Source organism: Lutra lutra, chromosome 10, assembly GCF_902655055.1.
Source record: "Lutra lutra chromosome 10, mLutLut1.2, whole genome shotgun sequence".
NCBI classification, from domain to species: domain Eukaryota; kingdom Metazoa; phylum Chordata; class Mammalia; order Carnivora; family Mustelidae; genus Lutra; species Lutra lutra.
Window position 1 is genome coordinate 62614006 of NC_062287.1, and position 105124 is coordinate 62719129.

General features: G+C 38.9%; 4 protein-coding genes and 1 pseudogene across 9 annotated transcripts; 2 read left to right on the forward strand and 3 right to left on the reverse strand.

Moving 5' to 3' along the window:
- Nucleotides 1–6580: 6580 nt before the first annotated feature.
- Nucleotides 6581–7299, reverse strand: LOC125079061 (vesicle-trafficking protein SEC22a-like). The gene is given in 2 exon segments (XM_047692408.1): nucleotides 6581–6892; nucleotides 6894–7299. Coding segments are annotated over 2 exon segments (648 nt in total). The 5' UTR covers nucleotides 7241–7299; the 3' UTR covers nucleotides 6581–6591.
- A 10581-nt stretch (nucleotides 7300–17880) lies between these two features.
- Nucleotides 17881–18828, forward strand: LOC125079193 (olfactory receptor 2D3-like). The gene has a single exon (XM_047692652.1). It carries the CDS (start codon nucleotides 17902–17904, stop codon nucleotides 18826–18828), a length of 927 nt encoding a protein of 308 aa, XP_047548608.1. The 5' UTR covers nucleotides 17881–17901.
- A 14301-nt stretch (nucleotides 18829–33129) lies between these two features.
- Nucleotides 33130–39420, reverse strand: LOC125079778 (heat shock factor protein 2-like; annotated as a pseudogene).
- Nucleotides 38358–70466, forward strand: ZNF215 (zinc finger protein 215). Of its 5 annotated transcripts, none has more exons than XM_047692797.1 (6): nucleotides 38358–38548; nucleotides 47232–47800; nucleotides 54529–54611; nucleotides 55980–56112; nucleotides 56442–56537; nucleotides 68991–70466. In XM_047692797.1, exons 2-6 carry the CDS (start codon nucleotides 47401–47403, stop codon nucleotides 69092–69094), a joined length of 816 nt encoding a protein of 271 aa, XP_047548753.1. In that variant the 5' UTR covers nucleotides 38358–38548; nucleotides 47232–47400; the 3' UTR covers nucleotides 69095–70466. The 5 variants fall into 5 exon arrangements, with proteins under 5 accessions (XP_047548753.1, XP_047548752.1, XP_047548749.1 ...); XM_047692796.1 differs by lacking the exon at nucleotides 68991–70466 and adding an exon at nucleotides 66586–67618; XM_047692793.1 differs by lacking the exon at nucleotides 68991–70466 and adding an exon at nucleotides 63772–65361.
- A 4367-nt stretch (nucleotides 70467–74833) lies between these two features.
- Nucleotides 74834–91898, reverse strand: ZNF214 (zinc finger protein 214). 2 transcript variants are annotated; one of them, XM_047692790.1, is made up of 5 exons: nucleotides 91655–91898; nucleotides 91203–91261; nucleotides 90564–90652; nucleotides 78819–78977; nucleotides 74834–77697 (listed from the first exon to the last, which is right to left on the reverse strand). In XM_047692790.1, exons 2-5 carry the CDS (start codon nucleotides 91217–91219, stop codon nucleotides 76013–76015), a joined length of 1950 nt encoding a protein of 649 aa, XP_047548746.1. In that variant the 5' UTR covers nucleotides 91220–91261; nucleotides 91655–91898; the 3' UTR covers nucleotides 74834–76012. The 2 variants fall into 2 exon arrangements, with proteins under 2 accessions (XP_047548746.1, XP_047548747.1); XM_047692791.1 differs by lacking the exon at nucleotides 91203–91261.
- Nucleotides 91899–105124: the final 13226 nt, after the last annotated feature.

Sequence of the window (105124 nt, forward strand, 5' to 3'; positions counted from 1 at the left end):
GTCTACAGGCTGCAGAAATCATTGCCTCCCCTACTTGATCCTCCATTCCTTCACCAGTGACCCTGCAGCTTAGTTCCTGCCTCCTCTCTGTCCTCAGGTGAGAGTGGATAAGTTGTTGATGGGTCTCAGTCTGGAATCTTCAGTACCATTTGGGAGGTGGGAGGTGGTCATGGCATTGGGAAAGGTAAATTTGGTCATTTACTTTCTTGCACATCAATGTTGTTCCTTGCTAGACTCCCAGAGACAACAATTGTATTCCCACTCTTCTCCAGAATCTCAGCTCCAAAATGCTTTTCATCAGGGATGGGGCTCTTTCCAGAGAGATCACAGAGGCTGTCCCTCTTGCTACTGAAAAGCAACTGCCTGAGTTTCCCTTTCCTTCCTGTTTTAGCCCTTCAGTCTTCATTGTTTCTCTCCGCTTGCATGTGTTCTACCATGACCCATTGAACAGACAGGGGCTGGAGGGAAAACAGGACTCTTGCTTTGTGGAACCCCATGAAGAACTCCTTGCTTTTGAGTGTTCTCTGGTTCTGGGAGATGGGAAGGAATCGGGACTGCATGGTACACTGTTCTAAGAAGCCTGGCTCTGCTAGCCAACCCCCTGGTGAGTTACAACAGACAGCAGAGCGTGGGTCCCATTACAATCAATGTTGGCCTTCTAGTCCCAAAGAAGATACTAGCCCCCACTGCTGGTGCCCACACACACACCCCATATCCTTCACATCCAACTCAGGCATGGTGGGTTCCCAAAACACCCAGCCTTGGTCAGTATCCAATTGGCTCAGTACCTACTTTATGACATCTTTTGTTATCGTGAAAGATTTGCTGGCCTTGAGAGTACATGTATGAGAATATGAAATACAGGGGCGCCTGGGTGGCTCAGTGGGTTAAGCCGCTGCCTTCGGCTCAGGTCATGATCTCAGGGTCCTGGGATCGAGTCCCGCATCGGGCTCTCAGCTCAGCAGGGAGCCTGCTTCCCTCTCTCTCTCTCTGCCTGCCTCTCCGTCTACTTGTGACCTCTTTCTGTCAAATAAATAAAATCTTTAAAAAAAAATTTATTAGAGAATATGAAATACTCCAGTGAGTATATCTGTGGTGTGTGGATTTCTGTGTGCTTATATAAGATACTATGAAGCTGAGAGCGAGTAGGTATATGCAGCATGTGGCATGTGTCTATAACAAAGAATAACACCATGCATGCAATTGTGTGTGTGTGAGATATGGTCACGAGGAAAGTCCATAGTAGTTACACAGTTATTAGGGCCTCGAGAATAAAAGATGCATTGCCTGTCCCTTTGCTTTGGGGACAGCCAGACTTACAGATCTCTTCATGTCTTTCTTCCTTCTTCTACTTTTTCTTCACATCTCTAGATTCCCTCCAAGTTCAGTTTCCATTCCCTGATTTCTTCTAATTTCTACTCTCTTTATTGTATTTTCCCACTCTGATTTTTCTTCCGCATTTTTTCTCTGAATTAGATAAAGATACATCATTGCTTGATTAATTAGTAAACTTGACAGAATCATATGAAATCTTTAGAATGTGAAAGAACCTTTATCCCTGGACTTCTTTGGAATATAAATGATACTACATTTCATCTTATTTACCTCCTTTTTCACAGATGTTTATTATTCTCCTGTTTGGCAGTCTTCCCAGTCAACATATACACATACATATGTAAATGTACAAATCCTACATTTAAGGAATAGAGTGATAGTCATTTTTTAAATATAATGTGCAGTCTCTCCCTGGATGTTAAGTTTTTGTTGTGCATTAAGAGTTTATCAGTGAGGGTGCCTGGGTGGCTCAGTGGGTTAAGCCTCTGACTTTGGCTCAGGTCATGATCTCCAGGTCTTGGGATCAAGCCCAGCATCTGTATTGGGCTCTCTGCTCTCTCCCCCTCTCTCTCTGCCTGCCTCTCTGCCTACTTATGATCTCTCTCTCTCTCTCTCTGTCAAATAAATAAGTAAGATTTAAAAAAAAAAAGAGTTTATCATGGCAATTCCACAGACCTGTACCCCTGGGGATAAAAATATATTATATGTTTATAAAAAATAAAATTAAAAAAAAAAGAGTTTATCAATGACTGTGGACACTGAGAAACAAACTGAAGGTTTTGGAGGGGTGGGGCGTGGGGGTTAGGTGAGCCTGGTGGTGGGTATTAAGGAGGGCACATATTGCATGGAGTACTGGGTGTGGTGCATAAGCAGTGAATCTTGGAACATTGAAAAAATAAAATAATTTGAAATAAAAAGCATTTATCAATGAGATAAGGGTATTATTTAATGGACTCATCTCTAGAGAGAAAGATACACAACAATGCATACACACACACACACACACGATCTGTATGAATCATACCCATTCATGTTATTTCGCAACCCTCTTTTGAAACTCAACAGTGTGAGCAACATCTTTCTACAGAAAATACGGATCTACTTCCATTTAATGGCTTAAGGTTAGTGCATCATGATCACAGCAACCATTTCTTGAAATGGAGCTGTCAACATTGTGTGAACTACTTTCCATTAAGTTCTTAATTTAATCTTTACATCCATACTATGAATTTGTGGTTTATATCCATTTCACACAAGGAAACTGAGGCATAAAGGAACTGAATCATAGGCAAAGGCCACAGAGCTAAGAAATAAGAGGAAAGGATTCAATCCATGCTGTATGAGTCACACATCTCTATTCTTACCCTTTTCTCTATGTAGTATAGATTATATTATATAGAAAACAATAATGTGTTTAACACATCACCTATTGTTAGGCTGTAAACTGTTTTATTTTGGAAACAATGCTATATGTGGATATCCTTTGAAACAAAGTTTTATGCCTACCCGTAATTATTTCCAAAAGTAGGTCCTAAAAATAGCTTTATTCAGGAAAAAAAAAGCAAACCCATTTTGTAACTTTATATTTTTTATCATGTTCCAGGGAGATTTTATAAATGTTAAATGCCTACATTTTTCATATCTGTTTGCCCCATTCTCTAAAATACATTTGGACATTTCAATCTATTTCAACTTTGCTAATCTAATGGGAGAGATACATTACCTACTATTTTATTTTCTGTTTCTCTAAGTGAGTGTGAATATTCTTTACACAGGTTTTGGGCATTTGCATTTCTTCTCTGAATTGCCTATATAATGTCCTCTTTGCATCATTTTCACTGGTATTCTTTTTACTCTTTTTAAATGCTCTTTGATGTCCTAGTTTTCTATTTGTTGTTTACATATTTAAATCTATCTGTTCTTGTGGTTTGATTTGTAAATTCCTGTTGATTAGTCATATTGAGCATCTTTTTATGTGTCTGTTGGCCATCTGTCTTCTTTAGAGAACTGTCTGTTCAGGTTTTCCACCCATTTTTTTTATTGGATACATTGGGTTTACAGTGTTGAGTTGTATACATTCGTCATATATTTAGATACTTACCCTTTATTGGCTATGTCATTTGTAAATATCTTCTCCCATTCAGTAGGTTGTCTTTAGTGTTGTTGTTTCCTTTGCTGTGCAGAAGGCTTTTATTTTGAAGTAGTCCCAATAGTTATTTTTTGCTTCTGTTTCCCTTGCCTCTGGAGACATACCTAGAAAGATGTTCCTATGGCCAACAGGAGAGACATTCCTGCCTGTGCTCTCTTCTAGTATTTTTATGGTTTTAGGTCTCACATTGAGACCCTTAACCCATTTTGAGTTTATTTTTGCATATGGTGAAAGAAAGTGGTCTGGTTTCATTCTTTTGCGTGCAGCTGTCCAATTTTCCCAACATCGTCTGTGAAAAGACTGTTTCCCATTGTATATGTTTGCCTCCTCTGTTAAAGATTAATCCACCATATAATTATGGGTTTATTTCTGGGCTCTCTGTTCTAATCTATACCTCTGTGTGTCTTTTGTTGTGTCAGTACTATATTGCTTTGATTATGACAGTTTTGCAGTATATCTGGAAATCTGCGACTGTGGTACCTACAGTGTTTGTTCTTTCTCAGGATTGCTTCGGCTCTTCAGGTTCTTTTGTGGTTGGTTCCATACAAATTTTAGGATTGTTTGAATTAGTCCTGTGAAAACTGATGTTGGTGTTTTGATAAGGATTGCATTGAATCTGTAGATTGCTTTGGGCACTATGGATATTTTAACAGTATTTTTTTCTTCCAACCAATGAGCATTTGTGTCATCTTCGATTTCTTTCATCAGTGTTTTACAGTATTCACAGTACAAGGATTTCACCTCCTTGGTTAAGGTAACGGCTAGCTATCCTGTTCTTTTTGGTACAGTAGTAAATGGGATTGTTTCTTAATTTCCCTTTCTGCTGCTTCAGTTATTAGTGTATGGATATGCAACATGTTTCTCCATATTGATTTTGTATCCTGTGACCTTACATAATTCACTCATCAGATTCTAGCAGGTTTTTTTGGTGGTGTCTTTAGGATTTTCTATACATAGTATCATGTCATCTGCAGATAGTCAAAGTTTTACTACTTTGCTACTAATTCGGATTCCTTTATTTCTTTTTCTTATCTGATTGCTGCAGCTAGGCCTATGGTGAATAAATGTGGTGAGAGTGACCATCCCTGTCTTGCTCCTGATCTTAGGGGGAAAACTTTTGGTTTTTCACCATTGAGTGTGATGTTAGCTGTGAGTTTTTCATGGAGGGCCCTTATCATGTTGAGGTATATTCCCTCTGCACCTACTTTGTGGAGAGTTTTTGTCATGAACGGTTGTTGTATTTCCTCAAATGCTTTTTCTGCATCTATTGAAACAATCATATGGTTTTTATTCTTCTCTAGTTGATGTGACGTTTCTTGTGTCATGTTGATTGATCATAGCAAAAGATTTTTTTAATGCATTGTTGGCTTCAGTTTGCTAGTATTTTATTTGAGGATTTGTGCATTTGTGTTCATCAGAGATACTGGCCTATAGTTCTCTCTCTTTTTGTAGTGTTTTTATCTGATTTTGGTATCATGGTAATGTTGGCTTCATATAATGAATTTTAAAGCTTTCCTTCTTCTGTTTTTTGGAGTAGTTTGAGAAGAATAGGTATTAACTCTCTTTTAAATGTTTGGTAGCATTCACCTGTGAATCCTTCTGGTCCTGGACTTCTGTTTGCTGGGAGTTTTGTTTTTTGGTGTTTTTTAAGATGTTATTTATTTATTTGACAGAGAGAGATCACAAGTAGGCAGAGAGGCAGGCAGAGAGAGAGATGAGGAAGCAGCCTCCCCGCTGAGCAGAGAGCCCAATGCGGGGCTCGATCCCGGGACCCTGAGATCATGACCTGAGCCAAAGGCAAAGACCTTAACCCACTGAACCACCCACGTGCCCCTGCTGGGAGTTTTTTGATTACTGATTCAATTTCATTGTTGGTAATCAGTCTTTTCAAGTTTTCTCTTTGTTCCTGATTCAGGTTTGGGAGCTTATATGTTTCTAGGAATTTTTCCATTTCTCTAGGTTCTCTAACTCGTTGGCATATAATATTCTTTTATAATTGTTTCTATTTCTGTGACGTTGTTTGCTATTGCTTCTCTCTCATTTGTGACTTTATATATTTGGGTCCTTTATCTTTTCTTTTTATAAGTCTGGCTAGGGGTATATCAAGTTTATTAAATTTTTCAAAGACCCGGCTCCTGGTTTCATTGATCTGTTTTTGTTTTGTTTTAGTTTCTAGAACATTTATTTCCACTCTAATCTTTATTATTTCCCCTTTTTGGTTTGTTTTAAGCTTTGATTTTTTTTTTCTATCTCCTTTAGGTGTCATGCTAGGTTGTTTATTTGATATTTTCTTGCTTCTTAGGTAGGCCTGTATTGCTATAAACTTGCCTCTTAGAAAAGCTTTTACTGCATCTCAACTATTTTTCACCATTATGTGTTCATTTTCATATGTCTCCATATATTTTTTATTTCCTCTTTGATTTTTTTCTTTCTTTCATTTTTTAGAGAGAGAGGGCATGGGCATACATGAGCTAGAGGAGATGGGCAGAGGGAGAGGTAGAGAATCTTAAGCAGGCTCCATGCTCAGTGTGGAACAAATGTGGGCCTTGATCTCACCACCCTGAGCTCATGACCCAGGTTGAAATCAAGAGTCAGATGCTCAACCAACTAAGCTACCCAGGGACTCCAACTGCCTCTTTAATTTCTTGATTGACCCATTCATTCTTTAGTAACATGTTGCTTAGCCTCCATGGATTTGTGCTCTTTCCAGATATTTTCTTTTTTTGATTTCTAGTTTCATAATATCATGGTTGGAAAGATGCATGGTATGACTTCAGTGCTTTTGAATTTGCTAAGACTTATTTTGTGGCCCAATATTTGATCTATTCTGGAGACTGTTTCATGTGTACTTGAAAAGACTGTGTATTCTTCTGTTTTAGGATGATTATAGCAGTTAAATCCATCTGGTCCAATGTGTCAATCAAAGCTACTGATTCCTTGTTGACCTTATGTTTGGATGATCTCTCCAGTGATCTATCCTTCTTGGTCTCTTGTTAGAGTCTTTGTTTTTAAGTCTATTTTTTCTGATATAAGCATTACTGCCCCAGCTTTCTTTAAACTTCCATTTGCATGGTAAATGTTTTTTTTTTTAATTTTTGTAAGTTTTATTAATATAAATTCTTATCACTTCTGGCTTTCTTCATTTGTTCCTGTGGATTCAAATTATCATCTGGAGTCATTTCTTTAGTCCAGTGAAGTTCTGCTCCCATCCACCTCCTGTGTGCAGAAGAAATCTTACCAGCACCTTTATAGTCAATAGAAAATGCAGATGTGACTCCATTGGCCGACCCCAGTTCACACATGGAAATTTGATAAGGGGGCCTCAACTTGATTTCCATCTGCATGTCAGACAGATTTATCTTTGTTGAAAGAGACCTGGGATTATTATATTGCTGCTTGGTCCTCTGAATCAAATTCAATGAAACAGTATGGTCTGACAGCAGTATTTGTCTTCATCATGTTATGAGTAGTAATGAACTCCTTCTGAAGCTCATCCAGGAACGAGAAGGCCAGAACATTTGGGTAATTTTCAGTGCACAACATCATGTAGCTCACTCCCAAAGAGCTAATAAAATTAATGTTATAATGTCCAGTTTTCAGTGTACATCTATCAGGAAGCTGAGCAAGTTTCTTCGAGAGCATTTTAAAATACTTTCTGCACTCCTGCACGCCTGTGCCTTGTTCATAGTCAGTAGAAGCAGAAAGTGGCAGCCCATCTCTGACACGAATGACTGATGCAGATAAAATCATGGACATTTCAACCAGCAGAGGAGACCTGTCGAGCCGGGACCCGCTGCTCCGAGTGACGCGACCCGCAGTGCCTGCATGGTAAATGTTTTTATATCTACTCATTTTCAATCTGCAAGCAACTTTAAGTCTGAAATGAGTCTCTTGTAGACAGCATATAGATGGGTTTTGTTTTTTTATCCCTTCTGTCACCCTGTGTCTTCTGACTGGAGCATGTGGTCCATTTACATTCAAAGTAGATATTGATAGATGTGTATTTATTGCCATTTTGTTACTTGTTTGTGTTTATTTTTGCAGTTTTCCTCTGATTCTTCTCTTGCTCTCATGTTGTTTTGGCTTTCTTTAGTGATAAATTGAGAATCCTTTCTCTTTATTCTTTGCATATCTATTACTAGTTTTTGATTTGTGGTTACTATTCTATTCTACAGATTTTATCTAACATCTTCTGCATATAACAGTCTATATTAAACTGATGGTTGCTTAAGCTTGAACCCATTCTTTATTCCTATCTCCCCCCTCCCCATGCACACATATATTTTAGGTATATAGTGTCATATCTTACATCCTTTTATTTTGTGAGACTATGTCTCACTTAAAATCTTTCTTTTCCCCTCAAAGAGTATCTTTTCATGTTTTCGCAGTGTGGTTTAGTGGTCATAAACTCGTTGAGTTTTTGTCTGAGAAACTCTTTATCTCTCCTCCTATTCTGAATGATAACCTTGCTGGATAGAGTGGTCTTGGCTGCAAATTTTTCCCATTCAGCACTTTGAATGTATCAGCCAGTCTCTTCTGGCCTGCAGATTTTCTGTTGATCTGCTGTTAGATAGAAATCCCCATAAGGGATTTCCCTTGTATGTAACTATCTTCTTTTCTCTTGCTGTTTAAAATTGTTTTCTTTACTACTACATTTCTCATTTTAATTACTACATGTCTTATTGTGGACCTCCTTCAGTGAATTTTATGGGGGGATCTCTGTGCCTCATGGACCTGAACTTCTGTTTCTTTCCCCTGATATGGGAGGATTTCACAATATTATTTCTCCAAAAATTCCTCTGCCCCCTTTTCTCTCTTTTCTCCTGATGGAATCCCCATAACTCAAATGTTATTAGACTCAGTGGAGTCACTGAGTTCCCTATGTCTATTCTCTTTTTGCATAATTCTCTTTTCTCTCATTGGCTAGGCTTGATTACTTTTCATTACTCTGTCTTATAGGTCATTAATTCATTCCTCTCCTCCTCTAGCTTGCTGTTATTCCAATCAGTGTATTTTTTATATCATTTATTATGATCTTTGTCTCTGATGGGTTCTTTTCTATCTCTTTCTCAAGGGTCTCACTGATGTCCTCCACTCTTTTCTCAAGTCCAGTGAGTATTTATACGATCATTACTTTAAATTCTCTATCTCTATCAAATAATTAATATCTGTTTTGCTTAGGTCCCTTGCTGTGGTTTGTCCTGTTCTTTCATTTGGGACACATTCTTCTGTCTCTTCATTTTGTCTTACTCTCTGTGTGTATGTCTGTGTGTTAGGAATGCCAGCTATATCTCCTGCTCTTAAAAGTAATGGTTTTAGGGCGCCTGGGTGGCTCAGTGGGTTGGGCCGCTGCCTTCGGCTCGGGTCGTGGTCTCAGGGTCCTGGGATCGAGTCCCGCGTCGGGCTCTCTGCTCAGCGGGGAGCCTGCTTCCCTCTCTCTCTCTGCCTGCCTCTCCATCTGCTTGTGATCTCTCTCTGTCAAATAAATAAATAAAATCTTTAAAAAAAAAAAAAGTAATGGTTTTATGAAAAAGAGGTCCTGTATGTCCTGCAGTAGAGTGTCTCCTATTCTTCAGGACCTGGTGCTTCAGGAAGTGCCTTCTATGTTTGTTGCACATGCCTTGCTGTTGAGTCCTGGTCACTTTTTCCTTCAGTCCAGTAGTCTGCAGATGCTCTCGTTACCTGTTGTGTGCAGCATTTGGTCCCCAGATGAATGGGGCACATTTTAATAAGGTGTGCACTTGTCTGCTTGTGAAATGAGACCTGCTTCTGCTGCTGCCAGGACTGAGATCCTACAAAATGCATGGGTTGGGAGATGAGGTGTTAGTGGGGTTTGTGCTGGTCTTCTGTGGGAGGGATCCTATGGAGCCAGGACAGAGGAAAGCATGACCTGTAAGGACTGAACTGCCAAGTCTGACACCAAGAATTTGGTGTCAGAAAGTTAGGTAGTAAGTGTCAGCATTGTGCCGGTTCCTGAAGGTGGCCCCATGTTTATGCTGCAGGGTGAGAGAAAGAAATGGTACCTGCTAGCTTCTTTGTTTCTAGAGGGGATTCCCTGTGAACATTGCCTGTCTATGACTGCTCCGAGATGAGTAAATCACTCTTCCTTTTGTCTGCACCCAGTGTTTTTCAAACTATTGCATCCATGCTTTATCTCCCCTGGCTGTTTGTCATGCTATTTCTTTAAGGGCTAGGACTCTCTTTTCTAACAGCCTCTGGGCTCTCCTAGTCTGCTGATTTTTTTTTTTTTAATTCCAGGCCTTGAGTCCAACTCAATGTGAGAACTCACAAGGTTTGGTCACTCTCACTTTCAAAGCCAAATATTATGGGGTTTTGTCTTCCCTGCACAGGCTCCCTGCCGTGCCAGTCTGTTTTTTGCCCTTCTTTGCACCACTGGCTACCGCCCCACTACAGATTTCCATGGTCTATTCCTTTTCCAAAGTTTGTCTTCACCCTTCCTACCTCTATCAGCATGGGCTCTTGTCTACATTTAGTTGTGGAGTTTGTTGTGCTGGTCTTCAGGTCATTTTCTGGGCTATTTACTGATATAAGTGTTAGGTAGTTGTATTCATGGGACAAGGCCAGCTTCAGGTCCTCCTACTTCTTTATTATTCCAGGCTCTCAGTCTCTTCCTTTTAAGTAGAATGTTTTATCCATTAACTCTTTCTTTCTCTATGTACAGGCTTTTTTAAAATTATTATTTACTATTTTTTAATTTTTATTTTATTTATCCAGTGTTCCAAGATTCATTGTTTATGCACTACACCAAGTGTTCCATGTATACATGCCCTCCTTAGTACCCACCACCAGGCTCACCTAACTCCCCATCCTCCCCACTCCAAAACCCTCAGTTTTTTTCTCAGAGTCCACAGTCTTTTGTGGTTCATCTCCCCCTCTGATTTCCCCCAATTCACTTTTCCTTTCCTTCTCCTAATGTCCTCTGTGTTATTCCTTATGCTCTACAAATAAGTGAAACCATATGATAATTGACTCTCTCTGCCTGACTTGTTTCACTCAACATACTCTCCTCCAGTCCTGTCCATGTTGATAAAAAAAAAAAAAAGTTGGGTATTCATCCTTTCTGATGGAGGTGTAATATTCCATTGTATATATGGGCCACATCTTCTTTATCCATTCATCTGTTGAAGGGCATCTTGGCTCTTTCCACATATTGGAGATTATGGCCATTGCTGCTATGAATATTGGGGTACAGATGGCCCTTCTTTTCACGACCTCTGTATCTTTGGGGTAAGCATCCACTGTGCAATTGCAGGGTCATAGGATAGCTCTATTTTTAATTTCTTAAGGAGTCTCCATACTGTTTTCCAAAGTAGCTGCACCAACTTGCATTCCCACCAACAGTGTAAGAGGGTTCCCCTTTCTCCACATCCTCCCCAACACTTGTTGTTTACTGTCTTGTTGATTTTGACCATTCTAACTGGTGTAAGGTGGTATCTCAATGTGGTTTTGATTTGAATCTCCCTGATGGCGAATGATGATGAACATTTATTCTTTTTTTTTTTCATTTCCACTTCTTTTTTTTTTTAGGTTTTTTTTTAAATTAATTTTATTTTTTATAAACATATAATATATTTTTATCCCCAGGGGTACAGGTCTGTGAATCACCAGGTTTACACACTTCACAGCACTCACCATAGCACATACCCTCCCCAGTGTCCATAATTCCACCACCCTCCCAACCCCCCTCCCCCCATCAACCCTCAGTTTGTTTTGTGAGATTAAGAATCACTTATGGTTTGTCTCCCTCCCAATTCCATCTTGTTTCATTTACTCTTCTCCTACCCCCTTAACCCCCCATGTTGCATCTCCTATCCCTCATATCAGGGAGATCACATGATAGTTGTCTTTCTCTGATTGACTTATTTCGCTAAGCATGATACCCTCTAGTTCCATCCACGTCGTCGCAAATGGCAAGATTTCATTTCTTTTGATGGCTGCATAGTATTTGATGGCTGCATTGTGTATATATACCACATCTTCTTTATCCATTCGTCTGTTGATGGACATCTAGGTTCTTTCCATAGTTTGGCTATTGTAGACATTGCTGCTATAAACATTCGGGTGCACGTGCCCCTTCGGATCACTACGTTTGTATCTTTAGGGTAAATACCCAGCAGTGCAATTGCTGGGTCATAGGGTAGTTCTATTTTCAACATTTTGAGGAACCTCCATGCTGTTTTCCAGAGTGGTTGCACGTCCAATGGAAAAAAGACAGCCTCTTCAATAAATGGTGTTGGGAAAATTGGACAGCCACATGCATAAAAATGAAATTGGATCATTTCCTTACACCACACACGAAAATAGACTCAAAATGGATGAAGGATCTCAATGTGAGAAAGGAATCCATCAAAATCCTTGAGGAGAACACAGGCAACAACCTCTTCGACCTCAGCTGCAGCAACATCTTCCTAGGAACATCGCCAAAAGCAAGGGAAGCAAGGGCAAAAATGAACTATTGGGATTTTATCAAGATCAAAAGCTTTTGCACAGCAAAGGAAACAATTAACAAAACCCAAAGACAACTGACAGAATGGGAGAAGATATTTGCAAAGGACATATCAGATAAAGGGCTAGTGTCCAAAATCTATAAGGAACTTAGCAAACTCAACACCCAAAGAACAAATAATCCAATCAAGAAATGGGCAGAGGACATGAACAGATATTTCTGCAAAGAAGACATCCAGATGGCCAACAGACACATGAAAAAGTGCTCCACATCACTCGGCATCAGGGAAATACAAATCAAAACCACAATGAGATACCACCTCACACCAGTTAGAATGGCTAAAACTAACAAGTCAGGAAATGACAGATGCTGGCGAGAATGCGGAGAAAGGGGAACCCTCCTACACTGTTGGTGGGAATGAACATTTATTCTTAATGGAATTCTGAATACAATTGGGTATGTCAATTGTATTGTATACAACCATCTTGTTATTTGCTTTCTATTTTTCCCATGTATTCCTTGTTCTTTTCATCTTTTTTGCCTTCTGTTTAATTGAGAATTTTTTTCTCATTCCATTTTATATATTCCACTTGATTGATTGCTATACCTATTGTTTTATATATTGAGGTTTACAGTATTCGTCACAGTTTTATTCCTGAGACCTGTCCTCTGAGAAGTAGCAACTTATTGCCAGGAGTTTTCAGTGAAGCTCCTCAATTCTCAATGGCTGGAATTCCAAAATCTTGCTGCTTTTCCTGAGCTTCATAATAACTGCTTTTGGGGAAGCTTGCACAGTCTTATCCCATGTCTGCCTTGCTTACTATTCAGCCAAAACTTGTTCAGGTTCCTAAAGCCCCTTTACTGTGCAACTACTTCCTTTCTTTTTTTTTTTTAAGATTTTATTTATTTATTTGAGAGAGAAACAGTGGAAGAGAGTATGAGAGAGGAGAAGTTCAGAGGGAGAAGCAGAATCCCTGTGGAGCTGGGAGCCTGATGCGGGACTTGATCCCGGTACTCCAGGATCATGACCTGAGCCAAACGCAGTTGCTTAACCAACTGAGCCACACAGGCACCCAACTCCTTCCTTTCTGATTCTCTTTTTCACCATTTCCAGATGCTTTGGCACTATCAGTTATGGGTCTGCATCACCTCACCTCAGTGAGGCCATCACACTCTACTTAGGAGCCACCTCCATGGGCAAGGGTTCTGAGAATGCCTCTTGGCATAAAGTTATTGAGACCATGGAACTCACCTTGTCTGTTTCCTTGCTATACAAGATTACTTTCTGAACTGGCTGTTGTCCAGGGTCTGAATATAATTGTTAAATATTTAATTTTATATTTGCTTCTAGCAAGAGGACTGGTTCTATAGCAGTTACTTTATTAAGACTGAAAGCAGATGCAGTAACGTGACTTTAGTTAGAGCATCCTTAACTAAGTGCTGTTTAGATTTTCCCATGTTTATATTTTTTCCTATATTGGCAATAAAAAAAACCCACCCATAATTCCAATATTCAGATCAATCACTCCCAACATTTTGGAAATTCTTTTCTTCAGTGCTTACTGTGCATTTGAAAACCTGTATTGACATTGGTCCCTAAGGCATTAGCAAAACCCCTTTGGTAAGTACCAGTGGAAAATGATTGTCATTATTATTATTATTAAGGATAATCATTATCTGTCAGATATTGGGGAAAGAGAAATGCTCAGATAACAGCTAGGCAATAAAATAAGGGATGAAGAAAGTGACAAACATTATATTACTGACTGTGCTGAGAATAGTTATTACATGTGTTTCAGAAATAACTTTGGGAGAGGAACTGGTTCTTTGAATAACTATAAGCACTATGCTGTACAGTACATCTCTAGGGCTTAATCATTTTACATAACTGAAACTTAGTGACCTTTGACTAATACCTAATTTGACTAATAACTGCCTCCTTCCACAAGCCCCTGACAATGACTATACTACTTTCTGTTTCTATGAGTTTGACTATTTTACATAAGTAGTATCATGTAATATTTCTCCTTTTGTGAGTGAGTGTGTGTGTGTGTGTGCGTATTTGTTCTTCTGTATCTGGCTTACTTTACTTAGCATAATGTCCTCCAATGTCATCACAAATGGCAGGATTTCCTTTTTTTATCAGGGTGAATAATATTCTATTGTGTGTATATTCAACATTTGCTCTATGTATTTATTTGTTAATGGACATTTAAATTGCTTCTATGTCTTGACTGTTATGAATAATGCTGCAATGAAACTGGGATTTCAGATATTTCTTCAAGATCTTGATTTCAATTCTTTTAGATAGATCATATGATAATTTTATTCTTTATTTTTTGAGATACCTCTGAACTGTTCTCCATAGTCATTGCACCAATTACATTCCTACCAACAATGTACAAGGTTTTCCTTTTCTCCACATCTTTTATTTTTCCACATCTTTGACAACACTAGTTACATTCTGAGTTTTGTATTTTTAAACTTTTTTTATAATAACCATCTTAACAGGGGTAATGTAATATTTCATTATTTTGATTGACACTTCCATGATCATTAGTGATGGTGTGCAACTTTTCATGTACCCCTTTGCCATTTGCATATCTTCTCTGGAGACATGTTTACTCAGGTTTCTTGTCCATTTTAAAAACCAGATTATTTGCTTTATTTAATTTTTTTGGCCATTCAGTTGTTCGAGTTCCTTACATAGTTCAGATATTAACCCTTTATCAGATATATCGTTTGCAAATATTTTCTCCAATTTCATAGGTTGCCTTTTCATTTTGTTGGTTGTTTCCTTTGTTGTAACAGAGATCTTTTTTTATTTATTTATTTTCAGCGTAACAGTATTCATTGTTTTTGCACCACACCCAGTGCTCCATGCAATCTGTGCCCTCTCCAATACCCACCACCTGGATCCCCCAACCTCCCACCCCCCGCCCCTTCAAAACCTTCAGATTGTTTTTCAGAGTCCAGGGTCTCTCATGGTTCACCTTCCCTTCCAATTTCCCTCAACTCCCTTCTCCTCTCCATCTCCCCTTGTCCTCCATGTTATTTGTTATGCTCCACAAATAAGTGAAACCATATGATAATTGACTCTCTCTGCTTGACTTACTTCACTCAGCATAATTTCTTCCAGTCCCGTCCAGAGATTTTTGTTAGGTTTTTTTGTTTTTTGTTTGTTTTATCTCACTTGTCTTTTCATTGCTTGTGCTTTTAGGTGTCAAATCCAAAATCATTGCCAAGTCTAATGTCCCGAAGTTTTCTTCACTGAGTTTCGTAGTTTCAGGTCTCATGTTAATCCATTTTGGGTTGATTTTTGTATGTGATATGTGATAAGGGCCCAATTTCCTTCTTTTTCTTTTTTTTTTTTTTTTTTGTATGTGGATATCCAGTTTTCCCAACACCATTTATTGGAGACACTGGCATTTCCTCCTTGTGCATTCTTGGCATCCTTGTCAAAGATCAGTTGACTATATATGTGTGGGTTTATTTCTGGGTTCTTTATGCCAGTTTTTAACATTATTAACATAACATAATATACAAATTTTCTTGTGAATATTGTTCTTCAATTTAAAGTATTTATTTAGAATAGATTCCTAGAATAGGATTTAGAAATTGGGACCTTATTTGAAGGTATTATATGATATTAGGCCTAGCAGATTCCTCCCCTTAAAGTTCTACAAAAGAAGTAAGAAATATGAAAAGTAAAACACTGTGTTTTATTTATTGCACTAGGTCCTAATGTCACTCAAGTTCAGAACTCTGATAAGCCTGGGCTGCAGTACTTGGTCTCGTCTAAAGTCTTTCAAAATCTTCAATCTCCCTTACAGCTTAAGTGGAACTTGGCCAAATTTGTCAGTCCAGTTCCATGAAGAAGTGATGAAATAAAGTACACATGACCTTTTAAAACACAATAACCCCAGCCAACAGTAAATATGGACCACGCAGTACCCCAGAATGTCACAAATCAGATTCTTCCTCGTGGAGAAGAAAGGAGTAGTAAAAAGAGAATTTCTTCTTCCCCCCATATTATTGAGAACTGGGTCAAATTTAAATTTTAAAATATATTTGACAAAATTATTTTCCAGAAGGATTGGACTAATTTTCCTATCTACTTGCATTGTACAAAAATGTCTTTTTTTCCCTACATCCTCATTTTACAGTTAAAGAATTCTGCCATTTTTGAATTGTGTAATTTGGGGAAGGTAGTTGAACCTTTCTGTGCCTCAGTTTTTTCATCTGCAAAGTAAGATGAATAATGTCTACCATATAATGTTATTGGGACAATGTAATTATATAAAACCCTTCATACCTGTGATGAATTAAGTTTCAATTACTAGTTACCGGGGCACCTTGTGGCTCAGTTGGTTAAGTGTCTGCCTTCAGCTTGGGTCATGATCCCAAGGTCCTGGGATTGAGTCCCACATTGGGCTTCCTGCTCAGTAGGGAATCTGCTTCTCCCTCTTCCTCTAACCCGCTCCCCTGCTCATGCTCTTTTTCTTGCTCTCTCTCTCTCAAATAAATAAATAAAATCATTTAAAAATACTAGTTTTGTGATATGTTTGTTTTGATGAAATATTAGCTAATTTCCCAGGTGAAAATGTATCTCTCATTGTTGTGTTATACTTACATAGTTATAATAATATTGAATAATTTTCTTATACTTAGTAAGTATTTGCACTTCTTCTTTGTAAATATTCCTTGGCCCATTATTTCTTGGCTTCAGCCATTTTTATAGTGTTATATGTAATCTTAATGTAATATAGATATTAACTATTATCTGATATCTCCTTCAAATATTTTCCTCAGTTTGTAGTTTATGTATTTTTTTAATTTTTTAAAAAGATTTTTATTTATTTGACAGACAGAGATCACAAGTAGGCAGAGAGGCAGGCAGAGAGAGAGAGGGGGACAAACAAGTTCCCCACTGAGCAGAGAGCCTGATGCAGGTTTCCATCCCTGGACCCTGAGATCATGACCTGAGCCAAAGGCAGAGGCTTTAACCCACTGAGCCACCCAAGCGCCCCTGTAGTTTATCTTTTAATTTCACTCATGATATTACTATTTCAAGAAGTTTTTCATTTTATGTTTTTTTTTCCTTCATGGTTTCTTAGATTTTGTATCAGTCTGATCCTACCTATATATCACAAGAATTTTAGCTTTTTTTTTTTCCTGTTAATTGTTTTATTTTCAGTATTTTATTCTTTAATTCAAATAGAATAATACTTAGTGTATTAATGATAATGCTTTATTTTTTTAAAAGGTTTTATTTATTCATTTGTCAGAGAGAGAGAGAGCACAAGCAGGGGGAGTGGCAGACAGAGGGGAAAGCAGGCTCCCTGACAAGTAAGGAACCCAGTATGGGAGTGATCCCAGGACCATGGGATCATGACCTGAGCTAGAGACAGACTGAGCCACTCAGCTCCCCAGGCTTTTTCTCAAGGCAAGAATAACTTATTGTTTTTTAAGTTGTCAAATTCAGTTTGATACCAGAAAGCTGTTTCACATTTTTCAAGCATATATTATAATTAAATATGTAGTATTTTGAACAGTTAATAGTGCACTTTTATACATGGTAACAGTGCTAACAATACACATCATTTTGTAATAATATGTGTATAGCCATTAAGTAAAAGCCACATGAAGTCTAATAATTTCATTTGAGAACGAGCCAAGAAGGCTTTAACAATGTCATACTCTATAAATAAGTGGAAATGGGAAGAAAAGTTTTGAGAAACAATGAAATGAACTTACATTACAACCAACTAATAAGAATTAAAACATTCTATTTCGTATTGCTTAGAATGATATGAATAGCAACAAGATAGAAATATCCAATTTGGTTTTAAACTGGGCTTTAAATGATACTCTTCTACAGGACTTAATGTCACCATCCCAAAGTTTGTTCTTTTTATTTGTGCAAACAGCTGAAGAGGCATAAGTCACAATGGGAGAGGAAAACCAAACCTTTGTGACTGACTTTATTTTCCTTGGCCTTTCCCAGGACTTGCAGACCCAGATCCTGCTATTTATTCTTTTTCTTGTCACTTATCTTTTGACTGTGCTTGGAAACCTGCTCATCATCCTTCTCATTTTCATGGATTCTCGACTTCACACTCCCATGTACTTTTTTCTTAGAAACTTCTCTTTCGCAGATCTCTGCTTCTCTACTAGCATTGTCCCTCAAGTGTTGGTCCACTTCCTTATGAAGAGAAAAACTATTTCTTTTTTTGGGTGTGTGACACAGATAATTGTCTTCCTTCTGACTGGGTGTACAGAGTGTGCACTGCTGGTGGTGATGTCCTATGACCGGTATGTGGCTGTCTGCAAGCCCTTGCACTACTCCACCATCATGACCCAAAAGGTGTGTCTCCAGTTGACCATAGGATCCTGGGCCAGTGGGGCACTAGTGTCTCTGGTGGATACCATCTTTACTTTCCTACTACCCTATCAGGGACAGCACATTATTAACCACTACTTTTGTGAACCTCCTGCCCTCCTGAGGCTGGCTTCAGCAGACACTTATGCCACAGAAATGGCCATCTTTGCCATGGGCATGGTCATCCCTGACCATGTCTGCCTGATCCTTGTGTCCTACTGGAATATTATCTCCACTGTGATCCAGATGCAGTCCGGGGAGGGGAGGCTCAAGACTTTCTCCACTTGTGGTTCCCATCTCTTCTATGGCTTGGGAATATTTGCCTACATGCGGCCAAACTCCAAGACCACAAAAGAGCAGGATAAGACGATATCTGTGTTCTATACAGCAGTGACTCCAATGTTGAACCCCATAATTTATAGCCTGAGAAACAAGGATGTCAAAGGGGCTCTCAGAAAACTAGCTGAAAGAAAGTTCTTTTCTCAGAGGCAGTGATCTCTCTGGGTCTGACTTTTAGTTAGTTTAGTTTTAGTATTTTTGGAGAGAGAAGAGAGGTAGAGAGATAGCATATGTATATGAGGGTGGGCAGAGGCAGAGGGAGAATCTTAAGCAGGCTCCATGCCAGTGCAGAGCTGACTCAGGGCTCCGTTTCATGACACTGAGATCATATCTGAGCTGAAATGGTCAAACACTCAACCGACGGAGCCTACCAAGCACACCTCTGGGTCTGACTTTTAAAACTATGGTAACATTATTTAAAAAGGTATAGTATTTTGATAGACAGTTATGAATTAGTTCAGGAAACATGAAATGAAAGACATGTTTTAAAAACTATGAATACTGGGCACCTGGGTGGCTCAATGGGTTAAGCCTCTGCCTTCAGCTCAGGTCATGATCTCAGGGTCCTGGGATCGAGCCCCACATCGGGCCCTCTGCTCAATGGGGAGCCTGCTTCCCCCCCCACTCTCTGCCTGCCTTTCTGCCTACTTGTGATCTCTGTCGATCAGATAAATAAATAAAATCTTTTAAAAAATAAAAAAATAAAAATGATGAATACTCCACACTAAGCTAGAACACAGAGGAGAAATAAAACGGTAAAAAGTTAGGTTTTCTTGATTTTGAAATGCATCGAATACTATTTTGAAGTTCGTGGTTAATTCAGTTAACATGGGTATGTTTTAAACATGTTCACAACTGAATCTAAGAGGTTTAAACTGGATTATTTTGAAATAACATCTGAGTTGCACACAGGATTCTAACACCAAAGACATTTCAGATTTAGATATCCCAGTCATACAAACATAGGAATAGGCTCTGACAAAAACAATCAATAAATTTGGAAGAGTCTTTAATACTGAGATCATTCATGGCTCAGAGCATTTCTACTCATAAAATGGCACCAAAAGCAAAATACTTACTAGTTCATAGTGTTCTCTCCTGAAAGCTTCAAAAAAAATGAGTTTTTTATCTTACCCCAAATTTTTAGAAACATAAACAGGATAAAAAGGGAAATTTACAGTCATTTAACACAAACATAGGTCTGAAGTTTAAGCCACTCCACAATACTTCTATTGAGTAATTATGCAGCATTGGCCCAAACAAGAATATATAGCTCCCTACTCTCTTAGATCATTCCCTTTCATTTATACAGTTGATCCTTGAGCAACATGTGCCAACCCCCACATACTGGAAAATCTTCAAGCAACTTTTGACTCCCCCAAAACTTAACTTCTAATAACCTACTGTTGATTGGAAGCCTTCCCAAAAACATAAACAGTCAATTAACGTATAATTTGTATGTTGTATGTATTGTATACTGTATTCTTACAATAAAGTAAGCTAGAGAAAAGGAAATGTTCTTAAGAAGATTGTAAGAGAAAATGCATTCACAGTACTGTACTGTATCCAAAAAAATCCACATGTAAGCCAACCCATGCAGTGCACACCTGCATTGTTCAAGGGTCAACTATAGATAGGTCTTTGCTATTACAAAGATCCTCCTTATGATCAGTCAAAATCATAAGTTTTCCTGTATCTTCAACCCACTTTCTCTAGTTGTAGTCCTAGAACAATTTTCAGTATCCTATACCACGACTCACTGAAGTCAGTTTCTGTATTGGCCCAAATTCAGTTCTCACAGCCAACCAGCCACTTGTTTCTTTAAAGTTCCCTTATCTAACATGCTTTGGCTCCCTGTATTCATTCTGGTCATCCTCCTTTGCAGGGCCCACTTCACCCAATCAATACCTCTTCCAAAACCAAAAGAGAAATTAGGATTTTAAAATTGGAGTTCACCAATCTGAGGCTGACCGCTCCAAAGCCTTAGAGGCCTGTGACCATATCTCGGTGTGGCTCAATGTTTCTAGAATGGTTGATCCTGGGCTCCACTTCAGGTTTCATAAACCCTTAGTCCAAACAATCTGGCTGACAGCCACTTGCCTATTTTACACAAACTTTTACTGAGTCACATGTTTAGAGGGGATTCCATGATAACCATCCTATAGTTGCCATAGATATGAGGCTAGGAAAAACAGTCCTCAGTAGTCAGGAACTACTGACTCTGCAGTAGAAGAGCTCCCCAATGTAGTAAGATGGAGCAGCTAAATTTCTTATTTCTTTAATTCATGCATCCATGCATTCATTTTAAGCCCATTTCTCTGGGCTTTTATTTCATTGTATCTTACTGACTCTAGTGTATCCAAAATACCCAGAACAATGACTGACATATAATGTGTTTCAAAACACATTTTTACATTTGTTGCCATCCTTTCTTTTAAAAGATTGCATGTAGGGGGTGCCTGGGTGGCTCAGTGGGTTGGGCCGCTGCCTTCGGCTCAGGTCATGATCCCAGGTTCTGGGTTCGAGCCCCACATCGGGCTTTCTACTCAGCAGGGAGCCTGCTTCCTCCTCTCTCTCTGCCTGCCTCTCTGCCTACTTGTGATCTCTCTCTGTCAAATAAATAAATAAACTCTAAAAAAAAAAAAGATTGCATGTATGTATGTATTTATTTATTCATAAATGAAAGTGAAAGAGAGAGAGAGAGAGCAGGGGTATGAGGGAGAAGAAGAGGGAGAAGCAGAATCCCCACTCAGCAGGAAGCCTGACTAGGGATTGATATCTGGAGCCTGGGACCATGACATGAACTGAACGCAGACACTTAACCAACTGATCCACTCAATTTCCCCCATTACTAGCCTTTTAAAATTACTGGAGCAGCGCAACTGGGTGGCTTGGTGGGTTAAACCTCTGCCTTCAGCTCAGGTCATGATCTAAGGGTCCTGGGATTGAGTCCCGAATTGGGCTCTCTGCTTGGCAGGGGGCCTGCTTCCTCCTCTCTCTCTCTCTGCCTGCCTCTCCGCCTACTTGTGATTTCTCTCTGTCAAATAAATAAATAAAATCTTATAAATAAATAAATAAAATTACTGGAGCTGCACTACAATAGACAAACTCGAATCTGGAGTGGGAAGATCAGAGAACAATCTCATACAAATAACACGTGCTGGTTGAAGTGATACAGACCAGGACAAAACACTAATAAGTGAATTGGTTACTTGGCTGCCATAATGATCTAAAAGAGGTATGTTGGGATCCCTGGGTAGCTCAGTCAGATAAGCGTCTGCCTTTGGCTCAGGTCGTGATCCCAGGGTCCAGGATCAAGTCCTGCATTGGGCTTCCCTGCTCAGCTGAAAGCCTGCTTCTCCCACTGCGTGCTGCTCTTCCTGATTGCTCAGTCTCAATCTCTCTCTCTGACAAATGAATGAGTAAAATCTTAAATAAACAAACAAACAGTAAGATCTATTTCAGTAACAGGAGGAAAAATAAGAAAATGTAAACAGAAAATTTGGACACTAGAGAAGTCTTGGCCTGAAGAAGAAGGACAAAAGAAGATATGGCTGAGAAAATGAGCTTTTTTTTTTAAGATTCCTAAGTCACTTCTCCCCTTTCCTTGAAGACTTTCACCCCTTGATCACTGTCACTTTTCCCAACACACAACCCCTGTTAGAGATCTTAGGTATTCTAATTTTCACATAAAATGAAATACTCAACTACTCTGCATTCTCAGAATTCCTTGATCCTCATTCCTCTAGTGATCTCAGCCATCTGCACCATGGTCATTTCTTTAATATTCCCATTACCAGTAGTTGCCATTCCTACTGCAAATTCTGAAGCCACAGAATCCTCAGAACAATAATGTGATTAATGTTTTAAGGCACTAAGTGAATAAATCACTGAACAAATAACTGAGAAGCTGAGAGAATTATATTCCTATTCATTCCACCAAAATAGATGCTGATGGGACTTGTCCCACTACCAAAGTTGCTATCTCTCTCTCTCAAAACAAACAAAATCCCAAACATACTGTCTCTCCTGCTATGGAGGGAGAGGGAATAGATGGCCAGGAAGCTTCTGAAGAAAAAAAAGTTATTTTTTTTACTCAACGTTCATTATATTTATTTTACTAAATAGTGTGGTTCAAAAAAACACAATAAATTGGAAAACTTTTACTTAAAACTAGTTCAACAAGATGGATGGGGCTGATGCCATCCCATTCCCCTTCTTTGTATATATATGGAGCTGGAGCCATATCTGACAGCAAGCACTCATGTTTACTTTGACTTTCCTTCGAACATGAATGAACTTCTCTGAACAAAAGAGACAAATGAATTTTACAAGATACCGGCACTTTCTGTTCCCAGTTTTAAAAATAAGCCAAGTGAAAAATATTTAATAAAAGTAATGGGAACAAGGAGGAGTCAAGATGGCGGAGGAGTAACAGGCTGATATGACATCAGGTAGCAGAAGATCAGCTAGATAGTTTATCAAACCGTTCCAAACACCTACAAACCCAATAGGAGATCAAAGAGAAGAAGAGCAGCAATTCTAGAAACAGAAAATTGACCACTTTCTGAAAGGTAGGACATGCAGAGAAGTGAATCCAAAGCAACGGGAAGATAGACCGCGGTGGGGGCTGGGGGGGCGGTGGCTCCCAGCAAGCAGAGGAGCAACAGAGCACAAAATCTAAACTTTTAAAAGTCTGCTCCACTGAGGGACATCACTCGAGAGGCTAAACGGGGCAGGAGCCCTCACGGGGACAGCGTGGTCTCAGGTCCTGAGGGGTCACCAAGGATCAGAGGTGTCTGAGTATTACAGAGCTCACAGGTATTAGAGCAGGGAAGCCGACTACAGAGACAGAGCTGAGAAGTGAGCTTTCAGCTTGGGATTACCTTAAACTATGATCCATGGCACACTCAGACCACCCCCTCTTTAAGCAGGGACCCCGCAAGTGGCAGATCCGGGGAGACCTCCCTGGAAGAGCAGCAGTGATCTGCTGATTTTGGAGACTCCAGGCAGGGCTGGATGCCAGAGACAGAGATGCTTGGTCTCAGGTCAGGTGAGCTTGGCGCACAGCTGGAGGCCAGGGAGATGGGAGTGATTGAGCGCTTTTCTCTGAGGGCACACTGAGGAGTGGGGCCCCAAGCTCTCGGCTCCTTCAGGCCGGATATTGGGAAGCTGCCATTTTCATTCCTGTCCTCCAGAACTCTACGGGAAGCATTCAGGGAACAAAAGCTCCGGAGAGTGAAGCGGAGCAGATTACTTAGCCTGGCCACTGGCAAGGGCGGTGCAATTCCACCTCGTGCAGAGACACTTGAGAATCACTACAACAGGCCCCTCCCCCAGAAGATCAGCAAGAAATCCTGCCAAGACCATGCTCACTTATCAAGGAGAACAGTGGAATTCCAGAGGAGGAGAAAGCAAAGCATGGCATTCATGGCTTTCTCTCCATGATTCTTTAGTCTTGAAAAGTTAATTTTTTTTTAATTTTATTTTTTACTTATTCTAATTTTTTTAACTTTTACTCTTTCTTCTTTTAACATTTCTTAGCTAGTTTTTCTTAACGATACCTTTGATTTAAAAAAACCTTTTTGCGGGCGCCTGGGTGGCTCAGTGGGTTAAGCCGCTGCCTTCGGCTCAGGTCATGATCTCAGGGTCCTGGGATCGAGTCCCGCATCGGGCTCTCTGCTCAGCAGGGAGCCTGCTTCCCTTCCTCTCTCTCTGCCTGCCTCTCTGTCTACTTGTGATCTCTCTCTCTGTCAAATAAATAAATAAAATCTTTAAAAAAATAAAAAATAAAAAAATAAAAAAACCTTTTTGAACCTTCATTTTTATAGTCATATTTTATCCTTCGTTGTATCTAACTTTGTTTTTTGTATACACATAGGGTTTTTCCTTCTAAAAAATTTTGGGATACAACTTCTTCTAATAGATCAAAATATACCCTAAATCTAGCACAGGGCTTTATTCTAGTCTCCTGCCTGAGCAAATTCTCTCCACTTTCTTTTTCTTTTATTTTTTTTAAAGATTTTATTTACTTATTTGACAGAGAGAAATCACAAGTAGGCAGAGAGGCAGGCAGAGAGAGAGAGGAGGAAGCAGGCTCCCCGCTGAGCAGAGAGCCTGATGTGGGGCTTGATCCCAGGACCCTGGGATCATGACCTGAGCTGAAGGCAAAGGCTTTAACCCACTGAGCCACCCAGGCGCCCCTCTACTTTTTTTTTCTTTCTTTTCCCAACCAACTTAACTTATCAAGTGCTTTTTTAGAATTTTTTTTAATTTTCATCTTTACAGTCATATTCCATCCCTTCATCATGTTTACCCTTATTTTTGTTTATATATATATATATATATATATATATATATATATATATATAGTTTCTCTTTCTTTAAAATTTTGGGAGATAGTTTCTTCTAGGAGACCAGAGTACTCCCAAAATTAAGTGAGTGGCTCTGTTTTATTCACCAGTCTAATAATATCTATATATATTTTTTGAACTTGTTAACCCCCTTTCTTCTCCCCATGATTTCGGGTCTCTTCTGATTTGGTCAACTCACATTTTTCTGGGGTCTTTGTCACCCTTTCAGTATTTTATTCTCTCCTTCATATATTCTTATCTGGATAAAATGACAAGGCAGAAAAACTCACCACAAAAAAGAAGAACAAGAGGCAGTACTGAAGGCTAGGGACCTAATCAATACAGACATTGGTAATATGTCAGATCTAGAGTTCAGAATGACAATTCTCAAGGTGCTAGCCGGTCTCAAAAAAAGCATGGAATATATTAGAGAAACCCTGTCTGAAGAAATAAAAGAACTAAAATCTAACCAAGCTGAAATTTAAAAAGCTGTTAATGAGATGCAATAAAAAATGGAGGCTCTTACTGCTAGGATAAATGAGGCAGAAGAGATAATTAGTGATTTAGAAGACCAAATGACAGAGAATAAAGAAGCTGAGCAAAAGAGAGATAAACAAGTATTGGATCATGAGGGGAGAATTCAAGAGATAAGTGATACCATAAGATGAAACAACATTAGAATAACTGGGATTCCAGAAGAAGAAGAAAGAGAGAGTGGAGCAGAAGGTATATTGGAGAGAATTATTGGAGAGAATTTGCCTAATACAGCAAAGGGAAGAGCATCAAAATCCAAGAGGCACAGAGAACCCCCTTCAAAATCAATAAGAATAGGTACACACCCCATCATCTAATAGTAAAACTTACAAGTCTTAGTGACAAAGAGAAAATCCTGAAAGCAGCTGTAACATACAATGGTAGAAATATTAGATTGGCAGAAGATCTATCCACAGAGACCTGGCAGGCCAGAAAAGACTGGCATGATATATTCAGAGCACTAAATGAGAAAAACATGGAGCCAAGAATACTATATCCAGCTAGGCTATCATTGAAAATAGAAAGAGAGATAAAAAGCTTCCAGGACAAACAAAAACTGAAAGAATTTGTATACACAAAACCAGCTCTACGGGAAATATTGAAAGGTGTCCTCTAAGTAAAGAGAGAGCCTAAAAGTAGTAGACCAGAAAGAACAGAGACACTATACAGTAACAGTCACTTTACAGGCAATACAATGGCATGAAATTCATATCTCTCAATAGTTACCCTGAATGTAAGTGGGTTAAATGCCCCAACCAAAAGACACAGGGTATCAGAATGGATAAAAAAACAAAATCCATCAATATGCTGTCTACAAGAAACTCATTTTAGACCCAAAGACAACTCTAGATTTAAAGTGAGGGGGTGGAAAACAATTTACCAGGCTAATGGAAATCAAAAGAAAGCTGGGGTGGCAATCCTGATATCAGATCAATTGATTTTAAGCCTAAGACTATAATAAGAAATGAAGAAGGGCACTATATCATACTCAAAGGGTCTGTCCAACAAGAAGATCTAACAATTTTAAATATCTATGCCCCTAACATGGGAGCAGCCAACTATATAAACCAATTAATAACAAAATCAAAGAAACACATCAACAATAATATAGGGGACTTTAACACCCCCCTCGCTGAAATGGACAGATCATCCAAGGGAAAGATAAACAAGGAAATAAAGGCCTTAAGTGACACACGGTGGGGGGGGGGCGCCTGGGTGGCTCAGTGGGTTAAAACCTCTGCCTTTGGCTCAGGTCATGATCCCAGGGTTCTGGGATCAAGCCCCACTTCAGGCTCTCTACTCAGCAGGGAGCCTGCTTCCCCACCTCTCTCTCTCTCTCTCTCTCTTTCTCTCTCTGCCTGCCTCTCCACCTACTTGTGATCTCTGTCTGTCAAATAAATAAATAAAATCTTAAAAAAAAAAAAAAAGTAAATGACACACTGGACCAGAGGGACATCACAGATATATTCAGAACATTCCATCCCAAAGCAACAGAATACACATTCTTCTCTAGTGCACATGGAACATTCTCCAGAATAGATCACATCCTGGGTCACAAATCAGGTCTCAACCATTATCAAAAGATTGGGATCATCCCCTGCATATTTTCAGACCACAATGCTCTGAAGCTAGAACTCAATCACAAGAGAAAATTTGGAAAGAACCCAAATACATGGAGACTAAACAGCATCCTTCTAAAGAATGAATGGGCCAGTCAGGAAATTAAAGAAGAATTGAAAAAATTCGTGGAAACAAATGATAATGAAAACACAATGGTTCAAGATCTGTGGGACACAGCAAAGGCAGTCCTCAGAGGGAAATATATAGCGATACAAGCCTTTCTCAAGAAACAAGAAAGGTCTCAAATACACAACCTAACCCTACACCTAAAGGAGCTAGAGTAAGAACAACAAAGGAAGCCTAAACCCAGCAGAAGAGAAATAATAAAGATCAGAGCAGAAATCAATGAAATAGAAACCAAAAAAAAAAAAAAAAAAAAAACAGTAAAACAAATCAATGAAACTAGGAGCTGGTTCTTTGAAAGAATTAATAAGATTGATAAATCCCTGGCCAGACTTACCAAAAAGAAAAGAGAAAGGACCCAAATAAATAAAATCATGAATGAAAGAGGAGAGATCACAACCAACACCAAAAAAATACAAACAACTATAAGAACATATTATGAGCAACTATACGCCAGCAAATTTGACAATCTGGAAGAAATGGATGCATTCCTAGAGACGTATAAACTACCACAACTTAACCAGGAAGAAATAGAAAACCTGAATAGACCCATAACCAGTAAGGAGATTGAAGCAATCATCAAAAATCTCCCAAAAAACAACATCCCAGGGCCAGACGGCTTCTCAGGGGAATTCTACCAAACATTTAAAGAAGGATTAATTCCTATTCTCCTGAAACTGTTCTAAAAAAGTAGAAATGGAAGGAAAACTTCCAAACTCATTTTATGAGGCCAGCATTATCTTTTTTTTTTAAGATTTTATTTATTTATTTGACAGAGAGAAATCACAAGTAGGCAGAGAGGCAGGCAGAGAGAGAGGAGGAAGCAGGCTCCCCGCTGAGCAGAAAGCCCAATGTGGGACTCGAACCCAGGACCTGGGATCATGACCTGAGCCGAAGGCAGCGGCTTAACCCACTGAGCCACCCAGGCACCCCGAGGCCAGCATTATCTTGATCCCAAAACCAGACAAAGACCCCATCAAAAAAGAGAATTACTGACCAATATCCTTGACAAACACAGATGCGAAAATTCTCACCAAAATACTAGCCAATAGGATCCAACAGTACATTAAGAGGATTACTCACCACAACCAAGTGGGATTTATTCCTGGGTTGCAAGGTTGGTTCAACATCCATAAATCAATCAATGTGATACAAGACATTAATAAAAGAAAGAACAAGAACCATATGATACTCTCAATAGATGCTGAAAAAGCATTTGACAAAGTACAGCATCCTTTCTTGATCAAAACTCTTCAAAGTGTAGGGATAGAAGGTACATACCTCAATATCATCAAAGCCATCCATGAAAAACCCACAGTGAATATCATTCTCAATGGAGAAAACCTGAGAGCTTTTCCACTAAGGTCAGGAACACGGCAGGGATGTCCATTATCACCACTGCTATTCAACATAGTACTAGAAGTCCTAGCCTCACCAATCAGACAACAAGAAGCAATAAAAGGCATCCAAATCAGCAAAGAAGAAGTCAAACTCTCACTCTTTGCAGATAATATGATACTTTAGGTGGAAAACCCAAAAGACTCCACTCCAAATCTGCTAGAACTTGTACAGGAATTCAGTAAAGTGTCAGGATATAAAATCAATGCACAGAAGTCAGTTGCATTTCTGTACACCAACAAGACAGAAGAAAGAGAAATTAAGGATTCAGTCCCACTTACAATTGCACCCAAAACCATAAGATACCTAGGAACAAACCTAACCAAAGAGGCAAAGAATCTGTACTCAGAAAACTATAAAGTACTCATGAATGAAATTGAGGAAGACACAAAGAAATGGAAAAATGTTCCATGCTCATAGATTGAAAGAACAAATTTGTGAAAATGTCTATGCTACCTAAAGCAATCTACATGTTTAATGCAATCCCTATCAAAATCCCATCCACTTTTTTCAACGAAAGAACAAATAATCCTAAAATTTATATGGAACCAGAAAAGACCTCAAATAGTCAGAGGAATGTTGAAAAAGAAAGCCAAAGTTGGTGGCATCACACTTCCGGACTTCAAGCTCTATAACAAAGCTGTCATCATCAAGACAGTATGGTACTGGCACAAAAACAGACACATAGATCAATGGAACAGAATAGAGAGCCCAGAAATAGACCCTCAACTCTATGGTCAACTAATCTTCAACAAAGCAGGAAAGAATGTCTAATGGAAAAAAGACAGTCTCTTCAACAAATGCTGTTGGAAAAATTGGACAGCCACATGCAGAAAAATGAAACTGGACCATTTCCTTACACCATTCACAAAAATAGACTCAAAATGGGTGAAGGACTTCAATGTGAGACAGGAATCCATCAGAATCCTTGAGGAGAACACAGGCAACAACCTCTTCGACCTCAGCCACAGCAACTTCTTCCTAGGAACATTGCCAAAGGCAAGGGAAGCAAGGGCAAAAATGAACTATTGGGACTTCGTCAAGATCAAAAGCTTTTGCACAGCAAAGGAAACAGTCAACAAAACCAAAAGACAACTGACAGAATGGGAGAAGATATTTGCAAATGACATATCAGATAAAGGGCTAGTATCCAAAATCTATAAAGAACTTAGCAAACTCAGCACCCAAAGAACAAAATAATCCAATCAAGAAATGGGCAGAGGACATGAACAGATATTTCTGCAAAGAAGACATCCAGATGGCCAACAGACACATGAAAAAGTGCTCACCATCACTCGACATCAGGGAAATACAAATCAAAACCACAATGAGATACCACCTCACACCAGTCAGAATGGCTAAAATTGACAAACCAGGAAATGACAGATGCTGGCGAGGTTGCAGAGAAAGGGGAACCTTCCTACACTGCTGGTGGGAATGCAAGTTGGTGCAACTACTCTGGAAAATAGCATGGAGGTTCCTCAAAATGTTGAAAATAGGGTGACCCTATGACCCAGCAATTGTACTACTGGTATTTACCCTAAAGATACAAATGTAGTGATCCAAAGGGGCACATGCACCTGAATGTTTATAGCAGCAATGTCCACAATAGCCAAACTGTGGAAAGAACCTAGATGTCCATCAACAGATGAATGCCTAAAGAAGAGGTGGTATGTATATACAATGGAATACTATGCAGCCATCAAAAGAAATGAAATCTTGCCATTTGCGATGATGTGGATGGAACTAGAGGGTGTTATGCTTAGCAAAATAAGCCAATCAGAGAAAGACAATTATCATATGATCTCCCTGATATGAGGAAGTTGGGAGGCAATGTGGGAAGTTTGGGTGGTAGGAAGGGAATAAATGAAACAAGGTGGGATTGGGAGGGAAACAAACGGTGAAAGACTCTTAATCTCACAAAACAAACTGAGGGTTGCCAGGCGGAGGGGGTATGGAGAGTGTGGTTGGATTATGGACATTGCAGAAGGTATGTGCTATGGTGAGTGCTGTGAAGTGTAAACCTGGTGATTGACAGACCTGTATCCCTGGAGCTAATAATACATTATATGTTAATTTAAAAATTTTTAAAAATTTTTTAAAAAGTAACTGGAACAAAGGTTTAAGAATTCAACCATTAGTTCTAGTCACTTACACTCAATGTAAACAGACAGCATCAAACAAGTAAAACAAACAAAAGTTTAACTGGGGTTAATGTAAAAGGAAATCCAAGTTACTACATGTGTAAAAAAGAAGTCCAAGTTTCCACAACTGGAGAAAAAAATGGCCATTTGAATCCAACTTAAAGATATGCCAAAAGGGACACCTGGGAGGCTCAGCAGTTGAGTCTGCCTTCGGCCCAGGTCATGATCCCAGGGTGCTGGGATCAAGCCCTGCATGGGGCTCCCTGCTCAGCAGGTAGCCTGCTTCTCCTTCTCCTACTCTGCCTGTTTGTGTTCCCTCTCTTTCTGTGCCTCTCTCTGTCAAATAAATGAAATCCTTTTAAAAAAAAAAGAAAAAAGATATGCCAAAAATGCACACTAAATCTTGTGTACCTACATAGCAGAGTAACATCTAAAAGCTCTGTAAGAGTGTGGGGAGCACTTGGGTGGCTAAGTTATTAAGTGTCTGCCTTTGGCTCATGTCATGATTCCAGGGTCCTGGGATCGAGCCCCACATCAATCTTGCTCAGTGGGAAGCCTGCTTCTCCATCTCCCATTCCCCCTGCTTGTATGCCCTCTCTGGCTGTCTTTCTCTCTCTCTCTCTCCCTGCACCCCCCACGCCCTCAAATAAATAAATAAAATCTCTTTTTGAAAAAAAAGGGTGTGAGGAAAGCAAAAGATGCTTCTGATTCTTCAGTATCTTATTAAACAAAGCAAAAGATGCTTCTGACTCTTCAGTATCTTATTAAACAAAACAAAGTGATTTACAAAGAAAAGTACCAAATGATACTTTTTTAAATTTTTATTTTTTTAATTTCTTTTCAGTGTTCCAGAATTCATTGTTTATGCACCACATCCAGTGCTCCATACAATATGTGCCCTCCATAATACCTACCACCAGGCTCACCCAACCTCCCACTCCCCGTCCCTTCAAAACCTTCAGATTGTTTTTCAAATTCCACAGTCTCTCATGGTTCACCTCCCCCTCCAACTTCCTCCAACTCCCTTCTCATCTCTATCTCCCCATGTCCTCTGTGTTATTCCTTATGCTCCATAAATAAGTGAAACCATATAATTGACTCTCTCTGCTTGACTTATTTCACTCAGCATAATTTCTTCCAGTCCCGTCCATGCTGATACAAAACTTGGGTATTCATCCTTTCTGATGGAGGCATAATACTCCATAGTATATATGGACCACATCTTCCTTATCCATTCATCTGTTGAAGGGCATTTTAGTTCTTTCCACAGTTTGGTGACTGTGGCCATTGCTGCTATGAACATTGGGGTACAGATGGCCCTTCTTTTCACTACATCTGTGTCCTTGGGTAAATACCCAGTAGTGCAATTGCAGGGTCATAGGGAAGCTCTATTTTTAATTTCTTGAGGAATCGCCACACTGTTTTCCAAAGTGCCTGCAACAATTTGCATTCCCACCAACAGTGTAAGAGGGTTCCCCTTTCTCCACATCCTCTCCAACATATGTTGTTTACTGTCTTATTAATTTTGGTCATTCTAACTGGTGTAAGGTGATATCTCAATGGGGTTTTGATTTGAATCTCCCTGATGGCTAGTGATGATGAACATTTTTTCATGTGTCTGATAGCCATTTGTATGTGTTCATTGGAGAAGTGTCTGTTCATGTCTTCTGCCCTTTTTTTGATATGATTATCTGTTTTGTGTGTGTTGAGTTTGAGGAATTCTTTATAGATCCTGGATATCAATCCTTTGTCTGTATTGTCATTTGTGAATATCTTCTCCCATTCCGTGGGTTGCCCCTTTGTTTTTTTGACTGTTTCCTTTGCTGTGCAGAAGCTTTTGACCTTGATGAAGTCCCAAAAATTCATTTTTGCTTTTGTTTCCTTTGCCTTTGGAGACATACCCTGAAAGAAGTTGCTGTGGCCGATGTTGAAGAAGTTACTGCCTATGTTCTTCTCTAGGATTCTGAGGGATTCCTGCCTCACGTTGAGGTCTTATATCCATTTCGAGTTTATCTTTGTGTATGGTGTAAGAGAATGGTAGAGTTTCTTTCTTCTACACATAGTTGTCCAATTTTCCCAGTACCATTTATTGAAGAGGCCGTCTTTTTTCCACTGTATATTTTTTCCTGCTTTGTCGAAGATTATTTGACCGTAAAGCTGAGGGTCCATATCTGGGCTCTCTACTCTGTTCCACTGGTCTATGTGTCTGTTTTCAAATGATACTTTAAAATAAATAGCTCATCATTTTGATGAATATATACATGAGGAGTCCACTTCCTGGGGACTTAGCTATCCAAAAGTGACCTACCACTACCCAGAGGTGCAGCAGCACATTCACATAAATAAAACAGTGTGGCTTCACTAGCTTCGGCTTCTGTAAATGGCTCCAGGCAAATGAGCTTACTCGGGGTTGGCTCTGGATCTAGGCTCCTATCCAGGAGCTCATCAACTTCTATGGGTTTATCTACAGAGGCCATAACTCTGGATGATGCTGTATTCCTCTGGTCAACAGGAGAAATAGGGTTCCCACTGAGGAATGCAAGAAATGGAAAGGCTGTGTACTCGATAAGCTACTTATCTGTTTTGGGTTTAGATTTTCTTCCCTCTTCTGAAACTGGCTGAACTACATTTTTCTTGGTAGTTTCTAATCCTTTATTCTCAGAATCAACCAGGAGAACTAGGTCTATGCTAAACTGTCTTCCTGACAGCATGGCTTGGAAGTCCTCTAAGCTGCAATCCATACTGTCAAGGTAATCCAACAGCTCAACCTTTCCCAGAAGATTGATGTTATCATTTAAAATGGAGTCCATTATGGTCGCAGGATCTTTTGTGGTGAGACTAGATGAGCCATTTACCTGGACAGCACTAGACATAAAAGGACTGGTACCATCACTGCCTGAACTTAGGGATTCTCTAGCTGGACTCTGAATGACAGGTACATACTCATCTTCATTGTCATCTTCAACAATGACAATATCAGGGTATTAGCTACAGTTGGAGGGATCAGATATAACATCCTCATTAGTTTCTGGTATAACTGGGATATTTTCTTCATCTGCATTATCATCAGTTACATCATAAATAATGATGTCATTGAAATCCATTCCCTTGCCTTTAAACTTCAGTCCTACTGTGTGGAACTTTACGATGGTGATTATCAGCTGGTTCTTTGACTATATGCTGAAACAGATTCATTTTGGGGGCTCTATTAGTGTATAGAAGTAGTGGCCTTTTATGTTTTAAACTCACAAGTTGGTTATTCTGAACCAAAGTAACAATAAACTGGAAAATCTTTCAAATAACTTGTTTCTGTTGTGCTTGTTTTGCTCGTAATTCTTACACTTCTTTCCAAAGGGACTAATTCTCAGTTTTTAATTCAGAAAGCCTAGACTCAATAGTTTCTTGTTTTATTCGAAACTTCTAAGCACTGCTAATAATTTTTGTTAAATCTTCCTGATGAATCTTATTTTCTTCCTAGTTTTGAAGAAGAAATCTTCCTTTTAATGTTCTCCAACAAGTCATCCTGGCCTTGTTTGAAGTAAGGATGCTGAAATTCAACAGGACCATCTCGTTCCTGCTTTACAGTTCCAGAGTCAATATGCACAACTTTACGGAAACCATACATATTCAATCGCCTCACAAAGCTTGCCATATTATTGTGCTTGAAATATTGGGGAAGAATTTATTTTGAAATTCTTTTGAACTCGTTGGTATAGGTTTCCTCCACAAGTGTCCACAGCTTGCTGAGGAAAGCTGACACATTCAAACTCTGCTTCTTTGTTAAGGCGACTCAGGAATTCCAAAATCTACACCCGAACATGGCGGCTGCAGTGGCAGCAGCCTAAAGAAAAAATCTGGGGCATACACCCCAAAATAATAATGAAATATATTTGGGGCATACACCCCAAAATAATAATGAAAATAATGTATAGAATAGTGTCTTTAGTTGCAAGTAACAGAGACCGACTATGTGTGTTAAACTAGAAGGAAAAATACTGAAATAATGGTCATTCTTGTCCTGCAGCCAGCACCACAGACCAAAATCCTATAGACTGGGTGTGATGAGAACATCACTGCCATTTAGCACTAGATGGCGCACCTACTCTGCCAACGCCATCAGTCCAGGCCCGGCTGCGGGAGCTTGATTCACTGAGGCTGCAAACTTGGATTTGGTACTTCTGCTGCTGCTGAAAGAAAAAGAAGGAAATTGTGTGCTGACAAACACTACATCAGTGAGGTGATCAGGGTTAACAGCAGTAGGGGCGCTTGTGTGGCTCAGTCCGTCAGGTGCCTGCCTTTGGTTCAGGTTATGATACCAGGCTCCTGGGAATGAGCCCCACAATGCTGGCTCCCTGCTCAGTGGGGATCCTGCTTCTCCATCTCCCTCTGCAGCTCCCCCTGCTTGCGCTCTCTCTTCTCTGTCAAATAAATAAGCAAAATCTTAAAAAAAAAAAAAAAAGGTTAACAGCAATAATGATGTCACATTGATAGTATGTATGTTCCCTTGAGATGATGTGTTGGAAAGAGCACTTTATCTTTGTGATCTTTCTTCCTTACCCAAGAAGCCTCGGTCTAATATGAGAAAAACATCAAATTCTAATATGCGGGCTTCCTACAAAATATAAGACCAGTACTCCTTAAAACTGTAACTGTCATCAGAAACAAGTCTGAGAAATTGTCAGAGCAAGGAGGAGCCTAAGGAGGCATGACAGCCAAATGTAATGTGGCTTCCTGGGTGGGAATCCTGGATCAGAAAACAGAAAAGAGAAGAAAAGGGAAAGAAAAAAAAAACACACACACACACACACAGGGGTGCCTGGGTAGCTCAGTCAATGAAGCATCTGCCTTAGACTCAGGTCATGATCTCTGGATCCTGCAATCAAATCCTGGATCAGGCACCCAGCTCAGCAGGGAGTCTGCTTCTCCCTCTGCTCCCTCAACACCCTGCCCCACCCTGATCCTGCTCTCTTGCTCTCCCTCACTCAAATAAATAAAGTCTTAAAAAAGAAAAAAAACACAAGGATGTCCAAATAAATTATGATTTTAGTTAATAATGGGTGGTCAGTTGCATGGGGATTGAACTCTTCATTTAAGTTCAGGTCATGTCTTTGGGGTCTCATGGTCATAGGATTGAGCCCCACATGAGGCTTTGCACTCAGTGTGGAGTCTGCTTGGGATTGTCGCTCTCCCATCGTCACTGTCCCTCCCCCCGTTCTCTCTGTCTCTAAAATAATTATTAAATGAATAAAATCTTAAAAGAAAATATTGGGGAATAATGTTGATTTTCCTAATTATAACAAATATAATTATAATGTAAGATGTCAATAATAGGGGGAAGTGGGTATATGAGGACTCAGGGTACTTCTCAGTTTTTCAGTAAGTCTAAAATGACTCTACAAAATAAAGTCTATTTTTAAAAAAGAAAAGAAATTGTTTGCTGTCCTTACATTTTCATCTCACTAGTTCCTAATTCAAACACTAGACTGAGAGTATCTGATTGATTGAGTCCAAGTTACATGCTATACCTTATCTGCAATGAAGAAAAAGAAAGTCAATTTCAAATGGATTCAGTTTGTTTGGAGGATACAGGCTTTAACTAGTCCAAGACTGCCAGATGACTATATATATGGAAAGGGTACTTAAATGATCAGAAGCCAAAAATTGACAAATGTTCATTACACATGGCCTATGACACCAAACCACCCCCACTAACGTCTCGACTACCTATAGATTCAGACTGACCAGTGTAACTCATAATCTACATAACACAATACTCTGAGGACCGGTAGGACACAGGATGTTGAGGCAAGATATACAATAGCATCTCACAGAGAATGCTTCAGTTGGGCATTAGGATATTCTCATCTGATTGTGTTACTAATGTATTCCCTACTGCTAGTACAGTATCTGCCACATATTAGATCATCAATAAAAATTTGCTAAATAATGTGTGGTCTAGGAAACCTATTGGCTCAAGTAAGTTTACTCTGTATTTTTTTTCTTAAATAAATGCAGATAGTTTTTAATTCAGAACATCTGGATGTCATGATGCTACATGGAAAAGGAGTTTGCAACAAATGATTGCGTGCATCTCAAGGATCAAGTCCCAGAAACCTTCATGTAATTTACCTTTATACTGAAAGTCACATATTGAGAGAAACCTTACAAGGTTTTTCCCTTAAAAAACATCTGGACCTTTAATAAAGTGACTGCAACCTGAAAATTACCCTGTTCGGTTACACAGCAGAGTCAGTGCTTCAGTGGATCTCTGAAGACAAATGGTCAGAACCATCAAATCTATAAGGTGTGAGAGAAAGACTGGTCCTTCTCTTTCCTATTTTGTGCCTTTTCCATTTCTCGGCTCTTTAATTGGCTGTAGAACATGTTTGAGACTAATTTACTGGCAATACTTACAAGTTAAAATTTTGATTTTGCCTAGCAACTTTAATATGACTTATATAAAGCTCAGTCTCATCACAATTCATAGCACACACCCTATCCCCAGTCTTAGAAAATATCATCCATAATTCTGCAATAACTTACTAATGGCCCTCTGAACATTGAGTGAATAGCAGTGATAGAAAGAGAAAGTGATTTGAGCTTGGGGCTTAGCTTCATCAGGTTTTCGTTTCCAAATATTGGGGGATGATAATCTCTATCTTATAGTGTTTTGTGGGGATGAGTGAGAAGATATTTATAATTTGCTTAAGACAGATAGTGGGCACAGAAGAAGTCAGCAAAAAATCGTCTACTTTTCCTATTGTTTTAGCTTGTTTAACTCGTCCTCTAGATTTAAAGCTCTGTTCCAGGGAGGCTCTCCCTGATTTACTAGATTGAGCTCTTCCTCTGGGGCTCAACCCTGGACCCTTTCCTTTTTGTATTTTCTCTTTTTCTCTTTCCTTCTGCAACGTTGTCCTCACCCATAACCTCAACTGTCACTTACCCAGAATTAACACAAATTTTACACCGCTGGCCCGAGACACCTCGAGGCTCCAGACACCTCTATCTATATGTCTACTTGATAATGCTTCTTGGACGGCACAAAGTATTTCATCCTCAACAAGCCAAAACTGAACTCATGGCCTTCCGCGAGACGTTTTACTTGGATGCAAAACAGAAGCAATGAGTGAGTGCATCAACCAGTGAAAACCCATGCTTTCTACAAACCGTTATCTTTTCAAAGTTCTGCCATGATTTTTGGTTCTCCACAAATGGGGTGGTGGTGGCACCGAGAAGGTGAGGAAGATGTTGGCCCATTCTCCCGGATAGGATGGGGGAAGCTAAGCCTGTTTGACAGGCCATTCTCCCTGCCCCTCACCCTCACCTCTACCCTGACCAAGGCCCCCAACCACGCATTCCTGGCACTGGGGGTGGACGCCAGTCTCCGGGGTGGGCGGGGTCTGGAGCAGGGGGCGGGACTGGGAGAAGCCCCCAGCCAGGACCGCGGACTGGAGCCGCGGGGGCTGCTGGGGGCTCCTTCCAGGGCCGGTGCGCGTGCGTGCGTCGGGGCCGCGCCTTGGCTTTTCCGAGACGCCGGTAGGCGGGCGGCGTGTAAGGGCCGGGTGTGGCCACGGCTTTCTGGCTGTGGCGTGACTACCCACGCCGGCTTCCTCCGCCCGCGACGCCCGCGGCCCCCGCGGGTCCTGGCGGAACGGCCGCCCGGCTGTGACTGAACAGAGCCCCTGCTGGGAGCGGTGCCCGCAGGTATCACCGGGTCAGCGGGCGGTGAGGACGCGGATGTGGGGAATGGGAAATCCCGCCGGGGTGCGTTGCCTGGCTCGCAGCTGGGCGGCTTCCGGCTCGGCGCTCCGCAGTCTCTGGGGGGCCACCTGGCGGGGGGCTCGGGAGCGGGGCGGGCGCGGGCTGCCGAAGGAAGTCAGGGCGCGGGAGAGCAGCCATCGACAGCGTTTAGCCGGCCCCTCTTCCATTCGGTGACGGGGCTTCAGCCTCCAGGCGCTCGACCTGGGCCCAGTGGCTTCGTCAGTGGGTTAGGGAATAACTGGTATTGATCCGTCTCGGACATAAGAAGGCTGGATCGATCAGCTGGAAAAGAAAATGGAGAAGACGTCCTTCCCAGCTTGCTTTCTTTCCTTACCGTTCCTACCAGTCCTCGAAACAGTAAAACTTCGCGGCATCTTTCTTATTTTCAGACGCTTCCTTTGCAGACTGTTTTCTGCGCCCCTTAACTGCGCCAGTCTCGACAGGCTCTTTTTACCACAAGCTGCCTCTCCGCGGTTTGGTGTGAACGACCCCGTGTGCCCACAGATACTGCCGGCGCACAGTTGGCACGTGTGCAGTTTCCTCAGCTGCTTTAGAGCGCTTGAACCTGTGTCACGTGGGTGGTTATTGCTCCGGATTCCTGTCACGCGCGCCTTCTGAGCCCTGCCTTCCCGCGGTCCTGGCTCCCACTCTCAGCTCTTCGTTGGGACTGCCACCATCGTCCCGAAGGGCGTCCTCAGTACTTCAGAGGTTAAACTTGAACCGTTCTTGACTTCGTTTATTCCAGTGTGCGTCGCTCACCTCACAGACCACTGAAGCTTCTCACAGTCACAGCCATTCCTTGGACCTTCTATCATCCAGACTGTCCCTTTTTGAAATCCTCCTCAGAGATGTCCTCCTGAACATCTCTGTCCTCCTAGTACTATAATTACTGATACCGAATGAGGTATTAATTTATATTTAAGGTATAAATTCCCAGTATATTTTCTTGTTTTTTCTCACCTTGAGTTGAATGTTTAATTCATTTCATTCTTGTTTAAATATGGTTGTAAGGCTTTGACATTGCCTAACGGTGGAACTTAAGCTGTGCTCTATGGATTTTGATGTCCAATGTTTTTATTGGTTTTTATTTGAGTTGTACTTTGATGCAAAGTTTAAGTTTCAAATTAGTTGGGGATATTTTTTACTTGTGTTAAATTCTAGGTTTCATTCTGATAGTAAGTGTGGTCGGTAGCACTGGTAGATACTTTTATTTGAGTTTTTTTGTAAGTGATATAGTAACTTTTGTAAATATTTTCATAGCTGCTGGAATAGAAGCTGTATTGTCGTGTTTTATATATCACTGTGCAAATTTCATGTATACCATATTATTACTTAATTTTAGTTTATGTATTTAGGATTTAGAAAGTTGCCTTAGTCTGTCCCATTTCCCCGGGGGTGGGGGAGAGTGTTGATTTCATCTTTTGTTTTCTGAGGATTTTGCAATAAATACATTCCAGTTATGTTATTGGTACATTTAACAAGTCCTATTTGATTATAAGTTGTACCTTCATTCATTTAAAGTTTCCTTTTCATCTACTTTCATGCATTTGTGCTTTTAAATCATTATATGCCTGCATAATTGTTTATTATTTTTTTAAGATTTTATTTATTTATGTGACAGAGAGAGAGATCACAAGTAGACCGAGAGGCTGGCAGAGAGAAAAGGGGAAGCAGACTCCCTGCCGAGCAGAGAGCCAAATGTGGGGCTCCATCCCATCCCAGGATGCTGGAATCATGACCTGTGCTGAAGGCAGAGCCTTTAACCCACTGAGCCACCCAGGCGCCCCTGTTTATTATGTTTTAAATCATCCCTCTTATTTTCCTCTTTCCAGTTCTTTTGTTTTGGATGTCTTTTGAGTGTTTATACAGTGAAATTATTTATCCAGTACATTTACTGTTATAGTGGATATCATTGTTACTATTTCTTGCTTTAATTTTTTAAGTTTCTGTGCTTCCTTGGTGTTTCATTTTATTTTTATCATTTGCCTGTGAGCTTTTTTCCCTTCTTTCTCCCTTGATAGTAATTTAAAAAGTGGGCATATGGTTTATTCTTTGGTAGGACCCCATGATACCTCTGTAGCACTTTGAAACTTCTTTTTTCTTTTTTCTTTTTTAATGAACCATGCTTTCCATAAGCTTAGAGAAGGTTTGTGTTGGATCTCAAAATCTTCCTTCACTTGATACACTTAGTTCTATGTCTGGTGGAGATATAATGGGGGTACTAATGAGTGTATAAATGGTGCCAATATATCTGTACAAGATGGCGAATGGAGAGAAACAGTTTTTAAGAAACTGTAGAAAACAATTTTAATTTGTTTTTCACCATAAGATTTTGTTCTCCCTTATCTCAGCATTTTGGAAGAGACTTTTAGATTTGTCTCTCATATCACTGGTTCAATGAAGTATCCCTTTTTGTTCTTTACTCCTTCCAATCAAGATTGCCTGTCTCTCTTTTTTTTTTTTTTTAAGATCTTATTTATCTACTTGACAGAGAGAGAAAGATCACAAGTAGGCAGAGAGAGGGGGAAGTAGGTTCCCCTCCAAGCAGAGAGCCCGGCATGGGGCTTGATCCCAGAACCCTGAGATCATGACCCGAGCTGAAGGCAGAGGCTTAACCCACTGAGCCACCGAGCTGCCCCAAGATTGCCTGTCTCTTAATCCATTTTAGAATTTACCTTAATCTCATCCTATTTTACTAAATGGCTCCCTAATTCTGTTTCATAAATTTACCACACATCCTTTTGAATCTCTATACATCAGACAAGTGTCTTTTAATTTTTTTAATAAAAATTTTATTTTACAACAATTTCAGACTTAAAGAAAAATTGAGAGTATAGTACAAAGAGTTCCCATATACCACATACCCATTTCCCCTATTAGTAACAAATCAGTATGTTAATTATATCTATTAATTAGATCCATTAACTGAAGTCCATACTTAAATCATACTTCTTTAATTTTTGCCTAATGTCCTTTTTCTGATTCAGCATCCCACTCAGGATGTCATATTACATTTAGTTGTTATATCGCCTTAGGGTCGACTTTGCTGTGACAGTTTCTGAGACTTGTTTTTAATGACCTTTATAGTTTTGGGGAGTACTGGTCAGGTATACTGTAGGAAACCCATCTATTAGAATTTGTTAGAATTTCTCATGATTAGACTGGGGTTATAGGTTTGGGGAAGGCAAATCTTTCTACCACATCGTCTCAGAGGGACATACTGTAACATGACCTGTCATTATGGATGTTAACTTTGATCACGTGGCTGAAGTATATTTTTTAGGTTTCTCCACTATAAATTTATTCTTTTTCCTTCTTCCCATATTTACTCTGGAAGGGATTCACTATGCAGAGCCCAATCTCAAGGAATGGAGAGTTACACTCCTCCTCCTGGAGGGCTGAGTATCTACACAAATTATTTGGAATTCTGCATGAGAGATTGGTCTGTTTTTCCCCCACTTATTTATTGATTGAGTCAGTCATGTATATTAGTGTAGCTTATGGATATTAATTTTATAGTTTCAGTTATTGCTCATATTGTTTCAGCTTTGGCCATTGATAGCTCTTTCCTTTTGCTCCTGTTTACCTTGTACATTCCCCAGTAAATGGTTTTTGAGCTCTTATCTATTTTCAAGCACTTCATGATGCTCCAAGCCCACCGTGTGTGTGTGTGTGTGTGTGTGTGTGTGTGTGTTTGAGAGAGAGACGGCAGAAGTCGGAGAGGGACAGAGGGAGAGGCAGAGGGAGAAGGACCCCCCCCCCCCCACCGCCAAACCAGGAACCTGGTGTGGAGCTCTATTCTAGGACCCAGAGATCATGACCTGAGCCAAATGCAGACACTTAACCAACTGAACCACCGAGGCATCCCCATCTTGTGTATTTCTTGCTCCAGTTCTAGAATAAGTCATTTCTCCATGGAGCCACGGTTCCTTGTATTGAAGAATGGTATTAAAATTTGAGATCTGGGAGACCTTTGACCCCCTTTACCCATTTCTCCCACCTACCATTCTTCTCTAGCAACCACCAGGTTGTTCTCTGAACTTCTATTTTTGTTCGTTTTTAAGATTACACATATAAGAGAAATCAGACTTTTTTTTTCTTTCTCTGACTTTATTTCACATCATAATTCCCTTAAAGTACATCCATGTTGTTGCAAATGGTAAGATTTTATTCTTTTTATAGCTGAATAATATTCCTCTGTGTGTGTGTGTGTGTGTAAATAAATTCCTTTATCCATTCATCTATTGATGGACATTTAGGTTGTTTCCATATCTTGGCTATTGTAAACAGTGCTGCAGTGAACATGAAGGTGTGTATATCTTTCCCAGTTAGTGTTTTCATTTTCTTTGGATAAATACCCAGAAGTGGAGTTGCTGGATATAGGGTAGTTCTGTTTTACTGTTTTAAGGAACCTCCACACTGTTCCAGAGTGGTTGCACCAATTGACACCACCATCAACAGTGTACAAGGGTTCCTTTTTCTCCATATCCTCAGCAACACTTGTTATGTTTTGTCTTTTTCATAATAATCATTCTTGCAGGTGTGGGGTGATGCCTTATTGTGGTTTTGATTTGGTTTTGCCTGATGATCAGTGATGTTGAGCATATTTTATGTATCTGTTGGCCATCTGTATGTTTTCTTTGGAAAAATGTTCAAATGTCTTCTCTGGAAAAATATTAAAATCTTCTGCCTATTTTAAAATCAGATTTCTTTTTTGTTATTAAGTTGTAGGAGTTCTTTATATATTTTGGGTATTAATCTCTTACCAGATATGATTTGCAAATATATCTGCAAATCAGTCAATGCGATACACAACATTAAGAAAATGAAAAATAAAATCACATAATTTCAATAGATGCAGAAAAATGATTTGACAAAATTCAACATCCATTTATGATTTAAAAAAAACTCAATAAAATGGATATTGATTACATATTATCTGCCAAGAAGTGGATGAGTGTTCTTTTAATCCCTATAATTCAATCAGACAGGTATTTTTATATCCATGTTAACAGTTGAGAAAACTCAGGTTTGGTTAGATAATTTGCTTAAGTTCGTATATGTAGTAACTAGTACAGCTGGGATTTAACCTCATGTCAGTATGACTCCCAAGTATGTACTCTTAGTCACTATGTATCCTCTATAGCAGGGTTTCTTTACTTTGGAATTACTGACACTTTGGGCTGGATAATTCTCCATTGTAGAGCACTGTCTTGTGCATTGTAAGATGTTTAGCAGGATCGCTGGGCTTCTCTCAATGGGTGCCTTTAAGACCCCCCAGTTGTGACAGCTGAAACTGTCTCCAGACATTGTCAGATTTCCTCAGTATCAAATTGCTCATGAAAACCCCTCGCTTAGAGAAGCGTGATAAAATGAACGCTGAAAATTGAATTGCATCCATACTTGGAGAATTGTAAATTGGGTAAAAAGCTGTATCTGAACTTCCCTGATTGTAATGACTCTTATAATTTGACAAGCTCTTTGGGGAAAAATGAGTGCTCTGTTCAGAGTTGTTAAAAGAGATACTGGCTCAAGGGCACCTGGGTGGCTCAGTGGGTTAAAGCCTCTACCTTCGGCTCAGGTCATGATCCCAGGGTCCTGGGATCGAGTCCCACATCGGGTTTCCTCGTCTCTCTCTGCCTGCCTCTTTGCCTACTTGTGATCTCTGTCAAATAAGTGAATAAAATCTTTAAAAAAAAAAGATACTGGCTCTTTTGGGAAGGCTTTTCAGTCCATATGCTTTTTGCACAACCTCTGTGGATCTCTTGACTTGGCTATACCCTATAAGGACTCCCACTGAAGAACAATGCCAGTTACTCTGCTAGCAAGCTGTATTTTCTCTTCAGTGGCCTTCTGAATGAATTAGTACCAAATATGGCCCGTGTAGTCTTCTGAGCCTAAATGTTTAGTTGAGCCTATAACTTCCGTAGTGAACATTGCAGACTGGCCCATAGTGAGTCCTAACAAATGAAAACTCCTAATCATTATAATCTTGGAATGTACTTTTTTTTAATTGAAGTAAAATTAGCATACAATATTAGTTTCAGGTATACAACATATTCTACAGTTCTATACAGTACTTAAAATGCTCACCACTATAAGTGTTGTTACCATCTGTCATCATAGGTTATTACAGTTTACTACCTATATTCCTTATGCTGTACTTCTCATCACTGTGACTAATTTTGTAACTGAAATTTGTACTTCTTAATTCCCTTTATTTTTCATATCCTCCCACTCACCTCTACTCTGGCAACCACCATATTTAAGAGTCTTTTTGGTTTGTTTGTTCATTTGTTTTGGTTTTTAGATCCACATGTAAGTGAAATTGTACGGTATTTATTTTTCTCTCTTATTTCACTTAGTGTAATATCCTCTAGATCCATCCATGTTGTTGCATACAGCAAGATCTCCTTTTTTTTAATGGCTGAGTGATATCCCATTGTATATGTATACTACCTCTTTTTTTTTTTTTTAAAGATTTTATTTATTTATTTTACAGACAGAGATCACAAGTAGGCAGAGAGGCAGGCAGAGAGAGAGGTGGAGGCAGGCTTCCTGCGGAGCAGAGAGCCCAATGCAGGGCTCGATCCAGAAACCCTGGGATCATGACCTGAGCCGAAGGCAGAGGCTTAACCCACTGAGCCACCCAGGCGCCCCATACTACCTCTTCTTTATCCATTCATCTTGGGTTGCTTTCATATCTTAGCTATTGTAAATAATTCAATAAACATAGGGGTACATATATCTTTTTAAATTACTGTCTTCATTTTGTTCAGTTAAATACCCAGTGGTGAAATTACTGGATCATGTCCTATTTCTGTTTTTAATTTTTTGACAAACCTCTGTATTGTTTTCCACAGTGGTTGCACCAGTTGACATTCCCACCAGCAGTATACAAGATTCCTTTTTCTACACATTCTTACCAACACTTGTTATTTCTTGTCTTTTTGATACTAGCCATTTTCTGACAGGTCTGAAATGATAGCTCATTGTGGTTTTGATTTGCATTTCCTGATGATTGGTGATGTTGAGTATCTTTTCATGTGGCTATAGGCCATTCATATATCTTCTTTGGGAAAATGTCTATTCAGGTCCTCTGCCCATTTTTTTGATTGTGTGTGTGTATGTGTGTGTGTGTGTGTGTGTGTGTGTGTGTGTGTGTGTTTCAAATTGTATATATTCTTTATATATTTCGGATATTAACTGCCTATCAGATATGTGATTTTCAAATATATTCTCCCATTCAGTAGGTTGCCTTTTTGTTTTGTTGATGGTTTCCTTTACCATGCAAAAGTTTTTATTTTGATGTAGTCCCAATAGTTTATTTTTGCGTTTGTTTTTCTTGTTTAAGGAGACATATCCATAAATGTGTTGCTAAGGTCTCCGACATGTTGCTAATGTCCGAGAAATTACTGTCTTTATTTCTGTTATCAGTTTTATGGTTTCTGGTCTCTTATTTTATCATTTTGAGATTATTTTTGTATATGGTGTAAGAAAGTGGTCCAGTTTCATTCTTTTGCATGTAGCTGTCCAGTTTTCCAGCACCATTTATTGCAGAGACTATCCTTTCCCCATCATGTATGCTTGCCTCACTTATCATAGATTAATTAACCATATAGGTATGGAGTTTTTTCCTGGCTTTCTAACCATTTCTTTTTTTTTTTTTTTTAGATTTTTTATTTATTTATTTGACAGACAGAGATCATAAGTAGGCAGAGAGGCAGGCAGAGAGAGGAAGGGAAGCAGGCTCCCCACTGAGCAGAGAGCCCAATGTGGGGCTCGATCCCAGGACCCCGGGATCATGACCTGAGCAGAAGGCAGAGGCTTTAACCAACTGAGCCACCCAGGCGACCCTCTCTAACCATTTCTGTGTCATTGAAAAGTACGTTTAGATTTTTCTCTGGCAATGAAATGACTCATATTTATTCTCTTACTTTTTTAAATAATTGTTTCTTAACTTAATTTCTAGTGGTATTCCAATTTTATTCATTTTATATAATCTTATTGATATTTTAGTGAGAATTTGCTTTTTAGGCATCACTAGTGTAAAGCCTTAATAACTTGAATATCCTTCTGAAGATGTGTTTTGCTTAGTTTTAAAGCAAAAATGTGTTGGAGCACATAGGTGGCTCAGTTGGTTAAGTGTCTTCCTTTGGCTCAGGTCATGATCCCACAGTCCTAGGATCCAGCTCCATGTTGGGCTCCCTGCTCAGCGGGGAGTCTACTTCTCCCATTCCCCCTCCCCGCCCCCCCCGCTTCCTCTGCTTGTGTTCTCTCTCTTTCTCTCTATTAAATAGACAAATAAAATAAAATTTAAAAAAAGCAAAGATATGTTGTCACCTGGTGCAGGAAAAACCTAATTGCAATTAAATTATGAGGTTTGTTTTAAAAGGACTGTTTCATTTATCACTTTTTGTGTGATGTTTGTGTTTTCTGTCTTTTTGGTGGGTGATAAGGGGAAAGAGATAGTATATTTTCTTGTTACAAAAATGGGAAACAAGGGGCACCTGCCTTTATTAGACAATTTTTAAGAATATTATTTGTATTATAATATCTTTTAACACTATGCTAATATGTGTTCATTAAATATAGGTCATATTGGTGTCTTTTTTCATTCTCTCAGGTACCTGATTGTTGGCTGAAGCTCCTGGAATTTTTCTCTTATTGAGATAGAACTTGGCTGAAATCACATTGCACATATATTGTACACAAATGCTTAGCCCAAGCCCGAGAATTACTAGAATCCTCCAGTTAGACAAATTCAAACTACAGTGGGAGTTCTGTCTAGGAAGATGCAGCCTCTGAACAAGTTGATGGCTATCTCAAAACCTCAAAACCTGATTCGACGTGAACAAAGTGAAGCCCTGAAAGCAAAAGTGTCCTGGCAACAGGAATCCATCCCAGTCATGGAAACATACGACTCTGAGGCCTCTCGTCAAAAGTTCAGACATTTCCAGTATTTGGCAGTGTCTGGGCCTCATGAAGCCCTGTGTCAACTCTGGGAGCTCTGTCTTCAGTGGCTGAGACCAGACGTTCATACAAAGCAGCAGATCCTAGAGCTGTTAGTGCTAGAACAGTTTCTGACAATTCTCCCTGAAGACATCAGGACTTGGGTGAATTTACAGCATCCAAAGAACAGCAAAGAAGTGGTGTCCCTCATAGAGGATGTGATTGAAATGCTTAAAGATGAAGGTGAGAATGTAGAAAATTGGCAGTAGAATTATTATTATTATTGACCTTTACGTGAAATCCAAAAAAAAAAAAAAAAAGGAAAAATTAGCTCGAACATACAGAGAACAGATTGGTTGCCGGAGGTGAAGGATGGGCAAAATGGGTGGAGGGTCACAAGTATAGAAACTTCCAGGTATAAAATAAATAAGTCATGGGAATGTAATGTACAGGATAGTGACTATAGTTGATAATACTGTATTGCATATTTGAAAGTTGTTAAGACATTAGATCTTAAGGGGTGCCTGGGTGGCTCAGTGGGTTAAAGCCTCTGCCTTCAGCTCAGGTCATGATCCCAGGGTCTTGGGATCGAGCCCCGCATCAGGCTCTCTGCTCCGAGGGGAGCCTGCTTCCTTCTCTCTCTGCCAGCCTCTCTGCCTACTTGTGATCCCTGTCTGTCAAATAAATAAACAAAATCTTTAAAAAAAAAAAAAAAGACATTAGATCTTAAGAGCACTCATTACAAAAAAATAATTTTTGTAACTATAGGTGGTGACAGATGTTAACAGACTTACTTTGGTGATCATTTTGTAATATACATTAAATATTGAATCATTATGTTGTTCACCTGAAGCTAATAGAGTTGACCCATGAACAACATGGTTTTAAACTGTGTGGGTCCAATTATACATGGGTGTTTTTCAATAAATACAGCACAGTACAGTAAATGTATTTTCTCTTATGATTTTCTTAACATTTTCTTTTCTCTGCCTCACTTTATGTGATACATATAAAAAATATGCATTAGACTGCTCATGTTTTTGGTATGGCTTCTGGTCAGTGGTAGGCTATTAGTAGTTAAGTTTTGGGGGAGTCAGAAGTTATATGCCGATTTCCAACTACTCAGGAGTTTGGTGTCCCTGACCACTCTTGTTGTTCAAGGGTCAACTGTAGGATGTTATATGTCAATTATACGTCAGTTAAAAAGAAAAAAAAGAACCTTAAAAAAAGAGTAACTCTTTCCATATGAAAAGAAATTATCTTTTTCTGAAGCTAGAGGGTGTCAAGGGCCAGATCATGAAGGACTTTACTATATCAGGAAGCACAGTTTTATTTTGTAGGAAATGAAAGTAGAGAATGAGATCTCACAGCATGGGTAGGGGAGTAAAACGATTTGATTTGCCTTTTAAAATATCATTTTGATATCAATATGGAGTAGGTGGTTGGCAAACTATGGCCACCAAACCAAAAGTTTTTGGAGATAGTGCTTTTGGAACACAGCCATGCCCACTGATGTACTTTGAGTCTACAGTTGATTTCATGCTATGAGCAGAGTTGATTGGCTATAGCAGAGACTATATTGCCTGCAAAACCCAGAATAGTTGCTATCTGGATCTTCACAGAAAAAGTTTATCAGCGTCTTGTTTAAGGGATAGACCTGATGACTCTGAAAACAGGAAAATGAGTTAAGATAGATGAGGTGTTAAAGAATGTGGGAGTATTGGGAAAACAGGAATTTGAACCTGAAGGAATTATGGGCTGCATATAAGATGTGAGTAGGGGTAAGATTTGATGTAAATGTGCATGTTCTGCCACACATGAATAAGGCACAAGTAGCAGATGTTATGGGAGGGGATTTATACAGTAGTTATGTGGCATGTTGAATTTGAGATCTCTATAGGTTTGGAAATTTACAGGTGTGAATAGAAGTAGGAAAAATTCATATCGTTAGGGAGCATCAGTATTTAAGGTCTGTCATAGATCTAACTGCTCATTACAGGAAATACAGAGGATGGAGGAACATGTTAAATCATATCATGGGAATGCCATTAGTAAAATCTAAACTCTGGGAAACTACAAGACAATCTAGTTTCTAAAACAATGATTTGATTTATTTATTTTTTAAAGATTTATTTATCTGACAGAGAGAGACACAGTGAGAGAGGGAACAGAAGCAGGGGGCATGGGAGAGGGAGAAGCAGGCTTCCTGCCAAGCAGGGAGCCTGATGCGGGACTTGATCCCAGGACCCTGGGATCATTACCTGAGCCAAAGGCAGACGCTTAAATGACTGAGCCACCCAGGCGCCCCTAATTTTATTTTTTTTTTTAAAGATTTTGCTTATTTAGAGAGAGCACACATGCGCAAGCAAGCAGAAAGGAAGAGAGAATCTCCAGCAGACTCAATACTGAGCAGGAACCCAACATGGGGCTCCATCTCATGAGCCCAACATGGGGCTCCATCTCATGAGCCTGGGGTCATGACCTGAGCCGAAATCAAAGGTTGGACGTTTAACCAGCTGAGCCACCCAGGCACTTCTCTACAACAAAATAATTTTAAGGGAGAAGTGGTGATACGGACAAGGGATTTAGAAATTAAATGTAAAAGATGTATAACAAATCAAGAGGGTGTGTGAACCTTATAAGTCATGAGGCAGTTGATTGAATATTTGACAAGGAATTTTTGGTTGGGGAGAGTGATGATATTATAGCTATATTTAGTCCTTATTTGAAAAAGAAATAAAAGATTAAACAGAAGAAGAAAAGCCAGGCAAGCAGGCTAGAAAGCATAATCTGGGACATCAGAGAACCAGGAAATGTTAGCATCTTGAGCTAGGAAAAGGGAAATATTCAAGAAGGGAGTATCAACACTGGTATGACAAAAAGGTTCTCCTATTATGATGAGTATTGAGGGTGCCTGGGTGGCTCATTTGGTTAAGTGACTGCCTTCAGCTCAGTTCATGATCCTGGAGTCCCAGTATCAAGTCCCACATCACACTCCCTGCTGGGCAGGTAGTCTCCTTCTCCCTCTGATCCTCCGTCTTCTCATACTCTCTCTCTCTTTCTCTCTCAAATAAATAAATAAAATCTTTTTTTTTTAAGTTTAAAAAAGATGAGTATTGAAAGCAATTTAATGAAATTGTTGATTATGAAGTAATTGTTAAGCTTTAGAACAGCTTCAGAGAAGGAGTTGAGGTGGTGCTTGGTAGTTAGTTATGTTAGTTTTCTATTGCTGCCATAACAAATGACCACAAAGTTAGTGAATGTATTATTCTACAGGTCTGTAGGTCAGTAGTCCAAAATGGGTCTCCCTGAACAAAAATCAAGGCATCAATAGGATTGCATTCCTTTTTGGACCTCATGATTCCTTTCACCCATCTTCAAAGCTTGCAATGGTGAGCCATGTGCTTTCCACACTGCTTTCTCTTACCCTCCATTCTGTTGTCACAGTACATGCACTTGCTTAGAGCATGGTTGCTCTCTCTCCTCCTCTCACTTACCCTGACCACAGCTGGGAAACCTGTTTTTTAGGATTCATGTGATTAGATTGTGATCACCCAAATCATAAAGGGTGAGTCCTCATCTCTCAAGGTCCTTAACTTTAATCATATCTGCTGAATCCCTTTTGCCAGTGTACCCAAGGATTAGGGGTGTGTATCTCCGGGGTCTATTATTCTCCCTATCACATACATACTCCCCACCACCACGACCACCAAAAAGAGATTGATGGCTAAGGTGTGAATGTGATAATGATTATAGACTATTCTTGAAGTCTGGTTGAGAAGGAAAGGAGAGGTTGCCAGGTAATAGAGGACTGAGGAAGGTTTTTAATTTGTTTTAACCTGTCTTGGCTCACTAAAGAACCCACCCAAAGGGCTTGCCCTTGTTTTATCTGAGTCAGAACTCTCCCAGGGCAGAGGTGGCCACCTGGGCAGCATTTGTCAAAGCATTTAATGGGAAACGTATTAGCCTCTCCCACCTAAGACAGTGAACACAAAAGGATTGGGAGGAAAGGCTGAGGGGTATGAGATGCTTTGGGGAATAAGGTTTTTGGAAAAGTTCTTACATACTCCTAGAGATCTAGAAGGCTGGGTACATGTTCAGAAAAACCTGATAAGGCCTTACTTAACTCTCACCTCTGACTGACCTTCAAGCTTTGCATAAACAGAAACTAAAGACTAAGGTAATGTTGAAAAATTATCTGGCTAAGTGTTTAAGGCAAGTCTCAACACCTGCAGCCCATCTGCAAAGACTAGGAAATGACTTTTGTTTGTGGTTGTTTTGTTTTGTTCTGTTCTGTTCTGTTCTGTTTTGATTCCAGGTAGCTAAGGAAGTCTCTTAGGAATCATTAGCTGACCACTAAGCTAAGGGAACAGACTTAAGTGGGTACACACAACAAAGAATATAGATGTTACAAATAAGTTAAAAAAAGTAAGTCAGTGATGAACAAGAATTAAGACAGGCTCACAAAAATTGACAAAAATGAGGGAGAAATAGATCAAGAATAATAGCTGGAGACTTAAGCACCCCACTTTCATTAGTGGATAGAACAACAGGAAGAAAGACGAAAAAGGAAATAGAAGACTTTAACTACTCTATAACCAAGTTAGACCTAACAAATATATAAGCACTCTACCCAGCAACAGCAGAATGTATATTCTTTTCAAATGCACATGGAATATTTTCCAGGGTAGACCAAATGTTAGGCCAAAACAAGTGACAATTAATTTAAACATTTAAATCATACAAAGTATCTTTTTTGACCACAAGAGAATGAAATTAGAAATCAGTAATAGAAGGAACTCTAAAGGGATGCCTGAGTGGCTCAGTTGGTTAAGAGTCTGCCTTTGATTTGGCTCAGGTCATGATCCCAGGGTCCTAGAATGGAGCTTCACATTGGGATCCCTGTTCAGTGGGGATCCTGCTTCTCCCTCTCCTTCTGCTGCTCCCCCTGCTTGTGTTCTCTTGCACTCTATCTCTGTCAAATAAATAAAATATTTTTTTAAAAAAGAAGGAAATCTGGAAAATTCATAAATAGAAATTTTAAAAAGATTAGGCAGAGATAAATGAAATAGAGGATAGAAAAACAACAGGATCAATGAAACAAAGTGGGTCATTTGAAAAAATAAAATTGACAAAGACTTAACTACACTGACCAAGAAAAAAAGAATACTTTCTAGGGGCGCCTGGGTGGCTCAGTGGTTAAGCCGCTGCCTTCGGCTCGGGTCATGATCTCAGGGTCCTGGGATCGAGCCCCGCATCGGGCTCTCTGCTCTGCGGGGAGCCTGCTTCCTCCCCTCTCTCTGCCTGCCTCTCTGCCTGCTTGTGATCTCTCTCTCTGTCAAAATAAATAAATAAAATCTTTAAAAAAAAAAAAAGAATACTTTCTAACTTATTGATGATGAGTTTTAACCTGATGCCAAAGCCAGGCGAAGACCTCACAAGAAAAGAAAACCAGCAAGCCACATCCAGCAGCATATTAAGAGGATAATACACCATGACCAAATGGGATTTTTCCCAGGAATACAGGATGGTTCAACATATGAACATAAATATTATACACATTCTAATCGGGGAAAATCACAATGTCCTCTTTTTTTTTTTTTAAATAAGATTTTATTTATTAGAGTACAGCGTGCCCAAGTTGGGGAGAAGGGCAGAGGGAGAGGCTGAGGGAGAAGCAGACTCCCCGCTAAGCAAGGAGCCTGTTGTGGGACTCAATCCCAGGACCCCGAAATCATGACCTGAGCTGAAGGTAGACACTTAACAGACTAAGTCACCCAGGTGCCCACAAGGTCCTCTTGATACAGAAAAAGCATTTGACAGAATCCAGTGCCCTTTCATGATAAAAACACTCACATACTAGGATTAGAAGGGAATTTCTTTTACCTGATAAAGGGCATCTATGAAAAACCTATAGGAAGCATCTTACCTAATGGTTAAAGACTGAAAGCTTTGCCCTTAGAATAAGGAACAAGACAAGGATGCCCACTCTGGCCACTTCTGTTCAACATTATACTGGAGGTACTAGCTAGTACAACTAAAAATATCCTAATTGGAAAGGAAGAAGTAAAGCTATCTTTACTGTCATGTGATCTATTCTTAGGCAGTTTATCCTTGAACAATATGGGTTTAAAATGCATAAGTCACTTTTATGTGATTTTTTTTTTTTTAAGATTTCGTAGCAAAAGCCATAAGGCATCTATTTACAACTGCCTATCCCAGTATCCACAAGTCGAAAGGAAGACGACTGGTTCAGAGTTCACACCTACTGCCATTTGAGTACCCAGAGAGGCCTGCAGAGCCCATCAGCAGCCCTTGGAATCTCTTGAACTGGGTTACCTATCTTTTTTTTTTTTTTTTTCATTAAAAAATAATTTAAAAATAATAATTTTAAAAAGACAGCCTGTGTTCATGTATTGGGTGACTTAATGTTGTTAAGATGATAATACTCCATAAAGCACTCTGCAGGTTCGAATGCAATTCATAGCAAAACTCCAGTTACCTTTTTTTGCAGAAACGGACAAGGTGGTCCTAAAGTTCATATGAAAATACAAAGGACTCCAAATACTCACAACAGCCTTGACAAAGAATAAAAGTTAAGGATGCATACTTTCAATGTCAAAACTTACTGCAAAACTGTAGACTTTAGTTAGGACAGAATTCAAGTTATTTTTTGGAATCTGCTACAACCACAGATGAAGCCTCAAAATATTAGTTTGGCCTTCTTCACCCTGATCCAATATTTCTCAACCTCTGGTAGAGTATCAGAATCATTTTTAGAGTTTTTAAAAACTATAATATCTGAGCCCCACCGTTGGAGATTCTGATTGCTGGTAGGGCCTGACATCGTTATTTTTCCAAAGCTCTGAAGATGATTCCTATGAATAGTATGTTAGAACTACTACTATAATCATTAAATGTTTCTCCAGGACAAATCATGTCTCCCTAACGTTTTCTTTCATCTTTCTCAGAGCTACCCTGCAAGGATTCTGTCCTCCAGAAGGGGAGCATCAAGGAGAAAATGGAATCTGACTCACTAACTGGCGATTCCCAGGTGAATTCGGATCCTACTCTTTACTGAAATGATCTGCTTTTTCTTTTTCGGCTTTTGAGCTTTTGCTAAATATAGTCCATCTAAGGATATAAGACTATTATTTCTCCCATAGGACATTGGATCTGTTTTATTTTAGTTAATGATACACTCTGGAAAATATTTAATCCTTGTATTTTTCTGTGCATCTGCTCCCTCTGGTTTAATAGACAATAAAAAAGCCATAGAAATAGAGCCCACCAGAGAATGTTTAGAATTAAATGTGAGGGGAGCCAAGGGCAGAGTCCTGAGTAATGTCATTGAATAGGCAGGAGCAGGAGAAATCCCAAAGGATACTGAAATAAAAGCATCAAAGTGGTAGAGGAAAACCAGGAAGATACGATGTCACTGAAGGGCAAAGAGGAGAATTTTACAAGGATAAATCCTTTAAAAAATTCAGGAAAATCCAGCCTGAGTGGGGCTTATTCCCTTACTATCATGAAGATACTAATAGAAGTCAGGTTGCAGAGGGTTGAGGGAAGAAGGTGAGGAAGTGGGCAAACTAATGTAGATGATTTTCTCATGTCATCTGATGTGGAGTCATCTGGCTCTGAGGCACAGGGAGGGAAGAGATTTGTGTATTTCACTGTGACTAAAGGTGCCTGTTATGACAAGCTCGGGAATGCTAAAGAGGGAAGTGCAACAGGTGATGGTGTGAAGGCCCTCATGAGAAATACCTGTGCAGGGTCTGATATACCACTGCTAAGGGCCAGGAATATGATGATAAATGAAAGGAAATCCTTTGTGGAAATGACAGTCGAGGCAGACAGGCACACACAGGGAAGTAAGATAATTGCAGATAGTAATAATTATTACAAAGAAAAGAAACAGTGCAGTAGAGACTGATGAGGAGGGTGGCTACTTCATCTTGGGTAGTCAGGAAAGGACTGGCTGACCGGCCTGGGAAGGAGTTAGCAGGCTGCCTTTCTCAGTTAGAGAAAATGCCCTACCTCTTCTGCTAGCGGAGTCTCCATCTTCATTACAAATTCCCCTCACATCTATCCAAAACTCTTTTTGTTCTGAACTCCTTCTATGGCAGGTATTTTTACTCTATAATAATTTTTTGTTCCAGATTTTTGCAACTTTTTTTTTTTCTCAACCAAAATAAAAGTTAATTGAGGGTTAGGACTGCATTTGATTTCCTTTTGTAGCCCTCACAGAATACCAAGTTGATAGGCCTCGAGTATAACTTGATTTTCATCACTTAGAACCCCAAACATTTGTCAGTTTCTTACATCTTCTGATGATCTACCCTATTCTTTCCTAATTCATTTCTCCTCTGGTAATATTTTTGGGAGTGACCTTTGGTTACAAAGGAATTTAATGTTTTAGGAACCAGTGACATTCAAAGATGTGATTGTGGAATTCAACGAGGAAGAGTGGGGACAACTGGACCCTGCTATAAAGACTCTGCACAGGGATGTGATGCTGGAGAACTATAGGAACCTGAATTCGTTGTCTCAAGGTGGTTTCTGTGTATTTACCTCCTCTGCCTGTCAGTAGTCTCTTCATCTGCTGCTAAAAACCAGAGGACGACTGCAGTGGTTAAGGGTACTTGGGTTTGGGTTCAGGTTTCCTAATATCCTTTGGGCATAATAACACGTTTTCCTGTTGTGTATCTGAGTGGAAGTCCTTCCTAATGGAAAGCTAGATATTCACAGACCCGTGGTGACTGCTAGCCTTTCAGAGGCTCTTAGACTACAGAGGAATGGAATCTCTTCCCTTTAAAAATGGCTGAGGTGTCTGTTTTGTTGTTGTTGTTGTTGTTGTTTTTTTCATTTTCCGCATGAACAGAACATGTATTTTCCAAGCCAGTTGAGATCTCCAAGTTGGAGAGTAAGGAAAGAAGATGGACAGTGGAGCACAATATCCCAAGCACATCTGTTTTGGGTAAGAACCAGGCAGATACAAGGCAGCTGTAAGAAACTTCTGTTTATCAAATACACAGTGTACTGTTAACAGCCTTAGAGTAAGAGTCACGAGGTGACGACAAAACCGCCCAGGCTTTGAAGGGGAAAAGTCACCATTGCCTTTCGTTCACAGATTCTTTTCCTTTGGTGGATAGGCAAAAGAATGTAGGTGAGGAACACAGATGCCTTTAAAGCTGTGTGGTCCGGAGCAACCTACCTGCCAGTCTCCTCATCTGTAACATGGAGTTTATTACAGTACTTACCTCCACGTTCCTGTGAGGCTTAAGTGAGTCATATGTGTAGCACAATTAGAACAGTGCCTAGCACGTGGTAAGTGCTATGTAAACAAACATTAGCTAACCCAACAGGAAATCATATTCTTTCTTTTAAAGAAAAGAGAATGTTGTGCTTTATACTAGAGTGACTTTAGTAATCTTCCATTTTTCCTTCGTTTACTATAGAACTTCTTGTGCCCTAACTTTCTACCTTCATGTAATCTCTTAATTCTTACTAATATTTTGTTTGTGGGAGATTGTTGATTATTGTATGCTTAATGTAAATTTTAGTACATGTAGAAAAGTTTAAAGAGGAATAGAGCTCACCCCATTACCTCACTCCCCAGAACTGTGCAGTATTAACATTTTTGATTTATTTTCTTAGACTTTTTTCTTTGTGATGATGTGTCTCTGTGGCTTGTGAAGATTTGTATTTTTCCAAAATTGGGATCATCAGGGATATGTGACTTTATATTCTGCTCTTCTCACCTAATATGATACCATGGGCAATTACCTGTGTCACTAAATAGTTTGTGAAAGCATGGTTTCTAATTCACATGTAATGTTCTATCATATACATGTATTATAATATATATAACCGTTCCCCCAGCTGTTGGACATTCAGATTGTTGCCAAGTTTTCAGGCACATCTGATAAGTCTCTTAGGATATACTTATTAGAAGAGAAACTCCAGTATCAAGGGGCATGAATTTATTTAAGTCCTGTTACATTGTGCTGTATTGTCTGTAGAAAGGTTATACCAATCCGTACTGTCACTAATAATGTATTATCTATTTATTATTATCACCCTAGCACCCTCTTGTTTACCTAAAATCTGTATTGATTTGAAAAGCTAATTATTCAATTTCTTCCTTTCTAAGGTAAATTTCCCTGCCCCCCCTTTTCTTTTGGACCCCATTTCTCGCTGCCTTCTTTAACTTACATTTTTACCATTTCTACTTCATCCTCACATTAGCTTTTCAACATTTGAAGTCATTACTGATTTGAAAATTTTTTCTCTCAACCTGTTACTCTATTTCTCACCTCTTTATAGCCAGTCTTCTCAAAATATTTTGTACTTTTCTCATTTCCTCACCTTTTGTTCACCCATTCCAGTTTAGCTCTTATTCTACATCTCCATCTGAAACAGTCCTTACTAAAGGTCATAGAATACTTTCTTGTAGCTAACTCCAGTGATATTTTTTTATTCCTTATCTTACATTACCTGCTCCTTGCTCTTAAAAACAGTCGTAGGTTCTTACAATGCTTCTGATTTTCCTCCTCTCTTTCTGGCCTTTCTTTCTCTGTCTGGTGGAGACTTCTCTTTCTCTAACTCTAATTTCAGAGTTTCTCGACATGTGGTCTCATTTTGTCATCTTTTCTCAGTCTGTGTTTTCTTCTCTAGGTTATCACATTCACAACTGCAGCTTCACTTACCACACACATGGAGGCAACTTACAAATTTGTGTCCCCAGCCCAGGCTTCCTTTCTGAATTGAAAAATCTGCAGATACATGACATTTCTCTTGGATATCTTTTTTTTTTTTTTTTAAGATTTTATTATTTGACAGAGAGAGAGATCACAAGTAGGCAGAAAGGCAGGCAGAGAAAGAGTGAGGAGGAAGCAGGCTCCCCACTGAGCAGAGAGCCTGATGTGGGGCTTGATCCCAGGACCCTGAGATCATGACCTGAGCTGAAGGCAGAGGCTTAACCCACTGAGCCACCCAGGTGCGTGCCCTCTCTTGGATATCTTAAAGATGACTCCAGTTCTATAAAACCAAAGTCATAACTTTTTCTTTTCCAGTCTTCTTCCTTTGTTCCCTGAGCAAATGGCACTGCCATCCATCCAGTTACACAAGTATAGTGATTATCCTTGACACAACTTCATCTCCTTCACCTCTCTAATACTTGGTTTTATCTCTCTAAATATCCCTTGAATGTCTCCACTTCTCTTCATCTGTAGTGCCACAATCCTAGTCCATGTACCATCACCATCTCTCATCTCAACTATCCTTGCAGTTTCTCAATTCATCATACAGGAAGATCTTGCCATGCCTCTTCGCTCTTTTTCCCCAACTCCAGTGTTTGAGCCACATTGCAGTCAGAGAGATCAAGTTCTGTCATATGCTTGCTTAAATCACTGTGCTGACTGCAGTTTTGCCTGCTTTAGAACACAGTAGTCCCCACCTGTTTCTCCAGCCATGCCTCACCCTGCATCCTCCCCTCACTCTTTGCACCCAGACCATACTGCTCTGCTTTCAGTCAGCATCAAATATGTATTAGCATCTCCTGTGTCCTCAGCACTCTGATAGGCGTTGGAGGACTGCAGAGAAAAGAATTCCACAGGACATACATTCCAGATATCCCTCAAGTGGGGTTTGCCCTCCATCTCAGGGCCTCTGTTCATGCGGTTTTCTTACATAAAATGCTCGTTCTCTTGTTCTTTGCCTAGTTGACTCCTTGTCTTCCTTCAGATCTCAGATACACATTTCCTTAGGGAAGCCTGTCTTGGTTCGTTTTTTTCTGTTATATACTCCCATAAGACCATAATCATCTTTTTAGCATTTATCACAATTATATATTTTACTTTTATCTGTATAGGTCTTTGTCTCCCACATTAGGCTTTATGTTCCCTGAGGGTAGAGACTGTGTCTCTTTTTTTTTTTTTTTTAAAGATTTTATTTATTTATTTGAGAGAGAATGAGTGAGAGAGAGCATGAGAGAGGAGAAGGTCAGAGGGAGAAACTAACTCCCCAAGGAGCTGAGAGCCCGATGCAGAACTCGATCCTGGAAGTCCGGGATCATGACCTGAGCCAAAGGCAGTCGCTCAACCAACTGAGCCACCCAGGCACCCGAGACATGTCTCTTTTTGCCTTACCTTTATATCTTAGGCTTTTGCACATCTGTAGGAACTAAAGGGAAAAACTGGATAGGTAAATATTGGATTATGAGAAAGGTAAAATTAGTTTATTTGTTTTGGTCATTTGTGATTCAGTGAATGGCTTTATGTACTCTATCTATTAAGACTTTGGAGGTTTTTAGGTAAGATCTCATGGAAATTCCCACTGTTGATCACAGTTATGGCAAATGAAATATCGCTGAGGTTTTTTATTATTTTTTTATGGTGTCTGCCAAACATATTTTTAAATTTATGTTATCACATATCTTCCCCCCACCCTCCCCATGCTTTATATCTCCTATTTTTAGGCATAAGAATTTTTCCATCCCCAAATTAGAAATATATTTCTTGATTTTATTCTGATTTCATCTATTTCATCCTTTAAATATAATACTTCAATCAATCTGGAATTTACCTCGGTAAATGTAGTTTATTTTCCAAAAGAGTTAATGGACTACAGTGGATTAAAGATGGCTCCAGAATCTTTGTCACTCTTTCCATCAAGATGCAACCTTTGTATTCCTGAAACTAATGTCAAATTGTGTGTCAACTATACTTCAGTTAGAGGGAAAAAAAAGGATACAGATTTTGTTTCCCCACCCTTTGAATCTCAGCTAGCACTGGACTGTTTAATCAATATGGTGCAGCAGAGGGGACACTGCTGGTTCCAGGTCTAGCCTGTAATAGGATTTGTAGCTGCCACTTCTTTCTCTTGGAAGTTAGCACCCACTACTTCAGCTAGCTTGACATTGCTGTTTGTGAGAAGCCCAGCATAGCCACATGGAATGTACATACATGCACACACACTTAAAGGCTCATCAGATGATCAGAGGCACATCTAGATTTAAGTGCTAATGATCCAAGTTTAATTATAAACAGTTTAAGGTAAATTTGGATAGAGAATATAAAACCAAATTTTGGACAGCTTAATTAAATAGTCAGAACCTTGAAAAGAGAATCCTGTGGATTTTAATCTGTAAACACAGATAGGTCTTTGGAATGATTTGAGAAGTTGGGGGGAACACTGAGATAGGTCAAAGAAAGGCAGAGGTGGTTTGGCATGGGCTGGTCTCCAGATACCCAGGATTGGGATGATAGGCTAAGGTTTAAAGTGTTCATTTTTGTTTCAGATTAGAGACAAGAACAAAGTCTTATAGGTAAAGCATAGTTTGTGAGTTTGGGATTAATAGGAATAAGACATTTACTCAAAATCTATTAAGCACAAAAGGCAAACAAATCATGGGTGTAAAGATAAACAGTAGTGTTTCCACTAAAATCAATAGATGAGCGTGTTGCTATAATTATTTTATGTTGACCTGAAAGACATAACTAATGAATTTTTTAAAAATGAGAAATTTAATTAGTAGAAAAGAGGAAAAAGGGCTATTATTTGTAAATGGTAACTTTCTACTTAGAAAATCCAAGAAACTCATTGTGAAAACTATTACAGCTGTTAAGAGTTTTGTAAGGTGGCCAGATATAAAATAAAAATATTGGTAGCTTTCCTATATGTTAGAACTAAGTGATTTGAAAATAAAAAATATATGAAAGTGATTTTTAAAATAGGAGTAATGAAGTTATATGAAAAATGAGCTATAGAAATATGAGAACATCAAAGATTTGCTTGGAGAAATACATTTAGGAATTTTGCCATTCAGTAAATACTGCCAGAATAGCTTCTGTTTCAGTTACCTGTTTTTTCTAACAAATTGCCCCAAAATTTACTGACTGGAAATAGCAATCGTTTTATTAAGTCTCACGGTTTTGTGAGTTGACTTAGGAGTTCTCAGGATCCACATGATATTGGCTGAGGATACAGTGTTGTGCTGGGATGGAATGGTCAAGATGGCTCATCACATGGGTGGAAGTTGATGCTGGCTGTCACTGGGAACTTCAGCCCTGTGGACCAGAGCACCTCCATGTGGCCTCTCCTTGAGGCATGGGTTTCTCATAGCATGCCAGCCAAGTTTTGGGTATTTCCTGAGAGGAACTGGAAATTGTCAGTCTCCCTAAAGGCCAAGCCCAGAAGTGGCATGGTATCATTTCTACCATATTCTGTTGGCTAAGCAGTCACAGGAGTAGCCCATTCTCAAGGGGAAGAAAAATAAACTCCACTTCTCTGTGGGAGGGTGTCAAAGAATGTGCGTCTATTTCTTATTACTCAAGCATAATTAATACATGGTGTTATATTTTCAGCTGTACAATATAATGATTCAACAATTCTGCATATTGCTCGGTGCTCATCAGGACAAGTGTACTCTTAATCCTCTTCTCCTATCCTCACCCATTCCCCCCACTCACCTCCCCTTTGGCAAGCACCGGTTTGTTCATTATATTTAAGACTCTTGTTTTTTGTGTATACACACACACACACACACACCCCTATATATATCTTCTTTATCCATTCCTCATTGAATGGATATTTTGGTTGCCTCTATTATCTTGGCTTTTGCAAATAATTGTGCAGTAAACATAATTCTGCATATATCTTTTTGAATTAGTGTTTTCATTTTCTTTGGCTAAAAACCCACTAGTGGAATTACTAGATCATGTAGGATTTCTATTTTTAAGTTTTTGAGGAACCTCCATACTGTTTTCTATAGTGGCTATACCAGCTGGCATTCCCCCAGCAGTGCACAAGAGTTCCTTTTTCTCTACATCTTTGCCAGCACTGTTATTTTTTGTGTTTCTGATTAACCATTCTGACCAGTGTGAGATGATATCTCATTGTGGTTCTGATTTACATTTCTCTGATCATGAGTGATGCTGAACATCTTTCCATGTGTCTGTTGGCCATCTAATGTCTTTTCTGGAAGAATGTCTATTCAGGTCCTCTGTGCAATTATTAATTGGATTGTTGTTAGTTTTTGTCATGTTGAATTGTATAAGTTCTTATATATTTTGGATTCTAACCCTTTATTGAATATGTCATTTGAAAATATCTTTCCCATTCAGTGGGTTGCTCTTAATTTTGTTGATGGCTTCCTTCACTGTGCAAAAGATTTTTACCTTGCTGTAGTCTCAATTGTTTATTTTTGCTTTTATTTTCCTTGCCAAAGGAGACATATCGAGAAAAATCTTGTTATGGCTGATGTCAGAGAAATTACTGCCTATGTTTTCTGTTAGGAATTTTATGATTTCAGGTCTCACATTTAGATCTTTAATCCATTTTGAGTTTATTTTTATATATAGTATAAGAAAAGGGTCCGGTGTCATTCTTTTGCATGTAGCTGTTTAGTTTTCCCAACACCATTTGTTGAAGAGACTTTTTCCCAATTTATATTCTTACTAACTTTATCATAGATCAATTGATCATAAAGGTGTGGGTTTATTTCTGGCTCTCTATTTTGTTCCATTGAGTACCATTCTGTTTTGATTACTACAACTTTGCACAGTATGTCTTGATACCACCAGTTTTGTTCTTCTTTTTCAAGATTGGTTTGGTCCAAGAAAAAGGATGGTTTCTCTGCTACTTTTGATTATAGTTTTTTTTTTTCCTGCCTTTGTTAAATATGGGGATAATTGCAGCTTGTATGGAAAACAGAAGCACTGATTACAAGTTTGTTGTAGCTGGTTAAGATGTGGTGCCTATAAACGTAGACATGTTTTTAAAGATATGATTAAATTTCTATTTTAGAAGGGTGTATTTATTATTGATGAACAGTGTAGGTTAAGAGAGGCAAAAACAAGATGCTAGAGAAAGGAAGGCTAGATATAAGCCACACAAACTAGTTAAGAACCAGTAATAAAAAAATAAAATAATTTGAACTATGATGTTTCATATGCTTGATATTTTCCCAAGCCCTGTGTATTCTCTGTAATATTCCTGAATAGCTCTCCTCATATTTTATGATCTCCTAACCTCCCTTTTAATACTTTTATCTCTTTTATTTCTTCTATAGTTCTTTTTCTAATCTCATCTTACATTTCCATTGTGTATTTAAGGCCTATAAAATATGCATATCCCTTATGTGTTTTAGCATCCCTTTCCTAATTAAACAATTTCCCTTCTAATTCATGGAATTTTTAATTTCTTTTTAGACAGAGAGATAATTTCAGAAAACCAAGATTCAATTCCAAAGCAAAGAATTAATGGAAAAAAATCCTCTCCTGGAATGATTATGACAAGACTGACCAAAAGTAGATCCCCTTCTTTAGATGCTTGGATGAGTGATGATTGTTTATATAGGAACCAGGAACACTGGGACATAAATTTGCCAGAAGAAGCTTTTGTTCATAAGATAGTCTACACTGAGGTGGGAAACTTTAAAGTTAGTGAGAATAAGAAAAGCTTAGATGTTAAGTCAGTTAATTCAATTTTGGGTATACAACAAGGAAATCCTATGAGAAAGGGGTCCTCAGAATGTGGTAAATTTAAAACTAACTTCAAATTTAACTTAGACTCAGGTAAGCAATATTCAGAATATAATGAATGTGGGAATGCCTTGAGCCTGAATATAGATATTCAACACCCAGAAAGTCATACCTCAGTGAATTCCTATGAATGCTATCAATGTGGGAGAGCCTTCAGCCGGAGTTCATCCCTCATTCGACATCAGATCATTCACACAGGAGAGAAACCCTATAAATGCAGTGAATGTGGGAGATTCTTCAATAGACGTACAAACCTTACTAAGCATCAAAAAATTCATACTGATTCAAAGGTCTGTGAAGGCAGTAAATGTAGAAAAGCTTTCAGTGAGAGTGAAGACAGTAATAAAAATTCAAGACTTCATTCTGGCGATAATCCCTACGAATGTGTTAACTGTGGAAAATCCTTCAGCCGGAGCTCCTCCCTTATTCGACATCAAATGATTCATACAGGAGAGAAACCATTCAAATGTAAGGAATGTGGGAAAACCTTCAACAGGAGTTCAAACCTTAAAAAACACCAAAAACTTCATACTCAAGAGAAGTCCTGTAAAAGGAAGACACACAGAAATCAATGAATTTAACATCAATTAATTTATACTAGAGGGAATCCTGTGAATAGAGTAAATGCAAGAAAACATTTGTCAGGGATTCTTCTCTAATTCATATGACAGAATTAATATTGGAGAGAAATCTGTTATTGTGTAGGAATCTATTCCCAAATGAAGCTACAAGGGTTTAGAGTAAAATGTATCACCATACAAGTGTTTGCCTGTCATTATTCTGATGATCCATTTGCCATCATCATTCCTAGTTCATAAATGGAACCTGTGGCATCCTTATTTTCACATGATTTATTGAAGTAGATATTAGGGAGGAGCCAAGCAATCAATATCCTTGGAATTGATATTTAATAAAACTCAAACTTTTAGTCCTTATGAGAAGGTCATGAGAAACCAGGAGCTCACAGGAATATAGGAATACTTCTAAAGACTGAACTCTCTGAATTAATGTTAGAGACCACAGGAATGACAAATTACTCCATGATAATATCTTGGTTCTCTTGATGCTGAGTGGGGACTAGAATTGGAGGAGGATTATCAACTGCAGTGGCAAGTGGATTCTGTATATAGTTGTCACATCTTCATTTTTAAAAGTACTCTTTGGAATGTAGGCCGGAGGGACATCCATATTCTTGGGTCTGTCATTTAATCCAAATATTAAGAGGTCAATAAAGTGTCTTAGTACTCTGTTCACTAATTTCCTTGTTCTGCTGTAAGTTATTTCTGTAAGTTACCTGTAGGATCTTGAGCCAAGAAATTTATCATTAATATGCCCCAAAATATTCATATTGGAGAGATTCCCAATGAATGATGATGGTAGTATTTTGTAAAAGCTCATATCTTATTCAAAAATAGAAAAGGTATACTGGAGTGTGAACACTTAATGATGAGTTAATGTGCAAAATTATTCTCTGTTCATTTGTTCTATGGTTTCAGGTCTTTAATCCACTTTTTAATTTAACTTTTGTGTATGGTATATGGGTGGTCCATTTTCATCCTTTTTTCCATATGACTGTCCAGTTTTCCTAGCACTGTTGATTGAGGAGACTATCCTTTCACCATTGTATATTCTTGGCTCCTTTGTAGCAAATTAATTGACCACATATACATGAGGGCTTATTTCTGGGCACTTGTTCTCTTCCATTGATATTTATGTCTGTGTTTATGCTAATACCATACTGTTTTGGTTACTATAGCTTTGTAATATAGCTTGAAGTCAGGAAAGGTAATCCCTCCAGCTTTGCTCTTCTTTCTCAAGATTACTTTTACTGTTCAGAGTCTCTTGTGGTTCCATACAAACTTTAGGATTTTTTTTTTCTGTTTCTGTGAAAAATGCCATTGGGATTTTGATAGGGGTTGGTTGCACTGAATCTGTAGATTCTTTGGGTGATATGGACATTTTAACGGTATTAATTCTTCTAAGCCATGAGCATGGAAGATCTTCCCATTTATTTTTGCCTTCTCAAATTTACCCATAGATATTTTATTGTTTTCATGGGGTTGTAAATAGGATCCCATTAACAACTGCATGAAAAGAATAAAATATCTATGGATAAATTTAACCAAGGAGATGAAAGATCTGTACATTGAAAACTATCAGACATTGATGAAAGAAATTGAAGAACACACATATAAATGGGAAGATCTTTGCCATTCAGCCTCAGTGCAGGGAATCTCAAAAACCTGCCCCCTCTCTCTGTGCCCGTATGCCATATCCCATGACTTACTAAGGCATTCTACTAGTTGTTATCCATTATATTTATTCATTCTCATTGTTATAGAAGTTTAGCTGGACACAAAGCCACCCAACTTTAAATTTCTGTTAATAAGTACTTGTCAATGGGATGTTAACAGAAATGATGTTTGTCACTTCCAAGTCTTGCCCGTCAAGCAGGTAGGCATCATTCTATTCTCCTGACAGGTTTTCCTCTCTCTGCTGGTTGGAGAACCGTGAAAACTGTAGTGATGGCAGTGGACTACAAGTGGAATCTAGTATTAGGAATGGAATCCTGGGCCACCCATCTACCTCCAGACAGTTAGAGAGAAATAAACTTCAGTCACGTAGAAGCTCCTTGTTTTGTTTTTTTTTTGTACCACAGGTTGCCCTGTACCTTAGTTAAAATGCTCACCAAATCTTTCAGACTCTTCCTTGTATCTATCTGCATATGTCCCTACTGGTACTATATTTATATTTCTGTTACTATCCTCTCTCTTACATTACTTCAACTAGTCTCTGCCTTGAAATTCTGTAAAATGCAGGCAGAGGATCTTTTTGAAATACAAATTTTGATTATTGCACACAAATGCTTTAAACTTTCAAAGACTCCCCATAAACTTTTAAGTGAAATCTAAACTCTGAAACGGCTTGTCTTGCATGAAAGTTCTAATGTTCTCTTGCACTGCAACCTTTGTATTCCATGTGTCAGCCATGCAGCAGCTTCCAGCTTCCCATCTACCATGCATGCTTAGCTCTAGGGTTTTCCGTATGATATTTCCTATTCATGGAGACCTCTTTCTCTTCATCTAGCTAATTTTCACTCCTTCAACTAGAAAGAGTTCTTTCTCTAGAAAGCTACCTCTGACAAGACTGAGAAAATCTATGTACTAAATTCCACATACTTAGACGTTTACAACACTTACAGGAATTCTATTACAATTATTTACTGGACAGTATCCACTAACTACTTAGTATGTCTTGGGGGAACAAGTAGTCTAAAAAGTAGCATACTTTTGTTGCCAGCATACTGCCTGGCAACAAATGGTATTGAATGTGAGTAGGAAATAGACCTGACCACTTATTTTTTACACCTCATTGTAAAACAATGTAACCAAAGACATATTTTAAATATATATCTTTTGAGAGAGAGTGCATGAGCAAGGGTGAGGCGCAGAGGGAGAGAGAGAATCCCAAGCCTATTGCACAGAGCGTGGAGACCTAGGAGGGACTTGATCTCACGACCCTGAGATCATGACCTGGGCCAAAATCAAGAATCTCGGGCGCCTGGGTGGCTCAGTGGGTTAAGCCGCTGCCTTCGGCTCAGGTCATGATCCCAGGTCCTGGGTTCGAGCCCCACATCGGGCTTTCTGCTCAGCGGGGAGCCTGCTTCCTCCTCTCTCTCTGCCTGCCTCTCTGCTTACTTGTGATTTCTCTCTGTCAAATAAATAAATAAAATCTTAAAAAAAAAAAAAATCAAGAATCTCATGCTTAACAGACTGAGCCACCCAGGTGCCCCTCTCCAAAGACATTTTGAATGACTCCAAAGACAAATGAATACTGATGATCCCACTACTATAACATTAATACTTTTTTTCAAATTTGTGTATTCCTTTGAATAAAATATGTTGTTCACACTGAATTAGGAATGAATTATGATTAATGGCCCTGACTGGGCTCTGTTTTGCTATCATCTTCATAGATGTTGAGCTTGGAATTTAGAAATCTACCAATACCAGTTCTCTATCAATCTTCTCCAAGTACTCCTTGATATCCAAGTTGTTTATTCTTGCCCCCATTACTTCATCTTGATTTTGTAATGGCTGAAATACATTATTTTTTTTAAAAAATCCACAGTTGTCATAGACATTAAACTATGTACCAGTCCAGCAAGTGAGGAAAATCGTATTAGTTACAGAATTTTCCTTTACATCTTCATTGAGGCAAAATGGTAGCATCTCAGTGGGTTTGACTTCTGAATGAAAATGTGTAAGAGGGGGGCGGTAAAGACAGTTTTGTGGGGTTTTTTGTGTTTTGTTTTGGTTTTGTTTTGTTTTGTTTTTGCAGTCTTATGAGATAACTTCTATAGGAGAGACACTATAAAGTGATCCAAGCTCCCACATCCTTAAGGAATTGGATTCCAAGCCCTCCCGTCATTTCCAGAATAAAATCTGCCTGGCTCAGCCCCTAGTTTTGTGACCTCACTGTAGGCAGTACCAAGAGCTGCAAGGGGTTCCTTTTGAGACCTGTGAGATCTCCAGTAAATGCATCTACAATTCGTAGCCTCAGCCTGTCAACAAAAACAAAATCAAGCCTAAACCTCTGCTTGCCCTGGAAGTGCCTCTAGTGTGACAGGGCAGAGCAGGCTGGAAGGTTTGGATGCTCAGCCCACCGCAACTGGCAATAGTACCCAACTCCATTCCTAAGGACTCTCAACCCAAGGTAGCCTTAAGGATTTATCCCAGCTGGAAGCCACTGCCCCATAAGGCCAGGGCGGGGCAGGGAAGCCAGAAGGGGAACACGCAGAGCCTGCGTGGTAGTAGGCGGCTTCGTCCGTCCTCCTGCGCAAGCGCGATGCAGTTCAACTGACTGGGTCTGTTTACCACCCGTAGCTTCGTGTCCGCTCTGTGGTTCTGGAATTCACAAGCTTTCCCATGAAAACCAGGTAACAGTACTACTGACTTTTGGACTTCTCTTCTCTTGGACTTGTCATTGAAAGTATACCATGACCTCTAGTCCCCAGTGCCATGAAAGCCGTTGCCATTTGGTGTCTGCAGACTTAGTGGTTTCTGGCCGGCTGGGCCTTTCTACTTGGGTGTGTTCCGGCTAATCGCGAACCTTTTCAAGTCACGATTTCTCTTGACTATAGCGTGCTCTTTCTAGGACCTTTCTTCTAGTGGTGAAATTAGAATGACATTAAACTGCTAAGATTTAGCAGCAGAATGTGCTGTGAAAATATTACATGGTTTGCACTGTTCTAGAGTTCATTAGGGGACTTTAAAGACCCCTGTTAATTCAACCTCTGTAATTTACAACTAAAGTTATTTAAACTCAGAAAAGTCAAATGATTGTCCCAATACCATGCCATTGATAAAAGACCCTAGGTTGAACTTGAGAGTCCTTCAGATCTTTCAGCCACTGTGCTTTTCACTGTTCACCAGCAAAAAAAAAATGTTAAAGTTCGAATTCATTTGACAGTTAACGTTAATGTTTAGTGGAAGACACCTGTACACATGACTCATAGTGGTCTGTATTATAAGTTCCAGAACATGAACATGGGAAGACGAACAAAAGCACTTGCTAGTGTTACTTTACGTTTTGGAGTGGATCGCATAAGCCTAGTGCAGTACTCAGTAGGTTTGGCCAGATGACATTCTGCATAACTCCTAGTTCACACTGACCCAATGGTTATAAATTTGACATTAGGCGGAAGTATACCTTTTTTTCATAGTAACTGATGTGAGCTTGGGCAACCTAGCTCTTAACCACCAGGCTAACTTATTTCTAAAACTACATGCTTTGCTCAGTCTCCTTGAAATAACCAACTTCCTTCCCCTGCCCTCCCCTCAGCTTATTTATTCGGACTAAAATTGGAATCATACCTAACTCCTACCCAAAGTTGCACTGGACTAATCCTATGGCACAATTTGAACTTCACATTATCCAGATGAAAAAACCCTACATCTGTAGGAATAGCTCAAACTCCAAAATGAAATCATTAATCTAGACAGAATGATTTCACTCTTCCTAAAACCGTATGTGCTCAACCACAAGTTTTTGCATGCAGTTCCTCCTGTCTGTAAGTGATTTTGGTCTTCTTTTTACACATTAAAATGCTATCCAAAGCCTAATTTTAAAACTACCTTCCGACATATTAATCTTACTCGAAATCTATAAAAAATTTGATTATTTCTCTCACCTCCCCTGTTAATACTAGGTTAACACCTTATCTCTTGTAGGCATTATTGCAATACCTCCTAAGTGGAACACTTGCTTTGCCTCTAGGCCCTACCTTTGGTAAATTCTTCATAGCCTTAGAGTGACCCTGTCAAAATTTAAATCATACCCCTTAAAACCTTTCAATGGTTTTTCATGTTATCTTTAACCTTACTTTTTTATTTAAATTGTTAATCAACATATAGGGTATTATTAGTTTCAGAAGTAGAGTTCATTTTTTTTTGGAAGTTTTCCAAATTTATGCTCATGAGCACACAAGGGAAAAATAAAATGAACAATTAAAAAAAGAAGCTATCTCCCACTGTTAAAACTCACTGACACCACACAGTCGTGTACTAAATGGCCTGTGGCCTCCATTCTTGCTCATTCTCTTTCCCTCACTCTATAACATATCCAGTCTCCACACTGTTGTTAAAGTCATCTTTCCAAAATGATAGTATCACACCCTCCTTTAAGATTCCTTAATGTTTTGGGGCGCCTGGGTGGCTCAGTGGGTTGGGCCGCTGCCTTCGGCTCGGGTCATGATATCAGAGTCCTGGGATCGAGCCCCGCATCGGGCTCTCTGCTCAGCGGGGAGCCTGCTTCCTCCTCTCTCTGCCTGCCTCTCTGCCTGCTTATGATCTCTCTGTCAAATAAATAAATAAAATCTTAAAAAAAAAAAAAGATTCCTTAATGTTTCTTCATGACTAACAAAAACTTTTTAGCTTGACACAGAAAATCCTTCCTGATCTGGCCATCCTCTAACTTCTCCTTCCAGTTTCACACTTGCTATGCCATCAGTGTCAGGCTACTTGTAGCCAGCCATTTACATCATCTGTTTTCATGATTTCATTTCTTTGCACAAATTACACTTCTGCAACCTATATTCCAAACCAGTAATGGAATATAGAAAATTGTAAAAGTTGACAGAAGTAATCAGAAATTTCATACATGATGACATCTATGGCAGTTAAATTCATGATATAAAAATGAGAAGCCTGGGGGTGCCTGGGTGGCTCAGTGGGTTAAAGCCTCTGCCTTCGGCTCAGGTCATGATCCCAGGGTCCTGGGATCAAGCCTCACATCGGGCTCTCTGCTCATAAGGGAGCCTGATTCCTCCTCTCTCTCTGCCTGCCTCTCTGCCTACTTGTGATCTCTGTCAAATAAACAAATAAAATCTTAAAAAAAAAAAATGAGAAGCCTGAATCCCTGATAATATAGAGATAAAACACAATGAAATATCATATAGCCATTAACATTTTAAATGTTGTATATACAAATGTGATTTTTTATGAAAATAAAAATATAAAAAATACAGCAAAGTATGAAGAACATAAAGATAGCCACAATCCATCCTATCAAATAGATCCACTAATAACATTTTTTGTGTGTATATATATATGTGTGTGTGTAGCCAAGGTTCTATATATAGAGAGAGAGAGAGCCAACTTCTCCCCATGGGAATATATATATGTATATAATCTTACCCATATATAGTTCTATATCTTTTACTTCACTTAACACCATTAAGTATATTATTACAATATTTTTGGAAAATATAACTTTTAATGACTGCGTAACATTACACATACAGGACCTTTCCCCTATCTGGGTGGGAGGAGTACAGGATAAAAAAACACTGCAATAAATAACTTGAACATTTATTTATCTTTGTGTGTTCTAATGTAGTTCAGAATGCTTAAACCTGCTACTTTCTGGAGAAATCTTTTGGAACAAGAGCCTTTAAGGGCCATGTTATATGCCTTATTATCCCATCGCTGGGCATGTCTGAAGGGACCAGTGTGAACATCAGATACAAAGCTAGCCAATCCAAAGGCTTCCCAGTAGCCTATGCCTTAGCCTGACCTCAAAGGCTTGTGTAGAGGTAGTAATGAAAATTGAGCCAGTCATCTTTCCCCACTCAGAAATCTGAATAGAGACCCAGAAGGAAGTTACAAGTTAGTGGTAAGCAATAGAATTTAAAAATATATTCATGGATGTGGTGGCAATTCTAGACTGCAGAATCAGTAAACAGGTCAACATGTAGAGGGGAGAGGCTACCCAAAGGGAAACAAGTTTTTGGGAGAATGGCTTTGTGTAATGGCTTTCCAGAGTAAGTTCTTATATAAAAGCTTTTGTCCTTCTATTTTTTCTGTGAGATTTTAAAACATGAATGTTATAGAGCTCTATCTTTGTTAGATAACTTAAGTGGGTCTCTGTTCTTTGGGAATAGAATCACTCTAATAATGTGTAATCTATTCCCAAAAGATATATGCCTAGACATGAAATAGATGTTGGAAGGAATATCAACAATTTTAAGGCTTATGATTAGCCAAATAGCTTTCCAGAGTCTATCAATTTACCCTCATTGTAAATAGTGTATAAGTATCAATCACTCTGTACTCTCACTGAAGATAGCTATTAGAATTGTTAATAGAAGTGGTGTTTTATTGCTTTAATCTGTGGATGTCCTTTGCCAATATTTAGTAGATGCCCATCTTACTAATTTATAGAAGTTCTTAACTGTCAGAGTCATGACAGATATTTTTCCTATTATCTAATTTCCATGTTTTTTACCTACAGTTTAGAAAATTTTGTGGCCAAATTCCTAGGTATTTTTTCTGAGTTCTTCCTTTTTATCTGATTCTTTAAAAAAGCTTATATGTGTGTTTTCATCTATATAAAAATTCACTTTGGTGAATTCAAACATTCATGTTAAAGTAGCACAACCCTCTTTAGAAAGAAATTTTATGCTAATCTTGAATATGAATTAGATGAAAATGAGGTTAAATTTGTAGTTCATTTCTGATGTACCATCCTACATGAAACCACATGGAGGTTCACAGAAGTCGGCCTGAAAACCTGTGCTTTAATACATATTAGAACATATTAGAATATATATATGATGTAGGTCATGAAAGTCCAATTTAGTTTTTTAACCAGAGTTAAATCATTTTCTTAGCACCATTTACTGAATAATCATTTTCCTATTCATAGGTATTTTTAATATGTAAAGTATATATGCATATATACTAAATATATTACATATGTTATCCATATACTGGTCTGTTTCTAAGCAATTTACTGACTGAGCATTCTGAACATTTTTTTCAAATGTACAATCAGTTTCTCCATTAATTTCAACATATCATTTACTTTTTTTCTTATCATTTGCTTTTTATTTTAGGGCAATGTCATTGATCTTTTAAATTATCTTTGCTCCTCTCCAGTGTCTGTTTTTCTTAAAAGACTTTAGATTTTTTTTTTTAATTTCAAATCTCATTGGGGTTTTGATGAAATTTGAAATCTATAGATTAACTTAGGAACATTTCCTCTAAAAAAAATTATAAGACTTCTCTATGCAAGTCCTCTTTTATTTTCCTCAGATTTTTTTCATTGTTTTCATTCTACATTTTTACTTGTTCTTCTTTAGAAAATAAATTTAAGTGTTATTATAAACCATACTTTTTCCTACCCATATTTTCTGATTATAGCAAAAATTTAGGAAACTACTGGTTTTTATATTTTTACTCACCTTATGTATTTTATCTAACACCCATAGTCTCCCTCTCAGGCATTTATATATAATCTGCTTTTATACTCAGCATTTATGTGTTAAATATTTTTTTACACAGCTACTTATTTTGGACACTTGACTGTTTAAATGATGTTAGTTCTCATTGCCATTTTTAGGCCATAATTTCCACATTCTTGAGCTCTCTTTAAGAAAGGAACATGTGATGAGTACTGGGTGTTATACACAACTAATGAATCATTGAACACTACATCAAAAACTAATGATGTACTATATGGTGGCTCACTGAACATTAAAAAAAATGTATGATGTTTCCTGTCTTATCTAATCTATTACCTGCATAATTTAGACAATAATGACAATTTAGTTGATTAAAAATAATACCATAGGTGATAACAGGTTTTTAATCTCATATTTCTGAAGTTGATGTTCCACTATCCTTTGACATTTACTTTTGGAGTTCTTTATCCATTCTCTTTTCACCAGCTTTGCAGATTAGCCAGAATTTTTCTTTCTGCATGCTTTAGGTTGTTCTTTTCCCTAAGCTGTTTCTAAGATGGTTTTTATATTGTTTTTTTCTAAAATCTAGTGAACATATATATGTTTAGCTCAGGTAAAATATCTTCATTTCTTTGATCATTGATTCTATTCCATATTCTTTTAACTTTCTTAGAAACACCTTTAATTCCTACATTAGATCTCCATTCTTTGTACTTCCTGTCTTTTTTTCATTATTTCCTTCTCATTATCCTTTTTGTATACACTGAAGATATCTCAAGTTCATTCATTACAGTATTTGATATTCTGCAGTGCCAATTCTGTTTCTGTTGCCTTTAACTTTGATCCGTTTTAAATTTCCCTGTAGTCCTTCATTGTTTTTCTTTGTTTTAGAGGTTCTTCTCTACTTACTGATTTCTGCTCTAGTTTTACTGACTTCAGTTTTTTTTTTTTTTGTAATGCTACTCAAGACACCTGTTTTTTGAAAATTTCTTCAGGAGACTGAAATAGCTAATTTTCAGGGCTGTCAGGTTTTAACTCTTCACGGTAGTGTTCTTTCTTTGGTACTGCAATTCCCTGTTATTTCCCAAACAAGCCCACTTAATTTAGTATCTCTTGGGCAATGATGTCTAAACATATTTATATTATCAATAGTTAGGACTTGTATATTCCCGCTGACTCCACTCCATTTTTACAATGGCCAGATTCTCTCTTCTTCCATATGTTTTGCACATAGCTTTGAGTTTAGTTCTGCTTTCAGCAGCTATTTCTCTATTATCTCTCTCTTCTAAGAATAAATCAGTCTACTGCTTAAATCTCTAATTATGAACAGATGGAGTATCTTCAGTTTCCTGACAATTCCTTCTATTAGCTTTTACTGACATCTTTCACACCCTACTTAGAGACATTAAATATTGTATTTCTTGTTACATGGTATCTGAAGCTATGAATCAATGTGGAATCCTGGGAAGAAGGATGTGAGAGTGTGCTATGATAACCTGAAAGTGCAGCACCCCTGCAAAAGATGGTTCCTGACTTTTCTGGCTGACAGAGATAACATCTCTACAACATCCTGTCTCAGGTGAGGGATCATGCAGTTCTTCCCTATCTTATGTCATAAGCAATCAAATTGTCCTGCCTTGTAATTTAATTCTTCCACATTTAAGCAATAGGTTATCTACCAGTTTGAGTTTGAGGTTTTGTGTGTGTTTTTCTTGTGGCTTCCCAGGAACTTTACAGGGGAGTCAGGATACTGTTTCATAGCTAGCTAGCCAATTTGCATTAAAAAAAAAGTAAATGTCTCAAAGTCAGTGAAAAGATAGAGTTGAATATACAGTGTGATTTCACTCACATGAAAATGCACACTAAAAAGGCTAGAACAAAACAGGATGAAGAGTTTTCTTCTTGAATCTTTCATATATTTTATAATGGATATGTATGATATAATAGAAAAAGTAAATACACTTTCATTTTAAATATATAGGCATCCTCCTAAGGATTTCTTCTTGAACCAAATGATTCTTAGTGGGAGTTGGGGGAAACTAGAAATGTTGCTTGGGATTATTTGGGTTTATTTATAGACTTTTCTTCCCCACAGCATTTATTGGGCTGAACGTTAAGCTTTGATTAAAGTGGTTAACTAAGTAAATGTAATTATAAGGTTTCTCATGTGTGATTATTGTGAAGATGAGAATTTTGATCAAATCCCTTATAATACTCATGGCATTTATGAGGTTTCTCTCCTATGTGGACTCTTTGATGAATTCGAAGAGCTGAGCTATGACTGAAACCCTTGCCGCACTTAGTGCATTGATAAGGCTTCTCTCCTGTGTGGATTCTCTGATGAATGTGAAGATTAGAGCTGTGACTAAAGCCCTTTCCACAATCATCACATTTATAGGGTTTTTCTCCTGTGTGGACTCTCTGGTGAATGAGAAGGTGGGAACGCTGACTGAATCCCTTACCACACTGTTCACATTTATAGGGCTTCTCTCCAGTATGTACTCTTTGATGAGTATGAAGCTTCGAACTCTTGCTGAAGCCCTTCCCACATTCATGACAAGTATAGGGTTTCTCCCCAGTATGGACCCTCTGATGAATACGAAGATCAGAGCTATGACTAAAGTCCTTGCCACAGTCGTCACATTTATAAGGCTTCTCTCCTGTATGTACTCTCTGATGAATTTGGAGATTTGAGCGCTGGGTAAAGCCCTTACCACAGTTATCACATTTATAGGATTTCTCTCCCGTGTGGACTAACTGATGAATCCGAAGATTTGAACTCTGACTGAAGCCCTTGCCACACTCATCACACTTATATGGTTTCTCTCCTGTGTGGACTCTCTGATGAACATGAAGTACTGAACTCCGACTAAAACTCTTACCACACTGATCGCACTTAAAAGGCTTCTCTCCTATGTGAAGTCTCTGGTGAATCTGAAGTAATGAATTTCTACTGAGGTCCTTATTACACTCAAATTTATAGAGTTTCTCTTCTGTGTGGACTCTTTGATGACTGTGAAGACTAGAGATCTGACTGAAGCTCTTACCACACACATGGCATATGTAAGAGACCTCCCCTGTATAGACCCTCTGATGAAAGTGAACACCTAAGCTTTGCCTGAAGTTACTGTCAACTTCATCACATCCATACAGCTTCTTACCTATGTGAATTCTTGGATGTCTGTACAGGTCTGATCTCTGAGAGAAGCATGCTGTGCTGATAGAGCATTGAAAGAACTTTTCTCCACGTTGATTTCTCTTGTGGAGAACACACTGTGAGTTCCAATAATAAATTTCTTTACATTTATTACATCCACAGTATTTCTCTTCCACAGAGTTTTTCAGTAGGTCATGTTGACATAGTTCCTCAGTGTACTCTGGAAGGGCTTCTACTGTTGGTACATAAGAATGCTGAACTATGAGCTTCTGTTCTTTTTCCACAGAGAGATTTTTCCTAGATATGCCAAGATGGCATCTGCTTCCTTGAAAACCATGTAAATCATTCACATAGATTTCTCTAGCATAGTCTTCATGGGTATGTTTTGTTTCTAAGGACTGCCAAGGTATAAACTTTGTATATTTTAAGTTCCTGGGACTTTTGCCTTCAAAAGTTAATTCACAGTTCCCATTCCGTGGTACTTGGGTGGAGAGTATCAACCATTCCTGATGGTGGGAAAGATCTTGTTGCTTTAGGTCTTTTGAAACTATTCCTTGGATGGTTTCCACATAGTTTCTATTCTCATATATCTGAGTCCTGGCATTCCTCCAGCCTTGCCAGCAGGGAAGATTTTCATGTTTTAAGTATCTAAATCTTTCTTCTTGGGGTTTGTAGCTCTCTTTCCAGTTTCCTAGAATAAGCAGATAATCCATTGGTGAGATAAATGTGGTTTTTAAAAATTTCCAAGTATCTCAAGCATTGACTTCCAGAATTACAGGAATAAATGTGTGGGTGGGAATGGGAAAGGATTATGCTTAGGCTGCTCCATAGTTCGTCTGAAATTCATGTGTTTGTTCATTCATATATATACATTAATTCATTCACTTATTCAGACATGCTGTAGATGTATCTTGAGCATCTGCTACTTATCAAGTACTGTTAGATATAAACAAGTAAGGCTGACTGTTTCATGGAAATCATCTTAAAAACAGATTTAATTAGATTACTCTGTTTGGAGCATTATTTTAAGAAATAAAATATTGTTTCTATTTTTTTGTTCTAGCAGAGTGTGACTGGTTGTGTGAAAAAATGGCTGCATTAACTCTGTACCTCTGGGTGTTCCCCTTCCATGCTGACTTTAGCTTGGCTATACAATTTGGTTTAATGGGACAATAGCAAAAGTGATACAAACAGAGACTTGAAAATGCCTGCGTACTTGGAGCTTGCCCTCTTTTTGCTAGTTTTGAAAATTCTATGACCACCACCATGTAAACAAGCCTGGGCTAGCCTGCTTGAAGAGCGACATATGGTCAACACATTCCCATTATCCCCACTGCTACCAACCAACTCCCAGACATCTAAGTCTGACTGTCCAGCCTCATCACAGACCATCCAGCCCCAATCAGATCACTCTGTGATAGAAGATCCATCTAACCAATTAGAATCATGAAAAATAATGTTTTGAGTCACTAAGTTTGGGGTAGAGTTTGTTATATAGCAAAAGCTAACTTGTATAAATAGTATGAAGAGAGAACAAATTTAGGACCACACAAAATTGATGTGTAGAGGTCTGCATTTTAAGTGTAATCCAGAAAATGAATAAGAATAAAAATCACAAATACCTATTAATTACATAGCCTAGGTGTCTTGGGAGATGTCTTGCTCTATCTTCTGTCATCTGATTTATGACCCATTTCTGAGGGTCATATTCCTTCTATCTCAATACAATACCTAGATAAAGAACCAAAATACTCAAAAAAACTGGTTCCAGAAGATACTAATTCTGTTACCTAAGAGCTGGGATAACTTTACCTACTGACATGACATTTGTGTAGTTCTCCCACATGACCTGTCTATAGAGCTTTTTTTGAGAAGAATCCAGGAATCTCCATTCCTCCCAAGTAAAAATAACAGTCACATCTTCAAATGTTACTGCCATCTGGTCAAAGATCAGGTTTTCCAAGAAGAGACCTAAGGGAGAAGACGGACAAGGAAACAGCCATTCAGCAGGTAACATAAATGACAAATGAAATAAAAAAAGAAAGAACTTCAGTAATGAAAAAAACAAGAAAAGTAAGAGGATACTTAATAATAGGGATGGCTAAATAATGTATCTAGTCACTGAAGCCCATCACAGTCATAAGAAACATATAATAGCATCTGTCTGCTAACCACTGGGCTAAGGACTTCACATATACTTCATAATCCTCACAGCAACCTTCTCTTATAGATACTATTATTATCCCGATTTTTAAAAAATGAGTAAGTAATGGTTGAAAAAGATTAAGTCAATTGATCCCCCAACACTTTTTATTCTGGAAATGTTCATCTTCCTGCTCCAATCTTGGCTGGCTATTCTTTAGTGCTCCATTTTCAAGATCATATTCTTCTTTTTCCCTTTTGTGATTTACTCCATTAATTGGGAGGTATATGCCCAAATGAGTTCAGTCAAGCTTATGAATGTTAATTTCATGGCCACTGAAAAAAAGCAAAGGTGAGAAACAAGCTAAAGTTTTCTTCAGGACACACATTTGGTTTAAAGGAGAATGTCCAAGCTTGCTTAGTGTCCTTATCATCACTCACAAGTGGCTGGGTATCAAATTCAAGAGTGAAAAGAATTTTTCTCAGAATTGCTTCACTGTTTGTATGCCTTCATTGTTGTTTCTAAGACCTTTTTTTCTTTAATTCTCATTCCTTTGTGAGCAACTTTTTCTTTGCTCTCTGTAAATATTTTAGGATCCTCTTTTGACTGGCCCTCTGCCTCCAATGGTATGGATGCATCTTCAGCTTCTCTGTAGTTCAAAGGGTTTATCAAATCCTTCTTGTGCTTATTCCCCTGTGGAGCATTCCAGGATGTAAAGTCTTTAGCCCTATGAGGCTCTTACCACCGTTCTGCCTCTTGCTTTACAAGTTGTGTGTGTGTGTGTGTGTGTGTGTGTGTGTGTGTGTGTGTGTGCCCGCGCGCGCGCGCGTGCATGCATGTTTTAGGAAATTATTTATTTATTTATTTATTCATTGAGAGAGCGTACACACGGGGATTTGTGGGGATGCAGAGGAAAAGGGAGAGAAAATCCAAGACTCCGGGCTAAGTATGGAGCCTGAGGTGAGGCTAGATCCCACGACCCCAAGATCATGACCTGAGCTGAAATCAAGAGTCAGATGCCCAACTGCCTGAGGCACCCAGGCATCCCTTCCAAGTTTTTGTTGAAATTCCTTATTTTCTGATGGCTCCTTATTTCATCATTGAAGATTCAGACAGTTTTTAGTTTCTTATTATCATCATGAAGTTTTAGAAAAAAGAGATAAATATATGTATTCAAACCGCCCAAAAATTATTCTTTTAGTGGAGAGAACACCTCATAAATAGGTTATTTGACAAACTGATTTCATTTTTTGATGACATTCTCAATTCTAAAGTTCAATTAAGAATGTTTAGTAAATACTATGAATAAAGGAAATTGGTAGATTTCATGGAGGAAAACTAAAATATCATGACTACCAAATCATTATAATCATAGCAGTTAAATATTATCAAGAAGTTATGTGAAAAGGGCTGTTATTTATTATCACAATAATCCTCTAAGGTATAATTATCAATACTAAAGGAATAAGGAAACCAACATTTAGCAAGATTAAGTAACTTGGACAAGGTCATGCAGTTACAAAATAGTGGCCTACCTACTAAGTCAAGTCAGAGAAGTCAAAAACAACTTGGTAAAGGATTGTAAATCAAGATTTCCATGTTTATCCTTATTGTGTTAGCAAAAGGACAAAAGGAAGATGTACTGAAATATTCAAGGATTCAAAATATACCACCCACATACTGCTTTCCAAATAAACTACATGAAAATCCATGGGTAAACAATGAAGTACTAAGCACAAATGACAATGTTTATAAATGTTTATAAATGTTAAAAACTCAGAATATAATAAGTCTATTTTAACACATACAAATGCAATTATAAATAAAATCAGAAAAGAAAAATGGGATGTTTAGATTCCCAGATGACAAGACTGAAAACTGGAGTCAGAACAGAAAATAAATGAACTCACTGGTTCCTTATTTTGTAAAAAGTACAGAAAAATAAAACTCAGCCTGTTGTTACTGGCTTTGTTATTTTTTAAATATTTAAAAATTTCTTTAAAAATTATACTAGAGGGGCACCTTTGTGGCTCAGTCAGTTAAGTGGCTAACTCTTGATTTCAGCTCAGGTCATGACCCCTGGGTCCTGGGATGAAGCCCTACCTCAGGCTACATGCTCAGTGAGAAGCCAGCTTGAGGATTCTCTCCTCCAGCCCTTTCCCTCTCTCCCTCTATCCCCTTGCTTGTGCATGTTCTCTCTCTCTCAAATAAATAAATCTTAAAATATATACTAGAGATTGAGTCCAGTTGCTCTCCCAAAAATAAATTCATAAAATTTTAAAATAATTCTGAAGTAATATAAATAAAAACTGAAAGCCTACTCTCCCCAAATAACTTGAGAAGTAACCAGGATAGTTTTTACTGTCCTTTCTGACTTTTTTTCATGCATACCCACAAACATACATACCCCACTGACATTTTTTTCTTAACTAAGACATGATAATTCTGGTTTGCATTTTTCACATAATACATAATGTACAACTTCACATTTCAGTACATATGTCTATTTTATTTGTGGTGGTTTTAAAATACGTCCACAAATTATTTGAATATAATAATACTATATTCAAGAGGTATAGCCAGTTCCCCACCCTTCAAGCATGGGCTAGACTTAAGGACTCACTTCTAATGAATTTTATATAAAAAACAGAAGAGGAAGAAGTAATGCTGTGCAACTTTCAAAACTAGCTCTTAAAGGCACTGCAGCTTCCACCTCGCCCATTTTCTTAGATTACTCACTCTTGGAGAAACTGCCTTCCATGTGGTAGGACTCCTAAGTAGTCCTGTGAAGATGCCACATCTTCACATCCTGTGAAGATGTGGCAAGGAACTGAGGCCTTCTGTCCTCTGAGAAATGAGGCATCCTGCCAACAGTCACATGAGTGAACCATCTTAGCAGAGGATTCTCCAGCCCCGTGAAGCCTGCCAATATCTGCAGTCCGGCTGACAGCTTGACTGCAGCCTCATGAGAGACCCTGAGCTAGAACTACACAGCTACACTGCTCCCAGCTTCCTGGGAGATAATGAGATATTATTATGAATAACAAAATAAATTTGTGTTATTTTAAACTGCTAAATGTAACTTACTATGCAATAAATATTGTTGTAGCAAACATTCTATTAGAGTTTAATTACTATTACAAATTGTTTTAGAAAACAGAAAGTGAAAGCTGCTAGCTATGTGGCTAGTGTAATCTTGACTCCAAGACCAGATTAAAGACAATACAAAAAAGTTAGATTATAATCCCATTTTGTAAATTTTATAAATCTGTAATAATCCTAAATAAAATATTAGATAATTGAATTCAGAAGTACTTTAAAATATGCATCATGGTCAAGCATCATTATAGGAAGGAAGGACAGTTCAATATGAGAAAATCTATCAATATTATTTATTAATAGACTACAGAAGAAAACCATAATTAACTGATAAAGAGAAATCAAGTGATAAAGTTCATAATATTCAACACCTTTATATGGTCTTTTTTTTTTAACGATTTTATTTATTTTTATTTATTTTTATTTATTTGAGAGAGAGAGAGAGCAGGAGAGGGGAGAAGGCCAGAGGGAGAAACAGACTTCTCAAGGAGCTGGGAGCCTGATGCGGGACTCATGACATGAGTTGAAGGCAGTCACTTAATCAACTGAACCACCCAGGTGCCCCCCTTTATATGGTCTTTAAAAACTTTTAGCAAAGTAGGAATAAAAAACCCTCTTAATTGGTAAAGTTTACATATTAGGAACCTATATCAAACATTAAGCTGAATGGACAAACTTTGTGTTTCTTTTATTATGGTAAACAAGAGTGACTCCAGTCACCACTGCTTTCAACATAGTATCAAAGGTCTGATAAACACTGTAAGAAAATGATACGAGGCATAAGGATTAGAAGTAAATAAAAAAATGTAACTATTTGCATATATTATGGCAATCTACCTAGAAAAACCAAGAGTACATAGATAAACCTTAAAATAAACAGAGCTCAGCAAAATTACCAGATACAATAAAGCGTAACAACCACTAGAAAATGGGGGACACCATTCACCAAAAGCAAAACAAAAACAAAAAAAAAAAACACTATCTTAACCAAGAATATAAAGAACTCTTGGAAGATAACATTTAAATTCGAGTACGCAGAAAGAAGACTTAAATAAAAGGAAAGGCATACTTCCATGTTCTTGGATGGGTTGAATTAAATTCAGTATACCACCCCATCAAATTCCAACTGGATTTTTTTGAGGAACACAATATACTTTTCCCCTAAAATTTACAGGGAAAGAAAAGAAGAATATAATATACTTAAGTAAACCAAGCAGGAAGACTTGCGCTGCCAAACAGTGACACACTGCCAAACTACAACAGTAAAATGAGAACTGACAAATAGACCAGTAGAATAGCATGGAAGATTCAGACTGTGCTTGTTTATATACAACACATTAATAATGAAGATGGCATTAAAAATAAAAGTTAAGAATGGATTATTTACTAAATGGTGTTGTGAAAACTGAGTAACTGTATGAGAAAAAATAAAAGTGGATTCCAACTTAGTATCATATACAATGTAGACACTAGATGGATTAAACACTTAAAGTGGGGGGCACCTGGGTGGCTCAGTTGGTTAGGCATCTGCTTTCAGCTCAGGTCATGATTCCAGAGTCCTGGGGTAGAGCCCCACATCAGGCTCCCTGCTCAGCGGGGAGCCTGCTTCTCCCTCTCCCTCTCCCTCTACCTGCTGCTCCCCCTGCTTGTGCTGTCTCCCAAATAAATAAAATACTTTTTTTTAAAAGGGAAAGGTATAGAGTAAACAAAAGAACATGGAGTTGAAAAACATTTACCATTCTGAAATGAATCTAAGTGCCAGTTTGTTGGAAGAAAAATAGATATATTACCAGCTAGCTAACCAAAGGGGAAAAAAGGAGTGAGCATAAATAGAAAAAAAAAGTTAGAACTGACATTAGGGAAATGGCAACAGATAAAATTCAACTGAATGTTACGTGGGCACCTTCCACAGCTCTTTAAAAATAAATCTTAATAGGAAGGTTTTTTTTTTTCCTAGAAAACCACTCAATATGTCATAAAGAGAAAAAACCTGAACTGGTCAGTTTTATGAAAGAAATTATCAAAGAACTATGACCTTCAAAAATAACCAACCCAAAGATTTTCTTACATAAATTCTTTCAAATTTTCAAGGAACAGACTTGGAGTTATTAAATTGTTCCAAACATATAGAAAAACTATCAAAATTTTTAAAACATTCAGGAAAACACTGAGACAGTAAAAGTCAGAAAACTATATATCTATACTGTATTATTAATGAATATTGGCACAAACTTCAAGAGTAAATAAAGGAAAATATAAAGCTAATAAAATCCAGCAACACCTATATTTATACTGTCACAGAACTAATTACTCCAAAATGTGGTGGCTTCACACAAAAATAATTATTTTTCACAATTTCTCTGGGTCAGAAATTCAGGAATGGCCTGGGCAGTTCTAGCTCAGATCCCTCATGAGATTGTTGAGTAGTGGCTTGAGTGGGCTGGAGGATTCACTTCCAGGGTGGCTCATTCACAGGGCTGGAAGGCTGGTTGTGACTGTTGATGGAAGGTATCCATTTCTTTGCACTTGGTTATGTGGCCAGGGCCACCTCTCAACATGGAGGCAAGCAAAAGCTGTATCCTTTCTATGACTTAGCTTTGGAAGTCACATAGCATCACTTACACTGTACTCCACTGGTTGAGGTGATCACAAACCCCAGCCAGATTTGAGAAGTGGGGACATAGATCCTACTTTTTGGTGGGAAGATTAAGTCACATTGTAAGACAAGCATTAAGAGTCAGATATGTTATAGGTGTGGCCATCTTTGGAAAATGCAAATGCAATCTGCCATAATACCAAAGCATATTATAGCATGACGGAGTGGTGGTTTATTCCAAAAGGTAAAGAAAGATCCAAATGAAGAAATCCATTAACTATAAACTGTCACAATAATGTCAAATAAGAAATGTTATATATTTTAATCACTGCCAAAAAAGTACTTCTTAAAATGCAACATGGGTCCTTCATTTAAAACTACAAAGCAAGTTAGCAAAACAAAGACATGCAACCATATTTCAAATCCAAATGTAAGACATTCAAAGCATTCCCATTAAGACTGGAAACTCAACAAAGATACTGCAAATTCACTATTTTTAAACCACTAATGAAAGCACTTGACAATACAAGCACTTGACAATTATAAAGGGTATGGTTGTACATAGGAAACCCAAGAAAACCAACTGAAAATCATTAGTAATTATAAGCAAAGTCAATGTCCCAGAAATTTTTTTTTTTAAAGATTTTATTTATTTGACAGACAGAAATCACAAGTAGGCAGAGAGGCAGATAGAGAGAGAGGGGGAAGCAGGCTCCCTACTGAGCAGAGAGCCCGATGCGGGCCTCTATCCCAGGACCCTGAGATCATGACCTGAGCCGAAGGCAGAAGCTTTAACCCACTGAGCCACCCAGGCGCCCAATGTCCCAGAAATTTTAATATTAGGTTTATACCCTAGAGAAACTTACACATGTATACCAGAAGATATGTACAATAACATTTTCAGCATAACTGCTGTAATAACGAAACACTAGAAGCAATACAAAAGGCCCAACAACAGTAGGACGGATAAATAAGTTGTCATTCTGTGAAACAGTACATAGCTGTGAAAAAAGCTATATGTACATACAAAAAAGCTATAGCTACATTTGTATAGCTACAAATCAAGAAGCCAATCACAGTGATTCCATCTATATAAAACTAAGGAATAATAAACACATTTAAGATAGCAGTTGCCTCTTTAGGAAAAGGAGGGAATGAAATTGTGGGGTCAGCAGGGGGGTGCTTTTCAAAATATTTGGTGGTCTAGAGGGTAGGTGTTCATGTTATTTTAAATTGTGCATAATATTTTAGTATATTCTTTTGCATGCATGTAACGCATCACAAGTTCAAATTAACTGACCATGTAAAATACAATTAACGTAATTTAGAAAGTTCAGACGTATACTCATTAAAAGGTATTTTAACTGACTGAAACACCCAGGAGCCACTTTTAAAATGTATTTTTAAAATGACATGTACGGGGTGCCCAGGTGGCTCAGTCAGGGTTAAACGTCTGCCTTTGGCTCGGGTCATGATCTCAGGGTCCTGGGATAGTGAGCCCTGTATCAGGCTCCCTGCTCAGCGGGGAGTCTGCTTTTCCCTTGCCCCCCTACCCATGCTTGTTCTCTCTCTCAAATAAATAAAAATAAATAAATTTTTAAAATAACATTTACAATAGCAACTAAAAAATATAAATTCTGGGGTGCCTGGGTGGCTCAGATGGTTGCAAGTCTGCCTTCAGCTCAGGTCTTGATCTCGAGGTCTTGGGATTGAGCCTCACATTAGGCTCCCAGCTCAGTGGGGTATCTGTTTCTCCCTCTCCCTCTGCCTCTCCTCCTTCTTGTACCCTCTCTGCCTTTTTCTCAAATAAATGAATAAATCTTTAAGTCTATTTTTAAATCTTTAAATATACACATTTATATATAAATATATGTGTGTGTGTGTGTATATATATATATATAGATAGATTCCTACGTACTTAACAAAAACACTTAGAACACAGATAAATGTAGCTTTTGAATTTAGAAAACACTCCTCAATCTTTGGTAGGAAAAATAAACATAATTTTGTCATCACTAAACTTACTTACATTTTCAAAGATACAACAGGTTTGGGGGAGGGTATTTTCAAGTACTTTTGTGAGAAAAAGGAAAAGTGTTAAAAAGAAATAATGAGAGGAGACTAACCCAATGGTATATTAAAACTCTGTAGCTCTTAAAAAAAAAAGAACTCTGTAGCTCTAATTATAACACCATGAGGCTGACACAGAAATAGAGAAGATCAATATAAAAGAATAGAAATCTGAAAGTGGACCTAAATATAGCAGTGAATTCTAAACATGGTAAAGGTAATAGTAAATTTGTGAGGATAAGATAGGTTATATAATTAATGATGCTGGAACATCTGACTAGCCATTGTCCAAAAAAAAAAAAAAAAGGCTAGATGCCCTGCCTCAATTCTTATGTCTTAGTTGACTAGAGAAAGTTGTATCAGATATGCATTATATTTTAACAATAACTAACATAATAGCAACCATTGTTAGTGATTCTGTTTGTCAGGCACTGTGCTGGTTTTTACATGTTTGCATCTCAACCCTAGAAAATTCTATTTCCCCACTTCAGAATTGAGAAACTGGTTAAGTAATGCAGTCTAGTTCACATAACTCAGAAGTGGTAGAGGCAATGAAGCAAGGTTAGATAATGGGTCCAGAGCCTGTTTTTTGACCATTAAGCTAGACTAAAAAAAATACTGAAAAGTTAATATATTCGGTATCTAAAACTTATTATAAGAAACTTTTACTTTCTTTTTTTTCCCCACAATGAGCCATCTTCCTTTTCTTTATTCCTAAATGTGGAAAAAGGCTAAATTCCTCTGCATTTTCCATTAAGCACACTACATATAAAGGAACAAAATTAAATACACTTGGATAGCAGTATAAGAATTGAGAGATGGCCCTCTGCCTGCTGCTCTGCCTACTTGTGCTCTCTCTCAATCTCTGTCAAATAAATTTAAAAAAAAAAAGAAAAAAGAATTGAGAGATGGGTTCATGAAACAGGACAGCCCCAAAAGTGGTCTGTATATACATTTGTGTATGTGTGTGGGTATGTTAAAAAATTTAGTAATTTGATATATAAATATGTAGCACCACAATCAATGGAGAAAGTAAATGCTACTACAAAAATAAGTGGGAGGAAAAATGTTTCACTTCTGTCATTTCTCGCACCAAAATAAATATATGATAGGTTTCAGAGTTAAACTTTTAAAATATTTGAAACTGTAAAAAACAGTTGAGAAAACGAAAGCCATTATGTATTATGTTTGGGGGTGAAGAAGAGCTCCCAAAGCATAATACTATATAAATAAAAAGAAATAAGATTTCGCTTTATACAAATGTGAAACTCATAAAAACAAAGAAGTCCTTAAAAGCAAAAGGCAAGCAACTAGAGAAATACAGCCTTTAACAAATGGTTTATATCTTTTATATACAAGGAGAATCTTTTATCAAATAGAAACAAAAAAATTTAGTAGGAAAAAAAGTAATGCATGTCAAGAGACATACAATACTTATGTCAAAGAAGGAATGCAAATGACCAGTAAATGTATGTAAAAAATGGTCAACCTTACTAAAGATTAAAGGGATGCAATTCAAGGCAAAATCTTAAACATAATACTCAAAGGTGGTAAAGGTTCTGAAAGATAGTATCTTTCCTCAAATGGTTATAAAAGTTCATGTGGGGGACGCCTGGGTGGCTCAGTTGGTTAAGCAGCTGCCTTCGGCTCGGGTCATGATCCCAGGGCCCTGGAATCGAGTCCCACAACGGGCTCCTTGCTCGGCGGGGAGCCTGCTTCTCCCTCTGCCTCTGCCTGCCATTCTGTCTGCCTGTGCTCGCTCTCTCTCCCTCTCTCTCTCTGACAAATAAATAAAATCTTTAAAAAAAAAAATTCATGTGGTATTTCTAAAAAAAAGAACTTAAGTTTCTCAAAAGTCTAAAACATGTTTATATTCCTTAACTCTGTTATCCTGTTTCTCAGAGCATACCTTGAGGATATAAAGAGATACATTAAATAAATTATGTATAAGAATATTTTTTAAAAATTTTAAAGATTATTTATTTGACAGAGAGAGAGAGAGCATAAGCAGGGGGACTGGCAAGCAGAGGGAGAGGGAGAAGTAGGCTCCCTGCTGAGCAAGGAGCCCAGTAAGGGACTCAATCCCATGACCCTGGGATCATGACCTGAGCTGAAGGCAGATGCTTAACTGACTTAACTGAGCCATCCAGGCGCCCTAAAAATATTTAACAGAAAACTTTATGATAGCAAAATATTGAGAATTACTTAAGTTTTTCCCCCCAAAAAGAAGATTAATATAAAGTACATATGGCTGGAATAAAGCCCATATATCTGGAATGGAATGATACATAATTTGAATGGAATACTAAATAGTCATTAAAACTTGGGCTACTGGGGCGCCTGGGTGGCTCAGTGGGTTAAAACCTCAGGTCATGATCCCAGGGTCCTGGGATGGAGCCTGCTTCCTCCTCTGCCTGCCTCTCTGCCTACTTGTGATCTCTGTCTGTGAAATAAATAAATAAAATCTTAAAAAAAAAAATCGGGATACTGGGGCACCTGGGTGGCTCAGTGAGTTAAGCCTCTGCCTTCAGCTCAGGTCATGATCTCAGGGTCCTGGGATTGAGCTCCGCATCTGGCTCTCTGCTTGATGGGGAGCCTGCTTCCCCCACCTCTCTGTGTGCTGCTCTGCCTACCTGTGATCTCTCTCTTTGTCAAATAAATAAAATCTTAAAAAAAAACCCAACTCAGGCTACCAAAAAATATGTGGAAAAACTGTTAATTGTATTTATATATAATATATATTTAACAATGAAAAATTATACATGTAAAAGCTATCAATACATTCAACAAATATTCAATGAGGGCTTACTACATGCTAGGCATAGTTCTATGTACTGGAAATGTTCTCTGCCCTCATGGAGCTTATTTATCATGTTCAAATTTTTTTAATACATAATCTCTCTACATGCATATATGTTAGATTACCTATGTGTCTATATTTGTATGTGTACATATATGTATGTATATGTGTCTATACAGATTATGTATGTATATCAAATATTAGATAAAAGACTATAAGTAAATAGATCCAAACGTCGGTAATGGCTCCCTCTTTTGAAGTGCAGAAGACTGAGTGGTGCACAACAATAAGTAACCAATTAAACACCAAAAAGCCTTCCACAATGTGGCCTCACCTTATACATGCATATTTAAATGCTCTACAGTTAGTTACTAGCTCAGTTTTCTTATTTTCCCCTCAATTCCTGCCTGAGACTAAATGATCATCTTCCTGTCTAGAATATCTTCCTATTCATGATTTTTCAAACCTGAGCTTCTGTTTCTTTTAAATCCCATTCATTGTGACACTGTTTAATGTATAACTTGAGAAATTATTATTAACCTCATATGGCTTACCTCCCCAACGTTAAGAAAAGACATTCTTATATATTTCCCTATCTCAGAGCATCAAGAACAGTACATATTATACAACAGACCTGGATGACCTGCTGAATAAACGAGTAAATGTTGGAAAAAGAGACTGGGTGGGAGGCGGGGAAATGCTACATAGGAGGCTTGGAAGCTTCTCAGGCAAGTGAGGAATATTTTCTATTCTGTCTGGTCCATCCATCCCCACTGCTGCTCCCTCTTAACTCCCACCACCCGTGGAGAATTCAGAGGCATTTTATAAAGAAAAGGCAATCCTACTCACCTGGGATCAGACTATGAGGAAAGTAGTGAACATTCCTTCCTCTTTCATGCTCCTCTTTTGGGGAAGGGTGGAGTTTTGAGGAGTCTGAGCTGAGGGAGAAGAAAGGAGGAATGAAAGTTTGGGCATATCTTACAGTTCCCAAACTCACTACAATCCCCATATACTGTTCTGTTTCAAGGGCTAGATAGGAGAGTTACGCCAACTGGCACCAAGGACTTTATTTCTGAACCTTTAAAAACTTCAAAGGTACATTTTTAGTTTGGGCATGAAAACAGAATTTGATCTTACCAAGATCCCTCCAGGGATGCAGATGCTCTCCGTGTAATTTAACCGGAGTCCCAAGGCTTAGTTAATTATTAACAAGTATATAAAATAATAGAAATGCGACATTTAGTTTCTTTCTAAAAGTATTTTTCTTGTTTTGTTCAATCATCATTGTTAAGTAGAAAGATAGTTCCATTGCTTTCCTGTACTTACTACAATAGAAATACTGGATTTACTATCAGAGTATTAGAACCTTAAAGAAGGGTCCCAGATCTAGCATTCCAAGGACCTGATCAGTCTCAAGTCTATTACTAACCACTTGTAGAACCTGGAAAATGGTTTCTTCTAGACCTCCCAGGGCCTCACTTTCCTCACCTGTAAAATGGGGGCATGAGCCTTTGCTACCCCGGTTCTGCCTTGGTGATCACAGGTCCCTGGGGAAAATGATAAACAGTTAAGAGCCCTCTTTCTCTAGAGAGAAAAAGCAAAACAAAACAAAAACAAAAAACGATTCATGGACGTTTCAAGAGCAGCACAGGTTCGGGCTCCCCCAAGGCGGGCTGCCCGAGTGTTTTTGCATTCAGACACACAAACCGTGCTCTAGGAGCGGGATCTGCCCGCGCCAGGGCCACGGGTCTGCGCGGCCTCCGCTTCCTCACCTAAGACGCGCGCGGCCTCCGTCCCACTTACAGACCCCCGACCCGAGCTCCGCCCCAACACTTGTCAACCCTGAGCACCCCGGCGCCAAGGTCCAAACTACCTCTGTCCTCCTCTCCCCTTCCCCATATTCGGTTTTAACTTGAGGAGTGCGGCCGTGAAGGACCCACCTACACTGGTGTCTTCGGGATTTCTAAGCCAGAGCCGCTTCTCGGCCCCTCACCCTCCCTTTTCTGCCACTCTTTCTTCAGCCACAGCTCTCCCCGCCCTTGTCCGCTTCTGGCTCGGTGCTCCCGAGAGTCCGCGTCACTTATGGAGCCTCTGAGGGGGATGGGACCGGCCAAAATTGACCATCTACACAAACAATGGCCGCAGCCTCGCTAGACCGAAATGGAAGCCCCGGGCCTCGGCATAGACACTAGGACCGTTTCCAGGGAGACGAGAGGGGCGGGGCGGAAAGGAGAGCGGCGGAGAACGTGGCTCCTGATTGGCTGGAAAGCCTCCGGGCGCAGTTCGGCTCTCAGCCTCCAGCTTGCCAGGCAGAAGACCTGTACCCTCCGCTCTCTGAGAAGAGGCTGGGGTGCAGCCACCCCAATGCTAACGAAATAGGACTGTTCTAGGAGCTTTTAGGTCCCCTGGGAAAGGGACAGGGCTGGGGATTCTGGCCGGTCTCGGAGAATTCCGGGACCCGCAGAACCCGCGAGTGGGGACCCCCCCCAACAGGAAACCTGGGGGAAACCATTGCTGTCACTTCGCCTTTGCGGGCGAGGGATGCTTGAGCCCGCTTTCCCACGCCTTTGGCGGAATAGGCACCCCACTAGCTATGGTCCTAGCATTGTCCCTAAACTCGAGGTTGGAGTCGCGCCGCCGGGAAGAGGACCTTTCAAATTCCAGGTTGCTGTTTCCCAGGACCCTCTTGGCTCCTGCTGACTCGGTGGCGGGGTCGCGCTTTCTTCCCCGCCCTTTTCTTGCCAAGTACTGGACTTCTCTGGAGACTGCAGGCTGAGAGGAGAAAGACAAGGTGGGACTGAGGCGGCGCCATAGGAAAGAGCCCCAGAAAGAGATCCAACCACTTGCTCTTCTATTATCTTGTTCAGTGTTCTCTTAGGAAAATGTTTTCATTACCTTAAAGCACTTTTTCTCAAACTTAGGCTGGATCAGTAGTATTCGACTCTTAGGTAAGGAACACTTTTTTAGAGTAGTCTTTAAAAGCAAGGGACTAGGTGCCTCGTTAGCGCAGTAGGTAGCGCGTCAGTCTCATAAAAGCAAGGGACTCCTTGGATTCTTTTCTGACAATACCACCCACTTAAGATGTGATCTTGTCTGCATGACAGCCTTTTGGTGTAATCTTTAAAATAGGCACAATAATAGTAACTATTTTACAAGTTTGTTGTTAGAATTAACTGAGTTAATGTCCTTGAAACGTTTAAACCGGTCCCTGGCACATAGGAAGTTATATATATTAACTATGTTTATAGTTCAATGTTTGGCAGAAGTAGGTGGTCCAGAGCCTACCCCTCTGGCCTCCACCAGGAAATGAACACCTGAATTTCTATGACTCCAAGATCACACTTTGAAAATCATTGTGTGGACCCCTCCCTGGCTTACACGTTCAGAGTCTATATGGCACAGTGTTTAAAGAGAGGTTTTGCTTTAAAAAAAGAAAGAAAGAAAGAAAGAAAGAAAGAAAGAAAGAAAGAAAGAAAGAAAGGAAGGAAGGAAGGAAGAAAAGAAAAGAAAAGACAGGTTTTGCTGTCTAACAGAACTGACTTTAAAAATGGTTGTGTTGGGGGGCGCCTGGGTGGCTCAGTGGGTTAAAGCCTCTGCCTTCAGCTCAGGTCCTGATCCCAGGGTCCTGGGATCTAGCCCTGCATCAGAGTCTCTGCTCAGCAGGGAGCCTGCTTCCTCCTCTCTCTCTGCCTGCCTCTCCACCTACTTGTGATCTCTGCCTATCAAATAAATAAATAAAATCTTTAAAAAAAAAAAAAAAAAGGTTGTGTTGGGGCGCATGGGTCGCTCAGTGCGTTAAGCATCTGCCTTCGGCTCAAGTCATGATCTCGGGGTCCTGGGATCAAGCCCCGCATCTGGCTCTGCTCAGCCGGGAGCCTTCCTCTCCTTCTCTCTCTGTCTGCTTCTCTGCCTACTTGTGATCTCTCTCTCTCTATCAAATAAATAAACTCTTTAAAAAAAAATGGTTGTGTTACCCATTAGGTGATTTGGGGCAAGTTATTTAATCTTTCACCCCCACAGTTTTTTCATCTGTAAGATGAAGATTTTAGTATGGTTAAATTGTTCTAGTTAAGATCCTGAATGCACACATTTTACAGAGAGAGCATGAGCAGGAGGGGCAGAGGGAGAGGGAGAGAGAATCTCAATTAGACTCTGCACTGAACACAGAGCCTGATGTAGGGTTTGAGGTGGGACTCTTCATGGGGTTAGATCTCATGACCCTGAGATCACAACCCTGAGATCATGATCTGAGTCAAACCAAGAGTCAGATGCTTGCTTAACCCACTTCACCACCCAGACGCCCCTATAGTCTTATTTCTAAAATGTACTTTGAGACTAACAGACTAAACTGTTGTGTATCAGAGGATCTCAGAGATGTGACCAGGTCCCCTGGATTTTAAGCTTTTTTTGAACTTACTCTGAGAAGGAAGTGGAACCAGAGTTTTGTTTCAAACAACTGGAATCCTTAAGACCTTTCATCCCAAACACATGTCTTCATCATGTTAAGGTTGGCAAATACTGGGGAAAAAATCAGAGCTTTTTCATATAAAAGATAGTGTACGGGTCTCCCATTTTATAAGGTCATTCACAGAAAAGTGCAATAAAAAAATAAAATAAATTTTAAAACTCCTACTAAAGTTAGATGTGGATCATGGGGGAGAATTGTAATGAGCTCTTATATTCCCTATGATGTCTGATGTCTGCTTCTCCTAAACCAGAGAATTGAGACTTACAGAGAGAAGTTCAGAGCACTGGTTTAGAAACCTGATGTTGGAGCTCTCTCATCCCCTTCTTCATGGGCTAGATAAGAATGTAGAAAACAATATCAGAGCCTAGGTGTGCAGACTTGAAAGTGGGGTTTCTTGAAAAAAGCCTAGACCCTAGTTCTGTGGAACTCTTAAAAGATCTATATAAATTTACTGGGGTTCTTTGACTCCCAGGAGGCCAAGAAAAAGCTGAAGTTGACTATCTCCTGTGCTGAGTCTGAGAGATTGTAAGTAGACTAGAAAGCAAGAGGGTTTTATCCAGATGCCTCAGTAGGAAAATGGCAGGATTCATGCTTCTTACTCAATAGCCAGCTGCCTTAAAGGTTGCCTTGCCTCTTTGTCTTCCCCTGTCTATGGGAGTACTACCACTTAAAATAGCCCATTAACCAGACTTGAAACTCAATGAAATGAAAAAACAAATATGCAATATGTGTGTGTATAAATATATTTTCAGGGGCACCTGGGTGGCTCAATGGGTTAAGGCCTCTGCCTTCAGCTCAGGTCATGATCCCAGGGTCTCTGCTCAGTGGGGAGCCTGCTTCCTCCACTCTCTCTCTCTGCCTGCCTCTCTGCCTACTTGTGATCTCTCTCTGTGTGTCAAATAAATAAAATCTTTAAATATATATATATGTATATATATATACATATATATATGTATATATACACACACACACATATATACTTTTAAAAATAGAAATTTAAAATTAAAAATGTCTAAATCTGAATCTATTTACTTATATCTTCCTAATTCATCAATTTAGCAAGTGAATTGAAATGGTCACTTTTGAGACCCAAGAAGTAGCCTAGATAACTTAAATACCCCAAAGCATAGAGGAAAAGAAAGAGATAGAAATAATTTTTTAAAGCTGTTAATAGGTGGGACGCCTGGGTGGCTCAGTTGGTTAAGCAGCTGCCTTCGGCTCAGGTCATGATCCCAGTGTCCTGGGATCGAGTCCCACTTCGGGCTCCTTGATCGTCAGGGAACCTGCTTCTCCCTCTGCCTCTGCCTGCCATTCTGTCTGCCTGTGCTTGCTCTCTCTCCCTCTCTCTCTCTGACAAATAAATAAATAAAAATAAAATCTTAAAAAAAAAGTTAATAGGCTTAAAGGATAGGTCTATGAGACCTAATATGCAGACACATAAGTCCCAGAAAAAAAAAAAAAAGAATGGATAGAACTGAAAAAATGAATGAATAACAAAATAATAGAAAAAGTTTCTGGGCTGAAAAAAAATTTAAAGGTTTGAGTCTGTAGATCTAAAGAACTCAGTACATTTCTGTCTGGATTAATGAGTAAAGACTCATACTAAGCATATACAGATGTCATTCCGACATGCTAAGAAAAAAAGAAAATTCATAAGCTTTCAGGCAGAAAGGCCAGTTATCTAAAAAGAAAAAATATTAGACTTCTCATTTGTAATGTTGGAAGCTAGAAAACAGCAGCCACTGACTGGTAAAATAAAGGGACTGCAGTCCATCAGCTAAAAGATAACTCACCTGTCCTCGTGAAATAAATATTTGAGGATTTGCAAGAATTCAGAGTCTGTATCATCCAGGTCTCTTCCATCTGAAGAAACAGTTCAAGAAAGGGCTCTAAGCAAATAACAAATAAACTAAAGACAGAGATAAGTCAGAAAAATTATGGGAAAAGAAATAGAGAAATCCATGATGTAATGATGTAAATTTAATGATGAACCCAAAGTAACATAAAGAATGCAATAAATTTTTAGTCCATGTGCTAAAGGTGAATGGACTGAATTTTCTTATATAAAGGCAGACATACCGGGTCAAGCAACAAAATCCAGACATATGCTGATTATAAGAAACACCTGTGAGGTTGATCAGTAAGCTTCCAAGGAAACAAAAAGCAGAAATTGCAGAAAACTAATTCAAAGTTCAGAATTGGAGATGGATTTTATACATTGAAAAAAGGCCAAATTTATGAACAAGTATAATAGCATCAAATCTGCTAAATACATAGGGCAAAAAATGTACAAATCTGAGAACTTGTTAAATACAGTTCTGTGGGGGAAATTCAATACATTTGTGTTCGAATTACATCTAGGAGACAAAAGAAAAGGTCCTACAGAAATTGAATAGTATAAAAATCTTGATTTAAGAGTTATATAGAAACTTATATCCTTAATATAGAGAACATATTTTTGTGTCCATAGGAAATTAACAAAAATGAATTATGAGCTTTGCCATCCTCATCCACATATAATGAATGTGCTTTCAATTCCTTTATTATCGCCCCACCCTCTCAGTTTAGTTTTATGAAGAATGGTGTCTCTCTTTCCAGCTGCAATGGCATGAGGAGACATCTTAAATTTTTTTTTTCTAAGATGCTTTCTTGCTAGCACTTATTAAATAAATAGACTTGCATTTTACACTTATTATTGAGTGTTTTAAGACAAGCCCTGAAAAATTAAATTTACCAAAATAAGGAAACAACAAAGGTGAATTTTCTTTAGTGATAATGCAGTAAAGGGCAAGCGATGCTCTTCCTCCCAAAGGTTGCTTTCTGTGGTAGGGTAAACCAAAAGGGAAAAGAAACTAAAAAGATGGCACTAAGTTGTATAATACTTAAGCGTTTATATAAAATTAAGTATGCCAGGCATATGTAAATTAAATGAAAAGGCGGGGGTCTAATTCACTTTATTAAGGCACAGTTAGGGACCCTCAGCTTCTAAAACTGTTACACGAACAGTCTCCTCTATTTTTCATGGAATGAATATGTTCTTTCATGGTTTATAAGCATGTTAGAAATGGTTTTGGAATCCAAACCTTTAATACTCATTGTTTCTATTAAGATGTATGCACTTGCGAATTTCGGATGTTTTATTTCCAGCTAGAGAGGGCCTTGAAAACTGCCAGGCCGGAAGTAGATGTTCAGTAATTACATGGTTTACTGCATGGATGAGTAAGGGGAAGCAGCTTATTGGGAGTCAGCCTGTCTGGGAAAGGTCCTCCGCAGCCAGGTCCAGCTGCCAGACCCTCACCTTCGCACGTGTTCCCCGTTAGGGGGAAAGCAAGAAGGCTGTTCGCCCACAGGTGCGCGGAGCTCCGAGCGCTGAGTGCAGGGCGTGCCTGAGAACCCGACGCCCCGCCCCAGCCAATGTGAAGAGCGGCTCCCGGTGGGCCCAAAGAGGGTGGCTTAGCCCGCAACTCTGGCGCAGTGCTCGGCGTATTTGCTCCCGGCGCTGCGGAGGCGGGAGTTTGGGCGTAAGACCTGGGTGAGGTCGCGTTTCGCCTCAAGCCGCAGGTACTTGTTGAGGCGTTTCTTTCCCTTCCTTTTTTGCTCGTGGCTTTCAGTGCTGGGATTTAACTTTCGTCCTCGGACGCCCTCTGTGACCCACGGTATGGAATGACCCTCTTCTTCTCTGGGGGTGTTTTGCTTGCTTTAAATTAGGTTAGGTCCCGTGAAGGTCTCCCCAGCGTCCACATTCTTACGGTAGGCGCGGAAGGGAATGGAGACTCTGACCAGAGGTCCAAGAAGAGGAGCTGTGAGGCCTCTGGATGGAAAACGCTGCGGGCATGCTGGGGCTGGTGGACACGTGCGCACGTGGGTAGAGACCACTTCGGGTTGCGACCTCGGGTGGTCCATAACTCGCGTGCATACCCGCCCTGAGGGCAGGTGGTAGGATTATCCTCACTTTTACCAAACCGCTGAAATTCAGGCACACCTCTCACCTTCCTGCCTGGCACCAGGTGTTTAGTCTTCAGTCTGAGAATATTCTCTCCACCTGGGCTCAGCCGTTGTTCCTCCACTCTGTGCCTTCTCTCAGCCACTCTTCCTACAGAAGACAAACAGCCAAAAACTTTATAGACCCTGTGCTCCACGCTGCCAGTTTCTCTCTCTGAACTAGCAAAGTTCGAGAAAGAATTGCGCATGCTTACTTCATGTACTGGTCACTTCTACCACGTTAGTGAGGCTTTAAATAACTCCCAGTCCTGTCCCTAAGCAGCGACCTAAAATTGCCCCCAATACAGTGGTTCCCAGCGAGCTCCCACCCGCCAGATTCAAATACGGTCAACAGGCATTCATTTCTTAATCTTTTTGGGATTTGACAAATTGATAATGCCGCCTTTTTTTTCTTTTTGGTTTTCCACTTAAGAAATATATTCTAAAATTGTCACAAATTGTCATAAACCCAAAATACAACCAAGGTTAGTATTTTGGTAACTTTTCTTTGTCTGCTTTTATGCAGAGTTTTTTTTTTTTTTAAAACTAGTTTTAATCAAGTGTGTGCCATATTTTTAAAAAATTCTTTTAAGTAGCTTCCACACCCAGCCTGGAGCCAAACGTGAGGCTTGAACTCTCTACCCTAAGATGGAGACCTGAGCTGAGATCAAGAGATGGTCACTTAAATGACTGAGCCACCCAGGTGCCCTAGCATGTGCCATATTTTTAATGCATCTGTTTCATTAATCAAAGTTGAATTTTAATTTGACAATTATTTACTATTTTAAAAAATACCTTTATGCAGAAAACTTTATTCTATATTTGGGATTATTTCCATTGGATAGTTTCCCAGAGGGAGATTACTGATCGAGAAGTCACGCATGTTTGTAAAGTTCTTTGTAGGTGGACACGCAGCTTTCCAAGAGTGTAGCTATTAACATTTATGCTAACAGTATCTGCTCCACTCCACTCTCATCATCATATTGTATTGTTTTTTACAGCTAAATATTTTTGCCATTTTGATAATTGTGAAGTGATATCATCTGGTTTGTATTAGTTTTGATCTCTACAGATTGAACATTTTCTGAAATACTTGATAGCCATTTACCTCTTTCCTTCTCTGCATGAATAGGCTTTTAGCAATAACTTGCTTTTATTGCTTTTCTAATCTATTTGTATTGTCGTTCTGAAAATACGAACCTTTTTAAAATCCTTTTTTAGTGTGAACTATAATTCATATAGAAGACAGCATTAAAGAAATGTGCAGCTTAGTGAGTGATTACCAAATGATCATCCACATAAACCAATACAAAGTCAAGGAAAAGAATATTGCCAGTGCCCACGCACCCCAGGGGCATCTCCCTGATCATGAACACCTCCCTCCCTGCAGAGGTGCTGTTAAATCATCTTTCATAGGTAGTTACCTCCGTACTAGCCCATTTAAAAAGTATGGCTTTATCACCTATACATGCATCCATAAACAGTATAGTTTGGCTTTCTTTTTTCACTTTTGATCTCTTTATAAGGTTTATTAAGTAATCTCTACACCCAACATGGGGCTCAGACTCATAAAATCAAGAGTTGCATGCTCTTTCAACTGAGTCAGCTAGGTACCCCTAATTTTGATCTTTTTGTAAATGGAATTCTATGGTACATAATTTTCTTGGGTTTCTTTCTTGGCTTCTTTCACTGATAATGTTTGTGAGATTCATCCTTGCAGGTAGATTCATATCCTCTATTTTCATTGCTATGTAGGATTTCATTGTATGAATTTACAACAATTTACTTACTGGTTCTATCATAGGTGGGCTCTTGGGTCTTTTCAAGTACTTGGGAATTACAAACAATGCTGCTATGGCTTTTCTTAGATGTCTCTTAGTATTTGTGCACACATTTCTGTAGGGTGTATTCTGAGGACTGTCATTGTTAGGCTGTAAGGGATGTGTATCTCCAATTAAAAAAATAAGCAGTTTTTAAAAGATTTTATTTATTTATTTGATACAGAGAGAGACACAGCAAGAGAGTGAACACAAGCAGGGGGAGTGGGAGAGGGAGAAGCAGACTCCCTGCAGAGCAGGGAGCCCGACCGGCTTGATCCCAGAACCCTGGGATCATGACCTGAGCTAAAGGCAGATGCTTAACGACTGAGCCACCCAGGTGTCCAAAAAATAAGCATTTTATTATAAAATAGTTTTAGATTTGCAGAAAGAATTCTTATGTACTCCTTACCCAATTTCTCCTAGTTTAACATCTTGTCTTACTATGGTAGATTTGAAACCACTAAGGCAATTAAGAATATCAACTAAGTCACACTTAATTCACATTTCACTAGTGTTTCCCAGTTCTTTTTCTGTTCTTGGATCTTTTCCAGAATATCTATTACATTTGGTCATCTTGTCTCCTCTGGTCTGCGATAGTTTCTCAGCCTTCCCACTCCCTTCTGCCATTTTTTTTTCTTTTAAGATTTTATTTAAATTTAAGTTAACATATTTTTATGTTTTTATTTAGTATTAGTTTCAGGGGGAGAATTTAGTGATTCATCAGGAGCATATAACACCCAGTTTTCATTACATCACTTGCCCTCCTTAATGCCTATTAGCAAGTTACCCCATCGCCCACCCACTTCCCCTCCAGCAGCCCTGTTTATTCCCTATACTTAAGAGTTTCTTATAGTTTACCTCCCTCTCTATATTTTATTCTATTTTTCTTTCCCTCCCTATGTTCATCTGTTTTAAGTTCCACATGAGTGACTGCATTTAGCGTAATACACTCTGGTTCCTTTAGTTCTATCCACATCCTTGCAAATGGCAAGATTTCATTCTTTTTGATGGCTGAGTAATATTCTATTGTATGTGTATCTGCAGACACACACACACACACATACACATCACATCTTCTTTTTTTTTTTTTTTTTTTTAATTTGACAGAAATCACAAGTAGGCAGAGAGGCAGGCAGAGAGAGAGGAGGAAGCAGGCTCCCTACTGAGCAGACAGCCCGATGTGGGGCTTGAACCCAGGACCTGGGATCATGACCTGAGCCGAAGGCAGCGGCTTAACCCACTGAGCCACCCAGGCGCCCCTACATCTTCTTTATCCATTCATCCATCAATGAACATTTGGGCTCTTTCCATATTTTGGCTGTTGTGAACATTGCTTCTATAAACATTAGGGGTTCATGTACCCCTTTCAATCACTATTTTTGTGTCCTTTGGATAAAGCAATTTGATGGGTCATAGGGTAGTCCTATTTTAATTTTTTGAGGAACCTCCATACTGTTTTCCAGAGTGGTTAAACCAGTTTGCATTCCTACCAACAGTGTAAGAGGGTTCCCCTTTCTCTGCATCCTCACCAACATCTGTTGTTTCCTGAGTTGTTAATTTTAGCCATTTTGACAGGTGTGTAGTTGTAGCTCATTGTGGTTTTGATTTGTATTTCCCTGATGAGTGATATTGAACATTTTTGTGTGTGTCTGTTGGACATTTTTAAAAAAATTTATTTTTAGAGAGAGCATGCACAAGTGTGTGTGCTCCACATGTGAGTGAGCAAGGACAGGGGCAGAGGGAGAGGGAAAGGGAGAGAGAATCTGAAGGAGGCTCTCTGCTGAGGGTGGAGCCCAGCCTGGAGCTCAATCTCAGGACCCTGATTTTATGACCTGAACCAAAATTGAGAGTCTGAGGCTTAACTGATGGAGCCACCCAAGTATTCCTCTGTTAGCCTTTTGTATGCTGCTTTGGAAAAGTGTCTGTTCATGTCTTCTGCCCATTTCTTGACTGGGTTTTCTGGGTTTTTTGGGTGTTGAGTTTTAAAAGTTCTTTATAGATTTTGGATACTAGTCCTTTATCTGATATGTCATTGCAAATACCTTCTCCCATTCTGTCAGTTGTCTTTTAGTTTTGTTATTTCCTTTGCTATGCAGAAGCTTTTTATTTTAATGAAGTCCCAGTAGTTTATTTTTGCCTTTGGAGACCTGTCTAGCCAGAAGTTGCCATGGCCAAGGTCATAGAGGTTGCTGCCTCTGTTCTCTTCTAGCATTTTGATGGATTCTTGTCTCACATTTAGGTCTTTAATCCATTTTGAGTTTATTTTTGTGTATGGCATAAGTGGTCCACTTTCATCCTTCTGCATGTGGCTGACCAATTTTCCCAACACCATTTGTTGAAGAAACTGTCTTTTCTCCACTGGATGTTTTTTCCTACTTTGTCGAAGATTAGATAACCATATAGTTGGGGGTCCATTTCTGGGTTTTCTATTCTGTTCCATTGATCTTTGTGTCTGTTTTTGTTCTAGTACCATACTGTCTTGATGATTACAGCTTTGTTAAAGTCTGGAATTGTGATATCCAGCTCTGGTTTGGTTTTTTGTTGTTGTTTTTGTTCAACATTACTTTGGCTGTTTGGGGTCCTTTCTGGTTCCATACAAATTTTAGGATTGTTTGTTGCAGCTCTATGGAAAATGCTGGTGGTATTTTGATAGGGATTGCATTGAATGTGTAGACTGCTTTGGGTAGTATAAATATTTTAATAATATTCTTCCAAACCATGAGTGTCGAATGCTTTTCCATTTCGTTGTGTCTTCCTCAATTTCTTTCATAAGTGTTCTATAGTTTTCAGAATATAGATCCTTTACCTCTTTGGTTAGTTTGGTTCCTAGATATCTTAACGGTTTTGGTGTAATTGTAAATGGGATTGATTCCTTGATTTCTCTTTGTGCTGCCTCCTGCGTTTTTTTTTTGTTGTTGTTAGATAACCCTAACAATTTTGAGAAGTACGGGTCAGGTATTTTGTAGCATGTCTTTTTGGGTGTGCCTTGATGTTTTCTTCATGTATAGACTGGGATTTGGGGTTCAGGGGAGGACTTGGACAGTGGTGACATACCATTCTCATCACATCATTATCATTGGTACATACTATTAACAATGATGTATGACTGATAACCTTGATCACCAGGCAGAGACCATATTTATTAGGTCTCCCCACTTAACAGATTGCTAAGCACAGTCCACACTCCTGTGGAGGAGTGGAATAAGGTTAAGATCTACTTCCTGAAAGAGGGAAAATCTATATAACATATTTGGAATTCTTCTGTAGAGAGAGTTGTCCCTTTCCCCCCCATTTATTGATTCAGTCATTTATCTATGTCCTATGTACTTATGAATATTTGCTTTCTGCTTTGGGTTATAATAAAACAATATGTTATTTTGGCCGGTGGGAACTCTTTCCAGTTGCCCATGTCTTTTTGACCTACCCTGTCCTTTTCCCTTTCTGGCAGTATAAGTTCTGGCTTATCTTGTGTATTCTCAGCTCCAGCCTTAGAATCTGCAGTTTCTCCAATTAAGCCCTGATTCCTCTTATTGTAGAAGAGTATTAGAACAAATACCTGAGTCAGATTGGATATCTACAGTTTTATTAAATGTCAACAGTTCTGAAGTGGTTTTTACTGATCTATATATTCCAACTCTATTTGCCAAATTTCCTATAAAATTTTTTGCTATTTTTCTTTTGATTTCCCACTGGTGTTTGATTTCTTATGGACAAAATGTTTTAATTTGAACATTAGGAGATAACTCTATCTCCTAACAGCGGTCCAGATTCTCATTTCCCTTATTGTGCCCAAGCTGGTAAATCCCTCCACTCCTAAGGTGTAAATGAATATTCTCTATTTTTCCCCCTTTGGTTTGAAGTATTAATGGCTTACTGATTTCCTCTGCGCTTTATTCTGTAAGGATACTAATTTTTTCTGAATGGTTTACTAGTTATCCTAATAATCTGCACTGAAATACTTCCCTTTTCAATTATAGTATTCCTTCTGTCATACATAAAATCTTATCAGATTGTCTTCTCCTGAGTTATCTATCCTGCTGGTTTGCTTTGTTTGTTACGGTACCATCCTAGAGAAGGACTGATTCAGTTACATATTCAGCAATAGAGGGTAAGGCTTTGGAAATGGTTTCAGCCTGGGGCAGTTTGCTGCCCTGGAGACATCTGGCAATTTCTGAAGACACTTTCCCACAGTTGTGGGAGATTGAAAGTTCTAATGGCTTCTAGTGGGTACATGCTAGCAATGCTGCTGCTAAACATCCTGCAGTGCGTAAAAGTGTCCCTCAAAGAATTATCTGGCCTACAATTTTAGTAATCCTAAGTTTGAAAAACTGTTACAGGAGATTCCATCAGAGCTACCAAGAAAGAAAATCAGGCAATAGTGTATGAAAAGGGTGGGAATATCCTGTTTTTTAGATCAAAATGTCACTTTTCCGCAGACCTTCTTTTCTCTATCCTTTCTACAAAAGAATCCCTCCTTCCTTTGTGTTCTAGAGTCCTGCTAGAGCTCAGAAGATTGCCATTACATATTTAGAGGTCCTTCTCTTCCCAAAACCCAGTGTTCAGCGCAGAGTTCAGTATCAGAACATGGTCACACAGATTGCATTTAACCCTGAATTCCTTGTGCCTAGAAAAATAAAGTGAAATTAAAAAGCAGTGGTACCTAATAGAAAGAGAATGAATGAGCTTTGTAGTTGGATTGGCTACTTGACAAATCCATAACTTGGGCAAGTTTCAGGACTATTTTAAGACTACCGAAAATGTTCATAAAGAACCTATATACACTGTAGATCCTTATCAAATGTGGTCATCATTAACATGTGCTGAATGTATATTTTGAACAAATGTGCTTTAATTATAAGGGGCAAACATTTACATCAATAAATTTGCAAATTGAAATAAATTCTCTTAGACCATGGATTCCCATTTTAGTTCAGAACATGTTGGAATTTAGGAATGCCTTCACAGAAGAAGAGCAACACCAGACAGACAGCATCTGTTTTCCTCTTCCCAAAAATATAAACAAAGGAACAAAAAGAATAGTTCCCTCCAGAATAGCATAAAACCTTTGGGAAGGAGGCCAGAGTATATGGTACTTTCTGTCAGAATTGTAGACCTCCTGGAGTAGTAGAAACCCAATAGGA

Bases quoted from the DNA above. Each gene is read 5' to 3' on its own strand.
- LOC125079193 (XM_047692652.1), top strand. From the start codon at position 17,902: ATGGGAGAGGAAAACCAAACCTTTGTGACTGACTTTATTTTCCTTGGC.
- ZNF215 (XM_047692793.1), top strand. From the start codon at position 47,401: ATGCAGCCTCTGAACAAGTTGATGGCTATCTCAAAACCTCAAAACCTG. The intron at 47,801-54,528 runs GTGAGAATGTAG...CATCTTTCTCAG, and splicing joins TGAAATGCTTAAAGATGAAG to AGCTACCCTGCAAGGATTCT. The intron at 54,612-55,979 runs GTGAATTCGGAT...TTAATGTTTTAG, and splicing joins CACTAACTGGCGATTCCCAG to GAACCAGTGACATTCAAAGA.
- ZNF214 (XM_047692790.1), bottom strand. The intron at 78,978-90,563 runs GTGAGTAGGATT...CTTCTCCCTTAG, and splicing joins TCCTCATAGTCTGATCCCAG to GTCTCTTCTTGGAAAACCTG. The intron at 77,698-78,818 runs GTAAAGTTATCC...TGCTTATTCTAG, and splicing joins CACAAATGTCATGTCAGTAG to GAAACTGGAAAGAGAGCTAC.